Source organism: Marmota monax, unplaced genomic scaffold (assembly GCF_021218885.2).
Source record: "Marmota monax isolate L192 unplaced genomic scaffold, Marmota_monax_Labrador192_F-V1.1 WCK01_AAM20220418_F8-fsc00149, whole genome shotgun sequence".
Classification (NCBI taxonomy): Eukaryota; Metazoa; Chordata; class Mammalia; order Rodentia; family Sciuridae; genus Marmota; species Marmota monax.
In genome coordinates, this window is record NW_026693170.1 from 3,444,508 (window position 1) to 3,574,978 (window position 130,471).

The 130,471-nt window shown below is 49.8% G+C and overlaps 4 protein-coding genes and 1 long non-coding RNA gene across 35 annotated transcripts; 3 read left to right on the top strand and 2 right to left on the bottom strand.

The window, feature by feature from the left end:
* Positions 1–2,007: 2,007 nt before the first annotated feature.
* Znf574 (zinc finger protein 574) lies at positions 2,008–8,184 on the top strand. 4 transcript variants are annotated; one of them, XM_046455602.2, is made up of 2 exons: positions 2,008–2,147; positions 5,206–8,184. In XM_046455602.2, exon 2 carries the CDS (start codon positions 5,228–5,230, stop codon positions 7,919–7,921), a length of 2,694 nt encoding a protein of 897 aa, XP_046311558.1. In that variant the 5' UTR covers positions 2,008–2,147; positions 5,206–5,227; the 3' UTR covers positions 7,922–8,184. The 4 variants fall into 4 exon arrangements, with proteins under 4 accessions (XP_046311558.1, XP_046311555.1, XP_046311556.1 ...); XM_046455599.2 differs by lacking the exon at positions 2,008–2,147 and adding an exon at positions 2,905–3,060; XM_046455600.2 differs by lacking the exon at positions 2,008–2,147 and adding an exon at positions 2,910–3,064.
* A 5,639-nt stretch (positions 8,185–13,823) lies between these two features.
* On the bottom strand, positions 13,824–50,409 carry Pou2f2 (POU class 2 homeobox 2). Of its 24 annotated transcripts, XM_058582998.1 has the most exons (17): positions 50,323–50,374; positions 42,624–42,826; positions 42,305–42,370; positions 42,151–42,185; positions 41,955–42,011; positions 38,477–38,659; positions 37,964–38,251; positions 24,180–24,285; positions 23,947–24,038; positions 21,429–21,590; positions 21,157–21,298; positions 20,916–21,064; positions 20,663–20,839; positions 19,149–19,215; positions 17,759–17,960; positions 17,557–17,630; positions 13,824–17,248 (listed from the first exon to the last, which is right to left on the bottom strand). In XM_058582998.1, exons 3-17 carry the CDS (start codon positions 42,360–42,362, stop codon positions 16,914–16,916), a joined length of 2,127 nt encoding a protein of 708 aa, XP_058438981.1. In that variant the 5' UTR covers positions 42,363–42,370; positions 42,624–42,826; positions 50,323–50,374; the 3' UTR covers positions 13,824–16,913. The 24 variants fall into 24 exon arrangements, 22 of the variants coding, with proteins under 22 accessions (XP_058438981.1, XP_058438979.1, XP_046311655.2 ...); XM_058582996.1 differs by lacking the exon at positions 42,624–42,826 and having other exon boundaries at positions 50,323–50,409; XM_046455699.2 differs by lacking the exons at positions 42,624–42,826; positions 50,323–50,374 and adding an exon at positions 48,675–48,788.
* A 44-nt stretch (positions 50,410–50,453) lies between these two features.
* LOC124100310 (uncharacterized) lies at positions 50,454–71,522 on the top strand. Of its 3 annotated transcripts, none has more exons than XR_006854220.2 (4): positions 50,454–50,689; positions 50,823–50,940; positions 60,534–60,850; positions 69,828–71,522. It is a non-coding gene; the product is annotated as an uncharacterized LOC124100310 (long non-coding RNA). The 3 variants fall into 3 exon arrangements; XR_006854221.2 differs by lacking the exons at positions 60,534–60,850; positions 69,828–71,522 and adding exons at positions 53,893–54,102; positions 54,753–58,135; XR_006854216.2 differs by lacking the exon at positions 60,534–60,850.
* A 34,891-nt stretch (positions 71,523–106,413) lies between these two features.
* Dedd2 (death effector domain containing 2) lies at positions 106,414–123,422 on the bottom strand. 2 transcript variants are annotated; one of them, XM_046455782.2, is made up of 5 exons: positions 123,278–123,422; positions 122,308–122,674; positions 120,732–120,854; positions 116,707–116,847; positions 106,414–107,642 (listed from the first exon to the last, which is right to left on the bottom strand). In XM_046455782.2, the coding sequence occupies exons 2-5, from the start codon at positions 122,633–122,635 to the stop codon at positions 107,251–107,253; spliced, it is 984 nt and encodes a 327-aa protein (XP_046311738.1). In that variant the 5' UTR covers positions 122,636–122,674; positions 123,278–123,422; the 3' UTR covers positions 106,414–107,250. The 2 variants fall into 2 exon arrangements, with proteins under 2 accessions (XP_046311738.1, XP_046311739.1); XM_046455783.2 differs by lacking the exon at positions 123,278–123,422 and adding an exon at positions 123,124–123,236.
* A 1,630-nt stretch (positions 123,423–125,052) lies between these two features.
* On the top strand, positions 125,053–129,277 carry Znf526 (zinc finger protein 526). 2 transcript variants are annotated; one of them, XM_046455444.2, is made up of 3 exons: positions 125,053–125,155; positions 127,008–127,104; positions 127,195–129,277. In XM_046455444.2, the coding sequence occupies exon 3, from the start codon at positions 127,212–127,214 to the stop codon at positions 129,234–129,236; it is 2,025 nt and encodes a 674-aa protein (XP_046311400.1). In that variant the 5' UTR covers positions 125,053–125,155; positions 127,008–127,104; positions 127,195–127,211; the 3' UTR covers positions 129,237–129,277. The 2 variants fall into 2 exon arrangements, with proteins under 2 accessions (XP_046311400.1, XP_046311401.1); XM_046455445.2 differs by lacking the exon at positions 125,053–125,155 and adding an exon at positions 125,182–125,407.
* Positions 129,278–130,471: the final 1,194 nt, after the last annotated feature.

The window sequence follows — 130,471 nt, forward strand, 5'->3', positions numbered from 1 at the left end:
GGAAGAAGAGGGCTTCATTCTCCAGTCACTAGAGCAAAGAAGCTCTGGGAAAGGGGCACAACACAAGAGCAGGGAGTGGATGGCACAGCCAGAGCTGGGAGACTCCCACCCTCCCAGGGAGCCTCTGCTGCCTCTCAAAGGAGCCTAGCTGGGGAGGGGGATGGAAGAGAGAATCTCCACAGATCTTGGAGTGGGGGTGGGTGGTGCACGGGCTGGGTGGGGGGTGAAATTTTGGGGGAAGGAACATGACAGTTGGCGCTGAAGGCTGAGCCCTGACTCACTACCACCCCCATGCTCGTGATGGGAGGAGACAGTGACACGCTCACGTGCGGTGCTCAGCATGTGACCGCTTGCCTCGCACACACAACTGGGCACGTGGCAACTCTCAGACCACACACAGGCCTAGCATGGGGAGTGCTCTGCAGCTGCCATGTGTGGCATCCCTGACATACATGTGACATTGGACTAACAACTCTGCACACATCCTCACCCAACTTGGGCAGCACCTATGACTTTGCTAACCCACTCTTAGCCAGGTCTGAGGCCCAGACTCATACCTGCCTCTTGGCTTTGCTTATGCAGCAATATCAACAAAGAATACCTATTCTCTCTAAACACTGTTCTTGAAGTCCGGGTCTGGTGCTGCCACTTCCAGAATGTCTAACCAGACCTCTTTTTACTCCTATATAGTCCAAAAGGTCCTAACCAACACAAGAAAGTTAAAAAAAAAATCCAAGAAGGTTCTAGCAGAAAGGGGCCTGAGAAACTACGCTGGACCCTCAGACTTTCAAGTGTAAAGGAGGTCTCTGTAGGAGCAAAAACCTGTCCAAGGGCAGACAGCCTATCAAAGGCTGAGCCTAACTTCTACTTCTCAGGCTCCCACCCTAGATGACTTCACCCTAAGGGCAAATCCAGCCTGATTTAAGAACCTTTGCAGGCCTTAACTTTAGAGCACGCTAATTTCCCAGTCAACTTCTTTGTTCTACTTCTTAGTCCAGCCATTCAACATGCAATCACAAACCATTCAGCCTGCCGTGCAGTAGCACCTGGGGACCAAGATTGTTCCCCAATTGTCTTATAAATGCTTGTCCCTCTATGTATTGTATTTTCTATAAATAGGTGATTAGATCTAGAAGCTTGACCAATTCTAGTATTATGTTTATTATTATTAAAGACTATTTCATTAAAAAAAAAAAGATTGTAAACTTTGGGTGGGATCAACTCCTGGCTTAGAATCCTGGCTGTCTATTCCTAATTATGGGAACTTGGACAAGTTACTTAACTTCTCTGGGCCTCAGTTTCTTTGAGGATAACTCAGGATAATAGTTTTTCCCTCTGAGGATTGTTCAGAGGATTAAACTAAATAATGCATGGAAAGCACTGAGTATAATTCCTAGCACATTCTAACATAGGAAATGTTGGCTATTATTATTAAGCTCCTTGAGACACTAATAAAAACTAACTCCTATGTAGATTTTACTCCATGCCTCACAACAACTCTCTGAGACAGAAGCTGTTCTTAGCCCCATTTCACAGATGAAGAAACTGAGACACAAGGGAGTTCACAGCAAGGAAGTGGCTGGGCCAGGATGTCAGTCCAAACATCCTGGTTTAACCACGTGGGCCTGGTGTTAGGGAGATTAGTGGAAAGTTAGGGCACCCAGTTAAGAGACTGATAAAGGCAAAGCAAAGGTAGTGACTGAAGAATGAGACCTAGATTTTCTGGTGTTCAATCCCCTACTAGCTTTTTGGCCTCAGATGGGGGAAAAGACCCAAGTCTGAGTTTATTCTCTGAGAAATGGGAAAGGGTAGGGAGGAGAGGTTTGACCAACTCTATCTTCCAGTTCCCCCACCTCAGATTCAGAGGGCCCTCTGATTTTTTGTTGTTGTTGTTCAGTGCTGGGGATTGAACCCAGGGCTTTGATCATGCAAGACAAACACTGTACCACTGAGCTGCATCCCCAACACCTAAAAACATTTTTTTTTTTTATAACAGTGCTGAAGCAACTTGCTCTCAAGACCTGGAGGGCCAGAAGGGAAGGTGAGCAGAGATGGGCAGAATCCCTCAGACACATAGGGATGCGTCCTCCCTGAGTCCGTGCGCTATCGGATCATCTCCTCCAGGCTCACGCCCGAATTGTGCTCAGGTACTCTACCCTCCACACTCCATTTCTTCAAATGTAAATTCCTGACCCTTTTCTTTTTCTCCATTTCCCATTTCCTTCTGGAGCCTTTGTTTTCCTTTTACCCTAAGCTACCCACCCTCCATTCCTTTCTAACATTTCGTGTTCGTCTCTATCCCGTCTCTTAGCTTCCCCGCCCTTCCTTCCTGCCTTCACTCCCTGTTTAATAAAATAAAGCCTGGTGCCTTGGTTTCAATTTTTAAACCCCCTCCATATGATGGACGCTCTAATTTCCCCTCTTCCCTCCCGCTGACTGGCATTTGACTTTCTTCCTTTGGTCCTCGAGGGTTTCTAAGCCTCAATTCCCCTGCCTCCGCCTTCCGGGGGGGTCTTATGCCTCAATTGCCCAGATTTTCTCCTCAATCCCAACGCTGACTCCCGCCCAGCGCAGCCAAGATGGCGCCCGCGGCCTTGCGCCCCTCCTGACGTCATCGCGCTGCTCTCGGCTCAGCGCTCTCCTTTCGAGCCGTCAGAGGCGGAGCCGAAAAGGAGGTGGAGGAGGAGCAACCTCCTGGAGGCCTAAGGGGGCGGTCACTACAAACCCGGCCATGGGGAGGGGTGTTGAGGGAACGTAGCGAGAGGATTGGTTGGGAGCTACGGGGCATCCAGATCCTCCTCGTTATTGGCCCGAGCCTCAGAGACGAGAGCGTCGATTGGCAGAAAGGCCGGAGCCAGGCAGGCGATAATTGGTCGCGTGGTGCCGTCTGTGCGGCGACCGTGGAGGAAGGTAGGAGGGGCGTTGCTGAGGGTGGCTTGGGGCGAGAGTGAGGCGCAGGAGCAGGCGAGAGGCGACGGCGGGAGCTAGAGAGGGCGCCGCGCTAGGGTAGCTGTGGAAGAAGAGCCGCTGCCCCGTCCCTGGGCGTACGAGACGGCAGAGGTGGGTGAGTGCCAGCGGGCGCGCGGAGGGCCGGCCTGGCCTCCACCCCTCCCCCGCGGCCTGTTCTCGTCATGGCTTGCGCAGTGAGGGCCCGAAGGGGCGCGCGCAGGGCGGTGAGGGCGGAATGGCACCAACGGCCGCGGGGCACGCGGGCGGCTAGGATGAGTCGGGACAGGGTGGCGGGTGGGGAAGGGGACTAGAGTCGTGTGCAGGCTGAGTGAGGAGGGGCGTGGCTTGACTGAGGGTTCCGGCCGGTGGGGACTTGGGAGGGAAGAAGCGGCCTTAGTGCTGACGCCGAGGAGGGCTCCTAGGCTCCACGGGGTATCGGGGAAAAGGACTTGGGTCGTGGGACGAGTACTGGACCCAAGTGGGGGCGGTTAGAGGGCTTTTTGGTGCCCGGGGTAGGGGGGTTAGAGCATGAGGATAGAGGTGATTAAGTTAACCCTGGGGGCAAAATCTAGTTACGTCTGGAAAGCATTAGGGCAGTGAAAGGGATCTTGGTGTAAAAAGGTATTAGGAAAAGAATATTCTTCTTTTAAGGGGAATTTAGACTTGAGGAAGAGATCCAGATGTGAAGAATGGGATTAAATTAATGTGAAGAGTCGTTCAGCCAATGTGGTGGGACATTATGTGGGGGATGGTACCCTTGGAAAGGGTTGAGAGGGGCCTTTGTACAAAGGGTATGTTCATATGAAAGTGTCTGGGTGTCCCTAGAATGCACTGAAGGGAGGTAGTTTTTGTTCGCTCATTTGCTTTTAGTATGGGTAACTAGGCCAAGGTGAAGATGTGTTTTGGGTAACCCTGGGGGGTGATGTGATGAGAGAGATCTGTGTGCTAAAGAGAGGGTGGTTTGGATATCCTTGTGATGAGAAAGATGCTACATTAATAATTAGAAATCTAGGTATCTCCATAGTAGTAACCTGGTGAGAAGGATTTGGATGTGAAGGGGTTTGTCTTCCAGGTTAGAGTGGTTATGGGGGGGTCTGCATATCCCTGAAGAGGATTTGTCTGTGGAAGGGCTGTATGGGAAAGGAGTTTGAGCCATTAGGAAGGGTAGTCTGAATATTTCTGGATTGAGTTACAGAGTTGGGGAATCTTTTTACAAAGAAGAAAAGTTGATGTGAAGTAGGTGTTTGGGAATTCCTGGAATAGGTTAAGGTTGACCTGGGCATTTATGCAAAGAAGAGGGACTTAGGTTCATATGAAGGAATATGGGCACCAAGGATGAATTTGGGTAGCTGTGTATGAAGAAGAGGGGTTTAAATCAATGTGAAGAGGGGATCTGGGTTCGGAGAGGGTCTTAGAATTGTAGACTTGTTACAGAGAAGAGGTAATTTTTTTTTTTTTTTTTGAGGGTCTGGCTGTTCTGGATAAGGGGTTAGGTGTGGGAGAGGACCTTGATTTGTTGAAGAAGTTTTCAGTTCAAGCAGAGGGGTCTGGGCATTGTGAGGAAGTGGTTAAGGTAGAAAAAGTCTGGATGTGGAGATGGGTTAGGCTGATGTGAGAACATTTGATTGGGAAAAGGGATAGTTTGATGTGAGGAATCTGGCACCAGAGGGAGAGTTGGTGCTTAACAGGGGTGTGTGTAAAAGAGAGGTGTTATATAAGGGTGCCAAAAGTGGAGTGGCAGGTCACTGGGGAAGTTTGAGTGGTCTGAGAACCTGGGAGATAGAACAGAGTCCAATGAAGAGTGTAGCCAGGAGAAACAGGTAGTGAAGGCCTATGTGAAGATTCTCCTGAGTACCTTAGCAAGGGTAGTGTGAGTTGTAAGGGATCAGTGGAAGGAGATCTAAGTGGAGACAGGTTCTTGTGTGATGGGTTGGGCCATGGGTTCTGCTATGAGGAATGGGAGATGGAGGGATTAGACAGGTTATAAGGATTTGGTGGGTGAATTTTTATGTGATTCAGTTGAGAGATGAGACTTGGTGGACCCTGGGAAGGGACTGCTGGGAAGGTTTTACACTTGGTGTTTTCATTTTGTGTGTTCAGGAAAGGAAGCATTGTTAGGGAGGGAAGTTAGAGTAGAAAAATCAAAGGAAGAAGTTAGGAGAGGAAATAGTTTTAAGATAATAGAAGGTAGGGGTGATAAAGGGAAAGAATTGTCCCTAGGAAGAGCTGATTTGACCCTGCTCTCCCCTCTTACAGCCCACAGGGCCTTACTGTTGCAATGACTGAGGAATCAGAGGAGACAGTCCTATACATTGAGCACCGCTATGTCTGCTCTGAGTGCAACCAGCTTTATGGATCCCTGGAGGAGGTGCTTGTGCACCAGAACTCCCATGTACCCCAGCAACACTTTGAGCTGGTTGGTGTGGCTGACCCTGGAGTCACTGTGGCCACAGAAGCAGCTTCAGGCACAGGCCTCTATCAGACCTTAGTACAGGAGAGCCAGTATCAGTGCCTAGAGTGTGGGCAACTGCTGATGTCACCCAGCCAGCTCCTGGAGCACCAGGAGCTGCACCTGAAGATGATGGCACCACAGGAGGCAGTGCCAGCTGAGCCACCACCCAAGGTGCCCCCACTGAGTTCCAGCACCATACACTATGAGTGTATAGATTGCAAGGCTCTCTTTGCCAGCCAGGAACTCTGGCTGAGCCACCGGCAGACACATCTTCGGGCCACACCCACCAAGTCTCCTGCCCCAGTTGTCTTAGGGTCCCCAGTTGTCCTAGGGCCCCCTGTGGGCCAGGCACGAGTGGCTGTAGAACATTCCTACCGAAAAGCAGAAGAGGGAGGGGAAGGGGCTGCTGTCCCATCTGCAGCTGCCACCACCACCGAGGTAGTGACTGAGGTGGAACTACTACTCTACAAATGCTCTGAGTGCTCCCAGCTCTTCCAGCTTCCAGCTGACTTCCTGGAGCACCAGGCTACCCATTTTCCTGCTCCTGCCGCAGAGCCCGAGGAGCCTGCCCTACAGCAGGAGACTCTGACCCCATCACCTGCAGAGGTGCCTGTGTCTCAACCTGACCCTCTACCAGCTTCTGACCACAGTTATGAGCTACGTAATGGAGAAGCAATTGGGCGCGATCGCCGGGGGCGAAGGGCCCGAAGGAACAACAGTGGAGAGCCAGGCGGGGCAGCCACCCAAGAGCTCTTTTGCTCAGCCTGTGATCAGCTCTTTCTCTCACCTCACCAACTACAGCAGCACCTGCGGAGTCACCGGGAAGGTGTCTTTAAGTGCCCTCTGTGCAGTCGTGTCTTCCCTAGCCCTTCTAGTCTGGACCAGCATCTTGGAGACCACAGCAGTGAGTCCCACTTCTTATGTGTAGACTGTGGCCTGGCATTTGGCACAGAGGCCCTCCTCCTAGCCCACCGGCGAGCTCATACCCCAAATCCTCTGCATTCGTGTCCTTGTGGGAAAACCTTTGTCAACCTCACCAAGTTCCTTTATCACAGGCGTACCCATGGAGCAGGGGGTGTCCCTCTGCCCACGACACCAGTCCCACCAGAGGAGCCTGTCATTGGTTTTCCTGAGCCAGCCCCAGCAGAGACTGGAGAGCCAGAGGCCCCAGAGCCGCCTGTGTCTGAGGAGAGCTCAGCAGGGCCTGCTGCCCCAGGTACCTACCGCTGCCTCCTGTGCAGCCGTGAATTTGGTAAAGCTTTACAGCTGACTCGGCACCAGCGTTTTGTGCACCGGCTGGAGCGGCGCCATAAATGCAGTATTTGTGGCAAGATGTTCAAGAAGAAGTCTCATGTGCGTAACCATTTGCGCACACATACAGGAGAGCGGCCCTTCCCCTGTCCTGACTGCTCCAAGCCCTTCAATTCACCTGCCAATCTGGCGCGCCACCGACTTACACACACGGGGGAACGACCCTACCGCTGTGGGGACTGTGGCAAGGCTTTCACACAAAGCTCCACACTGAGGCAGCACCGCCTGGTGCATGCCCAGCACTTCCCCTACCGCTGTCAGGAATGTGGGGTACGATTTCACCGCCCATATCGCCTGCTTATGCACCGCTACCACCACACAGGCGAGTACCCATACAAGTGTCGTGAGTGTCCCCGATCCTTCTTGCTGCGCCGGCTATTAGAGGTGCACCAGCTTGTGGCCCATGCTGGGCGCCAGCCCCATCGCTGCCCCTCCTGTGGGGCTGCCTTCCCCTCCTCTTTGCGACTTCGAGAGCACCGCTGTGCAGCTGCTGCTGCTCAGGCCCCACGTCGCTTCGAGTGTGGGACCTGTGGCAAGAAAGTGGGCTCAGCTGCTCGGCTGCAGGCACATGAGGCGGCCCATGCAGCTGCTGGGCCTGGAGAGGTCCTGGCTAAGGAGCCCCCAGCTCCTCGGGCTCCAAGAGCCACTCGCACCCCAGTTGCTGCCTCCCCAGCAACCCTCGGAGGTACTGCCACCACAGCCTCCTCAGCCCCTGCCCGACGCCGGGGCTTAGAGTGCAGTGAGTGCAAGAAGCTGTTCAGCACAGAGACATCATTGCAAGTACACCGGCGTATCCACACAGGAGAGCGACCATACCCATGTCCAGACTGTGGCAAGGCCTTCCGTCAGAGTACCCACTTGAAAGACCATCGGCGCCTGCACACAGGTGAGAGGCCCTTTGCCTGTGAAGTGTGTGGCAAGGCCTTTGCCATCTCCATGCGCCTGGCAGAACATCGCCGCATCCATACAGGTGAACGACCCTACTCCTGTCCCGACTGTGGCAAGAGCTACCGCTCCTTCTCCAATCTCTGGAAGCATCGCAAGACCCACCAGCAGCAGCATCAGGCAGCTGTGCGGCAACAGCTGGCAGAGGCAGAAGCGGCTGTTGGACTAGCTGTGATGGAGTCTGCAGTAGAGGCCCTGCCCCTGGTAGAGGCCATTGAGATATACCCTCTGGCTGAGGCTGAAGGGGTCCAGATCAGTGGCTGATTCTACCCTGTTTCCCTCTTTAGCACCACCATGCCTTGTTGCTAAAGGCCCTTTTCTAGCATCCCCTTAAACCTCTGTATATACTATGTCCCTTTTTCTTTCCCCTCTCTGCCACTGTGTAAGTTCTGAAACTGGATTTATTCTCTTTTCTTAAGGGGATGCTCTGGGGTCCTTGACATGCATAAAGATGCCCCCACAACCCTCCACCCGTTAGCATTGGTGACCCCGAAGTAAAAGAGTCAATAAAGACTAAGTTAAACGTGTTTTTGTCAGGCCTAGCTGTGTAGAATGGAATTTGGGAGTCGGGGCCTAGTACTGGGTCTGACTATGCCTACATTCCCAGAACCCAGTACAGGGCTTAGCGGGTAGTAGGAGCTCCTCGTGAACATTTGCTGGATTAAAGGGTCTATAGGCATGGCGCCCAGAGCAGGAACTTCTCTGGTGTTAAAGGGAGGCAACATGACTTTCTTGCCACTGGAGGTCCCCACAGCCCTGCAGAAAATGCTCAGAGCTTTTCTGCTAGTGGTTAGGAATGTTTGGAGAAATCCTTAGATTCTTACCAGCCTCTGTCCCTTCACTTCTTGCCTATGTCGCCCAAGGCCATCTGGTTTACTCATAGGGTCCCTAAGGGTAAACTCAGGTTGGGCATATTTCTGGGACAGTAAAGCAGAGTGGTTCCTGAGGTCAGACTCAGCTGTGGAATTGGATAAGATTGTGAATAATGTGTCACTGGGGTAGGAAGAAGCATAAGAGGAGGTAGCCCTCCTGGAGTTAGACTGTGGCTCAACCAATACATTTTGTCGGGGAAGAGGCATTGCTGGGGTGGCTTCCCAGTTTTAGAATGTCTAGTTATCTATGAATTGCATTATCTTGAATAACATTTACACTGGTCCTGTAAAGAGAACATTTTTGCAGGGAAGGTGTCTAAAGTCATAAGCATTGAGGTAACTTCCCCAAGGTCAGTTCAACCCAGACAGAGCAGAGCTTGACTTTAAGTCAGATTTCATTTAGCTTAATCACCCATATACTTTTCACTCTACTTCCTTTTACATAACTGGGGGAAGGTGGTAGAGACAAGAGAATGGAGCATGCTCAGTTGCTATGCCAGCCTTGCCTCTAAGATGCCACCTCCTGAGATGTCTCCAGATAGTTCTGTTGGAAAGAATTCTTAATTTGGAACCCCAATACAGAAGTAGAAAGAAACGCTATATTGAAATTCTGGGAATGGGAGGCCCAGGACCTCCCCAGTAAGCATCCCTGATATTTTACTCTCTTCAGACCTTTGGCTCTCTGGGCATTGAGGCTCTAGGATGTCATTTGAAGATCAGAGAGAGGTTTAATCTGTTGCTCAGCTGAGAGGAGAGCTCAGAGAGGGAATGGAGTTACCAAGGCCACACAGGCAGTTAGAGGTGAGAAGGGCTAGAAGTCAGGTCTTCTAATTCCACTGCTTTTCTAACACATTAGCTTTTTTACAAAATAGTTAATTTTTTTAAAATGTACTCATCATTTGATTTCCTAAAAGCACCTAATAAAGAGCAGTTCTGTTAAGTAGTTGTTTCCCACTATGGTGTGTTGATCATGGATATCATCTTCATATTGCATATCCTATAGGAAGGATTTGAACCATTGTAGACAATCATGCCAGATCCCCATAATTACCCATAATGTTTCCTGAACTGCACTCCTGAAGTGCTATAATATCCTGAAAGTAGTATCAAATAAGTGCTTAGAAAGATTCATCCTTGCAAAACCAGACAGCAGGCTGAATTAAGGGAAAAAAGGGGGGGGGGGCAGGGTACAATGCCAACAGTTTGGAGGATGAGGCAGGATCAAAAGTTCAAAGCCAGCCTCAGCAATTTAGTGAAGCCCTGTCTCAAAAACTAAGAAGGGCTGGGGATGAGGGTTAGCAGTCAAGTGCTAAGGGGTTTAATCCCTGGTAACTCTCCACCCCTCACCCCAAAAAACAACAACAAAAAGGAATGGAGAAAAAAATAAAGAGTACTGGTTGACCACAGACCAAAAAAAAAAAAAAAAGGCTTTAAACAGAGAACAACAACTATGATGATAGGGTGACTGTCCTTTATTATTATTTTCTGGAGCCTATAATAAAAGCTTACACATAAGAAAAGTTTACCCATGCAAACAAAGTTTGCCAACAAATTCCGGGAAAGTAGTATTCCCCATCACCCTGCTGAAACTCAGATGCTGTTCAGTTGAACCTTTGTTTAAAAAAAGGCAGTGCTGACTACTTGTTGGATGTTGGTGTTCAAGTTGGACAGGCAAAGGTTCTCAAACTCCACAATGATTTGTTGGGCAATTCCTTCTGAGTTTTGGACCCAGCAAGCAAATCTAGGGTCAGACACCAAATCTATTGGTGAACACACCAATTCTGATGAGAGCAGCTTGGAGGCCCTTAACAAGAGACTTGCATTGACTATTTTGGAATGGAAGTCAAATAGTCAAAAGAACCGAACACTGCTCCTCTAGTACCCAGTGTTCTCTTTTCTTCCCCCACAGTACCAGGGTCTTATTTAACCCTGGGCCTCGCACATGCTAGACAAACATATCCTCAGTCTTTATTTTATTTTGAGAAAACGTCTCACTCTGTTGCCCAGGCTGGCCTTGAACCTGTAATACCTCTGTCTCCCAAGTAGCTAGGATTACAGATGTGCACCATCACACTTGGTACCCAATATGCTCTTAACAAGAGTAGGCCCAAATGTAACTAGAAGGTGGGGCATGTACATAAACTGGGCACATTCACTGGGCTACAGGTGGACACAGTTGAGGCTTCAGGACAAGTGGCAAACTCTGAAGGGTGCTCTGGTGTGCCGTCTGCTTGTCACAAGATGACCTGCATGTTTCTGACTGTACCACTCCGAATGGTGGAGCCTGCACCAAAAGATCCCCCTCAGCACACTATCCTGAAGTTCCTGTCCTGCTGATTTAAGAGTTGGAGAGGAGCTTGCTTGACTTTTTTCTTTTTTTCTTTTTCTTTTTCGCTGTGGTGGGAACAGAATCCAGGGCCTTGTGTACACAAGGCAAGCACTCTGCTGCTGAGCTATATCCCTCGCTTTTCTTTTAATCTTGCTAAAATGATGCATCGCTAAAATTACTAAATTATTAAACCCCTCACCCAGTCTTTTCTCCTTTCCATTTCCTTCTTTCCCTACCCTTTGCTATTGGATTTGGAATCCCAGCACCTGTATGCCACACAGTCATCAGATGATAATTCAGTGACAAGAAAACCCCAATGGCTTTCTCAGTATATTTTTGTGAGAAAGCGGAGTGTTAAGACCACTTCTGATTTTCAATGGTGAATTCTAGAGTCAGCCCAGGCTTGGCCTGTGAAGCTGTAGTTCCTGCCTATGACTTATTCAAGATAGGCGAAGAATTTGAATAAATTATATTTAATGTCCCTCCAAAAAGGAAGAAGGATAGTATGTACATTGTACCATCAAACAACATCAAAATCAACTAGTTTTAAAAGAGCTTTAAAGTCTTCTGGGGAAGCTTCCAGGGATGGAGGTGGGTAAGTACTTGCTGGTTCCTGGTTTTGTTATAGTTCTCATTTATTGACTGCTGTCAGATTTATTGACAGCGTTGTCTGTCCTAAGCGCTTTACTTATACCATCTCATTTAATTCTCTCAGCCCCATGAAATAGGTATTATCTGTTTTACAGACAAGAACACTGAAAGTTACATATTAAAGGTCACATCCATAAAATGGCAGAACTGAATTTTGAATTCAGCCTAAGTTCCAGGACTTAGTTTTCTGATTGGTAAACAATTTTGTTCGGGCCTTCTGAACATTCAGTATTTGTACAGAAGTAAAACTCTCCCTCCCCACATTACCATCCCTACCCCTATACCCTCATTTCTTCACCACCCTTCCCAGCACAGTCAGAAGACCAAGGGAGAGCAGGCATCATTTCTTTCTGTACAGTTTTTAATTTTTTATTTTTTGATGTTTGTTGTTCAGATGAATGACACACTCAAGTTACAAAAATGGGGCCTTAAAAGAAGCACATTGTACAATGAACAAGCAGATTGGAGTTAAGAACACTGAAACGCTAACCCGCTACCACGAGAAGAGACAGGGAAAGGGTATAGGATGGGAGAGGAGGGCTACCAACACAGGGGTCAGAGAACTGAAAAGGGGGTTCACTTGGGGGGATGGAGGAAAGGCAGGTGTACTCCAGAGTCTACTCAATTTTTGGATGCCACTCGGTCTCCTGTGACCACTGCTTGCCACCCTTTCCAAGTCTCCCACCCAAATAGGTGAGACACCCACCCCAAAAAGGGCTGAGCCAATCAGATCTTTACAAAGTGGGGTGGTCACCCTCCCCTAGTGCAGTCCTGAATTGGGGTGTAATGGTGGCAGCAGTGGGATAAGAGGCCAGAGGGAAGTGAGAAGAGCTGCTCAAAGATTAGGACCTTGCTTTTCCCTAAAGACACCTTGCCCCTTCCTCACCCCACCATGATCCAGAGGCCTCTACAAGTTGTCAAGAGAGGCTCCCAGTTACCCTGCAATTACATAAATAAATACTGAGCCCCTGGTCTTGGAGGATAGGTTGGGGGAAAGGCAGCAGGGCTGGAGGAAAGGAAGGGAGGGGGAGGGGAGGAAGGCGGGGGAGGGGTCACAGACATAGTAAATTGTTGTCTCCATCCCAGCAACACTTCTCTCTGAATTTTTTGCTCCTTTTGTTGTTGTTGTTTGTTTGGCGAGGAGCTAGCATCTCAAGGACAAATACTTAAAAATATACATTATTTTTTATTTTTCTCTCCTTTCTTATCATCGTCTTGCTTTGGAGACTGTTGAGGTCAAAGTTTAAACCGCAAGAGGGAACTGCGGCTCGGAGTTTTTGTGTATTTTTTTTTTTTTTTTTAGTTTTTATTTTAAATTTTTTTTCACTTTTTTTCCCAACGTATAAAAAGGTAGCGGAGTTGTCTGTGGGTTTTTTTTTTTTTTAAATGGTTAAATCTTTGGTTTGTTTCTTTATTCTCTTGGAGGCCTTTATCTCTCGCACTTGCCTTTCCCACTGAGACTGGTGGGGGCCCGCGTGTCTCAATCTTGCTCAGTCTGTCTCACTCTCACTCAATTCCCCCTACCCTGGGCTAGAGGAAGAGAGAGGCACCCTGGGGTTAGGGTGGGTGAGAGAAAATAGGTCAAGAGGTCACCCCCCACTAGTTCCTTCTGAATCTTCCCAGGGTGCCAGGCTTGGAGACCATTCTCTTGGCCTTCCCCAGGGAGGAGATGTGTAGAAAACTCACACCATCCCCCTCCTGATCTTAGCCCCAACTTCTACAGGGACCTGGGGCCCCCATCCCTACTACTCACCCCCCATACACACCCAGCCCCTTCCTCCCACTTCTAGTCTCCACTCTGCCCTCCAGAAGAGAACAGAGAGAGGTGGTTTAGTTACTGGCATCTTTTTTTTTTTTTTTTTTTTTGGCACAATTAAAAAGCCCATCATTAAGTTGACCCAGTCTCTGTCCCTCCCTCAAGTAGGAGGTCAGGGATGGGAAGAAGGGAAATTCAGAGGGCTCCCCTTGCCCCAGTTCACTCACCTTTCCTCTCTAGCCCAGGCCCCTGGCCCTCTATCTGACCTCTAAGCTAGCTTAGAGCCTGGCCTGGGGTCTCCCTCCCCTATCCCCACATAAAGCTCCCCAGCTCTCCAACTCTCTCGCTCACACACAGACACACGGACACAGGCTCTGTACAGACCACAAAATAAAAACGATGAGATAGTTTTGTTTCCCGGAGTCGAGGCGGGGTGGGGTGGGGGCCAGAGTGGAAGGGGCAGGTGGGGGTGGGGGGCAGGAATTCCCCCATCACCTTCCCAGCCCTAGCTCCCTCCAGCTCCAGCCCCTTGCCCTGGCTGGCCCCCAGCCAACGATATTTGGTTTCTTTTTTTTTTTTAACATTAAAGTTCTATGAGGTATTTGGTGCCTTATCTCGAGTCCTCGGAGGAGGGGGGCCCAGGCGGGAGACCTGGGGCTCACCTGCCCCTCCCTCCCTCCCTCCCGCCCCTTCCCAATATTTGGTTTCACAGCTGTAGTTAAAGCTTGGAATTTGGTTATTCCCCACCCCCCAGGAATTTTCTTTTTTCTTGTTTTTCTTTTCCAAGTTGTGGGGGTTGGATGGGGAGGGTCCCCTCCGCCCCCAGCTGCATGGGGGTCCCTCCACCAAGTCAGGGCATCGGCCCCGTCCCTGCCCTGCCTCCTCCTCTCTCATTGCCCCACTCCCCACACGCTGGGATGGGGAGAGGTCCCAGGCAGGGGACTTGATGGGGAGGAAGCAGGGTGAAGTGGGTGGTGGTGAGGCCTGGATTTTCTTTCCTTTTTTTTTTTTCTTTTTTCTTTTTCTTTTTTTCCTTTTTTTGGTCTAGAACCATAGCTTTCGTTTGAGTCATCTCCACCATGCCTTCCATGCTGCCTGTCTTCTCGGAGGGGGTTTTTGGTCATCATTCCTTTCATTCTGCTCTGCTCAAACATCCTTCCTATCCGTTCAGGAGCCCTTGGCCCCTCTCCACCCCTGGGCTGGGGCTTAGGTCCTTTCACCAGGCCCTTTTCAGGACATCGAATGGACAAACTCAGAGGTAGGGTGAGGGCAGAGAGCTGATTCATCGGAGATGCTTACATTCTAGCAAGGACGGGCTGACGAGGTGCCAGGCCCCATTAGTGCCAGGGGTGGGAGAGGCGCCGCTCCACCACTGCCCAGACAAGGCACCGAGGCCCTTGTGATGGCTGTCTCTGCTGCCTCTGTGGCCCAGCCCAACAGTTTTGTTTCCCGGTTGGGAGAAGGGAGCCCAGAAGAAAAGAGAACGCTGAGGCTGGGGCTCCATCTGCCTCTCTTTGGAGTGTCCAGCAGAAAGCATGGAGGCCACCCGGCCATCTCCAGGCTCCCCTCCCTCTGCTCCTGCCCAGCCAGGGGCGGGGACCACTCTGATTTCAATGGCTCCAGTCCTTCACAGCAACACTTTGGTTTGAGGAGAGACACAGAAAGAATGAGAGTGAGAGAAGTGAGAGGAGAGGGCAGGGAGGGAGGGAGGGCAAGAAAGAGGAAGGAGACAGGAGAGAACAGGAAAAGAAATCAAAGGAGGAATCAAACCACCCGAAAACTGTTGGTTTTCCTTCGTCCATTCTTTTTGCTTTCTTCTTTTTTTTTTCCTGTCTTTTTTTTTAAAGCTTTTTCAGTTGATTGGGGGGGGCGAGGAGTTTGGGGCTCTTCACCCCTGTCCCTGACACCCTCTCTCAGCCCTGCCCACCCACTTCCATCCACCCTGGCTGAGGGACAGGCCCTGCCCCAGCCGTCCCCCTCCGGCTTTCCCGAAGACGACGTCCATGAGGTATTTGTGAAGAGAAAGAAGCATCCGTCCTTCCATCCGCCTTGGGGACCAAGGGCCTGGACCATTGGTGCAGGGGCTTGGCTCCACCTCGAGCTTCCTTCTTATTCTTGAAGAGTCCTTGTCTTCTTTCCCTTATATATTTATTTATATATATATATATCTATAAATTCTTTTTTTCTAGTTTTAATTTATTGTTTGTTTGGTTTTTGTTTGTTTGTTTGTTTGTTTGTTTTTTTGGTTCAAAACTTTGTTGGCCTCCACAACAGCAGGAGGGCAAGGTGGCTCCCAGTAGCGTCTCTCCTCTGTCCATCATCAAGATGCGTCTAGGGCTGGGCAAACCCAGGGTCCAGCCAAGACTTGTGGAGGTCTCATGGGAGTGGTGACCACCACAACGCCCTCTTGGATGGGGACCATAGGTCATGGCACTGTCCCCGCCACATGGACCCTGATGGGGATGCCATCTGGAGGAACCCACCACTGGGGTGCGTGCGTGTGTGCGTCGGGACAGGGGAGGGTAGGCATCTGCCAGTGTCAGAGGGGCACAGGGTGGGCGGAATGAGGTGAGTTATCTTTTTGGTTTCTGGTTAATGTCAGAACGTGAAGGATCCCACGGATAGGCACTGGAATATGAATATTTTTTTTCAGGGAAACTGACAGGATGGAAAAAAAGACAACTTGAATGCCCTCACCTCATCACCTATTGCCTGAAACATTCACCTTCCCACAGGCTGGAGAGGGGTAGATTCCAGAGCACAAGAGGGTGACAGGGTTGAGGAGGGACTTATGAGAGCTGGAACTTGGCAAAATGGCCTAGCCCACCCTTCAAAGGGAAAAGGGGGAGGTACAGGTGAAAAATCATCCCCGGGCCTTCTCCCGAACTCACCCCTGGCTGGGGGAGGGAAGAGGGCTAAAGAAAGACCCCCTGCCCAGGTGGGGAGAGCTGGGGGCCAGGGGAGAGGGGGACATATGGTAGGGACACATTCTGTTGAGCACAACGCTAAAAAGTCTGTACATCCTTTGGATGAAGCTACTGAATATTTGGTGTAAGGTTGTTCAGGCCCTTTCTTTCACCTTCTGGAAAAGAACATTTGATGGGTGGTTCTGGGTCAGGGCCCTCTGCCCCAGGCTGTGCCCTGTCTCCGCTGGCCCAGAGTTGGGGCAGGGGTCAGCAGGCTGGCACATTCTCTTTTTCCTTCTTTAGCCCCCACTTGGGGGGCAAGGTTGGAGGTTGCCCACAGCCAGGGCTCGGCAGCATGAGGTCCGACCTGCAGGAGGCTGCTCTGCTCCTGGCTGGGGTTCTTATTTGGTGTCGTAGCAGTGAGGGTGAGCACTCTGAGGTCTGGCTCGAGACTGGTTTTTGGTTTGATTTTTGTGGGGTTTTTGTTTGTTTTTGGTTTTTTTATTTGTTTTTCACCTCTGGTTCCTTTGGGGCAGCTGGTTTCTGTTGTGATTATTTTTGGTTTTCTTTTTTGTTGGTTAGTTTCTTCTTTTTTTGGTTGATTGGGTTTTTGGTCTTTCCTCCCTTGTCACTCCTGCTCCAAGGACCCGCTGTACCCCCACCACTGGCCTCCTCGCCCTCTTCCCAGGCGGGGGACCAAGGTGGAGGGTCAGAGGAGTGGGAGGGGAAGCATGATGGGCCCTCACTCAGGCTTGGACCCTGCCTCGGGCCCCCCTGGGCCTCCAGGGGTCTGTGCTGCCGCCTCACTACAAGTGGAGGAGGAGGAGGACGAGGATGAAGAGGATGAGGAGGAGAGGCCAGGAGACTTGCTGGAGATGGAGGCTGCCACTGCCGCAGCCGCTGCTGAGACCAGGCCCACGCCAGGCGGGGCGCTGAGCAGGGGCAGCCCGGCGTGGTTCAAGAAGAGTGGCGAAGTTACCAGGCCAGGGCTCCCTGGGGCCGCGCCAGCCGCCCCCAGCACCAGGTTCCCGCTGCCATCAAGGCTGGTAAGGGGCAGGGTTCCACCAGAGGCCAGGGCTGGTGGGGAGAGAGAGAGGCTGGGCTGGAGGCACACCAGGCCAGGGGAGACCTTTGCCTCCCAGTGTCCTACCCCAGTGACCCCATCAGTGCAACCTGTCTGTCTCCCCATTTGTCCCACTGCCCCCATCAGCAACCCTCACACCTTCCCCAAAGGCAAGATGGGGATGAAGAGGCGAGCGATGCAGTGAGCAGGGGCAGGATGGCATGGCTGGAGCAAAATGCAGGGGGAGGGGGCTCAAGGCCCTGAGGGACAGGACTAGAGGATGGGACTGGTGACAATGGGAGTGACATGAGGCAGCACGCACCTTGGATAGTGGCCAAAGGGTTGTTGCTCATGAGGGCTGGACTTAGCCCGGAGCTCAACCCCACCATTGTGCTTCTGCAAGAGCAAAGCAGAGGCGTTAGCAGGGGCAGGGAGCTGCGGGAACTGGGGAGCAGCTCCCCACCCTGAAAGCAGCAGCGACCCAGCTTCTCCCCACAGCCTCCCCCCTGCACCTGCACACTTACCCCGTGCTGGGGGTCAGGCCTGACAAGCCGATAGCCGAGTGGCTGCCTTGAGGACTGGGGTTTGTGCTGTTGGTGGTGGCCGGGGGTGGGGGAGTGACAGAAGGGATGGAATTGAGGGGGGGCGCGGGCCCGCCCCCGCCTCCACCCCCTCCAGCTGTCCGACTGGGGTGGAGCGTCCCCACAGCTGAGGATAAGGTAGTAACTGCCAGAGAGAGACAGAGAGATGGGGTCTTCAGCTTCCACTAAGTCCCCCATCAAGGAAGCCGGGATCAACCCCAGCTTGTCATTTCCTCCAGCTCACTCAGCATCTCCTCAGCAGAACAGACTAGACATCCCTGTTCCCTCTTCCCTGAGCCCAGAGTCATCTCCTTGTGCCTCTGCAATGGGAAAGTGGTTCCCAATAACCTTAGTAAGAGCAGCGGCCTCCTCCTGAACCTGTGCCAGACAGATGCTGGCTCTGCAAACCGCACCTGAACCACTTTGACACTGACAAGAAATGGGGCGCCCAGGAGACAAAACCCCATTTAGGGACTCCTTCTAGAGGCCACAAAGAGGGCATGAGTATGGGCATGCAGGGCAGGGAGGGACTGAGGGCCAGAATGCTCTGTCTGGGATTAAGTTTCCTGGCTCTGTCATGTCACAGCTGTGGCCTGAGATGAGCGCCTTCACCTCTCCAACGTTCCGTTCCTTCTTCTGGAAAATGGGGATATAATAGAACCTAACTCATAAAATGGGTGTGACAAATCAGTCTATAAGCTTTATAAGGAGCTTAGAATGGTGCCAGGCTCCCACTAACTATTTATAAACCTCTACTTATTATTTCTTAAACTGAGGAAACTAAGGGGGGCAATATAGTGTTTGTTTATATTATTATTATTATTATTATTATTACTACTACTACTATATTACTACTACTACTACTACTACAGTTCTGAGGATTGAACTGAGGGCTTCTGTCACGCTAGGCAAGCACTCTACCACTGAGCCACTCCAGTTCCTGCACTCTGGTCTGTGTATATTTATACGCATATCTTAGCCCAGTGGCTGCCTTTCATAATATACATTACAAAAATTGAGGCTCAGAGAGGTAAAGTAACTTCTTGACTTCACATAGCTTATAAATGACAGAGGCCAGGGACAAAAGCTATGTGTGTCACTTTTTAGCCACCTCATGCTTTTCTCACAGGAAATCCTGGAGCAGATTAGAGCCCTGATGCTCTGGTGGAGGAGGAGGAGGGTCTGCCTTCTACCCTCTGTCCTTCCTACTCCCCCTGACCCCCAACCTCCAGACTCAGCCTGAGGCCCATGGCCACACAGCCACTGGAGAACCTCAGGCTACAGCCTGTGCGGCATCCTCCCAGTCCCCTCCCGGCCTTCTGCCCTCCCTGACCTGTTGTGCTCAGACTGCTGGAAGCTTGGGACAATGGTAAAGTCCCTGCGCCCCCTTGGGGTGTGACCTGGGGAGAGAGAAAAAGAGGTATGTTTAGGCCATTGTCTCCCAGAAACCCCCATGATGCTCCCTGTGCATATGACCCCCACTGTCCTCCCCAAGGGATGGGGGGAGAAGGGACTTTGTATACAATGCTACATTTGTATTATGTCACTTGCTTTCCATTATATCTTTCCTCACATTTACCCTAGGTGAGTCTGAGTCACAAGCAGGAAGGAATAATTCTCAACTGAGAGGTCTCCCTGCCTCCCACCTGGCACTCTCTAGTCCAGCTCACGTCCTCCAATGACATGTCCTTCCTATAGTGACTGAACTGAGGAGCAACTGTTCTTTGTGCTCCTGCTGACATTGGTTCTCCCAGAATGAAGATACTTGCCTTTTTAAAAATTTTTTATGGTACTGGGGACTGAATCCAGGGTTACTTTACCCTTTTACCTCCCCAGCCCTTTTAACTTTTTATTTTGAGGGAGGATCTCTCTAAGTTACTGAGGCTGGCTTTGAACTTGTGATCCTTCTGCCTCAGCCTCCCAAGTTGCTTAGATTACCAGCATGTGCTACTGCACCCAGCCACACCTGCCCTCAAAGATAAAATCTTTGTGTCAGTGTTGGGATGTCATATTACTTGATTTCCTGGGATCATCCCTACCTCCAATCTCACCTTTCTATCAGCCCCAGAAGCCTTGCTGAGTTTGACCCTGTCCCTCCCCATCTTAATACTCCTTCTTAGCTCCTTACTACTCAAGATCAAATTCAAGTTCCTCGTCATGAACTTGGGGCTCCTGCCTCCGGCCATCCCCACTCGACATTGCAGCTCCACTCAAAACTGCCCAGGAGTTCCTGCAAATAAGCCTGGCACTCCAGCATCTAGGCCTGTGTACACACCACTCCCTTCACCTGCGAGGCCCTTCTCCTCACATGGCCGGCTTTGGCTTATCCTTTATGATTCAGCTCAAAGGGTCCCTCTTCCTTCCACACCCCTGGGGCAGGGGGCTCCTCTCTGGAGTAGCACTCCTCTGGAGCCCTTTCCACAAATGGAAATAAAGGAATGGGAAAAAGATGTCCCAGTTGTGTATGATACTGAGTGGGCCTGTGCACAAGCTGTGGTCCTGAGGGATCCCCCATGGGTATAATGATGTCCCCGCCAGGTAAAAACAAAAACAAAAACAACAACAACAACAAAAAAAAACCACCTCTCCCTGTCTCTGTAAGGATGTGAGCCTGGTCCATTCCCTGGTCATATATATCCATCCCCATGTTGCTATGTCCCTGTGAGAACTCTGTGTCAGTGTACATCTGTGCTTGGAAACCCTGTGTTCCCGGTATGACTGTACTTTCTATGTGACTGTCCCCAGGGGCCTCTGTTCTAGGCCCTGTGGACAACCAGGTAGGTTTGTTTCACCCAGGTGCCTACCGGGCTTGTGGCTCCCCTGCCCCCCACAGGGCCCTCACGGTACCAGATGGGGGCTGTAGCTGGCTGGTTTCCCTGGGCTGGGCAGCATGGGCGCCGCGCTGCAGGGGTTGATGCGTTTCTCCTTCTGGCGTCGGTTGCAGAACCAGACGCGGATTACTTCCTTCTCCATGTGCAGCTGCTCGGCGATCAGCAGGATCTCCTCTGAGGTAGGCTTCTGGTTCTGTGGGCAGAGGGCTCGCTAGCACTGGCCTTCCCTCCTGCCACCCTCTGGGCCGCCAAGGAGGATGGGGCCTCACCGCTAGAAAACTCTTCTCTAAGGCGAAGCGGACATTTGTCTCGATGCTGGTCCTCTTCTTGCGTCTCCGGCCGGGCAGCCCGTCAAAACCCATGCTGGGGCTGCTCAGCTGGTTAGGGCTGGGCAGGCTTGAGTCGACAGACATAGTCTCTGTGCCAGGAGGAGACATGGGCTTGAGAGGGCCCTCCCACTGCCACAGCCCGCATCAGGTCCCCAACCCTAGAGCTCCAGCCCAATCTCACCTGCGTCATTGAGCCACTTCTCCAGGAGAGGCTTGAGTTTGCACATGTTCTTAAAGCTCAGGTTGAGGGCCTCAAAGCGGGAAATGGTCGTCTGGCTGAAGTCGTTGCCGTAGAGCTTGCCCATGGCCAGGCCCACATCACCCTGAGCCATGGGGTGAATACGGGGCTGAGGTCAGGCAGAGGTCTTCCGGTACTAGGGTGCCCGTCAATTAGCGGTCTACTCCCCACACCCCCACGCCACACACCTCCCACCCTGCAGGGTGGCCCCAGACCTGTGTGAAGCCCAGCTTGATGCGTCGTTGCTTGAAGGTGCGGGCGAACTGCTCCAGCTCTTCCAGATCACTGGGTTCCTCGGGGTGGGATGGTGGCTCCAAGCATTTGGGGGGCTGCGGGTGTGAGAGGTGCGGGTCGGGCAGCGTGGGGCGGGTCACGGCCTGGTGGAGCGGGCAGGTGGGGTGGGGAGCAGGATGGAGGGCGAGGATGGTGCTCAGCAGTGTCTGCGCGTCCCTGGTCCCTCCCTGCAGTCCAGACTCTTCCTGCGGGCTCCCCACCACCTGCCCCGGGAAGCACCTCAACATTCACTGTCAATCCCGTTAAAGGTTCGACTCTGCTGCCCCTCATGGGTCCTGTCATTGCCTGGAACTCTCTGCACTGCCCCTTAGAATCTGCGATCACCCAGAAGGAGCAGCCAGCTTCTTTTGCCAAGTGCTTGTTCCCTGGAATGAGGAGGAGGGGAGTGGTACTTCCCTCCTCCTCTCCACCAAGGAATCAAAGACTGGCTCTGGCTGTGCCACTGAATTGCTGGACAGCTCAGGCTAAGGCTCGTAACTTCCCTGGGCCCCCCTTTCTCCCTCTGCAAGGGGGAAAACCATCATTGCTGCTCACTGGGGTTTTGGAAGAATCAGGTTAAAAATAAGTGGGTTTCCAGACCCACAGAATGTGCAACACCAAGAGTGAACCCTGATATTCAAGCTATGGACTTTGGTAATAACAATGTGTCCATGTAGGTTCACTGACTGTAACACATGCACCACTTTGATTGAGGATGTTGATAAAGGGGAAGGCTTGCATGTGAAGGACAGCAGGTATATGGGATCTACCTTCCCTGTTCAGTTTTGCTGTCAGTCTAAAACTGCTCTAAAAATTTTAAGTCATAAAAAAATTGTAGATAGGCTGGGTGCAGTGGTGCACACCTGTAATTCTTGCAGCTTGTGAGGCTGAGGCAGGAGGATTCAGAGTTCAAAGCCAGTCTCAGAAAAACTAAGGTGCTAAGCAACTTAGTGAGACCCTGTCTCTAAATAAAACCCAAAATAGGTCTGGGGATGTGGCTCAGTGTTTGAGTGTCCCTGAGTCCAGTCCATGGTACCCCCCCCCAAAAAAAAATTGTAGATTGCAAATAAAATATAAAAACAAAGACAGGGAGTACAATGAGAGAGATGGGCAAAGAAGCAAGAGTTCTACCTGGAATGCTTCATTGTTCTAAAAATAAAAAGTCTAAAGCAGGTGGTAGGAATAGGGATGTCTGTCATCCCTGATGATCCCAAACCCTGAGACCAGCTGTGGTTTGGAAATCCTAAGTTTTTCAGAGTTTGGGAAGTCTATATCTAGGGCATGTATTATAGATAAGGTGACACCTCCCAATCAGGCTAAAGGCATTACCTTGTAATCAGACACATTAGCAATTCTGCAGCAGCAGGAATATTATACCAAGAGACATAGGAAGTCATACACTGCCCCATATCAGGCAGGGCAGCTTTTGCAGCCAAATTAGTTCTGTTGCCAATGTTGCAAGAACACCTTGACTTTCAGAGCATTTGAATTTCAGTGCTGTAGCCAAGACCTGTATTGGTCTTTAAACTTTTCAGTCTTTCTGAACTAGTTCATAGGTGTGTGTGTGTGTGTGTGTGTGTGTGTTTGGGGGCACTGGGAATTGAACCCAGAGGTTTGAGCAGGCTAAGCATACACTCTTTAACTGAGCTACACCCCCAACCTCTGTATATTTTCTGAAAGGGTTGTTCAAGAAAAAAAAAAAAAGGAAAAAAAAACTGAACTAAGTAAAAGGTTGTGAAAGAGTCTCACTAAACTCTAGAACCCAGGCAGCAAACTGAAGGAAAGGGGTCCAGGCAAGAGGACCCTGAGATGCCCTGGAGAGCTGATACCCTTTCTAAGGGGCGGGGGGCAACTCACTCACTGCCTCCAGGTAATCACATGAATATACATCAGTTTTGCAAGATATTCTGATTTGTGAAGAGAAGCTGGGAATTGGCGCTTTCTGGGAATTAAGCTAATGATGGTCAAATAAAACATCTGTGGGCCCCTCTCCTAAGACAGACTCTAAGTCTGGGAAATGAACATGAGTTAGCGCCTAACAGATGCCTTGCTCACAAGAACCCTCCAGTTTCATGCTGGAAGAAACCAAGGCATTTCTAACAGAAAGCCTTGCAACCTCCTGAAAGTTTGTGTTTGTTAAGATGTACGTTTTGAGGGCATGGGGATCATCAGATCTAAATCTTTCTTCAGATTCTCAAAGGAGTCTGTGTGCCTGAAAAGGTTAAGGAGCACTAGTCTAGTTTGACTCCCTTCGTTCTCTAGAGGAAGGCTCTGATCCAGACAGGAAGCATGCTTTGGGGTCACACAGAAAACCTGCGGCAGATTCCCCAGCTTCTGTCTTGGTTCCTGTGGCTTGGGGTGGGCAATGAAAATGAGACCCCCCCACACACACCACCCCTGTTCACCAGCCGAGGGCCGTGCTACTAGCCTGGCCTGGGCACACTCAGAGGACCCTCTCACCTGTGTGGGAAGCCCGGCCCGGGGTTGGGAGGTCAGAAGAGCTCCCTGGGTTTGCTGAGGTAGCTGGAATAGATTTGGCGTCGGTAGCAGGCCTGGAGAGAAATGGGGGATACACAGGGTGAGGGGGGGGGATGGGGGAGGTAAGGGAGTACTGTTGAGGCATCAGGGAAGTGGATTTTTGTTTGTTTGTTTGCTTGCTTTGTGAGGGAGCAGGGACAGGAGGGGAGACTTACCTGGCTGACTCTGCTGGGTCTGCGGCAGCAGGAACTGAGCAGGTGGCTGGAGGTGGTGGCCTGGCACAAGCACCAGCTGCTGGAGCTGGAGGAGCTGCTGTATGTCCTGGCAGAAAGGTGATGGACAGAAAGACCATCAGCCTGAGTCCTGGCCAGATTCCTCCCTCTCTGTACCACCTGAGTCCCCAAGGGACTAAAGCAGGAACAGTGCAATCTGGCACTGGGCTGCAAGGGAGTCCATCAGTCTCTGAACAGCACCCTGAGCTGAGGGCACCCAGAGGCTTCTTTTGCCATGGGGTACCAGAGAGTCCCATATGAGCAGTCTTAGGAGAGCTCGCTCTTTATTTACTTATTTTCCTTCCTAATGAAATCTTTGCCTTGCCATACATTCCTGTAGAACAAATAGGTTCGTTTAAAAATGTAAACCAAACGGGCTGGGGCTGTGGCTCAGTGGTAGAGCACTCACCTAGCACATATGAGGCCCTGGGTTCGATCCTCAGCACCACATAAAAAATAGATAAATAAAACGAAGGCATTGTATCCAACTACAACTAAAAAAATAAATATTCTTTAAAAACGTAAATCAAATTAAATCTTTCTTCTTTTTAAAACACTCCTAAGACAAATGATAAGACACCCCAAATTGGTTTTAAAATACTTCAGCAAATAGAGGCTTTGTAAATTGGCAAAACCACTTTGGGCAACTCTTTTGCACTGTTATGAATTGATAAAAAGATATACTGGAATCTTAATCTCCAGAACCTCAGAGCATAAACTTATTGGAAACAGGGTCTTTGCAGATGATCAAGTTAAAACAAAGTCATTAGAGTGGACTCTAGTCCATTATGATTGATGTCCTGATAAAAGGGCAAATTTGGAAACAGAGGAAAGATGATGTGAAGAAACACAGGGGAAAGATGACCTTCTACAAGCCAAGGACAGACTTCCAGAACAGATGTTTTCTTCACAGCCCTCAAAGGGATCAACACGCCAACACCTTGGTTTTAGACTTCTAGCCCCCCAAACTGGGAGAAAGTAGTTTCTCTTGTCTAAGTCACACAATTTGTGGTTGTTAGAGCAGCCCTAGTAAATTAACCCAGTATCTACTGAAACTGAACCTAACCTGCCTTATGATCCAGCAATTCCTTCCCTGGGTATGAAGCACCATAAATGTGTATGAATGTTCTCCACAAGATGGGCTAGAATGTCCATGTAGGCCATTGGAAATAGCCAGAACCAGAAGACAGCCCCAGTGCCTCACAGCAGGGTGGGTAAATAATTCAATGGATGCTACGGCAATGAAGATGAGTGTCCAGAGTCTACCTGACATCACACACAATAGCACCAACTTCCCGAGCCTCGTAAGTGAAAGAAGCTAGTTGCAGGAAAGAACACCTGTTGATTCTCCTCGTTTCATTTCCTGTCAGGAGCTTGGGAAGCTTCTGCATGCCAGTTCATGGGCACGCCCACTTTGTAGGTATCCATTGAGCTGTATCTCTATGTACACCTTTCTGTATGTGTTATACCTCAGTGAAGTTTTTCTTTTAAGGGTGTGAGGCAGGGGAAGAAGCAGAGGAATAAAATCCAGCCCACCCCACCACCAAAAAAGTGAGGTGTATGGATGAAATCCTACATGCCAGTAGGACTGACAAAATGTTGGTGTCTGTTAAGCCGGGCAGTGGGCATACGAGTTCGCTGCATCAGTCTCTCTACTTCTATGCTTGGACATTTCCAAAAGGAAAAGCAACACCCCCATACACACTGCAATCAAAACCCTTCACCTGGGTATAAGGCCTTTATATAGGCCTGTGCAGTTCTCCCTGACCTCAACCCCTCCTTCTGTCCTCTCCAGCCACTCAGTCCTCTTCTGAGCGAATTTTTTTCCTGTCTCAGGACCATTGCACATGCTGTTCCCTCTATGGGCATGTTCTAGTTCTTATACAAACTCTCCTCAGAGATGCCCACTTTGATTATGTAATATAAACAAGCCCACAACCCTACCTCCCTTTCTCAATCCCCATTTCACCTCCTTCACAAGCCTCATCAGACTTCAGGGGTGGCTCTTTCTGTTTCCTCATTCATAGTGTGCCGCCCTCACTAGGAGGTCAGTTGCATGAGAGCATGATCTTGACTCTTTCCATCACAACACTGTATCCTTAGCACTAGAATAGCACCTAGCACCCAGTAGGTGTTCCACATATTTATGTTATGGACAAAAACTCATACTTCATCATTTACTTTCCAAATTTTATGTATATGTAGCTAAAAGCTATAACATTATTTATGATATTTTTCTCTTCTGGGAAATTTGGGGTGTTGGCATATGCCCCTCAATTCCTTTCAATGCTAAAGACCAATTTAATGCCCCAGGAAATGAACATTTGAGAAAAATATAAGCAACTCGACAGAAAAGGTTGATTTCTCTAATAAAGAGCAATTACAAATCCATAAGAAAAATACTAATGATCCAGTACTCTAGAGAGCGCCTACCAAAGGAAGTACAGTGAATTCACATCACAAGTAAACACATAGAACTACACTGAGGTGCTCTTTTTATTTCTCAGATCAGCAAAGATGAAAACAGTGCACAAGACACCACAGTGGAAATGTGGGAAAACACTCTTCCCGTGACTGGTGGGGGGGGAACTTGGCAATGTCTATAAAAATTGCAAATTACATATCCTCTGACACTGCCGTTCCACTGCTAGGACTTTGTCTTAAAGACACATTCACGCTTGTGCAAAATGACCTCCATAGAAGGATATTCCCAGCAGCATACAGTGTTCTAGCAAGAGTAGGAATCAGTTGGTCATGAAGCAATAGAGGATGGGTGGGTGAATTAGGGTGGAGCTTCACAGTGGACACTATGCAGTCATCAAAAGAAGACTCTTTGTGTCTTGATATAGAAGTCTCCAGAATGTCCTGTCAAGTGGAAATCTCAAGAGGCAAAACAATGGATATGATGTGCAATTATTTGTGTAAAAAGTGTAAATATAGGTATTGATTTGGGTATGCATAGATAATATTTGGAAAACTATACCAGAAACAGGTCATGCTGTAAATCCTTCTGCATTTCTTAGATTTGGAACATTTATCTTGTCCAAACAAATATTCAGGTGTCCTGCCCCCGCCCACCCAAATAGTGGCGACCAACATCTATGCTTTTCCAATCATTCATCTTACAACAATTCAAGGCTGTTCCCTATCTCCCTGAAAAGAGAAGCCTCTGCTTTCTCCATTTCCAGCAAAGGAAGAGGTATGCTGATGCTTCCTCCCTCTAGCTGCCAGTCCCCTCAGTGTCCAGTGTAAGGGTTTTGAAGTCTTCCACTATATCCTGTGAGACCAAGTCCACTCTGCCTTCCTTCTCCTAACTACTGCAGACCAATAACATGCCCATGGCCATCTCCCTTCAGATGTAGATCAACTTCAAAGCAAAAAAATTAAGCTTTACAGCCCTCCATTTACAATAGACCCTTCCAAAGCCCTTGACCTAATATTTCATAATATTGTCTTCTTTTTATTTCAAAGCCCTCCAAACTGTGTACTCTTCAGGCCTCAGAAAAGGAGACCCACCCTGCTCTGTGCTGCCCTCTCACAAGACAACAAGTTTGTTGATGTACTTTCTTCCTCTGCTCGACTGAAACTCTAGCAGGAAGAGGCATGTCTTATTTAACTTCTTGTATTCATAACCTTTAAAAGAGCCTCAGAAACCCCCATTATATGCCCACTGGATTGAATCCAATGGAAAAAAACTAGAAAGTCTTATATGATTTTTTTTCTGATTTGCTATGACTCTTAGTATGTTGATTAAAATATTTGGTAACTTGTACCTCGCCCTAGCATGATTCTCAATGAAAACTCCCCTTTCCTGCCAGAAGCCTAAAAGAGGTGTCTGATTTGCATCCTGAATCAGCAGGAGAGAGGATGGGGAAAGTGAATCCTGGGTTGTAGAGGATCTCATGGTGAGAAATATAGATTTAAAAAATTATCCACCCCATCCAGTTAACCAGACCAAGACTCAGGGGTCATCTGTGGTTCCTACTTTCCCTTTCTCTCTGCTATCCATCCAATCCAGCTCACTTTCTACCAGCTCCCTCTACTTCTTTTTCTCCCCACTGTCACCATCCTGGATGAAGCCACCATACCATTTGCCCCTGACCATCCATTCTTCCAAAGCAGCCAGAGAGGGATCTAACGAAATGTAATTCTGCGCATTCATATGTCCTCATTTTTTTTTTTAACAGTACTGGGGATTGAACCATCGAGTGCTTTGAGTGCTTTACCATTAAGCTACATCCCCAGCCCTTTTTATTTTACTTTATTTGAGATACTGGGGATTAAACTCAGGGGCACTCAACCACTGAGCCACATTTCCAGCCCTATTTTGTATTTTATTTAGAGACAGGGTCTCACTGAGTTGCTTAGCACCTCGCTTTTGCTGAGGCTGGCTTTGAACTTTCGATCTTCCTGCCTCAGGCTCCTGAGCCACTGGGATTACAGATGTGTGCCACTGCATCTGGCTCCTTTTTATTTTTTGAGACAGGGTTTTGTTAACTTACTGAAGGTCTCAATAAATGGCTAAAGCTAGCCTTGAACTTATGATCTTCTTGCTTCAGCCTCCTGAGTCATTGAGATTACAGGATGTGCCACAATGCCTGGCTTATGCCATGAATTCTTTGACATCTGAAACAAGCTATCACTCCATTCTCAGAATTAAAAACACACAAAATAAAACATGGGATTCCAATTAAATCAATCATATTGAAATGCAGTTAAGTATATTTTAAATTGTAATAAGTAATCTGTAGGTTTCTTTACAAGCACATCAAATAAGAGGATCCAGCAATAGGTCTGATAACTTCTATAATTTCAAAACAATGATGTGAAAAAAATATATATATACATACACACACAATACATAAATATACTTTTTTGTGTATGTGTATACTGGGAATTGCACCCAGGGTGCTCTACCACTGAGCTTCATCCCAGCCCTTTTTATTTTTTATTTTGAGACATGATCTTACTAAGTTGCCAAGGCCAGCCTTTAACTTGTGATCCTCCTGTCATTGCCTCCCAAGTATGTGAGATTACAGGTGTGTGTCCCTGCACCTGGAGAAAACAATATTCTGAGAGATATGCAATATCTCTAGATGGGGATAAGAAAATCTCTGTACATCCTATTGGTAACAGTTCAAGTACTGCTAATACTACTGTGGCCTCTTGTCTGCACTCACAATAGAAGGAAACACTGTTTTTCTGGTTAGCAAATGGTAAAAAATGAGGCATATATTTTTTTTTCCCATCCAAGTTCATGGACTCTCTGAATGCCATCCACTGACCCTTCCTGGGATGGTCTATGGACTCCTGGTCCCTGTTCTAAAATATAAATAGAACCACGAACCTTCCTTTATGTTCATCACATTTATAACAGAACCTACTCCCTGCTGCAGCCCAACCTGCCCCAGGCCCCCGTTGACCCCTCCTTTCTCACCTCATGGCTTCTCAAACCCTGACCTAATTAACGACAGCGACCTCTTTCCTATCACTGAACCCAAGGAGTCCTCACCTCAGGGTCTTTGCTATTCCTCTAGATCTGCACATCTAGCCCCTCCTCATTCAAGGATATATCAAATGCCCCTCTCTGAGAGGCTTTCCCTGGCCACCTGCTCTGATAAAGGGTCTTCCTTCTCTTCTGATACTACATCACATTCTCGCCAACATTGCAGTTATCTGCTTCCTATGTATCTCCCCAACTAAAGCGGGCATCAGCTCCATGTGCACAAGCTTGTCTACCTTATCCCCACTTAGAAAGGTGCCTGGGCATGGCATGTCCACCAAATATTTGCTGACTAAAGGAATAAAAGAAAAGATTCTGGGTGAACAGTGAGCAGGGTAAGGACTGGGATTAGCCGGTAGGGGGCCCCATTTCTCCACAATGTAGATTCCACGTGGCTCGCTAAAGCCACTAGGGGGCGTGTTACGTCTGAGACAAATGGTGGAAAAGTTAGTTAAGCAGAGAAGCTGTGGTAGGGAGGGCCCTTGACCAGCATAGTTCCTGATCAACTGCTCTGTCCCCAACTTCTGAGGAAAATTAGCCCAGAGGTTTAGCGCACCCAGCACACCCTACTACAACTGAGAAGGAATGGACCAATTCTTGCTCATTACTATATTCTGATCACCCTCCATTCCTATTGCAAACCTGTAACAGGCAATCAACATATTTTCAATAAATGAATGAGAGGAAACCTCAGTACAGATCAGCTATGCTTTGCTGCAGCTAGGATTTTAGCCACAGGCTGAGGACAAAAAAGTGGTTTATATGTTACATGAGTGAATGGGTGGGTGGGGGGATAATTTCTCACTTTCTCATTTGAGCTTGGGAGGGAGAAAGCCATGACAGTGAACTTGAGAGATGTGGGTCCCAGAGCCAACCAGCTGAAACACAGCCCAGGTGCTGTGCCTCACTCCAGTGCACAGGGCAGACAGCCCACTCCTGTGGCTCTCATCCACCATGACTGGAATAGTGTTGGCCCACATGCCTAATATGGCAAATTATGACCAGTCTAGACTCCTCATGCTAAGACACGGGCAACCATCAGTAAAGTCCAGACTGGAGAACAGGAAGGGGTGGGGTCTGGGAAGCAAGTAAATTATGATTGATGATGTTCTAAATGAGGACAGGTGGGAGAACATTGGCCGACAGTTACAAAGTTTCAGTTAGGAGGAATAAATTATGGTATTCTATGGCTCAGCACAGGATCTATAGATAATAACTGTTATTGTACATCCTAAAATCGATAAAAGAGAGGATTTTTTTTAGTTGTAGATCCCAAATACCCTTATTTATTTATTTATTTATTGTTATGTGGTGCTGAGGATTGAACCCAGGTCCTCACATGTGCTAGGCAAGTGATTTACCACTGAGTTACAACACCAGCCCAAGAGAAGATTTTTTTAATACAGGGCTGGAGATCAGATCCACAGCCTTAAGTGTGCTAGGCAAGTGCTGGGCTACACCCCCAACCCAAACAGCAGATTTTAAATGTTCTTACCACCCAGAAATGGTGCTATTTGGACTGATGAATATGGCAAGTACCCTGATTTGATCATTCCATAATGTATACATGAATCAAAACATCACATTGTATTTCATAAACATTAACAATCATTACTTGTCAGTTAAAACTAAAGTTTAGGGTTGGCAGCACAGCTCAGTGGTGGAGCACTTGTCTAGCATACATGAGGTTCCATCCCAGCACAAAAGGTAAGTAAAATAAAATAAAATAAATGAGGACAGGCTTCCTGACACTCTGAGAGGCGTGGTAGGATGGCATGAAGGAGTTCCTACACTGGTGGGAGGTTAGGGACGCCCTCCTAAGCGTCCCTTCCAGTTTAGAAATTCAGGGGTTTGAGTCTTGGTCCTCATGACAACTTTTTGGCACTTGACCCAGGGAAGCAAAGTTATATTTGGGGCCTCAACTTCCTTTACTGTCTGGAATGGTGATGCAAATGTCCCCCAAAGACTAAAGCTTTGGAATCATTATTACTAGGTCATTTCTCTCTCAGGGCCTCAGTTTTCTTATCTATAGAAAGGGGAGAAGAGTGTCTTGTTCTTCACTGGGTTGCTCTGAGGCCTGAGTAATATCATCCAGAGAGCGCTCTGGGAATTGCAACATTCTCCTCAAATATGAACATTGGTGGCCACTGCCATCTCATGGCACTCCACTCCACTGTGAGCCCTCAAGGACACAAACCCTACCTAGCTATTGAATCCATCGCTTCCTGAAAACTGACAACTTCCAGTGCCCATCCGGGTCCTCTGCTGAGCTTTGGTCTGTCTGTCTGCTTACCTGCTGCCTCCACTTGGGTGACTAAGAGACTCTTCAGATAAACCCCAACACATCCAGAAGAAACTGCTGACTCCCTACCCAAGTCTTCCAGAATACCCTTTTCCTTCCCTGTCTTCCCCAACTCAGGAACCACCCCATCACCACCCAGTTGCTAAAGCCAAATTCCTAGGCATCATTCCTGACTCTTCCAATCCATAAAAAGCATCGCCCACACCCACTGGGAGCCTGCAAGGACTTCCTACTGGCTCTGTGGTTCTACTTTACCCCGGGCAATCTGTCCTCCCCGCAGCCCAGGAGCTTTGTAAAATGCCAATCAGGTGGTGTCACCCCCCTGTTAAAATAAAAAAAAAGTCCACAAAGCCTCCCATCATGCCTCAGAGTACTTTTCTAACTTCTTGCACTGGCCCACAAAACCCTGCAAACTCTGGTCCTGTGTTCCTCTCCTCACCTCCTCCACATCCCCCTTGCCCACCCTGCTCCAGCCACGCCTCCTCCTTCTGTGCTTTAAACAAAACAAGCTGTTTCCCAGCTCAGCACCTTTGCACTTGCTGTTCCCTCTTCCTGAAATGCTCTTCCCCCAGCATTTTTCATGGTTGACTCATTCAGTCCTCTACTCTCAAAGGCCATCTTCTCAGAGAAACCTTTCCTAACCACCCATCAAAAGTGGCTCCTCCCTTTCCGACACAGCCTTGTTTCATTTTCTGCCTTACACTTACTCTGAAACTATCTTGTTGCTGGATTGTTATTTGTTTACTGTCTGTATATGGTCTTCAAGAACAGCCACCTCTGCCCTGTTCTCAGCTGCCCCTCAGGGTGTAAATGGGCCCCTGGCATTCAAAATGTGACCAATAAGTGCCCGCTGAATGAATAAATGACCATGACTCTTCTTCCAGGTACTCTACCAGGGGAAGCTCTAAAGGGGAGGGGGGCATGCAGCCGGGTGTGGTGACACACACCTGAAATCCCATGACTTGGGAGGCTGGGGCAGTTTAAAGAGGTCCTAAGCAACTTAGCAAGACCCTGTCACATACATACACACACACACACACAGCTGGGAATGTACCTCAGTAGTAAAGCTCTCCTGGATTCAATCCCAAGTACAAAAAAAAAAAAAGAAGAAGAAGTGGGGATGTCCAGAGTCCAGAGTGAGCTCATCTCTGCACTACATTTCCTAGAGGTTGGCCTCTCCACATGGAACCCAGGAAATCCTGACCGCTGGGTCAGAACACCATGAAACACAGAGAACCATTCAACAGGGAGATAAACTTGCATGCACCTTACATGCTGCCTTACACTAAAATTCCAGGATAGGCAGACAATAGTGGGAGAGACTGGCCCAATCCTGGAACCCCAAGGTTCTAAGATGCACTGACCACACACCTCCAGGTCTGATACCACTATCCCTCTTCAACAACATCTCTTTCCTGTGGGAACTTGTCTCCCCCATGCTCAAGTCATGAGGGCCAGATGGGGCTGACCCTGCCTTCTCCAGGGATTGGGTGACCACTCAAACCTGACCAGTGGATATGTCGGATCCTTCAGGGCAGGAAGTCTGGAAGTCTGGAAGTAAGTGCTGGTGCCACTTCGCTTGCCCCAGAATGAAACAAGAAGACAGATCTCTGGAGCTGGGTGTGATATTCCAGGGCAGGTGTTTTCAATGATCTGAGTCAAATATTTCCATTTCTTCTTCAGCCACCCTTGAGTCGAGCCTTGGCCTATTTGGAGCCCCCTCCCAGCTTATTCTTCGCTGTCACCCTCCCCAGCTCCCTAAGCCTGTCCTGCATTCTCACGACTGACTGGCTCTTCCCACTGTGTGGAAGCCCTTCTTCCAACTCATCAACACACTCCTCCCCTCAGTTCAGATACTGCCTTCTCTTGAAAGCCTGCCAGATTCCCTTGGACACATGCACATTCCTTGTCCCACATTCCCACCACATCCTGTGGGTGTCCCTGGGAAACCTTTATTCACTAGGCATTACCAGCCTAAAAGATTTGGGTAACCTTTATTTCCTGTGGTTCTACTAGGAAAATAGGGATTCTACGCCTGCTTCCCTGACACTCACACTTTCCAAATACAGAATAATATTTTAACAGTTAATGATTAATGTAAGTTTTCAATCAATGCCAACTCCTATCCCAGACATTTTGAAACACTCCCCTGGAGAGATCAAAAAACTGCAGCAAAACGTCCTTCATTGATTCCATAAGCATTCATGTTGCCCCAGGTTGAATACACCTCACTGAACGTTGGTCAAATTATAAAACAATATTACAATTAACCTTTCATCTGTAAGCCAGGAAATTGCAGGGAAGGATCCTGCCAAACTGTCTAACTGGCACTATGGAAGGAGGACTGCGCCTTCATACTTTATATAATTCTGGAGTGACAGAGTTTATAAGTGCTTCCCCCTCATCCCCAGTGCTGGGTTTGAACCCAGGGCTTCACACATGCTGTGCAAGTGCTCTACCACTGAGCTACACCCTAGTTCTATGGGTGCTTTTGACTCTCTTTTCTGGGCTTCTTAATATCTGTAAATAAAACTTCTCAATGGTTGATGTGCCTGTTTCACTACATCTTTCCTGAGGAGCAAGGATGACTGGGACTCACTACTAAGTCTTCAGCTTCCTGCTAGGGCCTGACTCTCAGAAGGCCAGGAAATATCTGTGAAATGACTGAAAGAATGGAGCTGAGCAGGCAAGAGAAGTGGAGGATGGCGAGTTGGAGGCCCAGGAGCTGGCTGGGAGGGCTGGAGCAGTGGGCAGCTGGGGCAGGCGGAGCTGCCTCTGGGCCCTGCGTGGTGTCGAGCACCCAGACGGTACAGAATAAACTACTGATGGGAAATTGGGGCCACAAGGTAACTCAGCCTATGAGAAAGAATCCCTAGAAAACAAACTTGGTCCAGCTTTGCACAAGCTGAGGACACACAGAGAAAGACCAGGGGTGAGGATGCTGGGGAGGTAGGAGTAAGAGGAAAGGGCTTGCAGGGACAGATTCAAGGAGACCTTAGCAACCAGGGACTGGCTGGACAGCAGGTGGCAGAGGGTTGGCCTGCTGCTGGGCAGTCAGGGGGTTGGGAGTTCCTAGGGGTGCACGAATGCATGGAGTGTTGGCTGCTAATGGGGTGATGGCCTGGCTGGGCCTGCACCGGGTTGCCTGCCTTTCTCCCTCCTCCTTCCTCTAGCCTTTGTCCCTCTGACAGACATTTCCTTAGGCATATTCAGACAGCGGGAGGGAGGGAAATCCACACAGACCTCGTGGAGACATGTACTATTGAGTTGGACCTAATGGACGAAGAGTAGCTGTCCAGGTAAAGAAAGGGAACAATTCTAGGTAGAAAGGAGAACGGGAGCAGGGACTGCCCAGCCCAGTGAGGAGCCCCAAGGGCTTGGCATTGCTAAGTAAAGAGCCCTTGGCCGTGTACTATGAGGCAAATGGAACACCTGCTGCTGGAGACCTGGGTGGGAGGGGCCGTGAAGGACATGTCCAAGGAAGACAGCTAAAGGCAGCAGTCAGAGGCCATGTGGTTAGAGCCCTAGGCTCCCAAGGCCCTGGGTTCAATTCCCAGCACCACTGGCTTCCTAACCAGTTCTGCCACTTCTGTTAACTGTGTGACCCGGGGAATGTCATTTTGCCACTGGGAGCTCAGGTGAAGTGAGGCTGCATGAGTTCAGAAGTCACTGCTGGCACAGTGCCTGGTACAAAGGCAGCACCCAGAAGACTAGACCACAGCTATTGTTCTATGGTGAGCCAGGTACTGGAAGGCTACACAGGAAGAGTCATCATAGAGCAGTGAGGCCCGGTGGCTCTGAGTTTCCCTGCAGAATCAGGCCCAGGAGCAGCCTATTCTAAAGAAGGCAGGTATCAGTTCAGTGTTCAGGCAAATTCCAGATGGGAGCATCAGTCAGTAACAGAGGGATGAACTCCATCAAGGGAATAGACTTTGGTGCACACCTGTAATCCCAGCGCCTTGGGAGGCTGAGGCAGGAGGCACGTTGGAGGCCAGCCTCAGCAACTTAGTGAGACTTTCAGCAACTTAGCGAGACCCTGTCTCAAAATAAAAAAATAAATGAATAAAAGGACTGGGGATTTAGTGTGGTGGAGTGCCCCTGGGTTCAAGCTCCAGTACCAATAAATAAATAAATACGTATATGCATGAACAAATATATAAATAAATAAAAATAAAAAGGGAAAAAGCCTTGCAGGGTAGACAACATCTGCCGCCAGGGGGTCCTGGAAAGATGGTGGATGGAGTAAGAGAAAAGCTTTGGACCTCTAGGCTAAGGAGGTGAAGCAGGTGTCTTTGTTGCAGGATTTCTCAGGATCTTCCCCCGCTTAATGAGCAGCACAAACTCAAGTGCTGGTGGAAACTACACAGACAGCACAAATGGGTGACGTGGGCAAATGTACTGGAGAGAACGTGTCAGTCTGAAGGGGAATCCAACTAGGCTCCTACCTTGCTCCTTTTGCTAGCTGACTATCCTTATGGGAAATTTATTAACCACTGTCAAGTTAGACTGTGTACCCTCAAAAGATAGGGTGAAATCCTAATTTCTGGTTCCCCAAATATAGCATTATTTGAAAACAAGGTGTTTGCAGGTATAATCAAGTTAAAATGAGGTCAGAGCCCAGTGCAGTGGTACATGCTTGTAATTCCAGTGACTTGGGAAGCTGAGGCAGGAGGATCATGAGTTCAAAGCCAGCTTCAGCAAATTAGCGTGACCTTGTCTCAAAATAATAAAATGAAAAAGGTTAGGGATGTGGCTCCGCGGTTAAGCACCCCTGGGTTCAATTCCTAGTAATAATAATAATATCATTATGGTAGACTCTGGTACAATGACTCTTGTCTTATAAGAAAGAAATTTAGGGCTGGGATATAGCTCAGTTTGTAGAATGCTTGCCTCTCATGCCCAAGGCCCTGGGTTCAATTCCTAGCACCACAAGAAGAAGAAAAAAGAAAGAAAGAGATTTAGATACAGAGGCAGACACAAAGAGCAGGCCATATGTCAACACAGGCAGAGTTTGGAGCCATCCATTCTTGGAACACCAAGGATTGCTGGCACCACCAGAAGCTAAAAAAGTCAAGGAGCGATTTTCCCCTAGAGACTGCAGAGGGAGCATGACCCTGCTGATACCTTGACTTTGAACTTATGATCTGAGATAATACATTTCTGCTGTTTTTAGGAGGGGTTATTGTGTTTTTGTTTTTTTGGTACCAGGGATTGAACCCAGGAGCATCCCCAGCCATTTTTATTTTTTGAGACAGGGTCTTGCGAAATTACTTAGGGCCTCGCTAAGTTGCCCAGGTTGTCCTCAAACTTGTGATCTTCCTGCTCAGCCTCCCGAGTCACTGGGATTATAGGCATGTGTCATCATACCTGGTTTCTATTGTTCAAAGACACCTACTTGATAGCATTTTTTTGTGGCAGCCCTAGGAAACTAATACAACCACTAATTCATGGCTCAGTATATACCCATAAACTCCAGAAGGGGGAGAGAGGAGCTAACATTTCCTAACTCACAGATCATGGAATCCTTTCTGAAAGAACATCTTGGAGGCACTAATTCTGATCTGCTTGCGCCCATACAGGTACCACTCATGGTGATGACTCTGGTTTCCTCACCTGTTCAGTTGAAACTAATGATATCTAGGAGGCTCTGGGCCCTAGGGAGATGCACAGAAAGCATTTAGCTCAGCATACCATCAGGTGAAAGGCTATTATGTGGGATACTCCCCCTTGTGAGCCTCATTTTATCCATCTGTAAGATGGGATAGCAACATCTCCCAAGGCTTCCTAGGATTATTGAAAACTGCCTAGCATATGGCTGGTGGTCAGAAGGCCCCACATGGACCAGTCAGCCCCTCCCTGCACACTCACTGCTTCTGCTTGTCCTTTGCTAGAGGGAGTATGGTCCCTGGTGGCCACCCTTACCTGTGCTGTGAGCTGGATGGGTTGGGACAAGGTGAGCTGTGGGGTCCCAGGGGGCTGGCTGGCAGGCTGTGGTGGTGGCAGGTCGCCTCCCCCAGAGGAGGCTGGGGGCTGCGAAGTCGAGGAGGAGGCAGAAGAGGAGGAGGAGGAAGAAGTAGAAGAGGAGGCGGCGGCGGCGGCAGCGGCATTAGCAGCAGCGGCGGCGCTGGACTGCTGTACGGCGGCGGCCAGCAGCTGGGCCTGGGCTTGCTGCAGGAGGAGCTGCTGCTGGGCTGGCATCAGTGCTGTGAGCTACGGGTGGGTGGGCAGCAGGCCGAAGAGGGCAAGGGAGCAGAGAAGGCAGAGAGGGGTTAGAGCCTGAGCCAAGCAGGTGAGGACAAGTCTTCCGAGGGCAGAGGAGGGCAGGAGGCAGGCATGAGAGGCTATGGCCTTGTTGGGGCTCCTCCTCCACGAGTCCTGCAACAGATGGGAGGAGTTGGTGTGTGCCTTCATCCCAGTCCCTCCCCAGTTACTTACCCCAGCTAGCTGGCTGCCCGTCAGCATGAGTTGGGCCTGGGGTAGATGAGGCTGAGCCGGCTGGGGAGGCGGGGGCACTGCAGGGGCTGAGTCACCACTGGGATCTTCAGCCTTGATCTGGGGGGGAGAGAGGCAGGGTCCGGGACCCCAGAATGTTAAGTGGAGGCCAGAGAGAATGCCCACCTGTGGACCAAAGAGAGCGCATATTTGTGGCAATGACAGCCTCAGGCTGGCACAGAAGGAGCTGCTCTGGCCTCGACTTCCTTATCAATCCAGAAGGGATAGCTCACCACCTGCATCCAAGCTCACTACAGGAGAGGCCACCTTCGGAGAGCATCTTTCTCCTCCTGGGAGTCAGTGTCCCCGTTTGGGAAATGGTGCCACTGGGAATCTGTATGGTCAAATTAGTGGGTGTCCAGGGGTAGGAAGGATAAGAGTCGGTATCAGGATGAGATACTCTTCATCTGCATCAGTTAGAAGAGCATCTCTTAGGGCTAGGCTTGTGGCTCAGTGGTGAAGCGCTTGCCTAGCATGTGTGAGGCACTGGGTCCGATCCTCAGCACCACATCAAAATAAATAAATAAAATAAAGGTATTCTGTCCATCTACAACTAATATATATATATATATATATATATATATATATATATATATATATATATATATATATATCTTTACTTTGTTGTTTGCTTATTTTTATGTGGTGCTGAGGATCTAACACAGTGCCTCACATGTGAGAGGCAAGTGCTCTGCCCCTGAGCCACAACTCCAGGCTAAAGAAAAATATTTTAAAAAGAGAAGTGCATCTCTTATTTGTCCAATGGAATAAGACTTGGTTGGAAAGCAGGATCTCAGGGTATTTTAACCTGGGCCACAGACTCAAAGGATCATGAAGACAAACAGCACAAGTGGGTGACACAGGCAGGGGTGGACAGGGTGAGCTGAAGAGTACATGCCCACCAGAAGAGGAGGCCTACCCAGCAACTATTCTGCTCCCATTGGCCAGTCCCATTTCAGAATCTGGAACACAAACACCACAGGACAAGAAAAGCACACCCAGGCTGGTTCTGTGCAGTGGATTAACCAAATGTGGCCCAAGGTCTGCTAGGTTCCAGCCTCTGTACCAGAGGTCTATGAATCCCTCCAAACTCCTAACCATGAGATGAATGAATCTTGCACCATGAAGTTAGAACAGACCAGCAGAGAGTTGCCCTGGCCTTCTTCCTCTCCTCAACACAGAGACACATAACAGAGGCTGTTGGTTGAAGGGCTGCTGGGACACGAGAAGGCATGGCTTGATGGTCACACTCTCAAGCCAAGAGCAGACATTAGGGACCATCCTTCAGGCCACCATCCAAGCACTAATTTGCAAAAGGAGATCCAGAGAGGGAAAGCAACTTGTGCAAGGTGAAACAGGCAGATTGGCATGGTGGGAGGGTTGAGGGGGTGGTGATCTTCAGAATGAAGAAAAGACGAACAGAAAGACAAAGGCTCAGGAAAGGCCAAGTGACAGATATCATGTTCCAAATTATAGGACCCAAGTTCAGGAAGTTTTAGAGCTAAGAGAGATGCAGCATGAAACGACACTGAGTATAAGAAGTCAGGGAAATGGAAGATATTAAGGACCTCTGGAAGGCTGGTCTCTTTCTGCTTCTTGATCTGATTGCTACTCCTAGCATCATGGGTGTGCTCAGTGTGTGAAAAGTCAGTCGTAAGCTGAGGATCTATGCATATTTTGATGGGCATCATATTTTAATAAGAAGTTTTTAAAAATAATATTGAATGCTGTAATGAGAAAACCATTCCTTTTTTGTGTGTGTTTTTTCATTCTTTTTGGTTGTCTTAGGAAAGACTCCGATGTGAGGAGGTCTTAAACATCTCTCCAAGGCTGGCCGATCTCTCCTTTTAGCTAATGGAGAACAGGCCTCAGGCTTAGACCCTTCAGCACATAAAGAGACTGTGGGTAAATTTTAATAATCATTGTATTTATTTCCATGGCAAGTGACTCTAGTTTTCCATTCATGAAATTTCCATTTAAAAACCATTTATTCAAGCTGTTGAAAACATAAGGCAGTTCATGAGTTGATGATTGTTGAGGTTGATTGATGAGATCCTGGGGGGTGTTATTTTCATTATACCCTTCTGTCTGTTTTTTGTATCTGCTTCACATTTTCCACAGCAAAGTGTTTTTAAACATTGAGACAATTAACAAAATTATTATGTAAATAATTTTACATGGTGGTATGTGGATATGTCTGAAACCATGACAGTAGCATGTGAATCACTGCCGATGGGAAAAGACAGGCCCAGAAGAGTCGGAAAGAGGTTGAGAGGCAAAGGCCAGGACTAGAGAAACAGAGTGAGGGGTAGACAGAACCCAGGCCTGGGAATGGGAGGAAAAACCCTTTCTTCCCTTGGCCTCACTGTTTCCCGAGAGAAAGAAAGCTGCTGAGGAGTGAAGGAGACTGCAAAGATCTAATTGAGCTGATGAGGGAGTGGGAGCAATGGGCAATCACCCCAGGGATGAGGCAAGGGCCAAGCCTGAGTTCAGGAGGCAAGAGTGGAACCTGGTTTGAAGCGCTCAGTACAGAAGAGAAGACACCTGCTCACAAAGCACTTAGTCCTCCCACGGCAACGTGGGAATAGACCAGATGTGGAAGGGACTTCAGGGGTCATCCAATTCTACAGTCCCTAACCACCCCCCCACACACACCATATTGAAGAAGAAGACACTTAGAAGTCCAGAGAGGGGAGTAACTTTCCCCTGGTCACAGAGCAAAGTTGAAGCTGGGTGGGAAACATGTCTTAGCCTCCTATCCTGTTCCTTGGCCACCTCTGCTCAGTGTCAGCAGTCTTGCCCATGTCCTCTCTGACCCCACCTATGGTGCTCTCCTCAGGTCTCTGGACCTGCCTTCTGTGCCCCAGAGCCACCCCGCTCCCCCCGGCCCAGGCTAGAGAGAGGAGACTTGGGCTGAAGAAAGCCCCTGGAGCCTAGCAGTGCTCAGTATGGGGCCCCATCTGGATCTGGAACTGGCACCCTCTGGCTGCTTCTGGCTTCCCCATCATCTCTCTTCCTGAATTCCCAGAGCTGTAGAGTCACCGGGTCTTCCAACTCCGGCAACCCCAACGGGTACGTGTGTGTGTGTGTGTGTGTGTGTGTGTGTGTGTGTGTGTGTGTTGGGGGACAGGGGGTGGTGCAGGCCCCTTTGGTCAGGGAAGTCGGGATGGGGGTGGGGCCTTGGCTTCCTGTTGTTCATTGCCCTGGGGCTCTGGGGGGGATTTCCCTGGCCACCCCCACCCCCTAGGGAAGGGGAAGGAGCTCTGGTGAGTCACAGGCCTGGGGCGGGAACCCAGGGTGAGAAGGGGCGGGAGAAGCCTTGTCACTGGGTGTTCTCTCAGATATTGGGGCCTGTGGCTGACTGTCAAAGACCCTCTCCTAAACACAGTCCCCTTTCCTGGATGTTCTAACAGGTGCTTACCTTGGTGCTGGGGCCAGTTGGAGACACAGAGAACGAGGAGGCCTTATTTTGGGGGTTCTGCAAAGAGAAAGATGGGTCAGGGGGTGGGAATAGTGCGATGAAGCGGCTTCAGCTCCTGCCCCTTCTGTGGCTGCACAGAGGTCCCTCTACTCCCTCCTCCCTCTGCCCACCTCCCTCTAATCCACTCCCTCCTGACCTGATGGTTAGTGTCTGGTCCATTTCTTTCAGTGTCTGTGAAGAGAGGGAAAGGATGTGTTGTCTTCAGCCACCCCCACCACACCTGTCCCTTCTGTGGTCTTCCCATCTGCCACACTTCTCTGCCCACTGTGACCCTGCCCCTCCCCACCCACCTGTGTGCTCTGACGGGGAGTCCAGACCTTGCTTCTCGGCCTCCAGGGGCTTAGACATTCTTATTTCTGGGGACAAAGAAGGGATGAAAATGGGGTGAAGGAGAGGAAGCCTAGAGGGCTCCTGGGCCCTTCCAACCTTCGAGCCTCTTCCAAATCCCCTCCACCCACTGCCACCTTTGAAGTGTCACATTTTGAGAGGTATCCTCTGTTCTGAGCCTCTGCCCTCCTCTGGCAGGACAAGAGGGGGCCCTCAGGACTTGAAGGAATCTTGCCTTAAGCTTTCTCCCCTTTAAAAAGCAGCGCAGGGGATGTCACCCACCGTGAAACACTGGGGCAGGGTGGGAGGTAGAAGGTGGTCACAAGAAGGTGTCAGCTGCCCGGGAGGAGATTGCTGGTGTTCCAGGAGCAAGTGCGACCTTGGCCTCCTCCCCAGGAGGACCGCCCAGGCTCCCATTCTGCCCCACCAGGTTTCGGGTGAGACATGTTTTCCACTCTGAATGGGGCCTAGGAGATGTGATGGGGCTGCAGCACCCCCAAAGGAGAGAGTTGTCAGATCTCAGGGTGTGATTAAGCCACCCTTTGGCCCACCAATTTTCCCGACACACGTCACTCCCACTGGCCTTCTTGTGTGCAAAGCAGAAGCCTTGGGGCCTCACTCTGCTGCTCTCTAACCTTAACGCCTTCTGCCCCTGTCCCTGCTATGTCCTCCCATCTAACCCTAGACTCTACCCAGACTTCAGCTTGATTCCCAGCTGCATTCTCAAGTCCACCCTACAAACAGGAGGAGGTGACCAGGGAAAGGTGGCAAGCAGCAAGTTGGGCACCAGGGGAACAAATGAATGGAAAAATTGCGGGAACTCTCTGCACCGACACCAACCATGGAAAGGTGAGTGCTCACCCACCAAGCAGGAAGCTAAATAGGAGTGAGCTTACATGAACAGTTGATGTTGATGTCACCCCATTTCATAGAGGAGGGAACTGAGGCTCCAAAAGTGGTCTCACCTCTGCAAGAGCATGGCAAGGCGAAGAAGTGCCCTGATTAGGCCCAGATCTTAATGTCTCCAGGGTTCCTGTGTCTAATCTGGATCACTCCAACCTAATGGGCCCATCTCTGCATGAATCTTATCTCCAACAATTGCTAATTCAAGCTCATCCTGATACCGACTCCTACCCTTCCTACCCCTGGACCCCAACACAAATCTGGGGTTCAGCCTTACCCATTCTCAGTACCCTTACTCACCCTGATCCCAGCTTATGCCCAGATGATCCAAGTTCTTCATTTGACCTTGACTCTCAACTGTCCTCAGCCCTTACTCATGCCCCACAGCTCACTCCAAAACCCCCACCTAAACTATGACCCCACCCCAATGGAAGGAGCTGTCCAACTCGAGTGTGATCTGCACCCAAGATATTTAAAGAAGGCCTGCTACAGTGAGGACTGGGAAGAACTCAGCAACAGGGACTCGGGGGAGAGTCCGGGGATTTTGCAATTGTGGATTACTCTGTGTGAACCGCTGCTTGTGTTTCAGATTCTTTTAGAATCTTAATTCAAAAGCCACGTCATGAATTGCTGGTGGGAGTGTAAATTGATACAAGCACTATTCAGGAAAACTGAAGAGACAGTTCCCTTGCACCTGCCCGCCCCCCCCCCCCCACGCCATGACCCAGCACATCCACTCCTGGGCATCCACCCAAGAGAAACACACATCCTGCCACTAAAGGGCACAGGCACGAATGTTTCCGCATACTTTTCATAATGGCCCCATACTGGAAAGAACCCAAGAGCCCATCAATGGGTGAACAGATAAACACAATGTGGTACATCCATACAATGAAACAGTCACAGCGATGAAAAAGAACAAGCTCCTGCTTCATGCACGCTCCTGACTCTCACAGGCCGAGTGAAAGTGGCCAAACAAAGGCAGACACACAAGTGCTAATTCTAATACATGGAGTTCAAAACACAAGCAAGCTGATCTTGAATGATCGAGGCCAGACTAGTAAGTACCTCTGGGGAGTGTCGACCATGAGGAAGCCTGTAGGATCAATACACAAGACAAAATTCATCAAGCTGCACACTTAAAAATTGAGTACTTTACTGTATATACATTATGTTTTAACAAAAAGAAAAAAAATTAAGGTTTAAAAAAGGCACATAGTCCTATTAAGGTGTAGGCTGGGAGGGTGGGGGAGGACAGTGCTCAGAATGCTATGGGGGCTCAAGTTCCGTTTCTGGGCACTGGAGATGGAGCACTGAATGCCTAATGATCGTTAGAAATCCAGGAAGATGTAAAGAGAGATGGGTTGGGGCTGCTCCCGACTCGGGCAGCAAAGGCCTGATCCTAGCTCCTACTCAGGAAAACCTTAGCGTTATTCCAGGCAACCACTAACCATCACAGGGCCAAGCCTAAGCCCCCTCCCTGTCCCCTCCCTCCAGCAATCCTTCCTACACCCAGCTCTCCCTGGCTCTAAACCTTTTTCCTTAAGAAAAGTCCAGGCCCCTCGGCCAGACTTCAGGGTGCAGCCTACTACCCTCGACAGCTCATCCTTACCACTCATGCATCCTGCTCTTTGACACCCCACCCAGCATCTCCCACTGTTTGGGGGCTCTGCTTGACGAGGAGTGCAGATCTTGCAGGTGCTATACCCCTGCCTGGCTGGCAAATGCCAGCTCTCTTGTCCACAGATGGAGCAGCCTCCAGCCCACCACCACAGAAACTCCTTTGCTGTGGAGTGAATCTGTCCACCCAAATTCGTATGATGAATTCTAAATCCCAGTACCTCCAAATATAACTGCATTTGGAGATCAAGTCTTTACAGACGTAAGTAAGGTAAGAATGAGGCTATTAGGGTGGGCCCCAATCCAATCTGACTGATATCCTTATAAAAAGAGAAAATTGGGACACAGACTCACAGAGAGAAGACACAGAGAAGACTGTCACCTACAAGTCAAGGAAATAGGCCTCAAAGAAACCAACCTTACCAACACCTTGATCTCCGGCTTCTAATTTCCAGAATTTCAAGAAAATAAATTTCTGTTGTTTTAGTCATCTAGTCTACGGTACTTCGTTATGACAGCCCTAGCAAATTAATTCATCCTCTCACACCCCCTTCCTCGATCCCCCAGGGCTGTGGTGTCTGTGACCAGGTTCCTTCTTCATCAGACCCGGGGACAGGCCTATCTGACTCATTGCTGGGTCCCCAGCCTCACCAGCCCAGAACGAGTTATGTGTTTGCAGAACACCCCTCCCCGCAACTTCTGCTGCCTCCTACTTGTTCCTACCCTGCCCTGCTGTTTCCCTGCCATTTAACAAATATTCCCAAAGTCCTTGGTATATGCTGGTCCCTCTGCCTGGAATGCTGTCCCCCACTCTGTCCACCTCCTATTTATCCTTCAGGACTGCCCTCTAGGAAGCTGGGGATCTTGCCCTGCTGCTTTTGCCCTGGCTTTCCTTGCCCCAGCATCTCCCGTCAGTGGCTCAGAGTCTGTAGCCTTCCAGTCCCCCATGTGTCTTTCCCATCAGAGCAGGTCTGATCTTGGGCTCCTCCACTGCCCAGCAGAGGACATGCAGGTTGACAACCAAAGATGGCCGTGTCCTGACCTCCCTCCTTCAGACCTTTCCCTCTGATCTTTCCTACAGGGACCCTTTCCTGCTCTACTGCATCTCCTGCCCCTCTTCAAGGCCTGGCTCACGAATCCCCTCCTATATGAAGTCATCCCTCACCCCCAGGCTGTCAGTGTCTCTTTCATGTAAGTTCCCCCAGTGACTCTGTTCCCACCCCCTGACTGTGGGTTCCTTGAGGACCCAGGTTGGAGTCGCTGCTGTGCAGGACTCAGGCTGTGTCTTTGAAATGAGTGAAAGCATGAGAGGATTCTCCATGCTGTCCAAGCAAGACCCTATCTTTGCTATCACCTGAGGACACCTCAATCCTCTGTCCCCGTCTCCAAAGCAATTCTGCCTAAACTTTTAAGATTCCCTCCACAGGGTTAGCAGCTAGAGGCAAAAACAGTTTAAGGGAAAATGTCCACCATTTAGTTTCCTTCATTCTCCCTACATTTTCTAGACTACTCCCACGAGGCCCCAGTGCTCACCACCCAGTCCTTGGCTGGAGCATAGCAAATTAAGTGCTTCCCTTGGCCAAGGTGTCTCTCTCTCTCTGTTTCTTTCTCCGTCTCTCTCTCTTTTGTACTGGGGATTGAACCCAGGGAAACTGAGCCACTAAGCCACATCCTCAGTCCTTTTTAATATTTTATTTAGAGACAGGGTCTCTCTGAGTTGGTTAGGGTCTTGCTAAGTTGCTGAAACTAGCTTTGAACGCACGATCCTCTTGCCTCAGCCTCTCGAGCCATTTGGGATTATAGGTGCCAAACTATCTCTCGATCATCCTTTCTCCCTTATCAGAGTGCAATTCAAGGCAAGGGTAAAGTCATTCCTATCAAGGCTGAATAGGGGCTCCATTTTTACCATGCACCAAAAGCTAAATGATGCGTGGACAAGGACTCGAGGGCATCGTCCATCAGGGATTAGGAACCTGGAGAGGCCATGGAAAACTTTGCTTCAACCTCTGCCCAGGCAGGAATGCTTCATGCCCTGCCCTTGACTTTATGAAAATTCTGGTGCTGCTTTTTTTGTTTGAGTTTTTTTTTTTTGGGGGGGGGGATTGAGCCCAGGGGGAGCTTAACCACTGAACTATATCCCCAGCCCCCTTTTTACGTTTTATTTAGAGACAGGGTCTCACTGAGTTGCTTAGCTTAGCACCTCGCTGTTGCTGAAGCTGGCTTTGAACTTGTGATCTTCCTGCCTCAGTCTCCTGTGCCCCTAGGATTACAGGCATGTGCCATTGTGCCCAGCCAACTGGTTTTAATGGAACAAGGTGTGACATGCCATCTGATTTAAACACACACACACACACACACACACACCATGTGCTCCCAATGATTCTGATGTGCTCCAGTGCCCTGGCATCTCCAGAAGTCCCTCTCTAAGTTTCACTTGAATAGAAAAGTTGGTTGGTTACTTAGGATTATGACCCTCTCTGACTTTCCAAGGAGCATGTAATTTTTTGGAGGAACTGGACACCAATAGCAATGCATGACTAGGCCCCTTGGAGCCACACCTTGAATCCCACCATTCTTAGGCGAGATCCACCCAGGGCTGCCCTGCCCTGAGTTCATCCACTGCCCCAAGTCTGGGACTCTGGGTCCCTTCCACCCTCCCCGACCCTCCCTCCCCGGACTTTCACTTCTCCTCTGCATTTCCCCCAGCCAGTTTTAGCAGACTTAGGCGAGCTTCTCGTTAAGCACTTACCGAAAATAAGGCTAAATATAGAGGGCCCAAGGACTGCCCCTCACCCTTCCTGGCCCCGCTTGGCCTGTCCCCTGGGTCCTCTGCCTCTACAGCCCGCCTTGATACTAGCTATGCCCTGGGAGCCCCTGTGGGCAGGGTTGATGCTGCCGGGAACCTCTGTGGGTCCAGCTGGCCCAGCCCCCGGCCTCCCCAGGAGCAGCACCTCCCACCCTCCCCCAACCCCACAGCTGTCCCTGGTGGCCTCAAGGGAGTGAGCACTTCTGAGCTGTCAAGAGGGAGGGATAGCCATGCAGGCAGCAGACACAACAAGAGAGGTGGCCTCCAGCTGTGCCAACAATAGGCAAGAACTCCACATCACACACCACAGCCACAGCCAAGCAGGGCCTGGCCAACACACACAAGACAGAGGTGTGCACAGATGCCAGACAGGAATGTTCACAGGTCTGCTGATAAAGACAGATGCCTAGTTGTGATGCCAGGGGAAGTTATGCAAAACATATACCCAGATGTTACACACTTATACACTGTTGTACCCAGAGTCACCACCACACATAGATGTGCACAATGCCCAGAGCCTCACGGAGATAGATAGATATGCACACACAAGTCACACAGATACACACATAGACGTGCCCAAACATGCACACAGTCACATATACAGAGTCACTTCATCCTGGACAGGATGACCAGAGCAGACCCCTGGGCCAGTTCACAGATGTGAAGTGAGAGTCCATGTAGGATGAGGAATCTGTCAAAGGCTGCATAATGTATTAATTCATGTCTGGGCAGGGAAAACCCAGGCCAGTCCACCCAGGTAGGGCTGTTTTGTGAAAAATTGCAAGTAAAGAGTCTAACTTGCTGCATATCACCTATGCAGTCCCCATTTGGTCCCCGACAGAGACTAGTCAGTGGTGGAACAGATACCGTGCATGTGAAGACACTATGAATCTTGTGTCCACAATACACAGGCACACACACACACATACACAGCTGACACAGTCAGTAAACACATGCCATCCTTTAAATAGTCTTCCTCCTTTACCAGGCACAGTGGCACACACCTGTAATTCCAGCAGCTTGGGAGGCTGAGGCAGGAGGATCACAAGTTCAAAGTCAGCCTCGGCAACTTCACAAGGCCCTAAGCAACTTAATGAGACCCTGTCTGAAGATAAAAATTTTAAAAGGAATGGGGATGTGGCTCAGTGGTTAAGCACTCTGAGTGGGTACAATTTCTGGTACCCCCTCCAAAAAAAAAAAAAAAGGAAGAAAAAAAAAGAAACATCTTTCTCCCGTCCCACCCCCTCCTTACCTCCTGGGCCCTGCTCACACCAATTCATACTTCATATCCCAGCTCAGACAGTCCCGTCCTCTAGAAAGCACTCTCTGACCCTGCACTAGCTGAACTGGATGTTTTCTGGCCTCCTACTACCCCCGTGCCTCCCCAATTCCTGCCTTGATCACTCTGTAGGATCACTGGTGACAGGTCTGTCTTCTCCACTGAACTTGGGGCTCCAGGAGGGCAGACATGAAGCTGCCTTTTTCAGTTGTATTTCCAACACCCAGCACAGAACCACTCAATAAATATGTGTTGGTAAAGGATCAGAGTGATGCCCACATACACTGGTGCACATAGGAGGGCATACATCAAGCCAAGATTCACACCCACAGACACCCAGAAACGTGACATACCCACAGTCATGCCCATACAGCCACAAATGAAAGAATCATGAAGTACCAAGTACTTGCCACATCCCAGGCACTATGCTAAGCATATTACACATGTCATCTCATTTAACATTCCCATCAATACTGTCAAGTGATAATCCGCACTGTGCCGAGATATGTGCATTCTACTCAGTGAACTAACAAATATAAATCATATTATACAGTGCCTGGCACACAGAGTTCACTTAGGCAACTGACATTTGGTGGAGGAGGCATTTAATAAGTACACAAATATATAATGAAATTTCAGGCATCAATAAGTGCTGTGAAGAAAAGAAAAGGCAGGTGAGGGGATCGAGAGAGGCTTATTGCTAATTTACACAGGGATATCAGACCTCTGAGGCGGTGACGGCTGAGGGGAAGAAGCAAGTCAAGAGAGCATTGCCAAGGCCACCTTACAATGACACACATAGCCCCCTACACCAGCTCATACACTTGCTAATGTGCTCATAAGAACCACCCTCAGAAGATTCAGAACTACTGCACACACATGCTCACACACATATACAGATGCACCACGACCTGTACACAGATGCATACATACGCTCAAAAGAATGGCAATACCCAAGTCCAGCAACTTAGCCTGCCAACCCCTTACCAGCCCCACCCAAGTGTCACCCACATTGCTCACCCCACTGGTTTTCCATACACGGTCTCACTACTAACACCTGGCTCTGTCCCTTCCTCCCAGAGACCCCCTCAGAACAGGGCAGTAGACATGGGGACAAAGGTTGGAAGCGTCAATGCCTGCTGTGAAAAGGTAGGGAAAAGGAGCCAGGGAGTGTGTGTGTGTGTGTGTGTGTGTGTGTGTGTGTGTGTGGCAGGGAGCCAGCCTGGGAAGAGGGGGAATTGCTGGAGTACAGAGCAGGACAAGAGAGAAAGCTAAAAAGGGATGGCAGGGGGGTCAGCTGAGTTGCCAGCACAACAAACCCAAATGTGCTCAACCTGTCCTTCCCACCAGTGCATAGGCACCTGCCCCCTTACCTGGAGCCCCCATGCTGGAGTGAACCATACTGCCCGCCCCACCAGGGCTGGGGGAACAACTGTGTCATCTCCCCGCCCTCTCTGGGGGCCAGCCCTCCTTGCCGGAAGTCACCCAGGGAGGAAACCACAGGGCTGGTCCGCCCCCTTCGGAAGGGAAAATACCCTGGCCCACAGACCTGCTCCAGCAGCCTAGCTGACCCCAAATCATGTGTGTGTGTGTTTGGGGGGTGGGAGTTAGTGGGACGGAAAGAAAGCAGGCTGGAAGAGTTGAGTCCTGCGGCTGCAACCCCGGGAGATGCTACAACAGTGACCTCAGCCCTCTTACTGCCCCCCATGGGGAACAGGAGACATGGGTCTGGGAGAGAAGGTAGGCTGATAGCAATAACAAACCCTAGCTGGCAGTTTATTGGGGGCGGATCTTCCCAGTGCCTGGCCTTGCGCATCATACTTGACAGGAGTCTTCTGGAGCAGCGGGCATTATTATTTGTCCCGTTTTACAGACGAAAAGACTGAGGATCAGAAATGTGAAAAGCAGCTTTCTGAAGGGCCCAAGGTCAAAAAGCGATGAAGCCAAAAAACAGGACACTGGGGATGACCAAACCCTGCACCTGTGCACAGGTAAGCCATCCAGGGTCACAAATGGGAAGAAATAGTGCCTGTGGGCAGTGACAGCACCGGCGGAGAGTCGGGTCTTAGTCCGGGCCGGTAAGAAGTCGGTCAGGAGGCAAATGCGGACGTCCAAGGCTGTGTGGTGGGGGAGCCCGCTCAGTGCCCTGGAGCCGAGGGCTGGCCCTGCGCGCTGCGGAGCTCGCAGCCTAGAGCCTACCTCCGTAACCGCCAGAGGGCGGCAGCGCCCCGCCAATGGGCTGGAAGGCGGGGCTGGCTGCGGAGGAAGAGCCCCTCCCTCCCCTCCCCTCTCGGTCTCCCCACCCTGCCCCCGCCCCCGCGCGCACACCTGCGAGGGTCACACAAAGGCGCAGGACTCCCCGCGCACCGCGGAGCAGACAAAGGCGCGCCAAAGCGTCGGGCCTCTTCCTTATCTCGACGTACAGGGTCCGAGGATGCAGAATCACAAGGCGCCTCCAAATACCTCTCCTGCGGCCCGGGACTCCCCGGGACACGCTGTGCCCCACGCTGTGGGGGCCCCCCAAACCACACGTCCGCAAACACACGTTTGGACTCACCCCAAGTGTTTCTACACGTGGACCCTAGCACTTCAAACACACACAGACTCCTATGAACACATCTCTGTGTACATGGCCCCAGTCCTCCCTCCTGACCATGGTCTCTCCCTTATACAGACACCTTCTTCTACTCCTCTATGTGGATCCTTGGGCACAAGGTCACATCTACACATATGACCAGTCTAGGTCTGGCCACGTGTATCTACATTCACACACATGCACACCCACAAGGGATGTGATAGACAAGCACAACTACATGGGTGCCCTCCCCATCTGCACATGGCCAGTCACCCGGATACACCTGGGCAGGCAGGTGGGCAAGACAGCGATGACCACAGTTCTCCCATCTGCACAGGGAGGACAGTGTCTAGGCTCCCACACTCCACAACATTCCATACCGTCAAGGCCATTGCACAGAGGACACCCACAGACCACACAGCATCTGGCTGCAGGGTTCCACACATGAAGGTCTTTCAGATAGCAGTCTGGTGGCAGTGGGCTACTGGAGCCTTGTCTTAGAGCTGCATTTGCCCAGTGAGCTCTGTTTTCATTTAGGATTTATGTTTGGGGGGGTTGGAAATGGGGGTCATATGACATTAATGGGGGGCAAAATACACTGGACACCCCTATGCTCCACCCTGAACATATTCAGCATCATCAAAGTGAGAAGCACACTTTTACACATGACTCCAGGCCAGCCCCTTAAGTGGAGCAAGGAGAGGACCGCCCACTTCTAGGGCAGTGCTCCCAGGTCTGAAGGGGAGTCCAGGAGCTGGGAAGGCCTTACTTGCTCCCTCGGGGGATGAAATCACCACCCCTGTCACCTCCCATGTTGGCTTTACTGTTATTGCCTCAGACCAGAGCTCAATCCCTGGGCCTGAATGAGGGGACCTGGGGTGGGCCTGCCCAAGAGAGAACAGAGGGGCAGAATTTGGGATACAGTAGGTAGGTAGGACTTGACAGCTGGGAATGGAGAGACCCAGGCAGGGGGAGATGGTGGCCTCCCTGACAGAGAAGAGGACTCAAGCCAAGCTGAACAGGGCAGGTAGGACACAGGCACTGGGGAGCAGTGGGGGCCACTCGAGGTGTAGGGAGCCTGCAGGGAGGCGGCACAGGGGAGGCCAGGCTGGGCTCAGGGCTGAGCGGTAATTAAAGGAGACGCAGGGGGCTCCCCAGGGCCAGCGGGGCTGGTAACTGACACGCGGGCCCCATTGCTCCGCTCATATTTCTCGCCGGATCGATACGTTTGACTCCCGACAAGACAATAATCGCTTGTACGCGGCTGGCGAGTCGATCAAATACATTATTAGAGCGAGGTCCCCCGGGGGCCCGCTGGAGAGTGGGGGGGCAGCAGCCAGCCCACCGGGGACAGCAGAGAGAGATTCTTCACCCCTTAGGGCCCCCCTGCCATGGCCTATTCCTCCCGGCCACCCCTGGGGACACTCTCTGTGGCTCAGTTCCCCAGTATCTCTCTGGACTCCTGTTATCTTTAGCAGTCTTTCTGCTCAGCCTTCAGCCTCATCCCTGCTCTATGTGGAGACCCAAAGGGCCTTTCCCCATAGATGCTGGCCTCATCTGTAGGGTTTTAGCATGTGGGAGTTCAGAGGGGCACCTCAGAACCCTTGCCTGGTGGGAGACAGGGAAACTGAGTTGCAGGCCATACCCTGAGTCCATGACTGGACTTGGAAGTGAACCTGGGCCCCATATTCATTAGCACCAATTTTTCTCTGCCTGGCCTCCCTTCTGCATCTAAGCACATTGGCCTTCAGCAGAGTCCAGGCCAGGGACAGCCTCCGAGAGATAGTGAGAGCTGGCTTAGAGACCTACATGGGCAGGAAAACAAGGATGGTAGGAATGGCAGACAAACCCATAAAGAGAAGTGTGGCCAACCCTGCTGCAGGCCAGGCAGTCCGTCAGGGGCCTCAGTGACCCTCAAACCATGCCTAGCCTCAGCTCTGGCCCACCGCAGGCAGTGCTTGCCCATCTCTTGCCCACTTTCCCATTTTCTGGGCTCAGAACTACTTCCTATTGACATGCTACCTAACCCCCTGGATCTGAGGTTCCCTCAGGACTATTTCTTCAACAGCCCCAAGTCAAAGTCAAGTCCTATATGGATCGACCAGCATCTAGGGACTCAAAATATTTCTTTACCTTTTCCTCCTCACTATCGTCATCAACACTAGCAGTAGCAGCAGCATCACTGTCTATTCTGTGCTATTTGAACCAATAAATTATTCCTAAATCTTCACAACAGTCTGAAGAGGTAAGGTTTGTTATCATCCCCCATTTTGTTGGTGGGGTTCAGAGAGTAGAGTCATCTGACCCAAGTCACATTGCGTGTGAGTGGTAGAGTATGAATTCAAACCTGGGTCCATTCTCCCCACAGCTTGTTCTCTCTCTGCTCTGCCATGGACCTCCTTTTAGACTTTGGAAGCCTCCCCATCATCCACTGGACAACAGGAATAGCCACTCTGTCCACTCAGGAACACTGGAATCCTCCACAGCCCCCACCCAACTCTGACAGCTCTTAGAGCCAGTTTCTGGATGTTCAGCAAGGAACTAGGTTCCTTCTGACCCCATCTGGTCCTGCCTCAAAGTAAGCCAACCCTTCTCCAGTTCCTTATTCTATACATTTCCTACATGTTTCTGGGTTCTGAGCCCTGTGCTGGGAGCAGAGGACCCAGAAATGAGCTAGACCTGACTGCACTCAAGTTGCTCATGGTGTGGGGGGAAGACATGCAGATAAAATATCTGCTAGTCCATCCCTCAGTCAGTATCCAGGAAATGCTACTGTGCCAGGACATGGCTAAACCCAGAGAATACAGGGATATGCTTTATCCCTCACCCCCCCAGAGCTTACATTTTTGGAGAGGAGGATCAGTTTTTTTTTAAATCACCAAATAAATATATAATCCCAATTTGGGAAAAGTGCTTTCAAGAACAGGTGAAGGACCCAGGCATAGTGGCACATGCCTGTAATCCTAGCGACTTGGGAGGCTGAGACAGGAGGATCATGATTTCAAAGCCAGCCTCAGCAACTTAGCGAGGCCCTAAGAAACTCAGTGAGACCATGGCTCTAGATAAAACATAAAACAGGGCTGAGGATGTGGCTCCGTGGCTAAGCACTCCTGGGTTCGATCCTTAGTACCAAAAAAAAAAAAAAAAGAATAGATAAAGGAGCTTAAATGGATGGTGGCACATTGCAGAAATCTGTCCCAAGGAGGTAACATTTACTTTGTAATTCAGCACAATATTCAGGATGCAAAAGATGTGGAGAAAAGCATTCCAGGCAGTGTGAACAGAAGAGGTGGTGGCCCTAAAGCAGCAAGCAACATGAAAATTCCAGGAACTGAAAATCAGCCTGTTCAGCAGGTACAGAGTGAATGAGGAAGAGGATATGATGATGAGGTGAAGAGGTGCAGGGCCAGGCCACACAGGGCCTTGCAGCCCCTGGCAAGAATTATGGAATTTGATTCAAGAACAGTGGGACACCACGAGAGAGTTTTAAGCAGGGAAATGACATGATTTTGTGAACATTTTCATGGATGATTATGGCTGTGGTGGTGGGGGTACACCAAAGAGCCAGAGGGTGAGGGAGTCAGCCATGAGGAAGCTGATACAGTGTCCACATGAGGGATGATGAGGACAGAACCAGGAAAGTGGCAGTGGGGGAGGAAAGAAGGAGGTGCCTCTGGAAGAAATTTTCTGTGCAGACAAAACAGGATTTGGTAGCTAGATAAATCTGGGGTGTGGAAGAGAGGAAGGAGTCAAGAGTGAGCCCAGCTACTTGGAAGTAGTTCCTGCATAGGAAGATGGGGGAGGAGGGAGAGCTTAAGCTCGGATGAGAAAGATCAGGGCCCAGAGAGACAAGAACCTTAAGGATGGATTTGATGTTGTAGATGGAAGGCTGCTGAGAGGGAGGTTCTGAGTGAGGAAGAGCCACCAGGGACTGGTATGGAGACTGGCTGGTGGGGTGAATCTGGAGGCAGGATGACCAGTGCTGAGAGTGGACACTGGTCCAGGCAGCCAGGGAAGACTGAAACATGAGGTGAAGGTGAGGATACAAACTCAATCTACAGTCACTAGGGACCAGGAGATCAAAGGGCGGGGGGGGATGCTAGGCTATCTCTGACGGACATTGGGAAGGGGAACAAATTTGGGGGAAGATCAGAAAGAAGCACCTTGGAATCAGTAAGGTCTATGGATCAGACAACCAGTGATGCTTAATAAACCACACTGACACAAGACACTGGACATACCCACTACTACCCGAGCTTCCCAAATCCACCAGAATGTACAGTCACCTCAAGTAAGAAGAGAAGTTCTGTGCTGTGGCTCAAAAAAACATAAAAATCAGAAGACCAGGTTGCTGTTTTACAACTGGACATCTGATGATTTAGGGACAGCCTCCCTGTACACTCTCGGCCTCAGTTTCCCAACTCTAAGAGGAAGGTAGGCTAAAGGGATACTTCTTTCAGCTCTAAAATTCTGTGGCTTGAAAGAAGCAAGAAAGGTAAGAAAGACTGATGATCAGCTCAAACAGAAAGAGAATGAATTGCAGGTCTACTCTATGGAAGACCTCACTGAGTTTATTTAGAATCCCTTGATTCCTCACTGCCACCTTAGAAGTAAGGACTCTTAATATCCCATTTTAAAGATGAGGAAATTGAGGCCCACAGTCACCTGAAGTCTTGCTGACCCCCAAGCCTGTGCTTAAATTGCTGTGTTGAGCTCATTGCTCTTACCCTAACACATGTCTCTCTCAGATTGTAGGTCCCCCAAGAACACAGTCCTTCATTTCCATTGCCACATACTCACTGGTCTCCAAAGGAGCAGATTCCTAGAGTCTCGTCACTGTACCCATGGACATCCCCTGCTGCACCCAGACTTTCCATTGCACGTGTGCACACACATGCACATGCACACATGCATCCTGCTCTGCTCCAGCTCTGACTTCCCCTCTTCCAGCATCTCAGTGACCACTATTGTCTCCCCTGTGCAGGGAGCTGTCCAAAGGCTGAAATGAATCTCCTTAGTCCAGACCCTTATCCTTGTCCACCCAGGGCCTTCTGGGGACTCCTAGATGCCCCCAGGACAAATCAAATCCCCATACCATGGCCTCAAGAGCTCTGAAGGGCCTCTATCCACACAAGCACCAAACTCCAGCTACACTGGAGGAACTGAGTTCATCCCCACCTTGGGGCCTTTGACCTGGTTGATGCTCTTGAATGCCACTCACCTCCTCCCAGTTTTCTCATCCTTTAGGATTCAGCTTGGAGCCGGGTGTGGTGGCGCACATCTATAATCCTAGTGGCTTGGGAGGCTGAGACAGTAGGATCACAAGTTCAAAGCCAGCCTCAGCAAAACTGAGGCTCTAAGCAACTCAGTGAGGCCCTGTCTCTAAATAAAATACAAAATAGGGCTGGGGATGTGGCTCAGTGGTTGAGTGCCCCTGAGTTCAATCCCTGGTACCTTCCTCCCTACCAAATAAGATTCATCTCAGAGGTCACTTCCTTAGAGGGCACTATATTCATCACATTCTACTATAATATTCATTTTTATTTTCTTCATGGGCTTTTGAATTTAATTACTATCTAGCTGTTTTAGTATTTTGACATCTAAAATGTAAGCTCTCTGAAAGCAGGTGTTCTTTTCTGTTTTCTTCACCATGGTATCCTAATGTTATCAGTGCTGGGCTTGAACCCTGTTATTGTTGAATGAGCAATTCCCTCCAGGCTTCCATGGCCCACAAACTGAAGTCTATGGCTGGATCTCCAAGCCCAAATGGATATGCCCCCTGTCAACCTCTTCAGCCATTTGCCCTCTGAGTTCACCTTCAAGCTTTGCTCAGCAACAAGGATTACGATGCGTGCCGTGTCCCTCCTGCCTGCTTTATCTTCCACACAGATTCTACCCCTGCTCAAATCTCCCCTCTCTGGAAGCCTTCCCTGACTCCACCAGAAACCCAATCAATAGGAAGGACCCCAGTCTTCCTACAGGAAGACTGGGCCTTAGCACTATTCATACTGTCTTGAGTTGCTTCCCAGTGAGGCTGTCCCCTGCAGCCTGTGATATTCTTAAGGATAGGACTGGGTTCGATTCATTATTGTTGAGTTGGGACCCAGCATATATCCAGGGCTCCAAAATGTATTGAATGAGGACATTTTCCCCATAGACTAAGTATAAGTATACATATACATGAATATTATGACTAGTTGGAGGGTTAGACAGATTAAATGGGTTCTCCCACTTATTTGCCTTATAACTAGGTCAAGGACTTCCCTCTCTGAGTTGCAGGTTCCTTATCTGTGAAATGGAGGCAGTAACACAGGATGACAAGAACTTCATTCATGTTAAGTATAAACTTGCCATCATGCCATAAGTACAAAAGAGTTCATTAAATCAAGGTCTGAGTGAAGGGAAGGGAGGGGATGTGGGGGTGGAAAGGATAATAGAATGAATTGGACATTATGACCCTATGTGCATACATGATCACATGACCTGTGTGACTCTACATCATGTACAACCAGAAGAATGAGAAGTTATACTCCATTTATGTATGATGTGTCAAAATGCATTCTACTGTCATGTATAACTAATTAGAACAAATAAATTTTTTTTAAATCAAAGTCTGAGATTGATAAAATCAGGAACAATCTTGATGCCACCAATAGAACAGTGGTTAAATAAATTGGTGGTATGTTCATATTCAGGAATCTTATATGGTCATGAGTGAGAATGATATATATCTATGGATATGGACATGGAAAGCTCTCCAAGGCACTATTGAGAAAAAATAATCAAGTTGCAGAATGAAGTTTACACTTAGATATCATTTAGGTAAAACACTCTACATTTTCTGTGGGTGCACAGGCATTGAGAGGAAAAGGTCTGAAAGATAATGAATTAACTAATGACTACTACCTTTGGTGAGGGAACCAAGACTGGAGAAGCATAGAGGATTCAAAGGAAATTTTAACCTTTTCTGTAAATGATTTTGGTTTTGGCTATGAGATCATATTCATTTTTAAATTAAAAATTAGAATACCAGGTAGAAAAGCAAAGCAATGATTATCCTAAAGGTTTATCAGGCTGGAGGCTCGTGGTTGCCTCCAGCAGGGAGAGAGGGTGCTTGGGAAGGGATTCAGGGAAGGAACTTATGGATGCTGGGGTGCCTTTGACACCTCAACTCTAGTGGTGATGATAGAGATGTTCGCTGGGTCAGCATTCATTCAACTGTCCATTTTTGTCCTGTCCAGTCACCATAAGCTTCCTGAAGGCAAGGGCAAATTTGTACACATGATAGCATCATCTGACTCTTCTTCCCTCTTTCATTCCACTGCTCAGAAACAAATTTAAATAAGTTGGTGTCCAGCGTTCGATAGGGCGCGCCCGTAGCTGCAAACACTTGGCGGGACTGAGGCTGCTGTCCAGGGTACTAACAGCCAAGACCGGAAGGCCATGGGGGGAGGCTGGCAAAGTAAGCCAGTTCTAAGACTTCTTACTGTAAAGGCCACTCTAGATTGTGCCCTGTGACTTGACGCCACCCCTTCTGTACTCCCCCTGGCTCTCTCCCATCCTCTACACACTTCCTTCATGCTGGCTGGATCTCGCTTTCTGCAACCCCAAGCCCAAGCTCTCCTCCTTGCCTCAAGACTTTGCTTTTGCTCTTCCCCTGCCTCATGCAATCTTTCCCCAGTCATTCTCCTGCCTTCTCCCCTCACTTACTGCGAGGTTCCAGTTAAACATGACCTCTATAGAGAAGTCCTTTTGATCACTCTAACTCTTCTTCTCTCATCACTCCATTCTTTACCATATTGCATTTTCTTCTAACACTCTCCTCTAATGTTCAAGTTTCCATGTGTTATGTATTATGAACTTGCTAATTATCTCTCTTCCACAACCTGAATGCTTTTGCTTGGAGGATGGGGAGCATGTCTGTCCTGTTATTTTTTGGTGGGGAGGGTATCAGGGATTGAACTCAGGGGTACTCAACCACTGAGTCACATCCCCAGCCCTATTTTATATTTTGTTTAGAGGTAGGAACTCACTGAGTTGCTTAGCATCTCACCATTGCTGAGCCTGACTTTGAACTTGCAATCCTCCTGCCTCAACCTCCCGAGCTGCTGGGATTATAGGCATGTACCACCATGCCTGGCTGTCCTATTATATTTTGTCTTCCTTTTAAAAAGTACTTCAGGTGCAAAAAACTGGATTAATTATAAACCTTGGTCATGGTGTATTCCCATCACTGAGCTAGATAGAGCCCTTTTTCATTATTTATCTGTTTACTTAAGTGTTTTTTTTAAATATTTTTAGTTTTAGATGGACACAATACCTTTATTTGTTTATTTAGTTTTACATAGTGCTGGGGATCCAACCCAGGGCCTCACACATGCTAGGCAAGTGCTCTACCACTGAGCTACAACCCCAGCCCAATTTAAGTGTTTTTAATAATGTGTTAACATGAACCCACCACTCAACATTCAGATTACATTTGTGACAATAATCCCACTGAGTTGTGTCTTTCCTGTGTCTCCAGTGCCTGCAATGTAGTGGGTATTCAGTATATATTTGCTGAAGAGAAAATGACCTCCATACCCTGCCAAAGGGGACTATTGGGAGTGTGCACCTGGGTGGGGGTGGAGAAGAAATCAAAGGCCCGGCCTTCCACTAAGCTCCCCACTCTCCAGTGGGGACATTGATGCTTAGCAAGTTAGGTCATTTACCTGTGGTTATGGGGATGGAACTATGACCAGTACCAGGCAGCTGGACAGCAAAGTCCATGTTGCCAACATGGTTTTCTTCCTCAAACTTACGCTTTGCCCACCTCTTCCCTTTGACTCAAATGGTGGACTTAAACCTGGGCTTTGCTGTCCAAGATATCCACATGTCTCCCTTCCCTGTCTTGTTATAGCCTCCTGCCAATAAGAGCCAGTCACTAGGAGCTTGTCTATTGGTTGCCAGCCTTGAGTCACAAGGACTCTGGGATGCAGACCAAATGGTATTCCCCACTCCACTTTACAGGCTCTTGGCACCTTCTGCAAGCCCACAAGCAAGTCTAGGTGTGAGAGGAGCCTACACCTTTCAGATCTACTTGTTCCTGACACCACCTTACTCAGAGTTCACCTCCTTCATGGAATCTTCCAAGGGAATGCCTCTCACTCACTTCCAGGCTTGATCTCATTCTGATCACAAACTTCTGCTCAGTGCTAAGAACACCAGGAACTTTGCAGTTTATGTGAAGACCAATAAATAGATGCAATCCAGGCCCCTACCTCCCAGAGGTTCCTCCAGCCTCTAAAGAAAAAGTAGCAGATGCCCTGGTGAGAGGAAAAGCTCAGGTATGTGCAAGCCCAGACCTTAACTCTCTCTCAATGTCTTTGAGCCTCAATATCATCACCAATTCCAAAAGTGCCCTCTGATTCCTTCACTCCCCTACTGCAATCCAGGCCACCAATCTCTGCCCTGAATGACTTTAGCAACCTTCTCCCTAAGGATCTTCCTACTTCCATGCTTGACCCTGATGAGTCTTGTCTACTCTTAACACCTAGAGAGAGTATGCTCAGTACCCAACAAGCACCTGGCTCATGGAGAGTACTCAACAGAATGCTGAATGCATTTGTTCCACGGGGACACCTGAGGCTTCTGAACCTTAGTTTCCACTTCCTTAAACCAAGATAATAATTCATCTATTACAAGGAATAATGAGGATCCAAGCAGAGAATGAATATTGATAATGCTTTAGAAAAAGTGCTCCAAAAATATAAAAGCTTAAAAGAGCCAGAACTAGGGGATGAGCACGATTTCAGAGAGGAGCAAGGAGGAGGGGCACGGCCTTTTATCAGGTAATCTTATTGTATTTTATATTTCCTGCTTCACTAATTCCTATGAGGTGGTGGTTATGACCCAGAGGAAGAAACAGGATCAGAGAGAAAAATCCAACTACCATGGTGTCACAGTGAATCCATGGCAGAGTCAGGATTTGAACCCCTCACACTAAAGCATTCACATTTTCTAAGCACCTCCTTAGCTGGGGGCTCTCAAAAAACATTTCTGGGTTGAATCAATGAAAGGCAGCCAGAACCATTGGGTCTAAATGGCAGTCCTGACTCTGGCACTAACCATTTGGTGACCATGAGCAAGCCACTTGCCTTCTCAGCCTCAGTGGCCCCATCTTGAAAGCAGGATTAATGACAATGCCTGCACCTAACGTGTCAGAGTCAGCAAGACAACCCAGGTCCCAAAAAGCTGTCCATAAGCAGCTATTAGGATTGTTACTCTTCCACTTGAGGGAACAGTGTGAGCAAAAAATGATGAGAGGCCAGTGGAGAGAGGAACACTCAGGGAGGGCCATGCAACAGAGGGGACATCTAGAGCCAGATGAGAAAGGACTCCCAAATCTGCACCTAGCTGCCAAGGCAGGAAGTGGGAAGTATTGATGAGTCCTGAACTTCAAGGAATAGCTCCTGACCAAGTGTATGATCCTCAGGAAGCCATAGAGGTAGTGAGGTCATTGCTGCAGAAGCATCCCCTATCTCCTGCCCATCGAATTATCTTCTGACCCAGAGCCCTCCCTTCATTCCAGGTTTCTCAACCCCACTAGAATCCCACACTCCTAAGCCATTCCTGCCAATCTTGTCGCCCAGCCCTGGTCCTCTAGCTCATGCCCTGGCCTTCCCCACTAACCAGCCTGAAGGAAGGCTCTCTTTTCTTAGGAAGGCCTTTTACCAGCTGGAAAGCTGTTATCTGAGGGTAGTCAAACACTTACAACTAGCTGAGGTATAAGCAAGCATGTGACCTGTGGCTAGGCATGAGTGTCTACACACAACTTTTTTAACCTAAAGGGCTTCATCCCTCGAGTCAGTGGGACCTGTGTGACACAGAGCTTCTTACTCCCTTCATAACCAGGGATCTGTAGACCATGACAGCAAGACATGGACACTGACTTAGTGGAAAGATCTGTGGATGTGCAGTGGAGTGACCGGTTGGGTCACTGAGTCTTGGATGAAGATGGCAGCTTAGAAAGGAGATCTAGGGTCACCTCAGAATTATTTTCCTGTCAAGTGACCCCCATCTGTCGGCTTCTCAATTCACCCCAGAGATTCTGAATCCCTTGCTCTTTCCTCTGCTCTGTCTCTGCTCTTTCTGAGGCCACCCTTCTCTCTCTCTCTCCACCCCCTGGCCTATCCTATGGCATAGGCTCTTCATTCCATCATTTGCTCCACACATATCCCTTGAACCCTGTCCATGTGACAGATACTGAACTAGGGATCAGTTCAGTATCAGTCATATCGACAGACCCCTGTCACATACAAAACTCTTAACCCAGAAATCTGATAATGGAGGTGGGGCCTGGGATCTTGAATCTATCTTTCACACTACTCCTTAAAGCATGACCCCAGTCATGTCACTCCTAAGCCCAGACTGAGCAGAAAAACCTTGGCATACCAGAGCTTGCTTTCTCTCTTCTTTCTTTCTTTCTTTCTTTTGTGTGTGTGTGTGTGTGTGTGTGTGTGTGTGTGTGTGTGTGAGAGAGAGAGAGGGAGAGGGACTGAGGATTGAACCCAAGGGTGCTTAACCACTGAGCTCTTTTTTAATTATTTTTTTAGTTGTCAATGGAACTTTATGCTATTTATTTATTTATATGTGATTGAACCCAGGGCCTCACACATGCTAGGTAAGTGCTCTACCACTGAGCTGCAACCCCAGCCCAACCACTGAGCTCTTTTTATTTTTTATTTTGAGACAGAGTCCCCCTAAGATGCTGAAGGCTACCTCTAACTTGCAATCCTCCTGCCTCAGCTTCCCATGGGACTGGGATCATAGGTGTGCACCATCATGCCCAGCAGTCCTTCCTATTTCTACAGATTCATCTTCCCAAGCCACCAAGAGTTAGTGACAGCCCAGTCCTGCATCCTTGAGATATCATCATGGGGGCCCCTAGTATGACAGTGGGATGACCACATTCACCAGAGTGGGGAATCCTGCTAGAGAAGCCCCCAGTCCTTTTGCAGAAACTAAAAGAACCCTGGGCTTTCAAGACACAGGAGATGTCACGAACACCATCTGAACTGCTTATTTTTCAGGGGAAAACCAGGCTCAGAACAAGCAAGTGACTTGAGCAAAGCCACACAGGAAGTGTGAGGCAGACAGAGGGCCCAGCCCTCAGGACTCCAGCTCCACGTCTGCAGGTGTAGACAGCTCTCACTCCAGCAGTTACTGATACTATGAGAGAGAGAGAGCAGAGGGGCAGAGACCCTTTCTCTCTGCTCCCGTTGATGTTTCAGGGGCTCTGTTTATTTTTACAGTAGTGGGAGGGGGGCTGAACCAGGAGAGATGTAGGAAGACACGAGAGATGGAGGGGGGCAAGGGTAGAGGGAAAAACAGAGCAGAGAAAAGAGGAGTGAAGGGAGGGAATAACCGGAGCCTTGAAAGGTAGAACAGAGAAGTATGTGCAGGTTTTTAAATCCCTGGAGGGAGAGGCAGCAATAAAGGAAAGAATCAGAGTCAAACAGAGAGACGGAAACATACAGAGAAAGCGAGGAAGAGACAGAGAAAGCAGAAAGAGAGAAAGAGAAAAGAAAGAAGGGAAGGGAGAAAAGCAAGCTGTGGTGGGGCCACTGGGCCTTCTGCAAATTACTTCCCCAACACCCTCTTCTCGGCCCCTCACACCAGCGGTCCTTCGGGTGTGTGGTGTGTCCCTCCCTGGTCCTGCGCAGAGATGAGGCTGATCTATGGAGAGGTGTCCAACTGCCGCCCCTGTCTTTCCGCCTTCACTCAGCTGCCTCCCAGAAAAAGAGGCAGCCTTCAGAATAGAAGGGGTACAGGGGGTCCCAAGGGCTGCAACAGGGCCAAGGCTGGGTCTGCCTCCCCCTCACCGTGGTGTGCTGGGGACACCCCATCTGTTCTTGTTGGTGGCCCCTGTTGGCTGCGGCTGCAGGGCAGGCTACTGCTCCCCTGATTTTAGCCAACACCTCCCTCAACCTGTGGCCATCTCCTGCTGCCCACTCCAACACCCTTCTGTTCTTCCTCCTCCTGCCCATCCCTGTGCCCCACAAGACCATTCATCCAGAGCCCACCTTTCTGCTCCCCTATGGGCCTGGGGTTAGGGAGGGGAACACAGCAGCCTAGGTGGGGGTGGAGAGCTGGTGGGTTATTGAGGATGTGCAGGGACTGCAGCTGACATGGATGAGGAGGAAGAGGAGGGGGTCTTGGTGATGGACGATGCTGATTCTTTGGTGGGGCGATGGCAGGCCAGGGGGTGGAGGAGGGCTGGGGGAGGGGTGGTGAGGAAGCAGGTTGGGGGGAAGCAGGACCAGGCTCACATTTGGCATTCAGGGCAGCTGACAATAAAAATGCTTTATTGCCAAGAAACTGGATCGATCGGGGCTGGAGGGGGCCGGCAGGGGGGACGCGGAGGGCTCAGCGCAGAGGCCGGCGGCCCGGCCTCCGCAGCGACCAGGGCCCGAGCCGCCCTCCCCCCTGCGCCCCCCTCCCCGCCTCCTGCCCTTTCTCTCTCCTGCAGCCACCGCTTAGTTCTTATTATATTTTTTCTTATATATTTTTCCCCCAGCTTCTCCTGCTCCTGTTTTTTTTCTCCTTTCTTTTAATTTTTTTAAAAACTCACTGCACTCCCAGTGCTGCAGGCCAGGTGGGGGTGGGGTGGGGGCGTCTGTCCAAGCCAGGCCCTACCCACAGGGCTTCCAGTGCTGCTGGTTCCAGGATGAGCCCCACTTTGCCTCCATACCCCCAAGTTTGATCAGGTTCCCCCACACAGCCTGGCCCCTTCCATGGCTAGTTTCTCCTGTAACCCCTCCTAAGAGCCTCCCTTCACCCAGGGAGCACCCCCACACCCGTAGTGGGCACAGAACCCTGGCCAGACCTTCCTCCCCTCCCCCCTACCTGGCCCCCTGCTCACTCCCTGAGCCATTTGGCTGATGGTCAGAACTGTCCGTCAAGGGGGCTCTGAGCCCCTGGGGACCCAGATGGGAGGAGGGAGGGGGAGAGGTCGGAGGTCAGGCCACGTCCCCTCAGCTCCTCTCTTTCCCCTCCCCCTTCCTAACAAAGGGAGCAGCGGCCTGATGCTGGGGTGGGGGGTGCCTGGTACTCAGGGAAGCAGGAGAGGAACTGTAGATGGCCATGGGCAGGAGGAGGGGTGGGGGCTGCTGGCCCCTCCTCGGCCCGCCCCCTCGGGTCAAGGCTAAGGTGATTCCTCAACCTCTCCAGGCTGGGCTTTGAGGGGAGGAGGATCTGGGCAGACAAAGAACGGGAGCCCCCGGGAGTTGGGGGCTGGGGGAAACACCTGGGACCCAAGCAGTTCTGACTGAGGGAGGGGCTGAGACCAGGCACCCTCCTGGCCCTGGTCTCACCCTCCTGATGGCCTTGTCTCCCATCTGCAGCAATCTCTATGAATCCCAGAGCCATGACAGAACCTTCCAGCTGGAGCAGGGTTGCATGCGGGAAGGAGGGAAACTGAGGCCCAGCAAGGGGAGACAGAGCAACGGATAGGATCCAGGATGGAGGCACAGCCCCAGGGTTCTCGGTGCTGTCCCTGCACCTTTCCCCTACTACCCCTTCCTACCCAGGGAGACCTATTCCTTCCCAGGTCAGGGATGACTTAGATGGATGGGGCAGGTAGTAGAAGTTTCTGTGGAGAAAAGAGAGGCTGAGTCTCTCCCAGCTTAGGCCAGCAGGGAGGGAAAAGAACCAGAAAAAAGAAATCCTCAGTGTGATCCGGCCTGGCACTGGCCTGGCACAGTTATGGTGAGAAGCAGATGCAAGGAACAAAACCATGCAGACAGGAGCCCCTGAGTGCAAGGAAGGGGGCCTTCAGAGAGGTCTCTCTTTTGCTCATGCTCACATAGCAAAGGAAGAGGATCGACAGTCCTGTCTACCCCCACATCAACAGGACACTGTCTTGGGGCCTCACACCTGCCCTTCCTGACTATGGAGGGCAAAGGGGTATCAAGGTGGCAAACAGCTCTGAGCAGGGGTAAAGAGCTGCCAGAGAGACAGAAAGAGATGAGCAGATCTTCTCTCCTACCAAGGCTGAGATGACTCTCAGAGAGAGGGCCGCAGCCAAGGGGAGGAGGGAAATGGCAGGGCAGACCTCTTTTGGGGAAGTGGGCCAGGCTCAAATGTGCCCCCACAGCCTGTCCAGGAGGCCCCAGATGGGCCAAGGACTATAGGGGTCCCGGCTGCCCTCCCCCAAACCTCCCCTCCCTTCTCTCCCTCTCTTTCTCGGCTGGCTATCGACCGGGGCTGTGACATGGTAGATCAATACGGCAGGGATATAAAGCCGGCTGGCTGCCTGCCTGCCTCTGCCTCTCTCTCTCTCTCTCTCTCTCTCTCTCTCTCTCTCTCTCTCTCCTTTGCTTGCCTTGCTTCCCTTCCCGGAGCCAGCCGCACCCAGGCCCCCACCCCCATGCACCCCTTACCCCAGCTTCTGAGGGGCCAGGGCCCCCACCACCACTCCCCTACAGCAGGAGAGCTTAGGGAGGCTGCGAGCTTGGACAGCCAGGAAAGGGGGTGAGTATGGGAGTGGGCAGGGAAGCAGACGGGAATGGTGGTCACACTCGCAGGTAAGGGGACTGGGATAAATTGAGAGACAGTCCCCCAAGAGAGAGCAGGCATCCCCTCATTTGGGAGCGGCTCAAGGAGATGGGGCCCTTTGAAGGTTCGTGAAGGATAAAGCTCTGGGAGGTGGGCAGGGGCCCCTAGGGGCACTGGGAGACACTGTCCTGAGTCCACGGGGAAGGGAGGGCCTGGGGTGCTGGAATAAGCTAGGGTGAATGGATGTGAAAAAGGGGCACCTCAGGCAAGCCTGCCACCCACCCACAGGGCCAAGGCTGCCCCATGCTGTGGATCTCTGTGGGTGGAAGCTGCCTTATCCTCACTCCAGGGCCTGGCCTGGGTGTGTGTAGGAATGGGGGGCTTGTGAGGTGTCAAACAGGAGGTTCCAGAGGGAGGGCTGTGGTGTCCAAGTTGCTATCCGTACAGGGTATGTGCGGGTCTGTAAGCTCTGCTGGGCACTCAGGGTCTGTGTGTCCTTAGTGTCTTGGCTCCTGAGTCATGTCTGTTGACCACGAGTCTGTGGGTGTGTCCCAGGGACCTCTGGGGTTGTATGTATATTTCCATGGGTGTCTACCTAACCCTGAGTGTCCTCAAATATGTCTCTTGGGAAAGTGTGAATGTATCCCAAGAACATTTCAGGGGATACTCTCTGTCCCCAGGAAATGTGAAGGCTGCATGCTCCTGTGTGCTCTCTGCGTGTGGTGGCATGTACATGCCCCAGCGGAGCATGTCTGCGCACGGGTATTTCCGTGAGCGATTCTCCCTGTGTCCTGGTGCCTGTGTTGTGGGTGGCTGAATGTGCACTTCAGGGCTCTGTGTAGTTGTCTCTGTGTGCGTGAGAAGCTCTTTCTCTTTATGAGTGTAGGAGTTTCCATGTGGTTTCTCTGTGTCTCCGTGCTCCAGGTATCCTTGTGTGTTGATGGCTGAATGCATTTCCATGAGTGGAATGGAGGCTCTGGGTGTGTCCCTGTGTGTGTCATGGTGACTCGTGCACATGATGGTGTATGTGGTGTGGAGAGGCTACACCCCTGAGTCTCTGATTGGGGAGGGGGCAAGGTGGCAGAGTCTGCCACTGAGACTAGCTTGGCCTTTTCATCAATTCATCATCTCCAAATACCAGTGTGAGGGCCTGCCTGCCTTCTTTCTCTTTCCTGCCAGAGGCCCCAGACCCCTGCCAGGGTGGGCACTGGCCCCCTCCTTTCTCCCACCTTGGGCAGGCAGTACCTCTGCTCTTCAACACCCGCTGCTTTGGTGGATGCCACCTCAGCTCCACCAAGCGACCTCCGTCCCTCCCAACCCCCCCAGCGCCACCCGCTCCCCCGTCCTCCCCCCACCACAAGTCCAGTCCAACCCAGACAAAAGCAATTACTCCTGAGGTAGGATGTGAGTGTGGGTGTTAGAAACAGAAAAGGGGGGAGGGAAAGCAAGAGAGAGACACACACAGGCAGGGATGGACAGCCAGAGACCCAGAGAGACAAGGATGGAGCAGAGATGGACAGAGAGACAGGGACACAGAGAGAGAAGACGAAAGAGACCAGAAGGGACACAGACACAGAAACCAGGAGGCAAAGGCAGAGGGAGGAAGGGGAGGAAGGGCAGGTGGAAAGAACATGCTAGAGACACACAGAAAAGAGACAAGAGGGATGCAGAGAGACAGGGAGACGGGACACACAGAGTGAAACCAGAGGAGAAGCTGCAAAGGACACGGATCAAGAGAGAATGGGAGCCAGAGACGGAGAACTAGAGGACGGAGGTGCGGGGCGGGTGGGGAGAACTCCACACGGTACAGAGAGGGACGGGAAGACTAGTGAGAGAAGGAAACGGGCAGGAGCCCGGGGAGCCAGGGATGGAGACCGAGGGAGAGCCGCAGACGGAGATGGAGGGCAGTTGGTGATGCACTAGGAACTCAAGACAGCAAGCTGAAGAGAGGCCAAGTCCAAAGTGATTCTCTCTCCGCCCCCCCTCTGTCTCTGTCTCTCTCTCTCCCTCACACACACACACATGCACACACACATGCACACACATGCACACACACACACACACGCACACACACACACAAATCAGCTGTCTCCCCAGCCTCCGGGTCAGAAGTCGGGGATGCCTGAGCTCTCCGGCAGTCCGCTGGGCCCCTCGGAGCCAGAAGCAGGGTGGAAAAGATGAGCAGATGGTCCCATGGGCTGGGCTCACAGCCACAGGGCAGTTGGGAGCAGGGATCCCCCACCCCGCACCTCACCCTCACCCTCCACACACAGGGACACAGGCACTGGGAGCCTTGGATCACTTTCCACAGTCTGGCAGTCACAGTGGGCCTGAGGAGGGCACAGAAGCCCGGGCATGGGGCACTTCCTTCCTGCCCACAGCCCATTTTCCGGGGCTGCCCTCAGCCTCGTCCTTCCATTCTTTCTCAAGCCCCCAACCCAGGGGCCTTCATCTCTCACCTCTGACATGCTCTCGGTCCCGTGCCCTCCCTCCCCTCCCTCTCGGTTTCCTCCTCACTGTCCCGACCCTTCTGTGCTTTCTGACGTCTCCCATCTCCTTTCTCTGTGGGCGCTTCTCCTTGCCCCTTCTCTCTCTACATGTCTCTCTCCCAGGGTGTGCTCCAAGTTGAGTCTCTCACCCACGCCCCCCCCCCCCGGGAGCCTAGGCCTTGGCAGTGTGGGAGTCCTGGAAGCAGTCCTGAGGTGACAGCTTTTCCTTCAGGACCTTATCTTCTTCTCCCTGTCCTTGCCCCCTTCTCACCCCCAGCAGGCTCCACATCCCCTCGTGGCCCTCTCTGGAGACAGAAGTAAGAATACTCCCCACACGCGAGACGCAGAAACCCTGGCACAGAGGAAAAGAGGTGACCAGTAAGGAATGGAGAGGCCAAATACAGACGAAGACGAAGAAAATGAGAAAGAAGAGGACAGGGTGGAACCACATGGCAGAGAAGAAGAAAAGGAAGGAAGACCAGGAGCAGAGACCTGCCGGGCATTGCGAGCCAGACAGTCTGGGTGGGCATGGGACACTCACCATGATTCCCAACAAACCTTGCCAAAAACTTCTAGGGTTGGACCCTAAGGCCTGCCCTCTGTCTGCCAGCTCTCACACAGACCCCTGAGGAGCACCCCCCTCTATCTGAAGTCAGAGCCCAGTGCCTGCCCTCAGCTCCTGGGGTTCCATGCTTGCCAGAATGGTGATCACTCAGCCTTCAGTTGCTGTGGGACTGTCAGGCATTTCAGGGACCCGTTGTTTCAAACCTGCTAAGAGATGTGAGCCATTTTTACCTCATCCACATCTGTATATCCCATCCCACAGCCAACAGACACTCTGTCTATAGCTGTCTCTACCTACCCCACCCAGTGACAAAACTCAGCCAAAGGGATCAAGCAATCTCCCCACACCCCACAATGGGAGACAGCCCTTCGCATCTGGACTATAAATCCAGTGAAGAACACCAGTGCCCAAAGCCCCTGCCCACAACCTGGTTCACACAGCTGCCACCTATGGAGTATCCCGTGGGTTTCACCCAAAGTCACTAACACCAAGAAAGCTGCCCTCCCCGACTAAAGCTGTGTTCTAGCACCCCCCAAACCCCATCTGTAACAGTAAATGCCCAACTCCTAAAGCCAAAGCACCCCAATTTCAATACAGAAGGAAACTGGGCCTGAGGATCTTGATACATCCCTGACCACCTATCATTTCTGGATCTTTTCTGCACCCACCACCACCTCTACACCTTCACCTGGAGTGAACATCTCTACCTTGTGGCTCAACACCCTCTTCATGCAGTTCTCTTCAAGTCACCTCACCAGGAACAGTGATGAAAGTCTTTCACTCACAGCTAAATGCCTGCTTCCAAGGCCTTTAGGACTCTGTGGTTAGTGTGGGTTCCCTGGGGCACACCCCTGGTGAGTACATCTGAATCATCTCTGCAACCCTGGGACCAGTTTCACATAACTTTTTGTGTAAGGATGAAGGGACAAAAGAGAGGGAGAGACAAGGTGATAACACAGCCCTGCTCCTGCCCTGGCACTCTGAGGACATCAGGCCCAGATGACTGTAGCTGGCCATGGGGACTCTGAGGCCAGGCTAGGATCCATCCACCATGCCCAATAGTGAATAAGAGCCAGTCAGCTAGACACACCTTCCCACTTACCAGAGCTGTAACTTATTCCTTGGCTTTTCCTAACCCTCAGGAGCCTTTCCTTATCACTTTCTCCAAAATTTTTCTGGAAGCCCCCTAAGCAGGCCAGTCTCTTCCCTTCTTCCCTAACCCAGCACCTTGTAGCCCCTTGGTTGAGGTAATAGTGTTTATGCCTGACTCTTCATCAGCTGGGGGCCCCTCTGAGGCCTCAGAAGATCTGCCTTTTTTCTTCTCCTTCAGACAATAGTTCAAGGCCTAGTGCATAAGAAATTCCAGAAAATGTTGGCTGTAAGAATAAATGAATGGATAAGGGTTTATGTGTCTGTTTGCTCACTTATGTATTCAAATACTTACTGAGCATTTATGTTGTGCCAGGGATTGAGTGCCGATGTGTTAGACAAACAGAACTTCCCCTCACCATGAAGCTTATGGGGGAGACACTAAGCACATAATATATAATCAGCCCTGGTGACAGTGCTCAGCAGGGAAGAGGGGTATAATCTTGCTCAGGGATCAGGGAAGGCTGCTTAAAGAAGGGGAGCCTTAAATGGAGAACTGAAGGAGGCAGAGACTGAACTCAACCAACAGCAGAGAGAAGCCCTGGCACAGGTGGGAAGAGAACTGGAGGAAGGAGCCGGGAGAGTGAAGGAGGGGGAGCCACACCCTAGCAAGGCAGCAGAGGCACACCTGTGCCCAGGCTGGGTGGAGGGGGGTCCTGCACACCCTGGAGCTCAGTCCCCACAGAGCATTGGGAAGCCTCCAAGCAGTTTAGGGGAATTACTTACCTTCCAAGCGTGGCTATAAAGGAAAGACAGTGGAGACAGGGGCAATGTTTGTTGTAGTTGTGTGACAAAATTATATACATAAAAGTGTGTGGCATCCTTCAAAGATGTCTCCCTGAGGGTTGAATTTGTACTTGAACCACTCAGATATCTGGCAACAGCCTCCAAGGCAAGTTTACAAACTCTATCAGCAAAACACCTCTCTAGTGTATTACTATCTCGAGTTTTACTGAAAAACCCGCAAGTAGTTCCAGGTTTATTCAACACCTTCATTGCTAGGTTTAGCAGAGTTGGTGCTAAATCAGACGTAAGGTGTTCTCCCAAATCCAATTTACTCCCAAAGCACAAAGATCTGCAACCCTGTGGAGATTCCAAAATCTATGGTAGGTTTTGGTGACGTAGAAGAATGAAAACTTTAAGTTCAGGCAGATCTGAGTTCAAATTCTGACTCTACCACCGACATGTCAGGAGACATTAGGCAATAATCAGGGCTAAGGACTGTCACCAGGCCTTCCCCTTTTGTTCCTTAGTTTTCTTCCCCTGTAATAGGTGGCTAACACCAACTTCACAGGATCACACTGTAAATTCAAAGCAAAATATCCATAACAGGACCTGGCACATAGGTGGCCCCTAATAAATATGTTTCCTCACTGGAATGTAACTCTCTGTCACATGTTACCAACTCTGTCCATATGTCCATAAAACCATGATACTTAATGAACACCTATTTGAAGACAAAAAGTAAAATAATAGACCTAACTGCAACCCCTACCAATGCTGTTAGCCCTCTGTTACTTTAGTCCAATTTTCAGGCAGGCCTCAAAGCCAACCTCTAGCCCCCAAATTAACTCTGCAACCTGGAAGATCCTAGACCTTCTTTTCAACCTCAAGGGTATCAGAGAGGACAGGAGTATTCCTGGGAAAGCTACAACTCTGGTTCCCTGAATAAGACACACTAGTGAAAGGACACGTTCTATACATAAGACACCCATACCTCACAGAAGAGGGATCTGGGAATGAGCTTTGGGGTCTATGAATATCCCTAAGTGGTAACAGAACTGGGTAGGTATGTGTTTTCCAGGGAGGCCTATAATGCTGCAAACCTAGACATCTATAGTATATTTGGGACCACAGGGAGATTTTTGAAACTTTGCATTAGTTGCCAACATTTTTAAGTTGGGAGATTTTAGCTAGGTGTGGTGGCATACATCTATCATACTGGTTATGCAGGAGGCTGAGGCAGGAGGATGGCAAGTTTGAAGACAGTCTGGGCAACTTAGCAAGATGCTACCTCAAAATAAAAAGGGCTAGGTGTGCAACTCAGTGATAGAATGCTTATCTAACATGCAAGATGCCCTGGGTTCAATCCTCAGTACGGGGGGAAAGGATGGAGAAGAAGAACTAGGAGATTTCACATAAAAATTGGGATTTCTGGATTTTCTTGAAAAATTAGAAAATCTGGCAAGTCAGGGCTATCTTTGTGCATGAGCATAGTCAGTGGACCCACCCCTGCCCTGATGCTCATTGCTAAGGTCATGAGAAGCCGAGTGGAACCCACACGAGGGTTAATGCCCAGAGCCCTTGCTTCCCACAGATTTGAGTGGCTGGAAAACTTGGGCTTTGGTTTGGCCACCTCACTGGGACTTCACAAAGTATTATTTGCTCAGGGTAGTGCTTCCAGTTGTATCTTGAGCTCCTACTTCCTAAGGCTACATGATTTGCAGAGAACTTCTTTCATCTTTACAACACCTCTGTGTGGTTGATACTGTGATTTCCCATCCTTTGGCAGCTGGGGAAACTGAGCCATGCCCAGGATCACAGAGCCACCTGTCCATCCTTCCTCTATCTCATTTGTCTTCTGGACAGCACTGTTATTATTTCCCATTTATAGGTGAAGAATGGAAGCATCAGTTTTTCCAAGTCCTTTGCAATTAGGCATACCTGACCCCAGAGCCATGATCTGAGCCACTGTTAACCTCATCTCTCTCCCACTGAGCCCTAACACTCATCCAAAGGAACACCCATGGTTACCAACACCAGAACTACTGATTTGGTCAGAAAGCTACAGTACCTATGGAGAAAGAGAACAAACCAGTCAGACTCTAACCTCTGGGGTTTGGGGATAGCACAGGGAAGGAAAGCAACCCCCCAGGGGAGGCCAGTGACCAGGATTGGAAAGCAGAGGCTTCTGTGAGTGGTCAGGATCCCTGAATACAGCAATACATAAGACTTTGAGGCCATGGCTCTTACCTCTTAGGCAGACGCAGCAAAGCTAATACATTCAGGCCACCAACCCGGTCCAGTAGAGAACCTAGAGAGAGAAAGAGAGGGGTGGGGGGGAGAGAGAGAGAGAAAATGGAGTCAACATCCCAGGGAATTGGTCTCAGCCTCCTGTAGGATGATGCACCCCTCCAGCAGACAAATTTTCTTCCTGTCTCACCACCAGGAGTTGTAAGTTGGTGAACTGTGAAGGCAGGTACCTGGAACTCGGTTCCTGCTGTCCACTTGTTACCTTCAGTAGTCATATCTGGCTCCTGAACCTCAGAGTCCACATTCTCGTAATGGGCATATTGGTATCTGCCCTAGTTGCATATATATTTTTCCTATCAGACAGGAAGCTCCTTAAATGACAGGGACTGTCTTACAGTTTAGCATGTGGCAGAAGGCCTGGTAAATTTGAGATACTCTCTAAGTACATAATGGATGACTGAATGAACGAATGAGTTAATTAATTAGAAAACTGTTTTTCTCAAAAGACTGCTGGGAGGATATAGTGAGAAAGAAATTTGAAGAGTTTCTTGTTATTAGGTGCCTATGTACTGTGGGGAGATGAAAATGAAAATCCTAATGATGATATTTCTGACTTGTGCATTTGTCCATTCATTTTTTTTTCCTTTGGTTAGTTAACAAATATTGAGGGGGCACAGACAGGGCCTCTGCTCTGTCTGCTGGCAAGTTCATAAGCAAGTTGGGGATACAGAGTAATGCCAACACACTGGGGTAGACAGAGGGTGCTTCAGGAATCCTAGAGGATGTCAGGGAAGACTTATGGAGGAAGCAAACACCCAAGCCAAATCTCAAAGACAAATAAACTCTAGTCAGGCAAAGAGCCAGGTAGAAGGAAAGAGTATGTGAGTCCTTTGCCTTCCAGGGTTCGTGACAAAGTAGGAAAGGATAAAACTTTGGAGATCACAGAAGCGTCACCCTGTAGGGCCTCAAGAACCTAGTCTAAGCAATTAGGTTTCACCAGAGATGGAGAGGGACAGGCGCAGTTTGTCTTTGGATAGGTCCTTCTTTATGCTGTGTAGAGATGGAGAAGACAGAGAGATAGACAGGAGGTGTGCTGACCCACCCCCAAAGTGTTTTCACCATGCTTCTTAACAACCTGCAAGAAGGCAGAGTAAGAGACGGTATTGTCCCTATTTTACAGATGTGGCAGATGAGGCTGCAGGAGATGTGACTCACCTAGGACTGTGTACAGTTCAGCGAGGGAAAGAGCTGGCTGGAGAGTTCAGGAGGCAGGGAACCTCCTCTCTTCTCGAAAAAGCTGCTTGAACCCACATAAGGACAACTCTTGCCTCTGCTTGCTGTGGGCATTCAGAGAAAGGGCCAGGCAGGGACTGTGGGATAGGGAGAGACTTCCCAGAACAGACAGGTACTGACACGTGGAAATGGCTCAGAGCAGCAGAGCTCTGTGGGCAGTGTCACAAAGCCAGGAAGCCCAGCTCTGCCTGACATCTGTGTGTCCCCGAGAGTATGCTCCTAAGAGAGGAGGGAGAGAGGCCATGGCCTTCAGTGTTTGATAAATGACTTTTCTATCTCATGGCAGATCTGCAGGCACAGAAGGGGAGACTGAGGCTCAGGATCAGCCAAGGACACACAGAATTCAGGGAGTTATCAAAGTTCAGGAGGAGACAAGAGAAAGAAAACAAGACGGACTTTGATGGAGGGAAGATGAGAGAAAAGAGATGGGGAGACGCAGAGAGGAAGAGTGAATAGCCAAAGAGAAAAGTCCAAATTGGAGAGAAAAGGGGAGTAAACCCAATCAGGGGTCCCCCAAATCTCCCTCATTTCCCTTTCTCTCCGTAGGCCTCTATATGGGCCTCCATTCTCAAGGACAGAAGGGGATCAGGACCCCAGTCCCTGGGGCGAGGGAGGAGCTGGGGTTGCTTCCCCTCAGGGGCTGCTCCCCCCACCCCCCGCCCCAGAGCTAATCAGCGGCTGTCATCTCCACGGTGAGGTCTTGGTTAAGGAGATTTAGGGCCAGGATCAATAGGAAATTTAAAAATCGATGCAGCGCGCAGGGCAAAATCGATGGCGTTTAATCGCCTTGCCGATTCCCAGTCAAAACAATTAGCCGCGCTGAGTGTTGAACACGGTGGCAACACGGCATTAACCGTCAATATTGGTGTAAGTGATGGCGGGGCGGGCAGGGAATCCCCAGGTCTCAGAGGGGCCCAGAGTCAGACACTGCCTTATGGCTGGGGTCTTCTCCAGAGGCAGTGCCCCCACGTTGGGGCTTCTCTCCAGCAGGGCCCACTCATATCTCTCTGCCCTGTCACCTTCGGCATACTGCCCACAGGCTGCATAACCCTGGCCTGCCTTCCTCTAGCTCTCCTCGCCCCACCTCCCAGGCCCCCAAACCCCCATATCCCTGACAAAGGGGAGCGGACCCCTCTCCCAAATAGACAACATCTCCCAAGTAGAGAGTCCAGTGGTGCTGGAAGCTGTATTTATTCCGTCAGTACCTTGAGGCTAGGAATATTTAGAAGACTTCATCTTCCCACTTCACAGATGGGCACTCTGAGGAGGAACAGAGAGAGGCAGTTGGCCCAATTACCAGGTTCAGGAAGAGGAGCACGGATTGGGACCCTGTGTGTCTGACTCCCAAGCCTTGTTCCTTATAGCTGCTGCACAGAAGAGGTGGAGTCCGATGTTCACAGAAAAGCAGGCTAGGGTTCGGGCCTGGCCCCTCCCAGCCAGGATATATAATGGTTTGTTGTGTCCTAGGGTTGGTCTGCCACCCGCCTGCCAGATGGTGAGCTACTTGAGGGCAAGAGGGGGCCTGGCTCCCCTTGGTGTCCCCAGCATTGCCTAGCACCGGATATGGCCCTATATCAACACCTGGGAGAGCCTAGGGATGATGGTGCCACTTGCCTCAGAGACACAGACTGCCCGCATACAACCCCACTAACGGACAGATGGACAGAGACCAGCACCCAAAACACATTGGTATGAATAACTCAGCAGGCAGCCTTAGCAAGAGCAGCCGGTGTCTCTGAGCACTGGCTACATGCCAGGTGTGGCTAGATGCTGTGCAGGTGAGGGCTCTCAGAATCCTCACAAGTCTGGGCGAATATCATTCCCATGATACTGCTGAGAACATGGAAGCTCTGAGAGGTAAAGACACTTACCCAGGGTCACACAGCCAAGAGGGCAGGTCTGTTTGACTGGAATCTGAGAGGCACAGGACACAGGGCAAACAAGATCTAGGGGCTACAAGCAAGAGAGCTGGATGCAAAAAGTGGGCAGGAACCTGGACAGAGGCCCAGACAGGGGACCAGGAGTAGCCACACAGGACAGGGGGCCTCTCAGTTTGGGAGTTCTGTGTGAAGAGGGCAGAAGCTTCTATGGCCACATGCTTCCTGGCATGGAAGAGCAGGAGGGAGTGTGTGGGCAGGGGAGGAGGCCCACGAGATGAGCTGGGGATTGATCTGACAAGGTCCTAATCAAATGGTCAATATCGCTGACCTGACCACTTAACCTATTGATAAGCTGGCGAGATTGGAGCAGGCGGCAAGTGGGCTCAGGAGCGAGGCAGCGGAGGGGCGGGGAGCCTGATGGGGCGTGGCCCAGATCCTGGCTGTGCCTGGGTCTGGGGGCTAGAGGGTGGTCTCCTCCTCAAATGCCCCTGTCTTCCCTCTGACAGGTCATAGGCCTTCCATCTGGGGACTTCCTCTACCCAGGCTTCTCTCTCTTCTCAAGGATCCGCCGTCCCTCGCTGAGACTGGGAACGGTCCCCAGCACCCAATCCACTCCCAGCTCCCCCCTCTATGCCTTAACTTCTCACATATGTGAGAGTCTGCCTGTCTAAGCCTCAAAATCCTCATCTGTTAACTAGGAATAATTACAACAGGGAAAGTTGGGAAACAACCAGATGTCCTATGACTGGGGACATACAGCAGCCACACAAAAGGGCACTGTGGAGTCGTGGTAAATATGCTTGAAATAAATTCATTGACGAGGGAGTGCTGTACATAATCCATTGTTAAAAAGGATAAAAAGGCAAGTTATGCACAAGTATGTAGGATATAATCCCATTTTATGAAAACACACACACCCCTGCCAAAACAAACAACAAAAAGGTTCAGAACAGAACGCTGAATTCGGATCATTGGCATGTGAATTTTAGTGAGTTTTTTGGATAAACTCAAAGGCAGTCTTCCACTTGAGAAAAAGCTAGGTAGGAGAGAGATCAAGAAGTCACATTTTTCTTTTTACTTAAGTAGACTATTATTTTTTTCCTCTTTGAATATCTGTATTTTCTATTTTTCTACAATGAATGTGCATCACACCATTTGTCTGTAATTGCAAGAAGTGGAGCTAATGAATAACTGCATTGGCTGGAGGCCCCAGGCCCGAGCTCAGGGGACCCACAATGAATGATGCTTATCTTCTCCCCTTTCCTAGCCAGGTTTGTCTTACATCCCTTCTTATAACCAAACCCAGCAGAGTTCAGTGCCTTCAAGAATGTGAATGAAAGTGAAATCTGCTGAATGGAGAAGAGTTTGCCTCTGTGGTTTCTGCTCTCAATAAGTAGGCAGCCTAGGACCAAGCCAAATTCCAGCCCCTCCCCTCTTTAGGAAGCTGGTTAAGGGCTTACAGACAAGAGGAACAGCTGGAGGGAAAGCTGAGACCCAAAGAGAGGGAAGGGATTTTCCCAAAGTTATTCAGCTGGTATGGTAGAGCCTGGACCAGACGCTGAGGCTCCTTCCCTCCTGGTTCCTGGCTTGGGCCATTCCATTGCTGGAAGGGGAGTGTGCATACAGACTGCCAAGAGAGTGTGTACCTCTGCAGGGCAGAAGATCATGGGGGTTAAAAACGAGGTCCACTGCCCCCTTGCTTTGCAACCCTGGGCAAGTCTCTTCACTTCTCTGAGCCCTAGTTTGCTCAAACATGAAAATACTAATAATTCCTGGCTCTTAGTGAAAGTGTAAGGAGTCAACAGGACTATGCTTGTGCGTAACTTAGCAGAGGATCTGATACAAAGAAGGGGGCAAGTGAGTAGCAGAAATAATATTATGATTATCAGCCACAAATGCTATATGTAAGATGTGAAGATGGGGGGAGGGGAGAAGGTAACTTAAGCAAATAAGTAAATACAACGGAGACATCTGTCTAAATATATTCCTTTGTTCATTTGTTCATTCATTCATTCATTCATTCATTCGGTGAACATTTCCCGAGTCCAATTCTAGGCCAGACCCCATGCTGGGCTCTGCAATCCAGACGTGAACAATGAAAGTTCCCACTGGGTTGATAAAGGGGAATTAGGGATGGCTGGGGCTGGTCCCTTGTCTCTGAGAGTTGCTGCCTCAATGGCTGCAAAACCGTCCCTTGGGGCTTCTGCTGAAAAGCACCATAGGCCCCCCACAGTGTGACTGGTATGCTACCTCAGGTATGTATGCGTGTGTGCACACATTGGAATAGTAAGCTCTGCACAAATGGGTTATAGCCACCTTTTGTAATTCAGAGCACCGAGCACCAGGCCTGACACTCTGGGGACACTTCATGCTTGCTTTTCTCCTCCATTTTTTTTAATGCACACAAAAAAAGTTCAAAGCACCTCGCACAATGCCAAACACCTGGCAGGTGCTCAATAATAGAGCTATTATTAGTGTCATCATCACACGTGTAGCGGCTCCTCATTTCCACAAAAACCTTATTTTGCCGATGAGGAAACTCAAGGTATAAAAAGAGTAATGTGATTTCCCCACAGCCACACAGCCTAGACCCAAAATTGGGTGTGCCCTATTTCACAGTCTGTGGTCCTCCCTCCTTTGTGGCTGCGGCCAGGTGGCAGGGACCAGCGATGGGGATGTTGGGGGTGAAGGAGGGGAAGGGCAGCAACCTGTAGGCAGTGAGCAGACATGATGCGGGGGGTGGGGGCAGGTAAGGATGAAGTGGAGTAAGGGGGGGAGATGGGAGCACAGCATGGGAATATAACAGCCCCAGGATGACAGTTTTGTGGTCTGCCTGCTTCGGGGCTCAGCTAGGAGGTAGGCTGGTTTACCAAGGGCCCCACACAACACTGATAGGTGCAAATCCCCAGAAGGTGAGTTCCCTCAACCCTGTTTGGTACAGCAGACATCCTCCTCCACCATTATATTGGGCAAATGGGATGACAGGGGATCTGGCTCTAGTTATTTGGCAGACATCACTGAGCACATACTCTGTGCATTGTGCTAGACACTGGGGTTCTGCCATGAACAAGACAAAGTTCCTGTTCTTGTGGCACTGATCTTCTAGCAGAGGAAAAGATACAGTAGACAAGAAAATATACTTAAGAGCTAAGAAGGAAAATAAAGCAGGTAGGTGTGGGTTATAAGATGATGTCATTTTAGACTGAGTGGTCAGGAAAGGCCTGTCAGGGAAGCTGAGTTTTGAGCAACAGCCCAAATGAAGTGTGGAGGTAAGAGCTTTCTGGCAAAGATACAGCAAGTGCAAAGGTCCTGAGATAGAAACAAGGTGTAAAGAACAGCAATAAGGCAAGTGACTTGAGCTTCTTGATCCAGGAGGAAAGGAGTAAAAGTCAAGTAGGCAGACGGGCACCAGCTCATGTAGGGCCTTAGGTCAGAGGAGAAATTCTTCTAAGTGTGAGGAAAGAGTAATGGGCTCCTGCTGGGTGAGGTGGCTCACACCTGCAATCCCAGTGGCTCAGGAGGCTGAGGGAAGAGGACTGCAAATTCAAAGCCAGCCTCAGCAACTTAGCAAGACCCCATCTCAAAATAAAAAAAAATAAAAGGGGCTGGGATGTGGCTTAGTGGTAAAGCACCCCTGGGTTCAACTCCTGATGCAAAAAAAAAAAAAGTAAAAGAATAACTGTCTCCCTCATTGTGGCAGAAAAGGATTGGTCTCACCCTCAAAATCCAGGCTCCACTCTCATCCTTCCCCTACAGGGCCTTCTGACTCACTCATTCGCCCCGAACAAGCCCTTAGAGTTCCTGACAGGGCTTTGTTGCAGTCAACCTCCCCAGAATGGAGACTCCTCTGGAACAGGGAAGATCCTGGCTCATTTGTGTGCTCTGGCACCAGCTTGGGCCTGGCCACAGAAAGACTCAGCAATCTGTAGAGTTCGGTAATTGTCAAGGGTGACTGAAACCCCTGACCCAAGCCCCCAGAAAAACTCCACTTGGGGACAAGACATAGCTTGTTTAACTCTTGCCAGTGGCCAAGATATGGGGCCAGAGCAAGGCAGACAGTCCATCTACCTCTCGGCCAGGCCTTCTCCAGTTCCCAGAGTGGACAGGTAGGGCAGGAGGCCTCAGGACAGGTGATCTACTCACCAGGGTCCTTTTCTCCAGGGTCTCCCCAACCTATCCTTCCTCCATACCAGGGTCCTGCCTGGCTTAGTACCCAGCTCACACACCCTGTCTAGTCCCACCTCAAAACCCTTCCATAGCTGGGTGCAGTGGCGAATGCCTGTAATCTCAGTGGCTGGGGAGGCTCAGATAGGAGAAGCACGAGTTCAAAGCCAGTCTCAGCAATAGGGAGGAGCTAAGCAACTCCGTGAAACCCTGTCTCTAAATATAATACAAAATAGGGCTGGGGATGTGGCTCAGCGGTCAAGTGCCCCTGAGTTCAACCCCCAGTACCTCCCCACTCCCCCCAAAACACCCTTCCATGTCTGTGGGTACATCTAGAATAGATTCCAAGCTTCATGCCCCTTGCCAGGTGTGTCAAGCCTCCTCACTCCTTCTGTCCAGTGACCCAGGCCTTCATGTAGCTGTTGGGACATCCCATACTTGTTCAGACCTTCACACCTGTGCACAGAAAAAGTCCTCTGCCTCCCTCTTGCCCTGCATCCTACTCACCTTTTAAGCTCTGCCTTGGCAAAATTCCCTGGGTGCCGTCTCCCTCTGTGCTGTCCTCCTGCACTTTGCGCACCTGCCCTCAGAGCCCAGAACCTGGGCCCAAGCTGGAGAGACCCTATTTCCCACCTAGGGACATGCCTGAAAGGAGCTTTCTAGAGGGACAGATATGGCACATGGGGTAGGGGCAGAGACATCTGAGTCCTGCATTATTTGTGCCTGTGTGGCCTGGTGAGTTTCAGGAGGGTGATGGGTGCACATTTAGAATCCACCTATGTGTCTGACGCTTAGCTTAAAGGCCACTTCTTCTGAGGTGTTACACCTGACCACCAATCTAAACCAGGCTACCCCATGACCCAACAAATCCTTGTTCCTCTCCTTTCAAAATGCTATCAGTGTTTACAGTTAACCATACAAAAAGGTCTGATCTGTGCTGGTCCTATTGGCTCAGACATCTTGGAGAGTGAGGCACAGGCCTGTCTTGAAAACCAGTTTCCATAGCCTTTAAGAGAGGGACTGCCTCATGTAGAAGCCCCGGACCTAGGTGATGAGGAAATTAATTCCAAAAACATTTTCAAACTTGAGCATCTACCCATTTTCATTTCACTCTAAAGGGATGAGGCTAGACTAGAGGCTAGAATGTTTGTGTGCTATAACTCAGAATATGCTGCTTTTGGTCACCATGTGTGGCTTCCCCATATATCTCTGAATGTAGCCAGTGTGTATTTACGGGCATGAGGGCTATGATGATGCGACATCTTAGTATCTGTATTTATATATTTTTTGTTGAAAAAAAATTCTCTACATGAGGAGCACCCTGGTGTTTTAATATTTGTCTTGCCCTGTGATGTCCCAGTACCTACGTGCCTATATAGATCTGGGTTTCCATAAATGTCTATATGTGTTTATCCTTATTTCCAAATCTGCTGTGTCCATTTCAGCATTTCTGTAGATACACCTGCAAATGTCTGTGTCCCTTCAAGCTTTAGTATATATGCATTTTCTAAAGGAATCTCTGATGAAGGGCATAGGCCTCAGGACCCATGGGTGTACATACATGTCTTTCAGGTGTTCTAGAATCTGTGTAGCTCTGTTTCAGGAATACTGAATATACCTGCATGCATATTATTTCAGTATTTGCCTATGCATATGTTCACGACTTATGTGGCAGGTATGCATATGGGTGTGCACGTGTCGGGGGTGATGTGGGCACATGCGTCTTTCTTCTCCTGGCTGCTGCTGCCTTCCCAGTCTGAACTAGTACCTCTTCTCTCTCTCTCTCTCTCTCTCTCTCTCTCTCTCTCTCTCTCTCTCTCTCTCTCTCTCTCATCCACACATGCTCATATGCGCCATGAGGATGGGGAGGGGGCCTGGGGTGTCAGCAAGCTCCTGTGTCACAAGGTTAATTTCTCCACAGCCAGCCAGGCTGGGCCCTGAGGGGAGTGGTGGGGGAGGAGCTGGTCCCCACAGCCCCTCTGATAAATATGTATTTGGGGCTGCTGTGCTCAAAGGTCATGGGGGGAGAAAGAGGAGGAGGGGTGGTCTGCACTGTGCTGGGCTGCTGGGTCCCAGCCAAGCCCAGCATGGGTTGTGTGACACCCTCCAGAAGGAAGAGGAGATGCCCCCTCATCCTGGTCTGGTCCACTCCACCCACAACCATGCTCAGAGAGATATTCAAAGTCTGGAGCAAGCAAGCACACAAGCCCATGCCCCCAATATCCAGACAGAGGCTTGAACAAATGCACAAAGACAGCCTCGTGGGCTACCAGACGCATGGACAGCTGAGTCCAGAGCCAGACCCATCCCTTCTCCCTCATCCCAATCTTCACTCCAATATATACATGCATACATACATATATATGTAAGTATATATGCATGTATGTGTGTACATATATACACACACATATGGATAAGCACACAAGAGCGCATAGCATCTCACAATGAAAAATGTCCCTGCACATAATACACACACACACACAACACAAACACACACACACGCACAGAAACAGATGCACTTTGTGGGTAGGCTACATAAGGATGCATACCAAGAGTACTTAGACACAAAGTTCTACAGAGAGGTGCACACTGACAACTACAGATAAATGTACAAACACACATGTGCCCAAACACACACACACACACACACACACACAAAGACCCCAAGATACCTCCACCGGGAGGATGCATGATGGAGCCAGCCTGAGAAACTAACCCTGCTGCAACATAGCCTGCTCTGGCCCTTTCCCCAGTGAGGCAAGAATGGTCGCCTGATCTCTGGTCCATAGCCCCCCAGCCAGCTTCAGCCAAATGCGCCATCATTTGTCCAGCTCTGAGTCACATCAATTGTCGAGCCTCCCCTCCTCACTGACCAGCCATCTCAGCCATCGGCGGCCTCGGCCATTAGCCGGCTCTTGCCTTTGGCCTGCATTTGTTGAATTTCCCTTACCTGGCAGAACTGTCTGGACCAACGGAGCCCTTTTAGGGTCTGCCTGACCCTTTCCTCAAGGGAGTCTGATGTACCCTGTTGTGTGACCCTCAGCTCATGCCTCAGGGCGACCCCCCTCCTCAGCACACTGTTCAGACTGTCATTCTTCAATGACCGCTAGCCACAGTGGTTCTGGTGGATTTCCAGGCTGTGTGTCTGAGTGTGTGTGTGTGTGTGTGTGTGTGTGTAAGTCTGCTTGTAGGTATGTGTGTATGGGTAGTAGGATGGCTACAGCAGTGCTTTAAGTCAAAGGGAGTGTGTGTGTGTGTGTGTGTGTGTGTGTGTGTATGAGAGAGAGAGAGAGACAAAAAATAAGGGGTTAGGATGTCAGCAGCTGTGCTTAGAGTCAGAGTGCCTGAGTGTACAGTTGTGCATACAAGGAGATAGAATAGCACGGGCTGTGCTTCACATGTGTATGCATGTGTGTACGTGTGTGTGTTTTAATGCAGGAGTGGTTTGGTGCATAGGTCTGGGCTTGGTGTGGGGGCCATGAGGAGCTGTCTGTCTTGGGCATGGGGGACAGTACAGCAGGCATCTGTTTCTCAAGCAGTTGTGAGAAGTGGAGTGTGTCTCTCAGACTCCGTTGCCTGTGTTTGTGAAAGTGACAGATGCTGCCTCCCTGGCCTCACTGCAGCGGATTAAGTCTGTGAATGCCACATGAGTCTGCACCCTGGGTGGGGGAGGGTCCCCAGCCTGCTCTTATACTGGTGGGGGGGGGCACAGCCCTATACATTATAGGATCCCCAGGTGAGGACTAAAGTACACCCTGTATTAGTTTCTATGAGGGAGACTCTGAAAGATACTAGGATAATGATCCTTGTTTGTGTGCATACATGAGCACACTCATGTTCACACACTAGTCCATGTTGTCCAAGAAACATTGTCGTGAGCTTCACACAAGCACGCGCGTGCGCGTGTGTGTGTGTGTGTGTGAGAGAGAGAGAGAGAGAGGTGGGGAGATAAAGATTGTATGCATGAGAGCTCCCTGCTGCTGGCCAAATGAAGTACAAACTTCTCAGAAAAGCATCTGAGCCTCCATAAACGGGGCCTTGCAATATAGGGACAACCTCTTCTCAGGGACATGTCCCCAATCTGGGCTGTTTCTCCCTCACTTCTCTTGGCCATGTTAATGTACTTGCACCACTCCCCGTTCCTCAACTCTTGAGCATCCCTAAAGACCCATCTCCCTGTCTATACCCTTGCCTTCCTCTTTCTTCAGATTCTCAATGAACTAGAAGCTCCCTTTGTGCTCACAGTCCAGGCACCCAGAATCTTGTCTAAGGCAGAAACCGGTTCCACTCTAGAGTATCCAGGCCCAAGTCAGTCAGTGGTTGGTGATTAACAATGGTTTTTAGGTAAGAAGCCATCATGTACCATCACCCGATTACCTCAGGGAATTTACCACACTATATTAATTCAGTGATTCAAGCCACCCAATAAATACCCTTGACTGCAAGGACTTTGTACGTGGGGCTACCACCTCCAGCCTCCTGAATATGTCAGAGCTAGGAAGCTACCTGCCTGAGGATCTAAAGTTGGGGAGGTAGATGAGTGAGGGAAGGTACACCTGCCTCCCGAGGCCACCACATGCATCTGAGAAGATGGCACATGGCTTACTTGGAGGAGTTGAGGGAAGGGAGGAAGCGAGGCAAGGGTCAGAGCCAGTGAAAGGATAGGATGCTGGGGAAGCCAGTACAAGGATATGGTGTTGGAACAGGACAGGCCTCTAAGGACGGAGCTCGGCATAGGGAGTCAAAAAACCTTGGTTCTAGTTCCAGCTTGGGTGCTAATGGGCTGAATAATGTGGCTCTCAGAACCTTCATCTGTAAGAGGAGCACCACCAGGGCTGCTGTAAGAGCTGGGGAATGTAAGGAGCACCATCAACACAATTATTATTAGATCAGGAGGTGTTGGGCCCAAGGGAAAAATGAGTGACGCATTTGGAAAGAAGAATAGACCTGAGGGGACCCCACACCCATTCTCTCTTCTAACAGTTCTCCATACTCTGGTTTCTCAACCATTTCCATCATGAAATATCCTGGAAATTAACCAGCACATGTCATAGAAATAAATTGCTCTCTTGTCCCCATCTATGTCCAAGCAGCCCCTAGGATGGCCATGTGACCCTAACCCCAACAAGGCGCTCATATCCCCGCATTATGATCATGTTGCATCAGGGATATGAAAAGCTCTACCTAGTGGAGTGCTAAGGTTGGGGTCTTCTTTGGTTGTCACATTGGTGGGGGAAGAGGTTCTGGCCTAAGGGCCCTGCATGCAATGAAAGAGGATATACCAACCACATGGCAGGTGGCCCAGAATAGCCACTGGGAAAAAAAAAAAAACCTGGCCAGCATGCTGTCTAGGATGCCCAGGCTAACAACCTCTATTACACACAGAGCATGGAGCAAGTGTACGCACAAGCACATATACACACACACTGTGGCTCAGTTCTTTCCTACTACAGCCCTACAATAGACATCTCCCATTTTCCCTATAAAGACTGGCAGACCAAAGTGACAGCTACCATAACCCCCAAAGCTGGCACCGTAACCTGTCAGAGGACTGGCCAGAGCCTCAGGAAAACGGGAGTCTGGACTTTCCCACCAGGTGGCTGGGCCTGTGTCCAGCATTACCTATAAATCAGGAAGTAGATGTGGAATCACATTAGCAGCAACTGGAGATGCTGCCTCTGGCCCTGAATGTCTTCTCTCCTTGCAAGGCAGGCACCTACTGACATGGGACACTTTGTGACTAAGGAAGGGATAAGGATGGTTTTGGTGTTCTGGCAGACAGCAGAGAGGAAAGATCTTTTCTTGTTCTCTCCTGAACCCTTTGAGCTTGCCATGCAGGCATACTGACAAACCACCCGCACGCCTGAGACCTTGGTGCACTCACACATCCCTTGACACTCCACCCAGACCCTGCTTCACAAACCTACTCACTCTCCTACCTGGGACACACATAGACCTCTAACAACAACATCGACAATAATAATAGCTCCATGCAGGAGTGGCACTTTCGCATATGCGACTTTCTTTAATGTGTACTCTCATGTGCACACACTACATTCAGACTTAGTACGCACATACAGAGCCGCTACTCCAAATATGCTGCACACAAGAGTATCACATGTCTACCGCTGATGCCAGCACATAAGCCTGTGCACGCGTGGACGCTTCCACACGTGGAGCCAGAGATGGCCTCCAAAGTGTACACACAAGTGGCACATAAACATCAAGACAAGGGAGAGCCAGTACAAATACATGCACGGACTCTCTCTTGCATGTGTGTCACCCAAAGTGGGGGCCCCAAGTACCCGATCCCCCACTGAAAACACATCACAATTCTACACCTTTTGCTCCTCACTCTGCCAAGGCTCCTGGACACAGTCCTTCCTGAACACCTCTTGCTACGCACACAGGCCTTGTACACATGGCATGCTGCCGCCATAGTCTGACTCTGTACACACCAGTCCCCCACTGCGCACTGACTGTACACTGTCCCCCTCATACCCTGGGGGGTGGGGGAGACACAAATTCTCCTGACAGGATGGCAAGAGACCAAAAGCTACTGACTTAAGTGGCTAATTGGGTCTTTCTCTAAATCCAGGGCGTATTCCCCAGTTCCACAGGCCCCAGATGGAAGAAGAAAGTGGGGAGTGGTCAGCAGGACAGAGCCTTTCTTTTGGATCTTTTACCTGAGACTCAGAAGCTCTAAGGACCCTCTCAGATGGTCACCCCCACCCCACAATTTCCTCCCCTTTTCCCTTCCCGCTAGCTAACCATGTCATTTTCTTTTCTGTCCACACCCTTCTCTCTCAGTGGGGCTGAGTCCATAGCCACAAGCCCTCACTTAAGATTGTCCCCTCCCCCTCCCATACCCCAGTGAGCATCCAGCAGGACATCTCTAGAGGCCAGGAGGAAATAGGGGGTGGCACAAGAACCCCCAAGACAGACCCATACCTGAAACTGGAAAAAAGAGGATAGAAATACATGGAATTTCAGAACACAGGTTAGGCCCTGGTGGGAAGTTAGGAGATCCCTGCCTCCGCACAGAGCCCCTCTCCCTGGCACCCTGTTCAATGCTGATGCTGCAAAAGTGATGAATAAATGAAACTGAGGGAGGGGGTAGAGAGGACGGGCAACTGGGGAAATGAGTGGCAGGGAGAAAAGAATGAAAGAAAAGGGAAAAGGGGGAAGGGAAAAAAGAAAAAGAAAGGAAAGCAGTGGAAAGAAGGGAGACAGAAAAAGAAACACTGAGGGGGGAGGGAGAACGCTTTCAGTGAGAGTAGGAAGAGAAACTGGAAAACAGAGAAAGCAAAGCCAATAAAGGAAATAGAGAGGGGAGCTGAGAAAGGACACGAGAAGGGGAAGAAAACAGAAGGGCGCAAAGAAGCACAAGGAGGCAGCCAAAGGGGTTCCCCAAGTTACAGAGTTTGCCTGGAAAGCTGAGGGGTGCTCCGCAGCTCCCCAACATCACTCTGGGGCCCTGGAGCTCCGCTTTTCACCTCTCCTCCTGCCTGAAACGCCACCGCCTCTCTGTGCCCCATCCCTACTGTTTCCTCTTCTCATTTCCCACCCTTCCCGCTGTCCAAGGCACCCCATTCCTTTCTCTCACCCCTCATTCCCACCCCCAGCCCTTTCTCATTAACGTGCCCTCTTACCTCTCCCCCCCATGCACCCTGCTTGCTTCGGAGCTTCAGACAGCATCACCAACCAATATCCTCACCATCATCACACTAAACCGGCCCCCACACCCCCAGGAAAGGAGAGAGGAAGAAAAAAAAAAAAAAGCAGGCGGTACCGCCACCAACCCTGACCCCCTCCGCCTCATTTTCTCCACAGTCACCCCTTCCTTAAATGTAGGGTCAAAATGTGAGTCCCACCCAGCCCGGGAGTCTTCCCCAAGCGCTGCAGCCGGCCGGGAGCAGATGCCACCTCGCCTCTCTTCTCCCATCTCGCTCCTTTTTTTGTGTGCGGTGGCCCCGGCAGCAAGGTGTTTTATTTTCATCATCTTTTTATTGGCATTATTTTTTCTTTTTCTTTTCTTTATTTTTTGGCCTTGGGGCGGCAGCGACGAAGCCGCCGCCGCTCGTCTCGTCCGCCAGCGCCGGGGCTCGTCTCAGGCTCTTTCTCTAGCTGCGCTCTCCAGCCTGCCTCCTTTCTCCATCTCGGCTCGCGCTCCTCCGTCCTTTCAGCTCCGTCCTCTGCCCACTGCCCTCTCCTCTCTCCACTGCCTCCCGCTCTGCGCCTCTCCTTCCCCAGCCTTCTTGCCCCTTCTCTCCCCCCCCTTTTTTTAAAATCTCCCCCTTTACCTCCTCTCCGTCCCCATTTCTTCCCAACCCTCCCCCCCATCTGTCCACTGATTCCCTTACTGCCACCAACAGCAAGCCGACTCCCCACCCCCCAGCCCCCAAATAATAAAAATACCCAGCCAGGGGGCAAAGCTCGGCGCGGGCGCCGGGAGGGAGGCGAGAGGGCCGGGGCCAAAGCGGCGGCGGGCAGCCGGAGCGCGGTGCAGAGTGAGCGGCGCCCGCCCGGCTCCCGCCCGGAGAGCTCACTGCAATAGGCCGAGCCGGCTGCATTAAGCTTCTTGCAATCAATAAAGCGCGGGTCAGATTATGCAAAGCGCAGATATTAATATGCAAAGTTTTAAAGATTTTTAAATGGAAGGGCGAGCGCGGCGCGGGCGGGCGGGCAGGGGCTGCGAGGGGAGAGGGAGGAAGGGAGGGCGGGCGGGCGGGCGCGCAGGCGAGCTGGGGAGAGGAGGAGGCTGCCCGCCGCCCGCCCGCCCGCCCGGCTGCGCCGCGCCGCCTTGCCTTACCGCTGCTCCCATCGGTAGGCGCCGCTGTCTTCGCCATGCGCGTCAGCTGCACGGCTCCGAGGGGATGGCCGAGGAGGAGCCGCCGCCGCCAACGCTACCCCCGCTCCCGCTCCCGCTCCCGCGCCCGCTCGCTGCCTGCTGCTGGCGCTGCTCTGGCCGCTGCTCCTCGCCTGAGCTGCCGGCGCGAGCCCAGGCGCGCGCCATCCCCGGCTCCCACCTTGTCCCCATGGCAACCCCGGGCCCAAGGATGCTCAGAGAGAGAGCGCGAGTGAGAGAGCGAGGGGGGAGAGAGGGAGAGGGAGAGGGCGGGGAGCGCAGGGGACACGGAGGCAGGGAGAGGCCCGAGACCCACAGAGACACAGAGACTCAGAGATATGCAGAGATATGCTGAAAAAGAGACACAGAGACAGAGAAGGGTGGGGTGTAGAGGGGGGACACAGAGACAAGGAGAATCTGAGACCCACAGAGACTCACAGAGATATCAGAGACACACAGAGACACAGAGACAGAGAGGAAATGAAGAGGGGCAGGGAGCAGAGAGACACTCAAAGGGAGAGACCCTAAGGCCCAGAGACTCACAGAGACACCCAGAGACAGAGAGATGCTCAGTGGCACAGACACAGAGATACCCAGAGATAGGCAGAAAGAGATACAGGAACACAGACATGTAGGGGAGCCAGAGAGAGGTGGGAACTGAGGGCCACTCAAAGGCAGGAAGATACCTCTAAAAACCAGAGATTCAAAGAGAAATCCAGAGACAAAGAGGAAAGGAAGAAGGCAGAGGGTGGGTAGTACAGGGTACATGGAGGCAGAAAGAAACTCATAGAGGCAGACTAATGTCCAGAGACACACAGAAACATACAGACACAGGGACAGATTGCAGGTGGGCAGGGAGATGATGAGAACATAAAAACAGAGCAAGGCACCAAGAACCACAGAGATACCCAGAAACAGAGAGATAAGGAAAAGAGGGCCATGCAGAGAGATGCAGAGCCAGAAAGACACAGAGACACAGCACAGAGAAACAGTTACACAGAGACAGGAAGATACTGTATACACACACACACACATATACATATTATATATATACATACATATATATATATATATATATAGAGAGAGAGAGAGAGAGAGAGATAAGAGAGATAGGCATGCAAGAGTCAGTCATAGGAGGAAATAATCACACAGGGAGAGACAGGCAAGGCAGAGTTGGAGAGATACAAAGAGAGAAAACACAGAGAGAGACAGAGATAAGAGAGAGATGGACCTGGAGAAGCAGAGAACTATGAAGAGCCCTTGAAAGAAACAGATGTACAATGTCAGAAAGACACCAACAGAGACCAAAAGATGCAGAGAGAAAAAGGCAGAGTGAGACAGAGACAGGAACAGAGTCGGACAAGGAGACAGACAATTAGTGAGATATAGGCAGAAACACAGAGAAATGCACATAGGTTTTCTGAGAGCTAACCTAAGAAACAACAAGAAATGTGCAAAGAGATACAGAGGCCAAGACATAAAGAAAGACAAAAAGAAATAAGGAGACAGTAAGGGACAGAAAACAAAAACAGAGACTTAGTCGAAGTGATACAGAGAAACAGAGAGGCACGGACAGAGACTGCAAGAAAGAGACAGGAATGGAGAAACCTAAGGAGCCCGAGAGACATAGCCAGATGGAGAAGATACCAGAAGAGGCTTTCTGGTGGACAGAGATCTACAGGGAGATGCAAGACAGAGACAGGAAGAGACAAATGGAGAGTAAGACATAAAGAATGAGACCTGGAAAAGACAGAGGGGGGACAAAGAGACAGAACCAAGAGAAAGCAGTAAAGGTCAGGCTGGGGTGAGAGAGAGTCCAGAAGGGTAACAAGAGGGTCTAGGGGAGCACCAAGGAGAGAGGGCAGGTGGGAGGAGTAAGAACAGCAGGGAGGAGAGGGGAGGGAAGAGAGGAGGGCAATGCCGGTTCATAGAGCACCTCTCTTGTACCAGGCACAGTATTGTGTAGATGAGGGAGGAAGGAAAGGAGGACAGAATGGGAAGGGGGCCTGGACCAGGCAGAGAAGGTCCATGTAGGGTAAGTGGAAGGGCGAGGGACTCCCACCCCCTGCTGGTGGGGGCATGGTGGTACAGGAAGGCGGGTGGGGGACAGTGAGTAGTACTGAGACCTGGGAGGGGGTCTGGAAGGAGGAGGAAGGAAGAGGAGGAGGAGGAGGATGCGGGCACGTGCAATGCAACAGCACAGTCCTGGCTTAGCAACCACATCCACCCTTGGCTTTGTTACTGCCCTGGGTTCCTGAGTGGACACACAGGACACTTGCAAGGTGTGCATGAGAAACACGAGAATCCACCAACTGCCCACGTGTACAGGGAAGGCTCCCAGAGACCTACATGGCAAGTACGTAAAAGAAATAAATACAGGAAACACCTACCCTGCGGGTGAACAAAGTAAGTAGCTGGGACCTGTGCAGCCTGTGCATAATAGACACGCAACTACCTACTACTCTCCATATAGAACAGCCTCTTGGGACCCACACTGGATGCACAACACACATGAATGCAAGAAATATCTACTCCTGTGCCTACAAAATATGAACAGGGACTTATGCAATATGTACATAATAGTCACACAACTATATAAGAGCCCCTATACAGAACAGGCGCAACAGCATGAACACAACACAGATAAACACAGGAAATCCTCAACCCACTTGGGTACAAACTTGGCACATGGAATCATTGGTACATGACCATAAGGGACACAGAACAATCCACTAGCCACATACCAACAGATTCCCAGGACCTATACTGTGTGTATATATCAAAAGTAACCCCAGGAAGTTTTCACTCCCCCCGTGTATAGAAAATAAGCACATTAACCTAATAGACCTACTTGGTATGAACATAAACAGACACCCATGAGAAGATTCTGGGAGACCCACAGAATGTACATAACACAACAAAACATAAGAAACACTCACCATACCTTTTTTTTTTTTTTTTGTGTGTGTGTGTGTGTGTGTGTGGATTGAACCCAGGGTTGTGTGCATGTGAGGCAAGCACTCTACCAACTGAGCTGTATCCCCATCCCTACCCACCATATTTTCATACAAAGGTGCACGAGGTTCCATTAGTAAGTCAGGAACTCAAAAAGTATGTGTATGTGTGTGTGCATGTGTGTGTGTGTGTTGACAATATACCAACTACTCACTCTGGAGGGAGCAAGAAAGAACACTGGGCCCCACAGTCTGTATGTGTACAATAGACCCAAGAGAAGCTGCAGCCATGCTCTGTACCTGCTAGAAGAGAAGTTCCAAGACAAGAATGGGGCCAAAAATGTCCCATACCCTTCCTCATCACAAGCATCTAGAAGTACCAGCACATGGGGGGAGTCACCTTTCTAAGAATGACCAAGTATAACTGGGTGTGGTAGCACATGCCTGTAATCCCAGTGACTTGGGAGGCAGGAGGATCACAAGTTTGAGGCCAGCTTGTGCAATTTAGTGAGACTCTCAGCAAATAAGCAAGACTGTCTCAAAAAATAAAAAGGTCTGGGAAGTTAGTCCAGTGGTAAGGCACTCCTGAGTTCAATCCCAGTATTGCTCCCACACACAAAAAAAAGAATGACTGAGTGCCAGTGTTAAGAACCTAAAAAAGTTGATTTGGAAAATCATGTTGTGTCTTGGGCCACAGCCTATGTATGATTGGTATCTCTTACTATGGCATATTAAACAGAAGCTGACATCCCTTACATGCTTACCAGAGGCAGAACCCAAAAGGAAACTCAAGCAAGTGCTGGGTACAGCTTGTCCTCAAGTATCTCTAGGGCTTCAGCTAGCTGAACCACACTCCAGGAGGGTCAGTGCAACACATGTGTACGTACCAAGCACATACAAAGATGTATGTGGTACAGAGCGCATGACACTGAGAAAACGAGTGTGCTCACCCCACTTCTGGAAGAGCCCCAATTCCAAAAGCATAGGATTCCTCTGAGGAGTATGTATATCTGTGTGTATCTGAGTGAAGGTCATCTCTGGGTATGGGTGTACCACACATGGTCCTTCCTGTGTGAGAAAACTTAAGTGCTCAGCTCTTATTCCTTCCTCATTCTGCTTGTTCACATTTTAGAAACACGTATAAAAATAATAATATCTATAATATATTAAGTCCAATACATTGTAAGTTGTGGATACTCTTTTATGTGTGTGTATGTGTTGTTGTGGATTGAACCCAGAGCCTTACACATATTAGGCAAGCACTCTACCACTGAACACCCTAAGACCTTTTTTAACAATTTTGAGATAAGATCTTGCTAAATTGCCAGGCTGGTCTCAAACTTGCTAATCTCCTACCTCAGCCTCCCATTTAGCTAGGAATCCAGGCGTGTGGCACCAGACCTAGCAATGGATACTCTCAATTATGTGTGAGTGCATCTGAACATATCTCTAGACAGATGCTTATGTTCACCAATGCAACTTGTCTTTTCATGCATCTGTGGCCACCTGTGTGTGTGTGTGTGTGTACGTCTTAGTGTCTTGCTCACAAGTTTGGGGTTTCCTTACAACTGGGGTTAAAGGGGGTAAGATAAGGAAATGGAGGGGCTGGGGTTGTGGCTCAGCGGTAGAGCACCCCCCTAGCATGGGAGATGCCCTGGGTTCGATCCCCAACACCGCCTAAAAATAAATAAAGATATTGTGTCCAACTACAACTAAAAAATGTTAAAAAAAAAAAAAAAGATAAGGAAATGGAGGCACACAAAGAGGAAGGGGAGGAAACTGGAAAAAAAGAAAGGAAGTGGTATAGAGAGGAGGGGAAAAAAGAAAAAGCATGGTAACTTGTACCAGTAGTTCCAAGTACTAGGGAGGCAGAGTTCAAGGCCAGACTTGCAGCGTAGCACTAGCAATACCCTACCCCACCCCAAGTCGAGAGGTGGTGGGGGGACCTGTAGGGGAAGAAGGCCCTGAGGATGTAGGCAGATGGAGTGAGGGGAGGGGAGAAAAGAGGAGAACAGGGACTGGAGGAGAATGGGCGAGAGAGAAGGGAAAGGAAGCTTGGGGAAGGAGGAAGGCAGATGATTGGGGACTGATAAGAATGGTGAGATGAGGGTGAGGGTGTCAGAAGAGTGAAGGGGCCTGGGAAGAGTGGAGAGGAGGAAGAGTGAGAAAAAAGGAGAAGGCCAAGGGAAAGAATCAGAGACAGAGGACTTTCTATTCTATATGAAATTCAGAGATTCCCCCACACACACTAAGGACCTCCTTTTGGAAAAATGTTTGAGTGGGGGAGGGGCACAGAGGAAGGGGATGAAGGGAATTGAAAAAGAGAAAGGAAAATAAATCCGGTGGTGGAACAAGCTGGAGTGTGGTGCAAAGGCTGCCAGCATCTCCACATGGGCTTCCTTCTGCCCACTCCAGGTTCCGAAGCCCTCCTGGGTCTGCTCTCCCCCAGGGCATTCAGTTCAGCTCTATTTAAGAAACATGTATGAAGCCAGACCCAGTGGTGCATGCCTGTAATCCCAGCAACTCAAGGGGCTGAGGCAGGAAAATCTCAAGTTTGAAGCCAGCCTCAGCAGTTTAACAAGGCCCTAAAGAGACCCTGTCTCAAAATAAAAAATAATTTTAAAAAAGGGCTGGGGACGTGACTCAGTGGTTAAGCACACCTGGGTTCAATCCCCAGTACCAAAAAAAAAAAAAGGTGAAGTGAAAGAAGCTAGATGTAGACCTTACTATAGGGCTCCATTTTTATGAAATTCCAGACAGAACAAAACTATTGTGTTAGAAAAGTTCAGTGGCTGAAAGGGCTGGAGTGGGAGGAGGGGACTGGTAGGCAAAGGGACAGGAGGAAGCCTGTCGAGTTAATGGAAATGTTTAATAAAATGATTGTGATGGTGGTTACACCAAACTCTGTGTATGTGTGTGTGTGTGTGTGTGTGTGTGTGTGAGTGAACTCATCAAACTAAACACTTAAAATTGGTGAATTTTTTTATCTTTCTTTTTAAAATTTTTTTAATTGTAGATGAACAATGCCTTTATTTATTTAGCTTTATGTGGTGCTGAGGCTCGAACTCAGTGCCTCACACATGCTAGGCAAGTGCTCTACCGATGAGCCACAACCCCAGCCCCAAATTGGTGAATTTTATTGTATGTAAATTACACCATAATAAAGCTGACCACAAATAACCAAGCAATCACAAATCAGAACATAAAGAGAGGGAGCTGGGGATGTGGCTCAGTGGTAGAGCACTTGCCTAGCACATACAGGGCTACAGGTTTGATCCCCAGTACCACACACACAAAAAGGGATGTCATCTGTGGGAACCAAGAGAAGATGGAAAAGACTGAGCATGGTGGTACATGTCTATAATCCTAGCAACTAGGGAGGTTGAGACAGAAAGATCACAAGTTCAAGGCCAGCCTTGGCAGTTTAGTGAGACCCTCAGCAACTTAGAGAATCCTTAAATAATGGACTGGGGATGTAGCTTAGTGGTAAAATGCCCTTGGTTCAACTCCTACTACCTCCACACACACTGAAAAAAGAGAAGGTGGAGAGGACAGTGAGGGAAGGCCTCTGTGAGGAGGTAAAGACTGAGATTAGACCTGAAGGTTAAAGGGGAGTAAGTAGAGGAAGTGTTTTCATGGAGGAAGGGCTTTCACAAAAAAGCAGATGAGACCTGAAAAAGATTTCAGTATGTTGTGGACACAGATGCAAAGTAGGACTAACAAGAAATGGGAGTAAAGAAAATCAAGGCCCCAAATACGAAACTATGGCTACTGGAAATACCGTTTTGAAGTAGTCCCATCTGCATACTAAAGGCCCACTAGATGGAAACAGTTCTGGGAATTTCTAATCCATCCCCTTTCTACTCCACAGAAAGAATTTCCTTTTCCTTCCCCTTCCCAGAACTTCTTCCCTACTCCCTTCATTCGGAAATGTCCTCCTCACTAGGAAACGGACTCTGCTATGGACCAATACTTGCCCACATCTTCTCATCTTGTAGCTAGCTGGCCTCAGTGAATTCCTCCTCCCTGGATTCCATGTGGCTACTGCCCCCTGGTGGTTAGAGCGATTCATTACTGGGGATGAAAGGACAGCTTGATCCAAGACCCGTCCATCTCCACCCTTCCAGAGCCCAGTCCAGGCCACTTCAATCACTGTCCCTGCTCTCGATCAGCCTACACCTTGCTAAATCTGACACTTCTCGGTCATACCTGACCCTCCTTCTCTGCAGCATATGGCACAACGATCTTTGAAAAATCCTCTTGGAAACCAAGAAATTTCACTCTTGGTTCAGTTGTCCGCTGCTCTCCCAAGGTGAATCATCCCTTCCTACAACAGCTTTCTTGATGCTGGTAATACTAAATTTGTCTCCAGTTTAGCCCTTTCTCCTAAATTGCAAACCTGGCAGTCATCTCCCCAAAACACTTCAAAATCAACACACCCAACCTGAACATGTCACTTTCCCCACCCCACTCCCAGACCTGGGTTCCCTCTGCCCATGGTAACATCTCCATCCAATCTGGTATTTAAGTCAGAAAACTGGCCCCCATCCTTCACCTATGTCTCTGCATCATTTCACATCCAGTCAAGATACAAAATTCCATCTAACTCATGTATCTCTTTAACATTAAAACGAATCTTATATTGCAAATCATCGATACATTTTTTTTTATTAAAAACAGCAATTCTGGGCTGGGTTGTAGCTCAGTGGTGGAGCACTTGCCTCACATGTGTGAGGCACTGGGTTCAATTCTCAGCACCACATACAAATAAATAAATAAAGGTCCATCAAAAAAAAAACCAAAAAAAACAACCATCCATGGAGTTCAGCCTCATACTTCCAAATCCATCTCCTCTTCTCTTAGTTCAGGCCTCCACAGCTCCTAGCTGGCCTCCCAGGCTCCAGTCCTGCCTTTCTAGTCCATCTTCCATTAGCCACCAGGGTGATCTTTCTATAATATGGCTCTGATCAAATCACTCTTTTGCTTCAAATACTTTTTCTCCTGTTGCTGACAGGACAAAAACCAAACTCCTTAGCCCACTTTCAAGTCGCTTCCTGATATTGGGTCCCCTACCCCTCCAGTCACCACCCACTACGCACCCTATAGTCCAGCCACACCAGACCACTACCACTTCCTTGAATCTGCCTCCTTTTACCTTCTGGCCTTTGCACATGAGGTTCCCTATAACTGGAATGTCCGTCCCACTCTTCTCGCCCTGACTAACTTCTATTCAACTTCAAGAACCAGCTCATATATCATACTCTATTATAAATCTCCAGGTGATAGATTCATCCATTCAATACACGCAGCTTGAGGACCTATGTATGTACAACTTCCATGGAAGGTGCTGGGGACACAAAGGGGAATGGGATCCAGTTCTTGCCATCAAGGGTTCATGGTCCACTAAAAGAGAGAAATACATATAAAAAACACAATCACACAGTCTGCTGGGACACAAAACTAGCCTGGGGGAGTTTTCTTGGGTTTTAAAGGGGGAAATGGTCCTCTCAAAGAGCAGAAGAGGGCATTAAAATCAAAGAGGACAGCATGAACAAAAGCATGCACGTGAAGAAGAGTGGGTTGTGTGCAGGCAGGCGGCTGGGGTTGCTAAAGCGTAAACTGTAAGAGAAAGATGCTGCTGGAGAGGCTGGCTGGGGCCTGCTCATTAAGCATCTTTTGATCACAGAAGCCATGGGGAGCCACTGGAGGGTTTTGATCCAGGGAAGCTTTGCATTTTTGAGAGAATGCATTCGAGGGGACAGGAGTGGGGGCAAGAAAAAACTGGGAAGCTGCTGCAATGGCCTAGGTAATGGCAATTGTCAATGTAAAAACTGATTATTTTACCATTGGTTTCAGGGGCATAAAGGAGACAATAGATTTGCAAAAACTAGAGGTTTGTCAAATCAGCAGGGCTTGTTTGTTTATGAGGGTGAGGAAGAGGGTGATGTCTAAGAAGATGGCCACAGTTCTCATTTGGATGAATGGATATATATATATATATATATATATATATATATATATATATATATACTATCAAGGAGGAAGGGAAAGAAGCATAAGCATGCTACATCGTGGAAGCTGTGATTAGAGGGTTCCTAGTGACCCTGTCTTCTGGATCATTCCTGAGATGAGGTTATATAAAGAGTAAGGGGCCTGGGAATATAGCTCAGTGATAGAACAAATGCCTACCACACACAAGGACCTAGATTCCATCCCCAGCACTGCCACAAAAAAAAAAAAAAGACTGTGTCTCTCTGTCTCTCCTTCCATCCCTCTTTGTGTTAGATCATTTGGTCTGGGGAAAACTATATTTTACTAGTCCCCAATAACTCAAGCCTTCAGAAGAGACAATAACCCTCAGTTAATTTGCTCCTGGGTTCCTGATTCACAAACTATGAATAATAAATGCTTGTTGTTTTGAAATGCTAAGTTTTGGGTTGATTCATTATGCAAAAGTCAAGGAAGGAGGGCTGGGGTTGTAGCTCGGTGGTAGAGCACTTATCTAGCATGTGTGAAAGGCACTGGGTTAGATTCTGAGCACTGCATATATATAAATAAATTAAAGTCCATCAATAACTAAAAAATATATATTTTTTTAAAAATCAAGGAAAGAGGCCAGGTGCGCACGCCTGTAATCCCAGCGGCTCAGGAGGCTGAGGCAGGAGGATTGTAAGTTCAAAGCCAGCCTCCGCAATTCAGTGAGACCCTGTCTCTAAAAAAATACAAAACAGGGCTAGTATTGTGGCTCAGTGGTTGAGTGACCCTGAGTTCAATCCCTGGTACAAAAATAAATAAATAAAATAAATCAAGGAAAGAAATATTGCCAACATAATAATACTGGTCGGAGAATCTAAAACCATGCACAAAAACAGAAATGAGCTGGGTACAGTGACAAATGCCTATAATTCCAGCAACTTGGGAAGCTCAGGCAAGAGGATTGCAAGTTCTGAGACATCTTGGAAACTTAGTAAGACCCTATCTCAAAGTTAAAAATAAAAATAGCTGGGGATGTAGCTCAGTGGTAGAGTACTCCTGGTTTCAAACCCAGTACTTCGAGGAAAAAAAAAAAAAAAGACAAGAAATGCCCTTGGATTTGGCAAGAGGTCATTAACACACCTAATATGAATGGTTTCAGTCAGTTGAGACTCACATGGGAGGTGAAGGCTGTGGCTGGCTGGTGAGGAGAGCTCTACTGTTGTGGACATCTATTTTTTTCTGCCTGCCTAGCATCCATTTCCCCACCATCTATCACAGCTCCCTGACTTTTCTCTGAGTAACCATCATGGCCTACAGAATACATTTCCATGAGACTGTCCATCAAGAAGCCCAGCTGTCCACAGGCCATCGGGAGGCCACATGATTCAAGTTGCACCAATCAGAAGCTCTCCCTGGAATTTGAATTGTGAGCTTACGTGACAGGAGGCCCAAACCTGGCTGGAGCTGATTCATGCTGCAGCCAGGGCCCTAAGGAAACTGCCATTCTTTCCTGCTACTTTGATTCTCACTACTGTCCTGGTTTCAGTCTTTTCTAAGGCCTGGTTCTTCAGTCCCTCACTCTGTTGTGAGTGCCATCCTCATTTCCTTCTAATAAATTTCTTTAATGTAGCAGGAGCCAGTCTCTGTTGCTTGCAGCTGAAGAACCCTAACTCATACATGTTCTTTCAAAAATTTGGGATGAGATAAGGAGGAAAACAAAGGACAAGCACTAGAGGAGCACAGAGTAGAGGGAGGCAGTTTTTCTTGTTTTTTTTTTTTCTATGAGTTTTTAAGATGGTAGAAATTTTATTTGCCGAGAAGGAGGAAGGAGAGAAAAGGGTATAGAAACAGAGAAGGGGAGAATACTGGAATAATATTCTGAGGAGTCATGATGGGATGAGCAATGCACAAGTAGAGAGGTGGGACTACAACAGAGTCTGAAAAGCTAAAGCAAACATGGGTGTGGGTATTCGTAGTTTGAATAGGAAGCTGAAGGACATCTTGACTCATTTGCCTCCATTTTATTTGTTGAGATTGAAAGGGTAGGGTTGGGAGGGATAATTAAGGGACAACAGTGATTGAGATGGGAGCCAACCAAGAAATTAGGGTGAACTCACAGGTGCCACTTTGCCACCATTTTTATCTTTGTTTGGTTCTTTCTTTTTTTTGGGGGGGGGGGGTGCAGGGGGATGGGTACTGGAGATTGAACCAGTTAAGGGCACTTAACCAATGAGCCACATCCCCAGCCCATTTTTATTTTTTATTTTGGGATAGGGCCTAAGTTGCTGAGGCTGGCTTGGAACTTACAGTCGTCCTGCCTCAGCCTCCCAAGCCCCTGGGATTCAGGCGTGTGCCACTGTATCTGGTGCCATTATTTTTCATTGAGCCAAGTTTACCTCCCTGCATCAGGACTGGGCAATGCTGTCAGATGAGACAGAAGGGTAAATACAGAAGGGAGCGTGTGCTGCTTATTTTCCATTTACCCTCCACCCTTCTCCTCCCATATGGATGGCATCATCTGGGCTCCCTTGCCCTCAAACTTCTAATTAGGTTTTCCCTAAGAGAGGCACCAGCAGGGCATTAGAAAGTGGGAAAAGAAAGCATTCTGGATAAATCTTCTACTCCCAGCTCTGTCTCTTGGTTCTGGCAGTGGCTGTGCACCGCCCTCCCACAATTGCTGCTCTTCTCAGGTGTGTTCCGTGGCTCTCACAGAGCTCAGTAATACCCTTTCTTTTCCTTGCCCCTTCAGACCTAAGGGTGGTCATAGTTTCCTGCTGCCTAACCTCCCTTGTTGGTTCCCTCAACCCTGCCCACACCTCTGCCAATGGTCCCTTCATTAAATTATCTTCAAAATCTCAGCTGTGGTGCCTTCTGTTTCCTGCTGGGACCCTGACTATTAGAATGTCAGTGGGAGAGATCAGATGGTTCACTCTGAGGTTCTGGCTGGGCAGGGAATGGAGAGAAGCCAGGAGGGGTCTGGCAAACTGGCAGACGACAAAGGGATCAATGGAGTGGAACTCCCTATGAGTTGATGCTACAGGTGTGATAGCCATGAGGATCTGTCAGACATGGAAGGCAGGTGCTGGGATCAGAGAGCAGAATACTAGATTTTGAAGGCATGGAAGATGGTACTGGGTTGTAGTTAAAACCAGGGAGATTTAATTTGGGACTCAGAATCCTATCTTAGAACCTTGGCTCTGCCACTTTACTAAATGTGTCACTTTGGCAAGTGACTTCACCCTGAATGTGTATCCTCTTTTGTAAAATAAGGATAGTAATACCAAACTCGCAGGTTTGTGCAAGGGATAAACACATTATACAATGTCTGGTACAGTGCCTGGCATGTAGTGTAAATACTCAGTAAATGTCCAATAAGTATGCTAGACTCAGTCCAAGGTGTGATCATGGGAGTGAATGGCTGGAATGGGATGAAGGTTACCAGGGATGAGGTGGAAAGAGACTGTGTGGCTAGATAATTGGAAAGATGGATCATCACAAAGAAGTTAAATATCCCAGCAGGACAACACGGGTTTGGGTAGAGAGGGAAACTCTTGGCCATGCTAGCCACTTATAAACTCTCAGGTTCCTCATTCAAGAAAGAGCAAAAATTGGGCTGGGGATGTGGCTCAAGCGGTAGCGCGCTCGCCTGGCATGCGTGCGGCCCAGGTTCGATCCTCAGCACCATATACAAACAAAGATGTTGTGTCCGCCAAAAACTAAAAAATAAAATATTAAAAAATTCTCTCTCAAAAAAAAATTTAAAAAGAAAAAGAAAGAGCAAAAATTAATCATCGAGGAGAAGAAATACAAACCACAATGATACACTACCACACTTCCTCCAGATGGTCAAAATTTAAGCATCTGATAATATCAAGTATTGGTATCAAGCATGAAGCAAAGGCAACACTCATTCATTTTTTAAAAAATATTTTTTAGTTGTGGATGAAAACAATATCTTTATTTATTTAAATATTTGTTTTAGTTATACATGGGCACAATATCTTTATTTTGTTTATTTTTATGTGGTGCTGAGGATCGAACCCAGTGCTTCACATGTGTGAGCCAAGTGCTCTACCACTGAGCTACAGCCCCAGCCCTCTCACTCAGTTTTGGTACACTGGTACAGTCACTTTAGGAAATTGGTTTAGAGCTGAATCTGGTGACACATGCCTATAATCCCAGTGACCCTTGAGGCTGAGACAGTTCAAGGCCAGCCTCAGCAACTTAACAAGGCCCTAAGCAATTCAGTAAGGCCCTGTCTCAAAATAAAAAAAAGGGCTAAGGATGTGGTCTCAGTGGTTAAGAACCCCTGGGTTCAATCCCCAGTACTCCCCACCACCACCGAGAGAGAGAGAGAGAGAGAGAGAGAGAGAGAGAGAGAGAGAGAGAGAGAGAGAAAACAAAGAAAGTGTTTTCAGTTGGGGGTAGGGGGGGAGTGGCTGGAGGTTGTGACCAGGAAAGAGCCTATGACCAAAAGGTGGCCAGGGGTTCCCGAGATGCTCAGATGTGTTTCTTGTTGTAGGGGGCACGTGTGTTTTACATTAATATACAGTTAGTCCTCCGCACTTTTAAAAATATTTCGTAACTAAAATGTATCTGGGAGGTGTTGATTTTGCAACAGGGAGATTCCCAGCCCAGAAACTCCCCGGGTGACCCTCCTCCACGGGCTCCTCCAGCTCACCATGGCTCTGACCATTCTGGGCGGTGACCTGCTGGGTCCCCTTCTGGCTCAGCACCAGAGAGCTGCACCCAGGCTAGAGTTACCAGAGCCCACAGCGGAGCCCAAATCAGGTCTGGCTCCCGCACCCCCAGGACCATTTGCTGCCAAGCTCCAGTACACCTCCTGTCACCACCCTACATCAACTGTCAGGGTCCATGTCTCCTCCCCCGTTCCTGCTGCCCGCCAAATAAGGGGTGGCTGATTCTGCTCTTCCATTTACCTGTCACTCTGTCCATCTGTCTCTCTACATCCCATTCAGGAACATTCCCCAAGGCTTTCAAAAGGATTCCTCTCTGCCTCGAATGCCCCCTCTGGGCCATTCTTCCGAATTCCTATGCAACCTTCAGGGCCTGCCCTGGGCTCCGCTCCTCTGAGGAACCTCGGCCCACCTTCCTCGGAGCCTCCACACGCCCCTATTTTCCATGGCCCCAGCCTATCCCCACCCTGCTCCACAGACTCCTGCTTCTTGATTTCTGAAACTCTCTTGGTCTCTTCATGGCCTAAGGTTGACCCACCCGCGAGGTGCCACTGGCTCTATCAAGCCTAGGTGAGCTCCATGGCGCCCGGTCTCCCGAATGTTCAGGAGGCGCGAGGTAAGGCGTTGCCTCAAGTTTCCCGCCACTGAGGATTTCCTGGGCTACACTGCGCCTGCGCGGGTTCCCACCTCGCGGTTAGACTTTTCCTGAGCACGTACTAGCTAAAAACGGTGCGCAGCGGCTGAAAAGGGTGGGGTTGAAGAGATTAGAGTGGGCAGGGCTTGGAGGGTGGAACCTAATCAGGGGGCGGAGCCTGAAATGTGCCCAGCTCGGGAGGCGGGGCCAGTCATTCAAAAGAGGGAGGGAGGAGTCCAGCTTCATGCATTTGAAGGAGAGGTGCATCCTGGACTTCATAAAGCCCCATAAGTTGGGAACCTGACAGAGATTATAGCAAGCAGCTGCTCTGCTCCCACCTCCAAGCAGAGGAGAGCTTCAAATTCTAGAAGATTGTGGAATAACTCCTACACTCCTCTGATCAGAGACACCCTTCCCAGGAGGGAAGGGTGGAAGCAAGGGAATGGCAGTCCAATCTTAGTGCCTTCATTAAGGTAGAAATACTCAATATTTCCGTGTGTATCTATTCCTCAGGCACGACACTTCCTAAGCCAATTTTTAAAAAATGCATATAAAATCCCCACAAGGTAACTATTAAATAGACCATGAGTGAGCTCCCAGTAGAAATATGCTTCCTCCCAGAGACTATCAAAGCAGGGTCTGAAACTGATCACACAGGAGTTGGTCAGACCAGCCCGGATTCCTGGTGAGGACTCAACTCCTAGGCTTGCCACTCCATCCTGTGCATTGACATAAGACAATGGTTCAGGAAAGGTTTCAAAGTGTCGTCAGGGGTACACTACCCCATGAAAAGTCAGCCCTTAGAAATGCCTGCCCACCCTCCCCCTAAGATGACTCACCCAGGGCCCCCTCTCTCTCAAGCTTAGGCAAGGAGATGATTGGCTCCTCAGGGTCCACAACAGAGCCCAGCTCAGGACCTGACACACAACACATATAGGACCATTTGCTGCCAAGCCCCAGGTTCCCTTCCCCCGACAGAAAAACCTGGGTATTGTGTAAACTGGAGTTCCTTAACTTGTTCCATAGGTGATGGGGAAGGCTGGAGGCCACAATCTCAGTTACAGCCACATAGGAGGAAGAAGTGCTTGTCCTCAAAGAGGAAGAGACACCCAGGTTACGAAAAGGTGAATGCCCAGGCATGAAGGATAGAGCCACAGAAGAGATTCTGAGCAGAGAACCCCTGGCTTCCTGTCCTTTTAAGTTTCTAAACCTTGGGGCTCCACCAGCCTTGAGGGTAGCTGGTTCACCTCACCATGCTAGTTGTGAACTGCTGGGCACAGTGGCACATGCCTGAAATCTCAGCAGCTCAGGAGGCTGAGACAGGAGGATTGAGAGTTCAAAGCCAGCCTCAGCAACTCAGTGAGACCCTGTCTCTAAACAAAATACAAAATAGGGCTGGGGATATGTGGCTCAGTGGTTGTATGCCCCTGATTTCAATCCTCGGTATCAAAAAAAAAAAAAAGAAGAAAAAAAAAATCCTGAGAACCCCCCAACAAGGGCATATAGGAACAAAAGCATGTGTGAACAGGTGAACAGGGTGGGGAGTTTATGACTCCAAAGCAGTATATTCCCTTCTTTGACAGATGAGGAAACTGAAGTCCATAGAGTGGGTGAAACCTATGGTTGCAGCTGGCAGATGATCCAACAGCCTGGTCATCCTCCAGCCCATACAGTGGGCCAGGAACACTCCTTCTCCCAGTACATCAAGAAAGAGTCCTACAGAGCCTTGATGCCCACCTATGCCCTTTCTAGGGCAGTTTTATTGGTGACATTTGTAAAAGGTCTTCCCATCAGCCCCCAAGTGTTTGCTTTCCCTTTCCAAGAAGGTGACTGATTCTGGCCCTGGCCCCAAAGACAACAGCAGACCTTGATCTGATGCTGCTACAAAACCCAAATGACACTCTGGGTAAGGGTCCAAGGGCGAGTCTGTGCCTAGCTCTGGGGAGCAGGAGAAAGAGAAGAGAACTGGGTCTGTGTGGGGACACTGGGCAGAGCCCTGGCTGGCCGAAGATGTGTGGGCAAGGTGAGCCGGCCCCATGGGCACCCCAGCTCCGGAGCCCACTAGTGTGGCTGAAGCCCAGGTAGGGGCGGTAAAATCAAAAATCCTGAGAAAGAAGCCCTTAGGCCAAAAAAGTATGTGGAGCAGGCCAGGGCAGGGGCCAAGGAAGATTTCCGAGGGGGCAGTGTGTGAGTGTGGATGTGTGTGTGCACTCATGCACATGTGCGCAGACAGCCCAGGGCCACAGACACTATGTGCAAGGGGGGCTTTGGTGAGTGTGCAGCTATGCCCCCCACCCTTTGGAGCTCTGTAGGCCTGAGCCCTCAGCCTCCCAAGGCTAAGGGAACACACCTGGGGGTGGAGAGTTTGGGAAGGAACTTGGCTGGAAGTGGTTTAGGCCTCAGAACCCACATCCTGTAGGAGAGGCTGTCAAGGGGCCTGCTGTCCCGCTGCAGTCCTTAGAGCTGCTGGAGTGACAGTCTTCTAGGGGCAGAGATGGTCATCTTCTCAGGGGGAAAGATGGTCCGGAGACTCGGAGGAGGTGGGATCAGTCCTGCCTGATCCAAGATCAAGAGGCCTCCGTTGGGCGTCGTCCCCCCTCCTCTTCCATCAGCAACAAGCGGCGCCGGCCAGCCTCGTAGTCAGCCTCGTCCACACTGACCAGCAGGCGGACAGCCTCCCGGCCCACGGCCTCACGCAGGGCCTCAGTCAGGAACACGCCCCGCAGGGCCTGTAGCAGGGCACCACTCAGATAGTCACCCCAGAAGGCGTCCAGATAGGAGAGCTCTGAGAACTTGATGTCACACACCACAGAGCCCAGGTCCCTTGAGCGCAGCACTGCAGTGGCCTGCCCAAACACGTCCAACTGTCGTGCCAGTGCCTGGGGTCTCCGGGATGCCACGCCCTGCTCCAAGGCAGGCCCATGCTCACAGTACTCTGCTCGAACCCGGAGCCGTATGTCTGCAGGGGAAGGAGGGATCTGTCAGTGGGTGCCCACTGCCCGCCACCCTGGCACCCTTCTTCCCCTCCCTTCAGCCTCTTCCAGCAGGCCCTCTGCCCTGCCCTCTTCCAGAAGCCATACCTAAGGACTGTGAAGTTATAACCAAAACCACTTTGCTCCTTCCCAGATATAGGGTCCTTGCTACTCCCCAACCACCAGCGTTCTCCAGCTGAGCCCTGCCTCTCCCCAAGCCAGGGGTGCTCTCTTCCCAGAGCTCCCCAGGGCCCCCTCCCCCAATTCCTGCAGTCTTTACTCAAGCATCTTTTTCCCAGTGAGGCTCGCCTGACTGGCCTGTTACACTCCACCCACTGCCCCACCTCCCCAGGCACTGCCCCACCCAGCTCTTTTTCCCCAGGGTGTTTATCACCTTCTAACTTACTCCACAGGCCACTACTGAGCCATCATCCTTCTCCCCTAATGGGAGCTCCCTGAAGGAAGGGATCTGTTGTGTGTTTTGTTCACTGGTATATCCTTGTGGCACACAGTAGGCATTTGGTGTGAGTTGGTGAAGGAACCAATGCATGAACTAACAGACTTGCCTTCAGGCAACCAGCCTTGCACCACTCCTCGGAGAGAGAGTCCCAGGCTGCCCACACCTGCATCCTCTCAGCAGCTCCAGCAGGAGAGGAGCCTGAGCAGGCCTAGTGGGAGGTAGGCACTCTGGCCACAGAGGCGAAGATGGTGGTAGGCCTGGAGCTGCTGGGGGCTGCTGTGCCACCAACGAGGAGACCAAAGCTCAAACAGGGCCAAGGATACAGAGGAAGATTCCAGAGTTTGTCATATGGTCAAAGAAGGATCATCAGGCACACTATGCCTAGGTTTTCAGTTACAATCAATTCCCCATCACACACTTTTTTTGGTGGTGCTGGGGATGGAACCCAGGGCCTCACACATGCTAAGTTAACGCTCTGCCACTGAGCTACATCCCCAGCCCTTCTATTTGTTTTTTATTTTGACAGGGTCTCATTAAGTTGGCAAGGCTGGCCTCAAACTGGTGTTGGCAATCCCCCCACCTCAATCTCCAGAGTAGCTGAGTAGCTGGGATCACCAGGCCCCACACCCAGGCACCATCAATTCTCTTTTTTGCTTAAACCAGTTTCAGTTGGACTTCTGTCATTTACAAATCTACCTTCATCTGCCCACATGAGGTGATAGGAAATGGGACATGGGACTTCTGAAGCTATCCCTACCAGCGAAAACTTGGGCATATCACCTCTCATGGCCATCTGAATCTCCACCTGTGAAGTGGGACTGGTAAACACTGCCAACCCTATACACACCCAGCACAGGGTTACTCCAGGACCAGCTGCATGCTAAGACAGCAGAGGCAGCAAACACTCAAGAGTGCTATCTGCTGGCACTACTCCCAGGGCCTGAATCATAAGATTAATCCGCAAAGGACCCTGGGAGACAGGGCCAATCAGCACCCCAATTTACAGATGAGGAAATGGAGGCCAAGAGAAATGAAGTGACTTGTCCAAGGTCATACTGCCAGGCAATCACAGTGTTTAACAAATAGCATTGAACCTCCTCTGCCCAGGGAGCAGGCTGCTAAGTTGAAGGATCTGATTCCAACCCAGGACCTTTAGGTGCTGCTGTGTGAACTGGGACAAGTCACAACCTCTCAAACCAGGACATAATCTCTTGCTGTGGAGAGCTGTTAAAGAGAATTAAAAAGGTAGCAACGGACAGAAAGAATAAGCTAGTAACATGCCTGGTGCCCAATGGGTGCTCTAACAATGACAGTTGCCTACTGCTATGCCATGCCAAGTGTCTGGCATCTGGGAATACAGCATTTAGCCCTGCAGGACAAGGGCTACTGCCAGCCCATTGAACAGATAAGGAAAGCAAAGCTCTGGGAAAGGAAGTCTCCTGCCATGGGCCCCCTTCACCTTTCACACAGTGTCAGCAGATAGCAGAAGAGTAAAAAGCAGGTCCCCTGCACACCAAGGCAACTTCTCACCCCACCCATTTCCTCCTCCCACCCCAAACCCCTTCCTCTTTCTGCCTCCAGGGGATCTCCATCCTCTCCACTCAAGGCCCAGGGAAGCTTCCCCTGCCCCAATCCCCAGGTCCTCCCGTGGCCCTTTAGCCCATCCCCCTTTACCCTGAGGACCAGATAAACCCCCAGGGATTCATTCTTGACTCTGTAAATGCCTGGCTATGCCCTCAATGTGGGTGAGATCAGGGGGTTTCTAGGAACAGCACCTGCCCAAGGCCACACAGGGCAGGGCAGCAGCAGAGGCAGAGGCAGCTAGCAGAGTCGCACAGACCTGGAGGTGAGTCCCAGCTCTGCCACTCTCTAGCTCTGGGGCCTTGGGTATGTGACCTCACCTCTCTGAGCCTCAGTTTCCCCATCTGAAAAACATAAACAAGAGGTCCCTGCTGCACTGTGGAGTCACGAGGATTAAATGAGGCAACTCACCAGTGACTTGGCCCGTGACACAGGAATGCCCCCAAAACAGGAACTACAGTTTCGACACTCACCTCTGTGGCCCCATGGCCCCTGCCCACACCCTCACCTCCCTTGCCTAGGTCCCTAAGCCCACTTCACCCTTCATCAACTCCCTCACTGCTACATTCTCCCATACCCTACCCTCCAGCCACAGCAAAGCACTCCCAGCATAGCCTCACTTCCTCACAGAACGGCCTGTCCCACCTCCTCTGCCCCCAACACCTCCACTCACTCACCAAGGCTAGTTTTCAGGGACCCCCTTTATCCTGCCCAGCTGATCAACTCCCAGCTCACCCTGCTCAGCCAGAATGTTAATGGCCCCATGTGGAAATCTATTCATACAGAGTGCCTGCCACATGGGGAACAGAGGACAAGGCCAGGGTAGGCTCATGAGTTCTCACTCAAAAGGTATTTACTGAGTACCATACACACAAGGGTAACATGAGGACCCTGCTGCAAGTGGGACAGAGAGATGTGCTGCCCGCAGTTGGGGATCACTCTCCGATGCCAGGCCCTGCCGCTGGCTTTTCCCTACCTTAGCCCACCTAATCATCTGGGCACTTTAAACATCCCTTTTTACACATAAAGAAATCCTTCATCAGAACACAGTCCGATCTCTGATGTGGAAAACAGGACGACGGTACAACGAGGGAACAGACAGAGGCTCCCACTGCTTTCCGGAGTGGCCACTCCACCCCAGCTTAGCCCTGAATCATGTGCTTTACATACAGCCTTTCCTCGACTCCGTACCAACACAACAACAGATGCCACTTCCATGATGTCTACCATGGGCTGCACATCCTCTCACCCTTTGGATCACACCACAACCTTATGAGGTGATGCTGTTGTTATTTTCTTTTTGCAGCTAGGGATACTGAGGCATAGAGGTTGAGTCAGCTGCTTAAGGCCAGAATTCCATCCAAGGGACGTGGCTCTAGAGCCCAAGTTCTTAACTACCCCATCCTGTTCACGGCCTCTCATGCATAATTAAAAGACATCCTAGGGCTGGGTTATAGCTCAGTGGCAGAGTGTTCGCCTACCAAGTGTGAGGCACTGGGTCCTCAGAACCACATAAATAAATTAATTAGTTAAAAAAATAAAATATTGTGTCCATCTACAACTAAAAAAAAAAAAAAAAGACATCCTGAGGACCAAGGAAAGAATGATATAGAATGAGTTAAATTTAGACAGGATCATTTTTCCTCTGAAGAAAATGACACCTGAGGGGTTGGGGCTGTGGCTCAGCAGTAGAGCACTCGCCTAGCACGTGTGAGGCTCTGGGTTCGATCCTCAACACCACAAATGAATTAATAAATAAAATAAAGGTATTTAAAAGGATGTAAGCGTAATATATATATATATATATATATATATATATATATATATGTAAAAAAAAAGAAAGAAAATGACACCTGAAGTAAAACTTATAAGGCGTTTTAGCCAGGAAAAAAGGAAAGAACGGCCTTCTTAGACGGAAGAGAGAAGCAAGTACAAATCCGGGGAGGAAAATTCACTTGGGAGGCCCACAGGCCGAGGGGCTGGCGTGGCCAGAACATGGTAGAAGAGCACAGGTAGCAGACTCAGAGGTCTGGTCTCTCTCACCAGCGGAACACCATGTTTCTGGAGCCTCTGGAAATGACCTCACCTCTCTGTACTTCAGTGGTCTCCTTCCTAAAACAAGGCTCACCCCAGCACCTGTCCTCATGGGGCTACGGTGGGAATGACACAGCTGCAAAGTACAGCACTGAGTTCAGGTCTGGATGAAGGAAGGACGGCACTGCCCGACGCGGACACCACTCTAGCCACTCTGTAGAAGTGACAGTTGACAGCAACAGGGCCAGAGCCTCTGATGACTGTCCAGGATGGAAGCAATGGATGTGGAAAAATGCCGATGGACTGGTCCAGGTGTGGCAGTGAGGGGTGGGGCAGGATGAGCTTCCATGTGACCTGGGCTGGGGGCTGGCTGGACTATTTCCAAGTTGGCAGCAGTAGGAAATGCTCCTGCCCCAGTAGGTCTAGGGGGATCTGCCCTCCTAGAGTGGAGAGTTGCTCCCGCTTTCTGTACCCAGGTGGTCCCCTGCACCTTCTTGGCCCCACCTGGCTCTAGGATCTCTCTTCTGGAGCAGAATGGAAGGCAGAAATGGGATGGGTTTCACAGTGGGGCACCAGAGCGATCAAGGGAGCACATCCTGGGATAGGTGTTTGAGAACTCCAAAATGACCTTACTTGGGTCCTTTCTCTCAGAGTCCCTAGGGGGGTGGGATGGGAACAAAAAGGACCTGTATTCCCACGGCACTGGTACAGAGGCAACTAGCATCCTTCCATGGAAATAACCTTCCACTGCCTCTGCTGCCACCACATGAGGGCCAGCACCATGTGCTTCTGAACAGTGGGACCCCTCCCCACCCTCCTGGCTCCATAGCTGCCTCACTCTGGCTTCTTCCAGAGAAACAGTATCAAACATAAAGTTCTTCTCTACTGAACTAATGAACTGAAGCAATAAGAAGCTGCTGGCCACTTCAAAGATAGAGAAGCAGCCACTGCCTGCTTCCTAACAGAATACCAACACCTAAAAGTAAGTCTGGGAATTAAAACATCAAACCAGAGCAAGCCTCTCCAGACCCAACTGCCTACGCCCAGGTCAGTGGACAGTGTCAAATCAGCCCTACCTCAGGATCCAACCAACCAAATCCAGTCTCAGGAAATACTGCAAGACAAATACTCTCAACAAATGATGCAAGAGGGCAAAGAGGAATAGCAGGGGATCCTAGAGATTTGGAGAGACTTCACAGAACCCACATTTATGAGCCAAGTGGAAATTTGAGCACTATTGAGATGTGTGACAGGAAAGAATTATCATTACTGATTTTTTTGGTGTGATAATGTTTTAAGGAATTGTTCTCTTTTATAGATACAGAGCAAAACATCTGCCCATAAAATAAAAAGACAGCTGGAATTGACTCCAAAACAACATGGCTCCTGAGACATCAGCCACAGCTAACAACTGCCAAAGCTTGGTGACAAGGTCCTGGGAGTTGTTTTACCAGTTGATTTGCTTTGGAATATTTTCCACAAAAATTCTGGGAGTGGGGGCAAGCAAAGCTGATCCTGCCATTCAAATTCTATAAGTGCTTTCCATAATTCAAAAAAAAGAAAAGAAAGAAAGAAAAAATGCAAAGACTTCAAGATCTGCCCTGTTCCTTTTCCTGTCCCTATCTTCCAAAAGTCTCCCCTTGGCTCCAGTCCCTGTCTTGCTAGCTTCCTTTCTATCCCTTAACTGCGACGGGCACACTTCTATACGGGTCTCTGTTCCTACTGTCCTCACCATCAGGAACACTTCCTGCCATCTAACTTGGGTTTCTCCTCCTGCCAGAACACACCTCAGTGAAGGCAGAGGACTCCCAGCCCTGCTGTGCCTAGCACATATTAAGACCTCCATAAATACATGCAGAATAAACAAATTAATAAATCCTAGTTTCAGCCTAGCTATGCCCCTGCCACTCAGACTAGTGACTTCCTTTCCCTCGGCGTGTTTCCTTCTTTGCAAAAGGGATGCAGCTCCCTCAGTGCTTGAGAATTCAAGGTCAGGCAGGCAACATGCAAAGCACAGTAGATGAGTCTGAGAGGCATGGAAGATCAGAGTTCCTATTATCTAAGCCTAGGATCCCTAAGTTTCCTTCTCACACTCTCAGAAATTTAGGAATTTAGTCTAGTTCTATTCCTCAGTAGAAGCAGTTCACTGCTGCCAATCCCCCCAAGTGTCACAGATTTGGAGGAACAAGAATGGCAAACCTCTTCTTCAATCAGGTCAGGAGGGGCTTCCTTCCACCTGTAGCACTGGGCCTTGTAGCCTCATTAAAGGTAAGGCATCCCATCTTTTCAGAGGGGAATCTGGGGCCCACATGGGGACAGCCTCACTCCAACCCCACCCTGCCTGGTGAGTCAGCAATCAGCCCTGTGTGCCCATCCCTGGCAATATCCAGCCACACCCTAGTTAATATCCTCCTGGCCTCAGGGAAGAGACCTGAAGCCTGGCCTGGCCTGCTCTTGTACTCCCCAAGGCAGTGACTCCCTCACCCACCCAGCCAGCTGGGTTGCTCTCTCTGGTAATTACTACCTGACTTGGAGGAGAGTCACCACCAGGCAGTCACCCCCGGAAGCCAGGAACTGTGTGAGGATGCAGGGCTGGCTCTGCTGCTGTTTATGCCTGCAACTAGCCAGATAATCTGCAGCCTCATCTATGAGGTTTGACACCCACCTGCCTGGAAAGCCACATGGGCACTAAGAGGAGCTAGCATGTGTCTTTCGTGGGCTGCAGCCAGCTCTGCAGATAGCAGGAGGAAGGACCCTCAAGGTGAGAGCCCTTGTGCATGAACAGCTGCCCCATATCTCCATGTCTACTTCCACCTGACCCAGCCCTGGCTTGAGCAGGCCACCAGCTTCTCCTGAGTTTCCCGATTTCCAGTATCCACATCAGCCTCCTCACCTCAATCCTTTCTCTGGTGCACTGGCTGCTTCCTCTGCCCTCACCCTGCTGTGAGGTTGCCGGGGGCTCCCTCCTGGCATCATCTGGTCCCAGCCCCTGTATAGGGGTGCTCTGTCAGGCCCAACAGCATGTATGGCTCTTTGTCCCCTCCCTGGCTTTTCAATTCCTCAGAGCACTCACCACCAGCTGTCATTACATGATACGCTGATGTATTTGCAAGTTATCTGTCTGGCCCATTATCATGTAAAAAAGTCCTCAAAGCTAGAATCTTCTCCATCTCTATGCCTAGACCAGTGCCTGGCATAGAGATTATGCTCAATAATAAAAACCAGGTGAAGGAGTTAGCAAATGAACGTGTCTGGGGCTCCCACCAACCCCAGAATAAAGTCTAAACCTCCAGAGCCTCACCTACCTCCTTTCCACTGCTCCTATCACAAATCTTTTTTTTTTTTTTAGATGTTGATAGAAGTTTATTTTATTCACTTATTTACATGTATGCTAAGATTTGAACCCAGTGCCTCACATGTCAGGCAAGTGCTGTACCACTGAGCTCCAGCCCCAATCCCAGAATCTTTTCTCCTGGACTCACCCTGTCTACATCCTACTGTGGACACTCGGTACTTTGGGGTCACTGCCAGGAATGCCCTTCTCAGCTCCTCTCTTCCAGCATCCTTTACCTCGTCCTGCAGGTGGTACCTCCCCAAGGCTGGTCAGAGGGATTCCCTGCACACCCTAGCATCCCTGTACTCACACTATATGGCACCTGTCACCATCAGCCCGGCTGCCACATCCCTCATCTGTCTCCCCTGCAGCCTGGGAACACAGCTTGTGTGGTTTGATCCCCTCTTTTCCCTGGGCTTGTCCAACTAAAAGAAGGGAGTCCCACAAAGAAGGGTAGGGATGGTCAATGGCTACATCTTCTCCACAGGACCAGGTAAACTTCTCATGAGCAAGTCATGAGAGTCTCCACAGCAGCACCCCTCCCTGACATCTCACTCACCTGTTATCTGTAGTAGGCCCTATGTCCAAAATATTACCTTGATTCCTTGGCCCACCCCTTCTCACCCTCTCCAACCTGACTACCCCAGGCAGACCTCTGACCTCCTCCCTAACAGGCTGCAGACCCTGTTCACTCATTTTCCAGCTTCCACGTTACTTGATGCACTAAACAGGCACTCAAGAGAGCATGTTCTAGAAGCCCAGCTGTAAGCCCTGTGCACTACAACTCCCTCACTGAATTTCCAGATGAAGTTAAGAGTACCTTGAAAAAAGGCATCAGGTCACATTACTCTCTTGCTTAAAACGCTTTGACAACCCTAGAAGCAAAGACAAAAATCCACACTCCACTCTGCCCTGTGGCTTGCTGGTTCTTCCACTTGTTCCTTTCTCCTCATAGCACCTATCATCCTCTAAAGTGATTCTCAGTTCCACAGGTTTGTCACCTGATTGCAGGATCAACTGCACAAGGGCAGGACTGCCCTACTGCATTACTGCCCGAAGCCCAGCAACAGCAACACTAAGAGCAACTTCACCAGCACGTGCTTTGGGCCAAGCACTATTCCAAGCAGATTATTCAGTTAGCTCATCTTTTCTCATAATTCCAATCAGGATCCTTATTAGCCTTGCTTTATTACAGATGTGCAACCAGGCCCCAAGAAATTCAGGCAACTACCCAGGGTCAGACAGCTTGTTTAAATGTTAAGGCTAGTTTGTGACTCAGGCAGCCTGAACTGGGGTCCTAGTTTTACTACCTCTGCAATATACACCACTGCACAAGATGACTGTCAGAAAAGTAATCCCTATAGGTGTTTGCTGAATAAACAAATGAAACTGGGGCAGAGGGCTGTCATGGAAGGTTTCCTGGAGGAGGTGGCATGTGATTTGATCTCAACTGCAGGCAGGATATAGAAGAGCAAGATGGCAACAGAAAAAGCAAAAATTACACTGCTGAATGGTGGCTGAGCTGCTGCCCATCTGCCAGGTGTGTCATGCTCCAGACAAACGCCTGTCTGTCCTACCCTCCAACCCCACAGCCTGCTCTGGGCACTGTGTACATGCATTCCCAAGACTCACGGACACATACCACAGGTCACTTTGCCTTCTGATGTAGACCTGGCTGGCTCCTGCTGCTGCTGAGGGGTGGCTGGAGCCCCTCTCCGCCGCCGCCTGGCACCACCACTAGGCCGGCCCCGACTCCGACGCTGCCGCTTGGTTGGAGGGGAGCCTGAGGACAGACAGAGGGAACAACTGCTGAGGACCAGGATGACAGGCAGGATGCCAAGGTGGGTGCCCAGGAGGAGCTCTAGGTCACTGTGGGTAGTACGAGCTCCTGAAGAGCCCCTCTAGAAGTGGCCCTGTCTACAAGATAGAGGTACCACCTATCATCACCTGGAAGGCAGACACCCTTCCACCTAGCAACTCCCCACCACGTAGCAAGCCCTGCCAGGTCTGACCCCAGAGAAGCCCCAGTGCACTCACACCAGGGAACAGACACGACAATGGACACTGGGCATCATTTCACAACACAAAAGCCTGAAAACAACACTAGGGTCTAACGAGAAAAGGAATGGCTTCTAGGATAGATTGTTGAGGGAATAAAGCAAGGCGCAAAATAAATGTACCATTTTGCATAAAAAAGTAGAAGAAATAAGCTGGGCAGGCTCACACCTGTAATCCCAGTGACTTGGAGGCTGAGGCAGGAGGAGGTTTGAGGACAGCCTGGGCAACTTGCAAGACCCTGTCTTAAAATAAAATTTAAAAAACGCTTAAAATAAAAATTTTTTTATTTAAAATACAATTTAAAAGGTAGCCAGATGTGGTGGCATACGCCTGCAATCCCAGCAACTCGGGAGGATCTTAAGTTCAAGGCCAGCCTCAGCAACTTAGGGAGGCTCTGTCTCAAAAAATAAAAAGGCCTGGGGGATGTAATTCAGTGGTAAAATACCCCTGGATTAAATCCCCAGTACCCATCCCCCCACAGAAAAAAAAAGGAAATAAAAATATACATGTTATATGTATTACTTTTTGCAAAATAAAGCACTGGAAGAACACATTGGAAATAAATCAAATTGGCTATAAACTACTTATGGGAGGCAAGGATAGACATGACTTTGTTTCTGAAATATTTAGAATTGAACTCAAGGTACTCTCTCAGACTTTTTCCTTTTTTTTTTGGTGGTGGTGCTAGGGATTGAACCCAGGGCCTTGTGCATAAGAGGCAGGCACTCTACCAACTGAGCTATAGCCCCAGTCCCTCCTGGTTAAATATTGAAGCTGGCTGAACTTATGATCCTTCTGCTTCAGCCTCCTGAGTAGCTGAGAATGCAGGTGTGCACCACCATGCCCACTCTATTTTATTTTCTGTGGTAGGCAAGAGCTCTAAAAACCAGCTACATTCTCAGTCCTTTTTTAAATTTTTAAAGAGGATCAAATTGTCCAGGCTGGCCTCAGATTTTCAATCCTCCTGCTTCAGCATCTGGGGTTGCTGGGATTACAGGTGGGAACCATCCATCTGGCTAAAAATGATACTTCTAATGATACTTTTTAAAAACATACTTTAGTTTTTCCTTTCAGCCATGTAACTATCTTACACACTCAAAAAGTTAAGAAGAAACAAACTACAAAATTATGTCAAATTAATTTTCTTCTGTCTCTCTCAAAGAAACAAATGAACCTAACTGTATACATGATTGGTAACATACCAATACTCAGAGGAAAAATTATTTCAAGAAACTTGGAAGAACTCTCTGTGGGAAATGATCAAAGAACAAAAAGAATCACAAACAAATCTCCATCCCCTAGTACTGTGGATCAAACCCAGGGGTGCGTTACCTCTGAGCTTTACATATATCCCCACCTCTTTTTATTTTGAAACAGGTCTCACTAAATTGCTTAGGGCCTCGTGAAATTGCTGAGGCTGACCTCAAACTTTTGCAATCCTCCTGCCTCAGTCTCCCAAGTTGCTGAATTATAGGCATGTGCAAACAAATCTTACATTTCATTCAGGAAATAAAGACAGCGGTGATATTGATTTTATAATTTTGATGTTACTTTATTATTGCAAATAAAACAAATACATCTATATCTAAATGTGCTAAAAACCAATATTTCCATATTAAAAATTCCTTATAATGTTAATTTCAAATTGAAAAATATTAGAGGGAACTTTTCTATTTTTTATTTATTTTTATGATATTAGGGATTGAACCCAGGACTTCACGCTTGCTAGATAAGCGCACCACCATAACCTACATCCCCAGCCATTTCTGTTTTTAAGAAAAGGTCTCTCTAAATTGCTCAGGCAGACCTCAAACTTAGAATCCTCCTGCCTCGGCCTCCCAAGAAGTGCATACCTATAATGCTAGCAACAGGCTGAAGCAGAAGGATCACAAGTTTGAAGACAACTTAATGAGACCCTGTCTTAAAATTTTAAAAAGACTGGAGAAGTAGCTCAGGGCAGAGCGCTTGCTTAGCCCCTCACCACACACACAAAAAGAAACCAGGCTCTTTGAAAATCAGCTGATTCTAGGGCCAGGGAAAGGAACATTCAAGGTAAGCCCAGGACATCTTGCAGTGTCACAAGGCTGGAAACATTCAAAGAATGATGGAGACATGGCAAAAGAGGGTAGCCAATTTGAACCTTGGGAAGAATGACTAATTGACTATAACAAAGTAAATAAGTGAACGACTCCATACTGATTCTTGAAAAAGAGAGAGAGAAGAAAAACACTCTTGAAAGAATCCATTTAATAGAGACAAAAAAAGAATTAGAAAATCACCATTTTACAAATACCAACATGAAAACTAGTTTCAGGCAGGGCTCACCCACAAATACTAAACTCACTGGGGAAATAGCATGTGTGCCAAAGTATCATCTCAGATTATTTAACTGTAAAATAAAAGGAAAGAAATGTTGATTTACAACAAATAAATACAGAAGCTATCACCTTAACCAAGTGATCAAATTTTCCCCACTCACAAAGGGGGACCAGACCTTACATGCCCCATGATGTACTCTAATATAAAGGAGATAGCACCAACCATGGAAAATTCATGTCAAAATATAACCTGAATCTAACTAAGCCTCCAGACCTAATTCCCACTTCACAGAAAATAGGGGTTAGAGGAACAATTAAATGATAACATCAAGAAATAATCAGACACATCAAGAAACAAACATTCTACAAAACAATCAGCCTGGTAGGGTTGACAAGTCAGGAAAGAAAAAGGTGGGCTGAGGATGTGCCTTAGAAACTACTCATGCATGAGGCCCTGGTTTCTTCCCCAGCACCAATTAAAATAAAAACTCTGGGCTGGGGATGTCACTCAGCGGTACAAACACTTGTCTAGCATGTGCCAGGCCCTGGGTGCTATCCCCAGTACCACCAAAAAGAAAGGTCTGGGTAAAGAATAAGTTTTTATTCAACAGCAAGAAATTAAAAAGCCCTAAAAATTGCACGTATAACAACTCAATCATGACTGGATCCTGGAAGCTGAGATGATCTTAATGGATTTGGAAATGAACCATTAGGATATCTGAGAATTAGTAATTATTTTCTGAGTTACAATTATGGCCTTCAGGTCAGTATCCTTATTGCGATGCCTGCTGACTTCAGAGTAAACGTACTGATGTAATTTACATTCAAAGAATTTTACAACAAACTCAGAATTATATATCACACAACGTGGGGGTGGGGATGTTACCACTAAATCTAAATGATGATGTTCAGAACTAACCTTTCAACTCTTCTACATCTTTAAAATTTTACATAATAAAAAAAAATCAAGAGGGAAAAGTTCAATTGAATCAATAAATTTGGGCATGGCAAGTAAACCAACTGGAGGCACTAAATGTGAACACATCTCAGAATCACATCCAGCTCCGATAGCCAGGTATAGAAGGATACCCACAACATGAAACCATTTAAAATGTGAAACAACTCTGTGTGTAGCTTCAGAATACAAGCTCCTTCCTATAGCTATAATAAACAGACACACTTCAAAAACAAGGCAGAACCACCCCTCAGGCCACATCCTTGATGGGCCAGGGTTGGGGAGGCTTATCAGGAAGAAAGGGACACTGCCACTGTGCCCACCCAGAGGGCTCACCTGTGTCCCATTGGCCCTGCTGAGAATCTGAAGAACTGCTTGACTGCCGCCGACGCCGGCAGTTGCCCTCTGTCCTTTTTGAAGAAGAGCTGGAGGTGCCAAAGCTGTAGCGCTCTGGGGACACTGGGGGAAAAGAACAAAATTAACATTCATAGCCTTCTGTTCTTTCCAGGCCCAGCCCCAATTCCCATCCCTGGAAAAACTCCTGGACCACAAGGTACCTGAGTATCCCAGAGGTCAGATCCAAACACCCACTGTTTCTCAAACACCTCCTGCCCAGAAGTCATTCAGACACCTTCTGAGACAGAGGACTCATCACCTTCTAAAGCTGCCCAACCTACATCTTCAGCAGCTCCAACTGTCATGCAGCCTTGCGATGGTCCCTTGCCCCCCATCAACTGTCTCTACACCCTGAAGTTCCAAAAAGCAAGCAGAACTCTACAGTTCCTCAAATCATCTTTTCTAGAGCCTGACCCTCATAGTTTAAAAAACAAAACAAACACACACAAAAAACTGTCAATTCTTCCTTAGAGGTGCCTTTCTCCTGGTGATCCCAAACTCACAGGCCCATAATGCCACCCTTTCCAACTCAGCCACTACACCTCTAGTAATCCAACCAAGGGCCCAATAGCCTATTTATGCACATGGCTCCTAGCAGCCTGAAACCCTCCAGCAACTCACTTGCTTAGAACTGTTCTCCTTTCCTCCCAAGGACCAAAACTCTAAAAAGGGCCAGCCAGGTTTGAATTCTGGCTACCACACTTTCTAGCTACGTTATATACTAGCCCCTTTGGGATGTATGTCTTCTCACTTACCTCTCCATCCCTGCTTGGGTGACCTCTCCATTTCTGCCGCTAGCTATTGATGATGCCAACCTCTTGCTATGTCAAGGCTTGGATATTTGCCTTTCTCTCTGCCTGAGACTTTCTGCCCTGATAGCTATGCTTGCTGGAGTGTAGCCTCAGTTCATCATCTCAAAAAGATCTTCTCCAGCACCTAATCTAAGGCAACCTGGCTTCACTGCATGGCACTTCCCACTCTATCCCATTTTCTTGTTTTCATCTATAAATCCATCTGAAAACTCATCACTTGCTTATTTTAGTGTCTGATTCCCCCACTAAATATATACTTCACAGAATAAATACCTTTGCTCCATCATCTTATATCCTCTGTGCCCAGCACACAGGATTCAGTTCTAATATGTGGCAAGCTGCTTAACTTTTCTGAACCTATTGTCTTTCCAGTACAGTGGGGTCAGTTGCAGAACTTCCTCTGGGATTACTGGGAGGATATAAGGTGACAGTTAATATGAAGAGCTTACGACTTCACCTGGCTTGCCCTCCACAAACAGTTGTAATAATCATTATTGATGTACCCAAAATTCACAAGCTCACTCCTCCCTAAGCCATGCCTCCCTCATCTTATTTCTCATTGATACTCTGGGAAGTGAGGGAGTAGAATAGAACATACAGTCTGATGTGGTACTATTCATGTCAGGGCACTAACACGGGCCCAGCCCAAGAGGAGCAAGGTCCTTCCCCCACCGGAAGTCTGGCACCTTCCCATTCAACCTTACCTGGCCGGCGCCGCTTGCGCGCCAGGTGCGGAAGCAGGTCCTGTCGGGCCAGCACGCGCAGGAGTTGGCCCAGCAGCCGCAGGTTGCTCTCGTCGCACTGTCCGCGGCGCTCCAGCTCCAGGAGCAGTTCCAGGCCGCTGCGGGCGCGGGCCAGGCCGCCGGCGGCGCCGGGGGCCTCATCCAGCAGAAAAGCCAGGAGCTCCAGTTCGCACTCGGTCAGCTGCCCGCCCACCACCTCGAACATACGGTGAAGGGACAGCATGCCATAGTAGTCCAAGCACTCGTCCTCCTCCCAGCTCGGGGCCAGGGTCGACCCGGACAGCGCCATTCCCGGGGGAGGGATGCGGAACAAGCTCAGAACCAGGGCCTAAAACCCACCACAGGGAAGACATAGTGGTCAGCGACGCGGCGGCCTGGACTTGACACTGGCCAATGCCTGTCTCCCCACCAGCTCCCGGACCGGCCGGACAGGGCCATCCCCAACCATCTTAGCGTCCCCCTCCCAGGAAGTGGTATCTTCCGAGGTACCCTAGTAACAGAGAGAGACGCCAGACCTCGGTGGTCCTCGGATCAGTCGGGCCAGCCAAGCCCAAACGCCCCTCCCCAGGTGGTATGTTCCAAAATAGCCTCCCCACCGACCAAAGTAATTAGGCCCAAACAAGCCTCTAGGCCCATGCCAGGGCACCTTATCTACGGCACTGGGACTCTGAATAGTAAATATCCGGTTGTGGTCCTTGGCTCTATCTACTGATACCGTCCAATTAGTCCCACCACTCCACCCAGCAGGTACCGTAGAAAGTGACCCTCTGCACCTACAAGTGGGAGCGACCAAGGCAGTCTTCTGCTTCACCCAGGTAAAACTGTCTGACCCGACCCCTCTCCTTTTAAGGGCGGTTCCGCCCTCTCCCCAGCGCCTAAGTGGTTTCGTCTACCCGCCATCAATCGCCCTTAGGCCTCTCTGGATCCTCACCGGATTCCGGCGTCCAATGACTCCAGGGCGACGGCCGCAGCCACTTGTTTTGGATCTTTCTGGCACCTTCTCTATTATTACGCCTGCGTCACCTCGCTCCTCCTCCTTCCCCAACTCGCGCAGGTGCGACCGCCACGCCCCTTAGGCGCAAGCGCAGAAAGAAACCATCAAGCCCCACCCCTCCTGGGCCACCTGACCCGCCCCCAACCGAAGCTCCCGGACTTGTTTGTACTGCGCTTGCGCAGGGCGAGATCCTGGCTGCATCAGGCACTCGGTGGCAAGGTCTCTACGTCCCGTCCTTGACTTCAGCAACCGAGTCCCTGTAGCCTCACATCACGACCTGTTGGAACTACTCATATCATGGGCTACAGTCCCGTCTTAATCACGGCCCAGACGCCCACACTACTACGCTCAGCTGCCTGTGGCAAAAGACTATAATAGCGACCGGATGTCCCAGATCCAAGAAGTGCCCAGGCCTCTTAGAAGCGTGACCTGGACACGTCTTCCATTAGATTGTCTCCATTCCTAATGGCAACCACGGACCTACATCTCAACTGTGCTGTCTCACGATCCCGACTGGAAAACTTCCCTCAGCCAGAATCCCCCCTTCATCTATAAATTTCTCCCGCCATGGAGACCATGGTTCCCAATGTCATGATACCTCTTCAAAATCGCAATAGATCCCTCTATCCCTATATTCACCTTCTGAAGGCATCCATCATAAGTCCCTTCCCAAAACAGTGAGACTCAGTCATGACCAACATATACACCATCCAGGGTAGCAATGGCCCTTCCACTCCTTCCATCTCTGCCCTCCAGGGTCACGGAGTCACTCAGAGGCCCCCTCCTCAACCTGCACCTACAAAGCAGGTTTATCGGGGAAGTTGGCGAAGTTAGCGTGGAGGCTGCGTAGGTGCGCGTCCAGGGCAGCGGGGCCTTGGGTGTGGTGGCCGCCCCGCCCTCTACTAGGTGACAAGGTCAGGGCCAGCACGTGTCTGAAACAGGTCTACTGCTCCAACCGGTTCCCACCCCCGAGATCATCTCTTCTTGGGAGGCAGGAAACCTGGGTCCTGCCTGGCACAGGTTCAGTAATGGCTCTGCTTGTGCTGCAGCGATGGCCTACGAGGAATCCCTTTCTTTCTCTGGACCTGTTTCCCCACCTATGAAACAGATGGCAATGGTCCCCTACGGATGCACAGTGAATGCCCTATAACTATCATTAAAGCAAATCAAGTCAGAGAGGTAAAGGAAAGCAATTTTACAAACTGAAAAGGATTATGTCCATGTTAGCTTATAGTGGGCACCCACGGTGATTCAGGTCCTGTGCTGAGGAGCTTTTATGTGTATGATATCAAATTCTTTTAACAGTCTTTGGCGTGGATATGATTCAAGCCCATCTTACATATGAGCAAAACTGAGGCCCATAGAGAGGGGAAGTACCTCCTCCAGAGTGTCTCGCTCCAAAGCTGTACCCTCAGAGATGATCACTCTTCAGCTATGAAATAACACCATTGTCAGAGTCTCCCGCTGACCAGTTCACTCTATGGGCCCTCGTTCTCTAAGGGTGATCACTTCTCTCCACTGAACTTTTTCAAATTCTTAGCAGAAAAGAAGCGGCCACAGAGAACTGCGCAGGCGCTTCTCCTCGCCCGGGGCCCCACCCACAGGGCCAGATGTGTGCGTGGAGAAACTCGCCGAGCCCCGCCTGAACACCAACACGCAGGCGCAAGGGCGCGTGCCCTTCGCTGCCGGCTCTGATTGGCTGCCATGGGTAAGGGCGCCGCCCAATGGGAGGTGTGGATAGTGAGGGGTCCCACACGCCTGGAGCCGAGGGTCTGTGTCAAGAGCGGCAGGGGCTACTGGAGACAAGAGAGATGGGTGAGGGCGCCGCGGGGTGGGTGGGGAAGAGAACGCTGGGCATATGGAGAGGGCAGTAGGAGAATGAAGGGGACACCAGGGGCCGAAGAGTCTTGGGGCCTGCGCTAGGGCGGGAGCAGAACTGGGTGGAAGGAGAGCGCTCCTTCCTGTGTTCCCTGGAGGCGTTGGTGGAGCTCTTGCAGGGTGCAGGACCCTACCCTTGAGCGAGCTCTCACGCCCACCCGCCCCACAGGAAGTTAGTCGGCCTAGGAGGTGAGTCCAGTAGGAGAAAAAGGTTGTGTAACAGCAAAGTTGAACTTTCAGGCCCCTCTGGTGGGTTCTTTCTTGGAAGGATTTATGGATCTACTGTTCGTAAAGCCCCCATTCCTCCACCCAGTAGTTTACAATCCAAGATTAGGAAAGAGGAATGTAGTCATGGAAAGTGCATGGGGCCACCTTCTAAAGAGAGATTTATTGGATGCCTATTTTTTGCGAGCTTTGTAACAGGCTCTGGGCCTAGCTTCAGGGGAGTACTCTGTTCTAAGTGGGGTTGTAAACAAGGAAAAATGGAACTCTGCACTCCCTGGTTGACTATTTCCAGGAAGATCCTTTATGAAATGGTATTGTGTACAGGACCCTGGCAACTCAAATATTTGGAATGTGGAATAGGTAGATATGGAAGGCTTAGCTCTTGGGCATTTACTGAATCATTTATTCAGGGAGCATTTGTTGAGCACCAACTGAATAGCCCTGTGTTGGGCTATGTATTATGGGAATTCATAGTAGAAATGAGAGTGAGTCTCCTATAAGTGAAATATGCGTAGAGATGGTTACACTCCCTGGACCTCACTTCTCTTGGGGAGGCTAATTAACACACTAAATATCTACTGTGTGCCTACTGTTTGCTGGGCATTGTTCTTAGCACTGTAAATACCTCAATGATGAACAGGCTAAAATCCCTGCCTTTTGGGAGCTTATTGTGAGCAACTTTTAATGTGGGGTCTATAAGCCAAACTCCACCTGCCCACTAGCATGAATTGATGAGGTGAAGAAGAGATTTTAAAAGTGGAGATTGTATTCAGGAGATTAGCTCCTAGGCCTGGGAGGAGGGGGTTATTAGCTGAATGGTCTATGAGTTCTTGTTGTGTAAAGGGACCTGGAGAAAAGAAGATAGGACACATAGAGGCAAATTTGAAAGTTAAAATCTCTGTCTCTGGTCAGTGGCTTTGTTGGTAACTTCTGTCCCTCACCCCCAGTGAATCAGACCTACATTGCCTGCAAGCTCTCTATCCTGTGAGGAACTCACAGATACTATCCCAAGTTCTTATTTGTTCTGAGATGCAGCACAGGATACCAAGGGAATCCAGAGTAGACAAGAGTGGCCACCATCCTGAGGATGTAGAGATGTCAGTGGAGACTTTACAAAGGAGTTGTGGAGTAGGAGTTTGCTAGACAAGAGAATGAGAGACCTTTCTTGGCAGAAGGAATAGCAGCCTCAAAAACTGAAAGAGTCCAGAATCAACTTTTCTGGCAAACTTAAAGTAACCGTTCTAGCAAACCTTTATCAAGTACCAGGGACTTTGTGGTCAGTACTACTTTTAGCCCCATTTTATAGGTAAGGAAGATATCAGAGGAAGTAAGTAGTGGAGCTCAGATTCAAGCCAAGTTCCTGGGCCCATGCTCTTATACACTGCTGTATCTTGCTGTGCATATGTAAGAGGAGGAGGAAAGGTATTGCACAAAGAGGAAACTGCATAAGCAAAGACTGAAAGACCAGAGAAGATATGGTGTGTTCTAAGCAAGGGTGTCACTAGGCCTCTGGAAAAGGAGGGCAACATCAGAAGCCAAACTGAGTGCTCTCTCTCTCCTGCAGATGCTGGGCTACTTTGGACTGCAGTAAGCTTCAGAGTCATAGAATCACCAAAGACTGAGGCATAAACACTGGATTAAGACTTGATTATTAGAGGCTGGTGAGTAATGGGATGAGCAAGGGAATTCCTGAGACATCTCCCCTCCCCTCAATTCCAGCCTGTCACTGGCTCCTGCCCCTCTTTCTCCAGGCACTGTCTTTTCCACAATGGCAGAGGTGGTGGCTGAGGTCGCTGAAATGCCAACACAGTCATCAGGGGCAGTGGAGATATCATCATCCATATCAGGGGAGATGGCTGAGATGGCAACAGAAGTGAATGAAATGACATCTGGGGAGGCCCTTGCTTCATCCCTCTTCTTTCAGCACCACCAGTTCATGTGCTCTGAGTGTGGCAGCCTCTATAACACACTGGAGGAAGTCCTCTCACACCAAGAGCAACATGTGCCCAGTGTGTCAGAAGAGGAGGCACTGACCACACAGGACACCAGCCTGGAGTCAGATTTGATGCCAGGCTCTGAGGAGGGGCCTTTCCAGTGTGGTGAATGCAACCAGCTCATCCTTTCCCCCAGAGAGCTCCTAGCCCACCAGGATGCCCATCTCCGGGAGTCTGCAAGCCAGATCCAGTACCAGTGTGGGGACTGCCAGGAACTCTTCCCCTCACCTGAACTGTGGGTGGCTCATCGCAAGGCCCAGCACCTTCCTGCTACAGCAGTTGAGTCTCTAGAGCCATCTCCTTTACATGCCCCAACACCACTTCCTCCACCCCCACTGCCACCTGAAGTCAAGATGGAGCCCTATGAGTGTCCTGAGTGTTCTACCCTCTGTGCCACTCCTGAGGAGTTCTTGGAGCATCAGGGTACTCACTTTGACTCCCTGGAGAAAGAAGAGCGCAATGGCTTAGAGGAAGAGGAGGAAGAGGAGGAGGATGAAGATGATGATGATGAAGAGACAGAGAATGAGGAGGAGGCAGCTACAGAGGTTGCTGATGATACTATGGGAGGTGACAAGACCACAGTTGGCCAAGCCCAGGGCTGTGGAGATTGCCCCCAACACTGTATCTCAGGGGCACGCCGGCAACACCGGCGAGCATCTCGTGACCCAGCGTCAGCCACCTACCCCTTCCACTGCAGCCAGTGTCAGCGGAGCTTCAGCTCAGCAAACCGGCTACTGGCTCACGGGCGGGCCCATGTGGGTGGTACACACGAGTGTACAACCTGCTCCAAGGTCTTCAAGAAAGCAGCTTCACTTGAGCAGCATCTGCGGCTGCACCGTGGTGAAGCCCGCTACCTCTGTGTGGACTGTGGCCGCGGCTTTGGCACAGAGCTCACATTGGTGGCCCACCGGCGGGCCCACACTGCCAATCCATTGCATCGCTGTCGCTGTGGCAAGACATTCAGCAACATGACTAAGTTCCTGTACCACCGGCGCACTCATGCTGGGAAAAGCGGAGCCCCCACCACTGCAGCAACAGCCTCCCCAGCTCCAGCTGAGCCCATACCTCCACCCCCACCCCCACCCCCTGCCCCAGCCCCACCTGCCCAGCTGCCCTGCCCACAGTGCTCCAAATCTTTTGCCTCAGCCTCCCGGCTCTCCCGCCACCGGCGGGCAGTACACGGGCCTCCTGAAAGGCGGCACCGCTGTGGGGTTTGTGGCAAGGGCTTTAAGAAGCTGGTCCACGTGCGCAATCACTTGAGGACGCACACAGGTGAGAGGCCTTTCCAGTGCCACTCGTGTGGCAAAACATTTGCTTCTTTGGCCAACCTTAGCCGCCATCAGCTAACCCATACTGGTGTGCGTCCCTACCAGTGCCTGGACTGTGGCAAACGCTTTACACAGAGCTCCAACCTACAGCAGCACCGGCGGCTGCACCTGCGGCCAGTTGCCTTCGCTCGTGCCCCTCGTCTCCCCATCACTGGTCTGTACAATAAGAGCCCCTACTACTGTGGAACATGCGGCCGATGGTTCCGTGCCATGGCAGGCCTGCGGCTGCATCAGCGAGTCCATGCCCGAGCCCGTTCTTTGTCACTGCAGCCTCCCAGATCACCATCTCCCACCCTCCCCCCAGCCCCTGAGCCTCAGCAAACTATCATGTGCACAGAGCTTGGGGAGACCATTGCTATCATTGAGACATCCCAGCCACTGGCACTTGAGGACACGCTGCAGCTGTGCCAAGCTGCACTGGGGGCCAGTGAAGCAAGTGGGCTATTACAGTTGGACACAGCCTTTGTGTGACACAGCCAGAATGCAGCAATAAAGGGGTTTGCTTGCAACAATGAGCATGGGTATCTCTGGGGAGAAGAGAACCACCCCTCTGACAAGCCAGTCTGGCACCCAGCCATGTTCTAGGATCCACCCTGGCCTCTTCTACCCACCAACTCCTCAGAACAGTCCTGCCAGGTTTCTTTCCTCTACCTGAGGGGAAGCTGAAGCTCTAAGATGTGATGTGATCTGTCCCAGGTCACCCTGCTATGTTGCAAAATGGGGTTTGCCAAGGTTCTTTGCACTGCATCATGCTGGTGCCCAGCAACATCAGGTAACCTTTACTGAGCACCAACTGTGTGCCAGGTCTGTACTGGGCACTCGTATACTCTCTTCCAATTCTGTGCTTGTTCCCCTAGCCCTAGCCTTCCCTGGACTTTGGGCACCCAGGTCTTGGCTCTGCCTGGTGGAAGATACTTGACTTCTCTGGGCTTTCTTCGTCTCAATTTTGACAGTGTGGAAAGGAATCTGTAGGTACCTGGGTACTCAGCTCAGATTGAGTAATGCAGGGGACCCAGCAATGAGTCAGACTTGGGCTCTCCCCTCTGGAGGCGTGCTTGGTCTGCTAGGAGGAACATTAGTACAGACAGTGTGCTCTCTAAGTGTGTCTCATTGGTTCATTCAGCTTGTCTTCTAAGGCCTACCTCCCATGGCTCCTCCTGGGCAGTGCTGAGGGCCAGAGACAACTTCAGACCTAAGAATTCCCTGGGGTGTGATGGAACATTGGGAGGTGCAGGGACAGTAATATCCCAGAGTAGAGAACCTCCACGGGAGTAGATCAAAAGTGAGAGACTTCTAGAGGAAGTGGTCCCTGAAGAAAAAGTAGGAGTCTCTCTGTCAATAGAAGAGGAACAGGAACATTCCAGGCAGATGGCACTACAAGAGGAGGGTGAGTTCTTGGTATATTTGGAAACTGTCCAATTATTCACAACTATATTAACTGAACACTTGACTGCCTGGCCATGGTAGGTGCCACACTTAGCACTGTATGTGTACCATGACCCCTGTGGGCCTGAGAGGTGTCTCAACCCCATCCTTGTTACACACATAAAGAAAACTGAGGACAGAGACTTGCCCATGGTCTCATATCTAGAGAGAAGTATTGTGAGACTCGAGCCCAGGCAGTTCCTTTAAGCAGTTTATGACCAGTATCATTTTGAGTGATTGAGACGTGAAACTCCCACAAGGGCAAGACATAGGGTCAGTGG

Coding starts and splice junctions, on each gene's coding strand:
- Znf574 (XM_046455602.2), top strand. CDS start 5,228: ATGACTGAGGAATCAGAGGAGACAGTCCTATACATTGAGCACCGCTAT.
- Pou2f2 (XM_058582995.1), bottom strand. CDS start 43,584: ATGAAGAACTTGGATCATCTGGGCATAAGCTGGGATCAGG. Junction 21,591..23,946: donor GGGCCGGGCTTCCCACACAG/GTGAGAGGGTCC, acceptor CCGCTCCACCAG/GCCGTGACCCGCCCCACGCT. Junction 20,840..20,915: donor TAGAGAAGAGTTTTCTAGCG/GTGAGGCCCCAT, acceptor CTCTGCCCACAG/AACCAGAAGCCTACCTCAGA.
- Dedd2 (XM_046455782.2), bottom strand. CDS start 122,635: ATGGCGCTGTCCGGGTCGACCCTGGCCCCGAGCTGGGAGGAGGACGAG. Junction 116,848..120,731: donor GCAGGGCCAATGGGACACAG/GTGAGCCCTCTG, acceptor GTCTGTCCTCAG/GCTCCCCTCCAACCAAGCGG. Junction 107,643..116,706: donor AGAAGGCAAAGTGACCTGTG/GTATGTGTCCGT, acceptor CTTCCCCTGCAG/ACATACGGCTCCGGGTTCGA.
- Znf526 (XM_046455444.2), top strand. CDS start 127,212: ATGGCAGAGGTGGTGGCTGAGGTCGCTGAAATGCCAACACAGTCATCA.